The sequence below is a fragment of the Sus scrofa genome, chromosome 5 (assembly GCF_054392235.1).
Source record: "Sus scrofa isolate SSC_HxYL_T2T_F1_AM1 chromosome 5, Sscrofa_HxYL_maternal_Yorkshire_Landrace_v2.0, whole genome shotgun sequence".
Taxonomy (NCBI): Eukaryota; Metazoa; Chordata; class Mammalia; order Artiodactyla; family Suidae; genus Sus; species Sus scrofa.
The window spans coordinates 6,108,332-6,246,175 of NC_139387.1; the positions used below are offsets into that span (position 1 = coordinate 6,108,332).

At 53.1% G+C, this 137,844-nt stretch overlaps 4 protein-coding genes, 2 long non-coding RNA genes and 2 other non-coding genes across 37 annotated transcripts; 3 read left to right on the top strand and 5 right to left on the bottom strand.

Annotated features, from left to right (window-relative positions):
- Positions 1-7,654: 7,654 nt before the first annotated feature.
- On the bottom strand, positions 7,655-20,040 carry LOC146403091 (uncharacterized). 3 transcript variants are annotated; one of them, XR_014802946.1, is made up of 4 exons: positions 19,817-20,040; positions 11,620-14,516; positions 8,346-8,705; positions 7,655-8,259 (listed from the first exon to the last, which is right to left on the bottom strand). It is a non-coding gene; the product is annotated as an uncharacterized LOC146403091 (long non-coding RNA). The 3 variants fall into 3 exon arrangements; XR_014802948.1 differs by lacking the exon at positions 8,346-8,705; XR_014802947.1 differs by lacking the exon at positions 7,655-8,259 and having other exon boundaries at positions 8,451-8,705; positions 11,620-11,696.
- CYB5R3 (cytochrome b5 reductase 3) lies at positions 18,334-77,274 on the top strand. Of its 3 annotated transcripts, none has more exon segments than NM_001444495.1 (9): positions 18,334-18,419; positions 25,393-25,524; positions 28,996-29,068; positions 29,395-29,501; positions 31,844-31,973; positions 32,342-32,425; positions 32,646-32,731; positions 36,790-36,889; positions 41,140-42,259. In NM_001444495.1, coding segments are annotated over 9 exon segments (906 nt in total). In that variant the 5' UTR covers positions 18,334-18,398; the 3' UTR covers positions 41,313-42,259.
- LOC146403092 (uncharacterized) lies at positions 35,916-46,224 on the bottom strand. The gene is made up of 2 exons (XR_014802945.1): positions 45,743-46,224; positions 35,916-39,177 (listed from the first exon to the last, which is right to left on the bottom strand). It is a non-coding gene; the product is annotated as an uncharacterized LOC146403092 (long non-coding RNA).
- On the bottom strand, positions 43,674-43,780 carry LOC146403093 (U6 spliceosomal RNA). The gene has a single exon (XR_014804707.1). It is a non-coding gene; the product is annotated as a U6 spliceosomal RNA (small nuclear RNA).
- On the bottom strand, positions 46,074-46,223 carry LOC146403094 (U12 minor spliceosomal RNA). The gene has a single exon (XR_014804698.1). It is a non-coding gene; the product is annotated as a U12 minor spliceosomal RNA (small nuclear RNA).
- POLDIP3 (DNA polymerase delta interacting protein 3) lies at positions 46,514-74,012 on the top strand. 15 transcript variants are annotated; one of them, XM_084955118.1, is made up of 12 exons: positions 50,651-51,801; positions 52,401-52,498; positions 53,878-53,960; positions 54,053-54,140; positions 57,410-57,800; positions 58,550-58,636; positions 61,424-61,516; positions 63,651-63,830; positions 64,314-64,391; positions 67,140-67,269; positions 70,681-70,747; positions 71,705-74,012. In XM_084955118.1, the coding sequence occupies exons 4-12, from the start codon at positions 54,106-54,108 to the stop codon at positions 71,880-71,882; spliced, it is 1,239 nt and encodes a 412-aa protein (XP_084811244.1). In that variant the 5' UTR covers positions 50,651-51,801; positions 52,401-52,498; positions 53,878-53,960; positions 54,053-54,105; the 3' UTR covers positions 71,883-74,012. The 15 variants fall into 15 exon arrangements, 12 of the variants coding, with proteins under 12 accessions (XP_084811249.1, XP_020947085.1, XP_084811252.1 ...); XM_084955121.1 differs by lacking the exons at positions 52,401-52,498; positions 53,878-53,960 and adding an exon at positions 46,883-47,572 and having other exon boundaries at positions 51,647-51,801; XM_084955119.1 differs by lacking the exon at positions 53,878-53,960 and having other exon boundaries at positions 50,853-51,801.
- A 3,342-nt stretch (positions 77,275-80,616) lies between the features above and the next one.
- Positions 80,617-93,472, top strand: RRP7A (ribosomal RNA processing 7 homolog A). 4 transcript variants are annotated; one of them, XM_084955133.1, is made up of 8 exons: positions 80,617-80,699; positions 83,301-83,443; positions 85,389-85,514; positions 86,169-86,286; positions 86,552-86,649; positions 86,981-87,179; positions 88,013-88,131; positions 90,303-93,472. In XM_084955133.1, the coding sequence occupies exons 1-7, from the start codon at positions 80,627-80,629 to the stop codon at positions 88,096-88,098; spliced, it is 843 nt and encodes a 280-aa protein (XP_084811259.1). In that variant the 5' UTR covers positions 80,617-80,626; the 3' UTR covers positions 88,099-88,131; positions 90,303-93,472. The 4 variants fall into 4 exon arrangements, with proteins under 4 accessions (XP_084811259.1, XP_020947090.1, XP_020947091.1 ...); XM_021091431.2 differs by lacking the exon at positions 90,303-93,472 and adding an exon at positions 88,348-89,477; XM_021091432.2 differs by lacking the exon at positions 90,303-93,472 and having other exon boundaries at positions 83,188-83,443; positions 88,013-90,053.
- On the bottom strand, positions 88,425-111,616 carry SERHL2 (serine hydrolase like 2). Of its 9 annotated transcripts, XM_084955129.1 has the most exons (13): positions 111,408-111,616; positions 102,754-103,853; positions 101,383-101,532; positions 101,159-101,272; positions 100,747-100,788; positions 100,292-100,311; positions 99,793-99,867; positions 98,904-99,013; positions 98,446-98,525; positions 94,949-94,983; positions 91,341-91,423; positions 89,626-89,722; positions 88,425-88,817 (listed from the first exon to the last, which is right to left on the bottom strand). In XM_084955129.1, exons 3-13 carry the CDS (start codon positions 101,525-101,527, stop codon positions 88,701-88,703), a joined length of 918 nt encoding a protein of 305 aa, XP_084811255.1. In that variant the 5' UTR covers positions 101,528-101,532; positions 102,754-103,853; positions 111,408-111,616; the 3' UTR covers positions 88,425-88,700. The 9 variants fall into 9 exon arrangements, 6 of the variants coding, with proteins under 6 accessions (XP_084811255.1, XP_020947092.1, XP_084811254.1 ...); XR_014802942.1 differs by lacking the exons at positions 102,754-103,853; positions 111,408-111,616 and adding an exon at positions 102,464-102,507 and having other exon boundaries at positions 89,626-90,968; XR_014802943.1 differs by lacking the exons at positions 102,754-103,853; positions 111,408-111,616 and adding an exon at positions 102,464-102,507 and having other exon boundaries at positions 91,341-91,918.
- Positions 111,617-137,844: the final 26,228 nt, after the last annotated feature.

Below are 137,844 nucleotides of genomic sequence, written 5' to 3' on the forward strand. Positions count from 1 at the left end.
ACAGCTCGCCTCTCTCCTTTTTCAGCGTTTTTTGCAATTCTCACATCGTCCACCTGGGGGCGCTGGATAACAAGGCATCGGCAGGATTCTAGCAGGGGGATCTGTGTGACATGGCCTCCAGGGCCCTCAGTTCCTTCCTGCTCCTCCTCCACACCCGCCCGGGAGCCCAGCAGGCCCCAGGTGACATCTTTTGCTTCCCTTCCCAGCCCTGAATGTGAGAGGCCAGGCCTGTGCTGCTCAAGGTAACCCATCTGGCCTAGATCAGGACAGAGGCCGTCTGGCCCCAACTCACCCGGGGGCCTCTCACCTGACCAGCAGGCCCCAGGTCCTGCCCCCTCGCCTCTTCCATCACCAGAACTCCTCCTTGTCCTTCTCCGTCTTTGTTCTAAAGCTGAGGGTTCAGACACGTGACCGTGTCTTCCCGGGGCTGCTCACAGGCTCAAGGGAGAAGCTTAGCCTTCCCTCCCCCTGGGCGCTCCCCCATTTCCCTCTGGAAGCACCTGTCTCTGGGCCTGGGCCCTGTTCCTCAGCTCCTCCAGGGCAGGTGCACAGAGGCCTCCTGACCTGCCGTGTGCTGAGTGCATCAACAACGCGAGTTCCCCTTGTGGGTGGACAGGTGGGTCCAGGCATCACACGGGCTCTGCAGGACAGGAGCCCAGAAGCACAGCAGCGGGTCCTCTGCCTCTGGCCTTCCCAGCAGGAGTGGACTTTCTGCTCACCAGATGCCAAGAAACTGACCATGAACCCAGAGTGGCCAGATCCTGGTTTATAGAGGGACATGCCTGTGGGGGAACCTGCCCAGCTGGCCTGAAGGTGAGCACATCCCATGGGGGCCAGGGGGCCCTTGGGTCACTTAGTGCCATGTGGATGTGACATTTCCTAACACAGACTCTCACAGAGAGAAAACTACCTTTATAAGGAGGTGGAGAAAAAACTTCAGTTCTGTGCCGGACGCACGGCTCCCGGAGTAACTCGCCACTCAGGCTGAGCTCGCTTTTTATCCAGAGAAGAGCAGGCCCCACTCTCGGGCCTCTGGCCACAGTGACAGCTAGAATGCTGTTGTTATTTCCACCGTGTGTATCTTTAGGGCTACTTTCTATTTCTGGCAAGTGACACTTTTTCTCTGCTTGAGATGCCATAGTTTCTTCCTTTCTTTTTTTGTTTCTCACTTTCTTCCTTCCTTTCTTTCTCTCTCGCTTTCTTTTTTTTTTAAGGCCACCCTTGGGGCAAATGGAAGTTGCCAGGCTAGGGGTCCACTTGGAGCAGCAGCTGCCAGCCTACACCAGAGCCACAGCAACACGGGATCTATGCCACGTCTGCAACCTGCACCACGGCTCATGGCAACACTGGATCCTTAACCCACTGAACAAGGCCAGGGATCAAATCCACACCCTCATGGATACTGGTTGGGTTCTCAACCTGTGAGCGACGATGGGGACTCCCATAGTTTCTTTCTTAAGGAAAAAAGTGAATCGATTTAAGGACATGGAAGCAGAGGGGCTCAGGCAGAACTAACCTCCCCCAAGGCCCTGGAATGGCTGGAGTTTGGGAAACGGCACGTGTGCCTTTCTGAGCCTCCCACCACCTGCTAGGTGGTGTTGTCCCCTCGCACAGGTGAGGAAACTGAGGTCTCGAGCTGAGAAATGACCATGACAGAGAAAGCCCCTTTGCCTGGGTGGGAATCTGCCGCCCCGCCCCCGTGCCCACACCTGGCATCACGGAGGGCCAGGAGCCCACACCTCAGCCGGCAGCTGGGTCTCGAGGGCTGTGATGGCAAAGCCCTGGGGTGTCAGGGCGCTGAGCACTCACCTTAGCACAGCCCTGCAAGGTGCCCCCCTCACGGAGGAGGGAGCACAAATGCACACAGGAGGGGTCGTGTGGCACCATCTCCATGCTACAAATGGGGAAACAGACTCCAGCCTAGCCATGGGCCCAAGGTCACATAGCCAGTGGATGGAGGGGCTGGGACTTGAACTCAGGTCCATTGGACACCAGACCTGGGCTCTTACCTGTCCTGAACCCCCAGCTGTACTGAGGCTCTGAGCCCCAGAGACGACTCCGCTGGGACCCACCCAAGGGCTCTCTGGGCACTCATTTTTTTTTTTAAACCATGTTTGCTCCCTTGATGCTCCTTGTTGGAGCTGGAACCAGGAGCACGGAGAGAGCCCTGCACTGCACATCCGCCAACCTGGCGCGGGACAGTGCCCACCCTGCCATGGGCCTCAGTCACCGCCCCTGGGAAAGGGGGCTGTTAACGCCGCCCGTATCCTGCGCAGGGCCACAGCGTGGGACCAAGGAGGTGGTGGGCGAGCTGAGCCTGAAACCCGGCCCTCAGCGCGTGCCCCCCTCCCTGACACTGGGGTCTGTCTCATCTCATCTGTGCACGGCACGTGGAGCAGAGGACAGTGACAGAGTCAGCATCCTCCACAGCTGGGAGGCTGCTGCAGAAGAATTCATGGACTCGGAGGCACACCCGTGCCGGAAACCGCTTGCTTTAACTCGTCTAAGTGGACATCCCCTTGGAATCTGTAGATGAGGACCCAGAACTTTCTGGAGATGGAGGCTGCTGCCTGGAGACAGGATCGCACGTGTGGCCTAATCCCCTGCATCAGGCAGCGTCTGGGCCTGCCGGGCTTGGACGGAGCCAGAACTTCCAGAGGTTTCGAAGTCAGCCGAGTGCCAGCGCTTATCTAGGTCTGATGATTCCTTCTCAATGTTTAGCAGTCATTTCACGCACCTAATGTGCAGACAAAATTTTTTTTTTTTTTTTGGTCTTTTTTTGTCTTTTCTAGGGCCACTCCCGAGGCATATGGACGTTCCCAGGCTAGGGGTCCAATCGGAGCTGTAGCCGCCAGCCTACACCACAGCCACAGCAACCCCAGATCTGAGCCACATCTGCGACCTACACCATGGCTCACGGCAATGCCGGATCCTTAACCCACTGAGCAAGGCCAGGGGTTGAACCCGAAACCTCATGGTTCCTAGTCGGATCGGTTAAAACTGCACCACGACGGGAACTCCGGCAGACAAATTTTAAGCAACTTGTCCATGTCAAACTTTTCCATGGGATTCGAGGTGATTTTCCCAGAAACCCCCACAATTTTTCTGCTTTCCCTCAAGTTTCAGCGGCTTACGTAACAATTAGGTTAAGAGGTTACAACAGCAAGGACTCAACAGGCACAAACCGGTTTGGGGACAAACTGGATCTGGCTCAGGGCAGGGCAGCCTAGGGAGGAGCCCCGCTGAGCACCCTGTGGGCATGGAGGGCAGGGGTGCCAGAGAAAGGAGTGGGTTCAGCCTCTGTTTTGTGAAACCCACGCAAAGACAGGTGCCCTGATGGCCCCGACCCTACTGTTCTAAGGAATGAAGTGTGCCCTCCAGCCCCCTCCTCACACCTGGACACCCACCCACCCAGAGTCAGGGCTCCTCATTCTTGTGGCCGCCGCATTCTCATCCCACCCTGGTCACTAGAACCTCCGGGAATCGATGAGGCGCCCCCGTTCCTGAGGCTCAGGGAGCCCCATTCCTTTCAGGTCAAGGTTGGGAAAGGGGAAATTGAGAGAGGTGGTCCTCTCAGGCCCCAAACAGAAGGGGCACCAAAAAGCAGTAATCAACGCAACCCAATTAACAGTGGGCACAGGGTCTGAAAGGACATTTCTCCAAAGAACATACCCAAATGGCCAAGAAGCACGTAAAGATGGTCTTGGCATCATTAGCTATTAGGGAGCTCTGAATCGATACCGCATCACACCCACCGGTGTGGCTCAATCAAAAAGATAGGGGAGTTCCTGCTGTGACACGATGGGAGCGGTGGCATCTCTGCGGCGCCAGGATGCAGGTTTGAGCCCTGCTGGCACAGTGGGTTAAAGGATCTGGCATGCTGCTCCTGCAGCATAGGTCGCATCTGTGGCTGGGATCTGATCTCTGGTCTGGGCATGCCATGTGCTGAAAGGCAGCCAGAAAAACAAACAAGCAAACAAAACAAATTAGTCAATAAGAAGCATAGGTGAGCACGAGGAGAAATTGAAACCCTCATACATGGCTGGTGGTTACATAAAATGGTGCAGCCACTTTGGATAACTGTTCGCTGGTTCCTCAGCAGGACAAATAGAGGAGTTCCCATTGCGGCTTAGTAGGTTAAGAACTTGACATAGTCTCCGTGAGGATTCGGGTTCAATCCCTGGCCTTGCTCAGTGGGTTAAGGATCTGGTGTTGCCATGGCTGAGGTGTAGGCTGACAGCTGCAGCTCCAATTCGACCCCTAGCCTGGGAACTTCCTTATGCTGCAAACAAACAAACAAAAGATAAACATCCATAAATAGATGAATGGATTTTAAAAGTATATATCTAGGAGTTCCCATCGTAGTGCAGCAAAAACGAATCCAACTAGGAACCATGAGGTTGCCGGTTCGATCCCTGGCCTCGCTCAGGGGGTTAAGGATCCGGCATTGTGGTGAGCTGTGGTCTAGGTCACAGACACGTGGCTGGGATCCTGCGTTGCTGTGGCTGTGGCGTCATCTGACAGCTACAGCTCCAATTCGACCCCTGCCCTGGGAACTTCCATAATGCCGGAGGTGCGGCCCTAAAAAAAAAAAATAATAATAATAATAAGCAAATGTTAAAAAGAAAAAAAAGTATACATCCATACAATAGAATATTATTCAGCCAGATATTGGTTTCTTTTTTTTTTTTTTTTTTTTTTTTTTTTTTTTGTCTTTTTGCTATTTCTTCGGGCCGCACCCGCGGCATATGGAGGTTCCTAGGCTAGGGGTATAATCGGAGCTGTAGCCACCGGCCTACGCCAGAGCCACAGCAACGCGGGATCCGAGCCGCGTCTGCAACCTACACCACAGCTCACGGCAACGCCGGATCGTTAACCCACTGAGCATGGGCAGGGATCGAACCTGAAACCTCATGGTTCCTAGTCGGATTCGTTAACCACTGAGCCACGACGGGAACTCCCAGATACTGGTTTCTAACACCCTTCTCCAATAAAAGGAACCAAGTTTTCTGGGGAAAATGCCTGATTCTAGAACTAGGGCAGGATTTACACAAAATGATCCTGGAGCACCTTGTGGTGCCAGAAACTAAGCAGTGTGCTCCCTCTGTGGGGAGGAGTCGGGTTCCCAGGAAAGGGACAGAGACCCCCTCGCGGGGAGGAGCAGCAGCAGCAGCAGCAGCAGCAGCAGTGGCGGCAGAGTGGCGGCGGCGGCTGCATTAGTAGCAGCAGCAGCTGCTGCAGTTTCCCTCTCTCCTTGTCATCCTCCTCTTCCACTTCCCCAACCCCTCGCTCCCCACGCCGCAGCCACTCCAGTAGCGCCCTGGAGAGGCTGGAAACCAAGCTTCCCCTCCTGAGGCAAGAGATGCTCTCTCAAATTCTACGTAGGGGAAAAGATAAAACTACATTAAGCTTTAATCCTCTTTCAAAAATATCCTAAGAGGGATGAGATTAAGACGAATAGAAGGACTGGAGCTCAATGTCGCTCCTGAAAACAACAAAATTTACAACCAAATACTGAGCATTCTTCAACCAAATGGACCGGTTCAACTTTCAAAAAGTTATCCTACACCAGAAGACAAAGAGGAGGCCACATCAAGAGGTAGGAGGGGCGATTATGTGACAGAAGCAACCCCAAACCTCCCGGGCGGGAAGCCCCACAGACTAGAAAGTAACTGGTTCACAGAGACGCACCTACAGGAGTGAGCGTTCTGAGCCCCACATCAAACTGCCAAGTGTGGGTATCTGGCACTGGGAGAAAGAGCCCCTGGCATTGAAGGCCAGTGGGGCTTGTGCACAGAAGCTCCACGGGACTGGGGGAAACGGAGACCCCATTCTTAAAAGGCGCACACAGACTTTCACGTGCACTGGGTTCCAGGGCAAAGCTAAGTCTCCAAGGGAATCTGGGTCAAACCTGACCGCAGTTCTTGGAGGACCTCCTGGGAAAACAGGGGTGAATGTGGCTTGTGGTGGGGGAAGGACACTGGAAGCAAAGCTCTTGGGAATATTCATCAGCCTACCTTTCTCTGGAGGTGGCCAGTTAGGGAAAATCTGGCCCCACCCATCAGCGCTGAGAAGCCCCAGGGCAAAGGACAATCCAGGTGGGATCACAGCCCCGCCCATCAGTAAACGGGCTGCCTAAAGACCCCTCAGGCACACTAGCCCCCCATCTCCTCCAGAGACAAAGCCCCACCCACCAGAGGGGTAGGAATCCGTTCCAGCTACCAGTGGGCAGGCATTCGTCCCTCCCATCAGGAAGCCTAGAGCAGGCTCCCTACCCACTTCAGCCACAAGCGGGGCAGACGCCAGAAGTAAGAGAGGTTACAACTCTATTATCTGTAAAAAGATCACCACACCAAAAACCTATAAAAATCAAAAGACAGAGAACTATAACTCAGATGCGGGAGACGGAAAGAAAAGAAAGGAAAAGACAGTATCAGTCTCCAGGCCTCCACCCACTCTGCCATGCCAGCCAGAGACACAGAGTCCAAATCTTTGGGGTTTCAGGTGAGACTGGATGGGGCTGGTCCTCAGTCACCAGTTCTCACGGGTTTCTGCCAGGTGCCCAGCTTCACAAGTCGGCCAAGCGTGGCTGAAATCAAGCAGCTCCCTACCACCTCCTCATTCCTGTGGGGCCCAGGAGGCACCTCTGGGGATGTGCCTGCGTCCTCGTGGCCCGTATACACCAAGATGGGCCCTGCTCTCTGGTGGTGTAGCCCACTCAGGATGCAGGTGCAGTTAGAACCATCTTGCCCTGTGGTGCAAGAACCCAGCAGAAATGGGAGTGGAAACCCAGCTTGACACCCAGCGTGGCCGCTCACCTGGCCCTGGATCCCAGCATGGGGCAGAGATGGAGGCAACTCCCAGAAGGGCCCCTTTCTCTAACTTGCACAAAGTGAGCAGCAGTGTGGGAGCAGACCCCTCGGCTTCAGGACCTACACCCTCGCCCCAACCTCTCCCCACTCGCCCCAGCCCTGGGCCCATCTCTCTGGTCAGGGCTGGGAGCCTTTCCTCCTCAGGGTGGCCCCAGAAAGCTCTGTCCATGCTGGGAATCCTCTCCCTGCCCCGATAGGCTAGTGGCTTCCCGCTCGGCCTCGCCCGGCCCCAGGGCAGTGAGCACAGGGAAGAGGAAGGAGGAAATACAGGGGAAAACAGAGAGAAGGCAGAGCTCAGGTCAACATCTCCGATCCTATCTCTCCGCATAGGCAAAGCACCTGCCACAGGCACAGTCAGCTGTGTGGGGTGGCTCCCTTCCTCCTTGGTTTGCACGGAATCTCACAGCCTTCGGAGCTTCTTGGAACGCCTTCCAATCCTCCCCCTGCCCAAGTCAGGGATGCAGCCTTTTCCACCTCCAGGACCCAGCGGTGACTCCGATTGGGTGGCAGCCAGTTCACAGCTCCCTTCAACTCCCCGTTGGTCCCAGGCCGGCTGGCCCCTTTTCCTAGGAACCCTCTCAAGCCCGGCTTGCACCAGCCTGTCCAGCCCCATGGGAGTCACCAACCCCCCACCACACTCCATCTCCCTGGCCAGAGGGATTAGCTAAGGGGTAGGCGCGTGACCCAAACTGGGCCAGCTGGAGGGTGCCAGCCCTTTGGCGTCACTAATTGGTTCAAAGATAGGCCACTATCTGAAGCTAGAAGAGAGGCACAGGAAGGACCTCCAGAAAGAAGCAAGTTTTATAGGTGTATAATGACTGTTGTTATAAGCAAGTTATAACATACATAAAGTTGTATAACCAACCTTTATAGTTGTATATATTTCTAGTTGTATGACAATCATCACAACCCAATTTTATAGCATTTCCACCCCAAATCCTCAGTACTCCCCCCCCAACCTGTCTCCTTTGGAAACCATAAGCTTTCCAAAGTCTGTGAGTCAGATCCGTTCTGCAAAGAAGTTCATTGTGTCCTTTTTTTAAATTCCACGTCAGTGATAGCATTTGATATTGGTGTCTCGCTGTCCAACTGACTTCACTTAGCGTGATAATTTCCAGGTCCATCCATGTTGCTGCAAATGCCGTTATTTCTTTCCTTTTCATGGCTGAGTGATATTCTGTTGTGGATATGTACTGCATCTTCTTGATCCACTCCTCTGCCGATGGACATTTAGGTTGTTTCCATGTCTTGGTTATTGTACAGAGTGCTGCAATGAGCATCGGAGCACATGTGTCTTTTTGAGTCGTGGTTTTCTCTGGATAGATGCCCAGGAGTGGGATTGCTGGATCAAATGGTACTTCTATTTTCAGACTTCTGGCCTCCTGAACTGTGGGAGAATAAATTTCTGTTTATTGAAGCCAGCCAGTTTGTTGTCATCTATTATGTGGCCTAAGAAAACTCATACCCACTTACATAACGTAGCCATTGGCAGTGTGGTTGTATCACTAGGGAGTTTTAAAACTTTGATTCCATGTCTAAACATCTATTTTTAGGAAATAATTGGAACAGGAGTTCCTGTCATAGCTCAGTGGTTAACGAATCCAACTAGGATCCGTGAGGTTGTGGGTTCGATCCCTGCCCTTGCTCAGTGGGTTAAGGATCCGGCGTTGCCGTGAGCTGTGGTGTAGGTTGCAGATGCGGCTTGGATCCTGCATTGCTGTGGCTCTGGCATAGGCCAGTGGTGGGAGACCTCAGTTCCTCTCCACCTGGGCCCCTCTATGGGCTGCTTGGGCTTCTTCACAGCGTGGTGGCTGGGTTTCAAGAGCAAGCATCCTAAAAGACAGGAAGCAGAAGCCACCTGTTGGTCAAGAAGTCACAGAACCCAGATCCAAGGAGAGGGGACACAGAATGCCATCTCCCGATAGATGGGATGTCAAAGAAAGTGCGGGTCTATTTTATTTGTTTTGTTTTTTATTTTTTACATTTATAAAAAAATTTATTTTTGGGAGTTCCCATCATGGCGCAGTGGTTAACGAATCCGACTAGGAACCATGAGGTTGCGGGTTCGATCCCTGGCCTTGCTCAGTGGGCTAAGGATCTGGCATTGCTGTGAGCTGTGGTGTAGGTCGCAGATGTGGGTCGGATCCCACGTTGCTGTGGCTCTGGTGTAGGCCGGCGGCAACAGCTCTGATTCGACCCCTAGCCTGGGAACCTCCATATGCCACGGGAGTGGCCCTAGAAAAGGTAAAAAGACAAAAATAAATAAATAAATAATAAAACTGCTATAGGGCTGCTGTGACAATTAAGTCAAATCATGTAATCACACTCTCAAAGGATCATCCATGGTTGACTTATTAAACACAAAGAAGGAAAAGAACTTTACAGGGAGAAGCCTGGCAGACAGGGCTCAGCCAATGATCAAAACTGGCCTCACAGTAATGAACCAAACCAACATAATTGCTGCTTTTTTTTTTTTTCTTTTTTTTGTCTTTTTTTGTCTTTTTGCTATTTCTTGGGCTGCTCCCTCGGCATATGGAGGTTCCCAGGCTAGGGGTCGAATCGGAGCTGTAGCCGCTGGCCTACGCCAGAGCCACAGCAACGCGGGATCCGAGCCACATCTGCGACCTACACCACAGCTCACCCCAACGCTGGACCCTTAACCCACTGAGCAAGGCCAGGGATTGAACCCGCAACCTCATGGTTCCTAGTCGGATTCGTTAACCACTGCGCCACGACAGGAACTCCAATTGCTGCTTCTTAAAGAAGCCAAGCGTCGTTCTGTCTCAGGACCTTTGCACTTGCCCCCTCTCATGGCCTCAGACTGAGCTGCCTCATCTTATTATCCACAGGGCTTGCCTGTTGACTTCCTTCAAGTCTCCTCTTCAATGTCAGCACCTCAAGAAGGTCCCTGGACCCTATATGCAATAGCCACTCCCACTCTTACCCATACCCCTCTGGCCCTGCTCTGCCTTTCCACTTTCCCCTGAAGATGACATGTCTATTTTTGGAGTTCCCTGGTGGCTCAACAGGTTAAGGATCTGGTGTGGTCCCTACAGAGGCTGAGGTCACTGCTGTGGCTCAGGTTTGATCCCTGGCCCGGGAACTGCTGCATGCCATGGGTGTGGCCCCCGAAAATGTCTATTTAAAAAAAAATGTTTCTTGGGGTTCCCCTCCTGACTCAGTGGTTAACAAATCCAACTAGGAACCATGAGATTGCGGGTTTGATCCCTGGCCTCGCTCAGTGGGTTAAGGATCCAGCATTGCCATGAGCTGTGGTGTAGGTCGCAGACGCAGCTCAGATCCTACGTTGTTATGACTCTGGCGTAGGCCGGTGGCTGCAGCTCCAGTTCGACCCCTAGCCTGGGAACCTCCGTATGCCGCCAGTGCGGCCCTAGAAAAGACAAAAATAAATAAATACAATAAAATAAATATTTCGTTTATTCTTTTTCCCCTGCACTAGAATGTCAGCTCTTCAAAGGCATTCTTGTCTGTCTTGCTCACTGCTATAGCCCCAGCAGCTAGAATAGTGCCTGGAACCCAGTAGGGGCTCAACAATGAATGAATGAATCTGGTGGTAGCAGCTCAAATGTCACCTCCTTGATGAGGTTTCCCTGAGTTTCATTCACAAGTGAAGGGCCTGGACCAGGGGGTTCCCCCCCCGCCCCAGGGTCCCCCCCCCCGCCGCTGCCTCCCCTCGCCGCTGTTTTCAGCTGGTGCTTCCATGTGACTCTGGGGGCTGAGCCACACTCATCTGTGACTCCTGAGCTTATGCCCCAGCAGACCACTGCCATTCAGGTAATGGTCCTTCTAGATCTGATTTCCACCTGTTCCCAGGCCCCGCTTTGTGAAGCAGGTTTACATCTGGCATCTCGGTTCGTTGTCACACATCCTTCTGAGATGGGTGTGGTCGCCCCCGTTTACAGACGTGGTCCAGAGAGGAGTGACAGCTGGCCAGAGAGGATCAGACAGTGGTTGCGGGCAGAGCCACACCTAGACCCTCTCACTCCTGCTTCTGAGGGAGCAAAGGGCATGAAAATTATACTCCATGGGGGGCCCCTCTGGAGGATCATAGAATCAGCTCTTCCAGAGGCTGCAAACCCATAGGGCTCACAGCTAGGAGCTAGTTCAGCGAGAGTCTTCGATTTGTCACAAGAAGCGAGAAATTCTAACTTGGCAACAGACTCCAATGAAGCCAAAACCCAGAACAGACCCTTCCGTGGGCTGGATGCTAACTTTTGGCCAGTAGTTTACAACCTTTGTCTATTGGAGTCTATGTAGATTCTAGACGGTCCTCCATTTTTTAGGCAAGGAAACTGAGGCCCAGAAAGGGGAGTATTTTGCCCAGGGTCGCACAGCAAGAGCCAAGATTTTAAAATCTCTGGTCTGAAGGGGGCAGGATTTGGAGGGAGTGACAAAGGATCCCCACACCCCTAAGCCAGTGCCTGAGACCCCCTGTAAGGTGACTCAGGCCAATGTGGAGGAGGCAAACAGAAGCCTAATTTCAGGGGCTGGTGGCCTTGGGGAGAATGGAGTTTCAGAAGCAAACACACCTACGTTCAAATTCCAGCCCCAACCAGAGTTCCCTGGTAGCACAGTGGGTTAAGGACACATCTCACTGTTATGACACACGTTCCATCCCTGGCCCAGGACTTCTGAATGTCACAGGCGCAGCCAAAAAAAAAAAAAAGACAAAAACAAAAAACCCCAAACAAACAAATGAAGAACAAATTCCATCCCCAACTCTCACCAGCTGTGTGACCTTGGGCCAGGCTGTTCCTTCTCTGAACCAAGAGTCTCTCCTCTGTAACATGGATACAGGATGCCCTGGAGAAGGATGACTCACTCTCAGTCTTGGCTGACCCAGGGCTCCTTCACTCAGCCCCAGGGTCCTGGCCAGACCTCATGGGTTCCGTGTGTCTTGGATCTTGCATGCCGCGACCATGCTTTGAGTACCCGGGAGAACTTCAGATGTGGTTACCAGATAGCATCAGCAACAGTACCAGTGCCTATTTCATCAACATCCCGGCTCTGCTCACACAGACTGCACCACATCAGACTGTATGGCTTCTCAGAAGGCCTCTGCAGGACAAGCTTGGTGACACTGGAGCTAATCTCCCGTCCCAACCCCCACCTCCCTGCCGAAGCCCCTTCCCAGCCTCAGCAAGTGTCTGATTCCACCACTTAGGCCCCATCCGTGGCTAAGAAGCAGTCCCAGCCCTGGTTGGCCTGCTGTTTTTCTTCTCCTTTCTCTCTCTCTCTCTCTCTTTTTTTTTTTTTTTTAAAAAGCAAGCTCTGTCTTCAAATTGCAAATGCCCACAGAGGTTGTGCATTAGCTTTCCATAAATAATTTCACCAGCCTCTCCAGACACTTAGCTATGAGTGGGGGTAGGCAGGTGGTCTGGCTGGTTCTGGCTTCTCCCCCTCTAGGAGGGGGGAGCCCCAGCCCTCTCCTTGCAGTGCCCAGAGGTCCAGCCAGTTCCTCTTACAGCAGAAGTATGCTGGGGCAGTAATTTGGGCAGAAATGCCTTCTGGGAGGTGACTGCCCAGCCCATTAACCTGTCCTGCCTCCTTCCCTGCCCCAGGGCCACTGTTTTGTCTGAACTCTGGACCTTGGACTCCATTGCCTCCCAGGCTTTCCCTGCCCCTTCCTCAGTCCCCCTCAAACTTGTTCCTTCCCATACCAGGCCAGCAGCCTCCCGGCCCCCCCGCAGCTGGGGCACCTCTTGACCTCTTCTCACCTCCCAACATTTGACTTGAGACTCATGACATATCTCCCCTGATGGGTTCCTGGCCTTTGGTCTTGCTCCCCTCTGCCTCTGCTTGATAGCCAGAGGGAAGATTCTAGAACTGTTTGGCAAGGGCCTTCCAAGCCAAAGAGCAGCTCATCCCACCCGTGTTACCTCCCTCATTTCCTGCATCTGATAGCAAACATTTTCAAATTCCAGGCATTTTTAAATTCCCCACATCTGCGTGGAAAAAAAGGTATTCATTGTTTCCCTGAAATTAGAATCAAACTGGGTGTCTCCAGAGTTCTCTTCTGGCGCAACAGGTTAAGGATCTGGCGTTGTCACTGCAGTGGCTTGGGTTGCTGCTGTGGTGCAGGTTGGATCCCTGGCCCGGGAACTTCCACATGCCATGAGCTCTGCCAAAAAAGAAAAAAAATGGAACGAGATGTCCTATAGTTTACCTGGCAACCCTAGCGTCAGTCCCAGACAGCGTGAGGTTTTAGTATAATTTTTTAGTATAGCTATGTTTAAGTGCAATATTTGGAACATACTTACACTAAAGCGTGATTCATTGTTTACATGAAATTTGACTTGAATTGGCATCCTGCTTTTTTATTTGCTAAATCTGGCACTCCTGCATAGGTATCGGGGGCCAGGGGGGCTGCCAGGGGTTGAACAGCCGCAACCCGACCTGAACCCTGAAACTCTGCCCTGCAGTCGGGCTGAAAGACTCCTTTCCAAACACCTGCCCGGATCCCTGGAGAGGGCTGGACCCCAGAGGCTCCTGGCAGGAATTATTCCGCTGCTGCCCACTTCTCTCCTTGCCCTGGGCCTGGTTTCTTCCTCCATAAATTGCAACTCAGCGTTTCTCTGCCCCCTTTCCCAGCACCTTCCAAGGATCCAACACCTGAGCCAGGGACTCTTGGCTGGCAGGGCACACCCAGAAAGCAAACAGCCCTGTGGGAGTTTCTGTTGTTTGGCTCACACAAGGACCTAGAAGAAAGATTAGGGCAAAGGGTTTTTTTGTTGTTGTTTATTTGTTTTTTTGTTTTTCTTTCTTTCCCCTCAAAGTACTTTGTAAACCATTAAACCACCTCAATGACAATTAATTCTGGGAGTTCCCATGGTGGTGCAGCGGAAACAAATCTGACTAGTAGCCATGAGGATGTGGGTTCAATCCCTGGCCTCGCAGTGGGTCAGGGATCCAGGGTTGCCATGAGCTGTGGTGTAGGTCACAGACGTGGCTCGGATCCTGCATTGCTGTGGCTGGCAGCTATAGCTTCTATACAACCCCTAGACTTCCATAGTCCTCGGGTGCCTCTAAAGAGACAATTCATTCAGACAAGGATCACCAACAGATGCTAAAACCATCGGCTGAAAGTTTTTTGGGAATTAGGACATTCACAGGGTATCACGATAAAAGTTACCTTTAGAACAGAGACCAGACAGGCGCCAATGAGGGGGTGGGGAGGTGGGGCTATGATCACCTGCCCTGTGATCAAATCTGTCTCTAGATTAGAGACAGACGATACCTGCCAGGTAAATGCTATACCTCACCTGGGCTTAGAGCCAGGGCCAGAAAAAATAATGGCAAGACAGGAACTTTGAAGCAACTGGGACAAGTGGAGTGTGGACTGGGGATTAGATAACTGTGTTGTTTCAATGCGAAATTTCCTGGATTTGATATGTGCACCGTGGTATGTAGGAGAACGGCCTTGTTCTTGGGAGATATGCGACCAAGCGTTTAGAGGTGAAGGGCCACATATTTGCAATGAACTCTCCACAGTTCAACAAAAGCAAACAGAGAGATAGGGAGAAGGGAGAAAAAGGTCAAATGATAACAGTTCGTTGTGCTATTCTTGCAACTTCTCTGTACATTGGCCATTTTTCCAAATAAAGAGTCTGGGAGAACACCCACCTAGAATAAAAAAATATCAGAAGTAGAATGGGGTCTTAAAAGTCTTGTCACCTCCCCGCCTCTTTCCACCCTTACCCAGAGAGGGGAAGGCCTGGGCCTGTGGTCACACAGTGAATGGCAGATAAACCCACCCGACTTGGTCAAAGTCCTAAGAGTAAGAAGGGGCCACCTAACCATTGTCACCCCCCACCCCCAATTCTTCTCCCTGCTCCCCCTCATCCCCCAACACTAAGCCTCCTAAGGCTGCCCTACAATTGTCCTGAGGCTACCCTAGAATTGTGCAGGAGGTGAGCAGCCCCCATGGAGTCTGGGAGAAATCCACCCATCCCTCTCCAAAGAAATTGGACCACAACGGCTCCGCGAGGCCAAGCCTAGCAGGTGGGTCACTTTCTAGGGAAGCTTCCAGATGTAACCAGGAGTGAAATCTCCTTTTCAATGTGAGTTAGAGGAATGAGGTATAAACAGCAGGATTTATATGAGAGCAAACAGCTTTTTTTTTTTTTTTTTTTTGTCTTTTGTCTTTTTAGGACTGCGCCCAAGGCATATGGAAGTTTCCAGGCTAGGGTCGAATCGGAGCTACAGCTGCTGGCCTACACCACAGCCACAGCAACGTGGGATCCGAGCCTTGTCTTCAAACTACACCATGGCTCAAGGCAATGCAGGATCCTTAATCCACTGAGCGAGGCCAGGGATCGAAACTGCAACCTCATGGTTACTAGTCAGGTTCATGAACCACTGAGCCACAACGGGAGCTCTGCAAATGGCTTTAATAATTTATGATGTTGTTATGCCATTAATTTTATGTACCTAAACAATTATGAAAAAGTTCACACGAATAAATTTAAAAAAAGAAATGGACAGTAAATGCGACTTTAAGAGAGGCAACAGGAGTTCCCATTGTGGCTCAGAGGATTAAGAACCTGACTGGTAACCATGAGGACACAGGTTCCATTCCTGGCCTCGCTGAGTGGGTTAAAGGATCTGGGGTTGCCTCGAGCTGCAGTGTAGGGCACAGACATGGCTCGGATCTGGCGTTGCTGTAGCAGATCCAGCAAGCAGCAAGCCGGCAGCTGCAGCTCCAATTCAATCCCTAGTCAGCGAGCTTTCATATGCTGCAGGTGTGGCCCAAAAAAAGAAAAAACAAAAGAGGGGCAACAGGAGTTCCCGCCGTGGCACAGTGGTTAATGAATCCGACTAGGAACCAGGAGGTTGTGGGGTCGATCCCTGGCCTTGCTCAGTGGGTTAAGGATCTGGCATTGCCGTGAGCTGTGGTGTAGGTCGCAGATGCGGCTCGGATCCCGCGTTGCTGTGGCTCTGGTGTAGGCCAGTGGCTACAGCTCTGATTCGACCCCTAGCCTGGGAACCTCCATATGCCGTGGGAGCTGCCCAAGAAATGGCAAAAAGACAAAAAAAAAAAAAAAAAAAAAAGAGGGGCAACAATAGCATGATAACTTTGGGAGGAAAGCTATTTCCGTTTTGAGTCTACAAGTGGGTATGCTGATGTATACGACAGTGTAAGACAGAAAAATAGATTCCATCCTAACTGTGATTTTGTAGGATTGTTTGTTGGACTAATATTTATAGCCTTAAGCTAAACAGTATTTCTGTTTTGTTTATTTACTGCCATTTAGGGGATGAGTCTTTTGAGGAAAAGACCTGCGTGGGAATCTTTCAAGGCTTGTGAGGATGACTCACAGGAGAAAGCCAATTTAGTCAACTCCAAGTTTCACACGGAAAAACAATCTGGCATCGCACATCCACATTCATGAGAGCCATCATCAATGCAGGTGTAACAACACGAAGAGAATCAAAAGTGAAGAGGGAGGAGTTCCCGTCGTGGCTCAGTGGTTAACGAATCCGATTAGGAACCATGAGGTTGCGGGTTCGATCCCTGGCCTCACTCAGTGGGTTAAGGATCCGGCATTGCCGTGAGCTGTGGTGTAGGTCGCAGATGCGGCTCGGATCCCGTGTTGCTGTGGCTGTGGCGTAGGCCAGCGGCTGCAGCTCTGATTAGACCCCTAGCCTGGGAACCTCCATATGCTGCGGGTGCAGCCCCAGAAAAGACCAAAAAAAAAAAAAAAGTGAAGAGGGAAAATGCAGAGGTTTGGGGTGATGTGCTGCTCCCCTGGCCTCCGTGGAAGGTGTCTCTGGAAAAGTCACCTGTGCCATGGGTGCCCTAGCAAGCACCCAGCTATTGAAACTTACTGGCTGCATATGCCGCCAAACTTTCCAATTTGATTACTTCCTTTGTCATATTAAAATTGTGATTATTAAAACTGAAATAAGGCCTAACTGATCTGCTGTGACATTGACCCTCCCGTGCTGTGCTAACAGATCCCTCTCCCTCCTTCCCTCCGTGTGCTCTGCCTAGTTTTCCCTTTTAAAACCAGCTGGTCAGGAGTTCCTGCTGTGGCGCCACAGACCGGAGGCATCTCTGCAACACCAGGATGTGGGTTGGATCCCTAGCGCAGCACAGTGGGTTAAAGGGAAAGGATCTGGCATTGCTGCAGAGCAGCGGGATCTGAGCCCTGGCCCTGGGAACTCCATATGCTGTGGGGCAGCCAAAAAATAAACCCCCAGTTGGTCAGAATTCCCTTGGAGTGCAATGGGTTAAGGATCTGGTGTTGTCACTGCTGTGGTTCAGATCACTTCTGTGGCACGGGTTCAATTCCTGGCCCTGAACTTCCACATGCTAAAAACAAAAACAAAAAACCCCATCTGGTTCCTGCCCCCCCCCAATCCTCCAGGGCTCCTCACACTCCGCCCCCCCATTCCCAGTTCCCTCCACCTGGGTCCCCATACCTTGACCTCACATCACACCACTGTCCCTCCAACTCCCTCTGGCCTTGCTGACCCTGCATCTGTCCACTTCATTCCTACTTCCAGGCTCTGCTCAGTTCGTTGTGCCTGGAAGTCCCAGTTGTTCTCTACCTGGTCAGCAGCACACTGCAGGAACACACTGCCTGCTGCAGGCTGCTGGTCAAAGTACCAGGAGCTCACATTTGGGTCCAAGACCATTCCAGAAAAGCAGAGAGCCCCCTGGGGCCAGCATGGACCTACCCAGAGCAGGTGCTCACTGTGGAATTCACTCATTCAACAAGTATTTATTGAGCACCCACTGTACGCTAGGCTCTAGGCAGGCAGGGGACTTCGACGCAGAGTCCTGCCCTCAGGGAGCCCGCAGTCCACTGGGATGGGCAGACCCTCCCTGAGGAAATAAACAGGATGACCTCAGCTACTGCGAGGTCCTAGGGGCTGCCTGGAGAAGGGGTCAGGCCTTGCTGAGGAGGAATCCTTTGTCCTAAAGCCCCAGCAATAAGCCAGTGCTGAGCCTGAGGCGGCTGGGACAGCGTTCCAGGGGAAAGGCCTGGAGGTGGGACCGAGCTGAGCGCTTTGGGGAACAAGAAGGCCTGTGGGTCTTCTCAACGTGCTCAGAGACCTGAGATCAGAGACCTGAGATCCGAGCGCGACGGAGTTTCCGGATTGTATTTTGGATCCCATCAATGGGGGGGGCGCCATCAATGGGGGGGCGCCATCTATCCCCTTTGGGATGGCAAACGTGGCCCACCCCAGGCCACACTGCGGTCCGGAGCCCCGCCGGGGGCTCCGGGGGCGACTGCAGCGGCCCCTCCTCCACTCAACGCGCGCCCGGGTCCAAATACCGCGGGATTCCCCCACGTCTCTCCACTTTCCCCGCGGACGGAAGCGGGCGGGGCGGGGCCTCGAGCTCGGCCTCCCGCCCCCCGAACCCCGATTGGGCCGCTCTCGGGCCCGCCCCTCCTCCGAGGATGACGCGACCAGGGGGCGGGTCCGGGGCGCGGCAGGCAGGCGGTCTCGGCGGCGGCGGCGGCGGCGGCAGAGCGAGCGCAGAGCGGCACCACCATGGGGGCCCAGCTGAGCACGGTAGGCGGGGAGGAGGCGCCGGCCGTGGCGGGGCGAGGGCCCGGGGCGTCGCTGCGGACCGGCGGGCGCCGAGGCCTCCTCCGCCGGCAGCGCCGACTGCCACCCGGCGCCAGGGGCAGGGGGCGGCTCGGGCGCAGAATCCCACCCCGCCCCAGCCCGCCGCGCCCGGCGGACACCAAGGGGCGGTGACTCACGCCTGGGCCTGTGTCCCCCCAACCCCCCGGGCCCGGCCTGCCGGCAGAGGGGCGTCACCCGGAGGCGGGCGGCCGAACATTCGGGGCGCCCCGCCCTCCGTCTCGCCCTCTGCCCGGCCCGGCCCGGCCCGAGCGTTAAGCGGAGGGGTGCGGATGTGCGCGCGCGAGTGGTGAGCTAGAGCCGAATGAACGCGATTGGCGACCCTGCGTGTGAGCTAGTTTGAGTGTGACTGAACACGTGTGAAGTGTGACTGAACTAGTGCGTATGTGTGTGAGAGCGTGTGACCAGGTGTGTGGGTGTGTCGTGTGCGTGTGCAGGAGTGGGTGTGGGGGTGAGAGACTGAGAGTGAACGTGTGTGAGTGAATAAGTGAGCAGGTGTGCAGGAGTGTGAACGTGTGACTCTCTGTGAGTGTGTGCATGTGGAGTGTGTGTGTGTTTGTGTGTGTGAGTGTGAGACATTGCCGGCGTGCACAGTTTTGATTGGCATCCACCACCACCGAGCCCTCTTGGTGCGCTGCAGCTAGGCTCTGGCTCTCAACACAGCAAACCTGGGGTCTGTGCTGCTGGCCCAGTTCTACAGATGAAGAAATGCCACTCAGAGGTGGCCACCTGCCCGGCTGGCAGGGCCCGAACTTGCAAGGCTGCAAAGTCCACTGTCATGCTGTCACTTTGGTTTGGCCCAGGGCTACCCATCTCTCCCCCAGGGACACCTCCTTGCAGATGTCTCAGAAGCCACAGTGGTGACCAAGGGCTTGTGTTCCACATTGAGGCTATGGCCAGAGGGCAGCCCAACACCCCACCCCCAACTCTGGTCCCCTGGTGCTGGCTGGGCCCGTGGGGAGGGCTGCCCCTGGGAAGGTTAGGCCCAGAGCCTCTGACCTGGTTGCCTCCTCCGCCTCCACCCAGGGCCCTGGGACTTGGCTGGGGCCTGCTTCCTCCCTCTGACTGTGAGGTCCCCCTCTGGGACTAGACAGAAGGCCTCATGGCCTGGGTGTTTGCTCCTGAGCATGTGGCCCTGCCCAGGCCTCGGGGAGGATGTTTAGACCAAGGAGCGGCCTTGCCCAGGGCATTCCGGCAGACGTCACCCCTGCTCCATATAGCGTCCTGACTGTGTTTCCCAGAGACCGCTTCCCCCTTCACTGCTCGGCCTCCTGACTCCATCCAGACCCCCACCCCTGCTGTTTTCCCACACTGCTTCTCACCTTCCAGTTGGGTTGGTTGGATTTGTCTCTGCGTCCTCGGGATGTGGCTGCTTGATGTTTTTGCCGAGTAGCCAAGCACTCCTTGCAGCCCCTCTGCAAGGGCAGAGCCCTCCCTGTCTGGGCATCAGAAGACCTTCACCAGCTCCTGAGCCTCTTCTGTCCAAGGGGTGGGTGCAGTCGCCCTTCCTTGGAGGTCCTGCTGGGATCCCTGCTTGGCCCGAAATGCCCACAGCAGACCCCAGCCCTGCCTCCTGGGGTCTGTGGGAGGCCCTGGGCATCTTATCTGAGACATGCAGGCTGTGAAAGAGGCCTCCTCCCACACGCGGAAGGGAGAGTGCTCAGGGGTTGGCCCCTGAGTCTGCCGGCCACCTGAGGGCACGTTGGAGGCTTAACCTGCCTTCCTCCACTCTGGCTCCCCTGTCCCCAGCACAGCCGCGTTCAGTGGACCCTGACTGGCTGCCACCAAGGTAGAGTCCAAGGCTCGCCCACTCCCCCGGCAGCTCTGTGCCTCGTCCATGGCCCCGGGCCCTCAGCCCCTGGGAAGCAAGGCTGTGTCTCCCCTTGGAGGGCGGCTCTGCTGTCCACCTGCCCCTCCTCCTGCGGTCCCTTCCCCCGGCAGTTCTGAGCCAGGAGCCCCTCGCTGCAGAACTTCCTCTGCTCCCTCCCACTTCCTCCTGCTTCCTGAGAAGGGGTCCATGAGACAGGCAGACACTCAGATCCCAGCTGGACAGCTGGCGGGCGGGCAGCAGGTGGGTAAGCCTCAGCACAGGGGACTGTGCCTGAGGAGCAAGGGGCGTGGGAGGGTCCTGGCCGTTCCTTCTGCCCACCCAGACCTGACCTGGATCCCAGTGGGAATCCCAAGGGGGACCAGCTGGGTAGGGTGCCGTGTGGGGGTAGCAGGCCTCGCCAGCCCCTCTACTGTGGTGGGTGATCTGGGGGCATCCTGAAACTGGCACCCTGTTTCCCTCTCCCCTCCCTGTGTCATCAGAGGTAGGGAAGGGCAAGTGGTGGGTTCCCTCGTGGGGCCAAGCGTGGCCTGCAAGGCATCGGGTCAAGGCCTGGGAGGCAGCTGTGCCCTAGAGCCCCTGGGTGGCTTGGGTTAAGTAGAGTATGCGTGTGTGTGTGCGTGTGTGTGTGCGTGTGTGTGTGCGAGCAGCACAGCTGAGGAGGAGCTGGGATGGGCCTTGGTCTCGGCCGCCTGCCTCCTGTTTACTCTGCCCACTGCTTGCAGGGATGGGAGTGGTGCCTTGGACCGGGAACAGGGCATCCCAAGCCCTTGCTAGTCTGGTAAAGCCTCCAATTTTCCAGCGGCGAAGCCTTGCCTTTCCACTGCACCCTTTTCCCTGCCTGTGTCTGTCTCCCCTGCTGGTTTGAGCTCCTCAGGGACAGGGTCCCCTGACCTGTGTCCCCCACATCCCACGTGGGCCCTGGCATCTGTGTCCATCGGGGTTTGTGGCCTGAAGGACTGGCTGACAGTGAGGGTCTGTCTACAGCTGCCTCCCCAGATAGGAATCTGTACAAAGCCCACCTCTGCTCTCAGCGGGGCCAGACCCTCTGTAGGTGGGAGAGGCGGTGTGGTGCTGGGGCTCAGTGGGGCCGCCTGGATGCCCGGTTCCCACCCTGGCCCTCGGGCCCGTTCTCACCCGAGCCCAGTTTCCTCACCTGAGGGCTGGTGGCTCCCGCTTCCCACTTGAGGACGGGGTGGGACCCAGGGCACCGCAGCCCTACCCTCTGCATGGTCCTGGGGTTGGGGGCAGGGTGGAGGGAAGGCTGCTGACCTTTCTCCACTGCTCACGGGCTCAGCGCCTTCCAGCAGCAGCTCCAGCCCCCCCTACACCTCTGGGAGTAGGTGTGCCCAGCAGGTGAGGGAAGAGCCAGAGGTCAGGATGTTCACCCGCCCTGCCTGTGCTCTGCGGTGGGCTGAGCCCTGCCCTCACCTGGGAGGTATCTGGCCTCTTGTCCTGGTTCCTGAGACTTTCAGACAAAGTCAGAAAGGTCGGGGACTGCGGGGTAGGGCTTGTTCTCGTCCCTTCTTGCATTTGTCCTCAAATATTTACTGTCTCTGCTCTGAGCGCTGGAGATAACACACAGGTCCCCCTGCCCTCCTGGGGCCTCTGCTCCAGTGTCTGCTGTTGAGTATTATATGCCAGGGAAGCTGGCCAGCTGTACCAGCCCAGGGCTGGCATCCAGGGCACACAAAGCTGGCGCTTGGGATCTGCAGGTTCTGAGGGAGGGCTGAAGCCAGTGTTCAGGCCTCGCCTTCAGAGCAGGTGAGTCTTTTTCATGGCTCAGCACTTACCACGGGCTGGCCTTTGGGGGCTCGGGGCAGGCCAGAGATTTGGGGTAAGCGGCAGAAAATTGGGAACCAGAGCCCAGACTCCTCCCCAAGCCTCAGTTTCCTCATTTGTCCAGTGAAAGATGCAGCCGGCTGGTCTCCCGCCGGAGCGCAAGTAAGGAAATGGGAGGGAAGGGGCTTTGCAGACGTAAAGTGAGCTGCAGGCGCGGAGGGCTCGGTTCTTACACTTGGCTCTGCACTTGAACAGCTGTGCTGGGGGAAGATAAAACTCCAGAGAGCACCAAACACAGCTCCGCTTGGCTCTTAATGTCATTTAAGTTTATTTCCAGAGCTCCCAACAATGGTGATTTCCTGCAAATGTAACTTCACTCAACTTTTTTTCCTAAACAATGTTCCCCTTGGATATGGCTTCGGTCCCTGTTGACATGGGAGAGGCCGGAACAGAGGAGTCATCAGAGTAGCTCTCGTCCCCGTGGAGTCTGCGGGGGATGCAGGGGCTCCAGAAATCTGCCGAGGGCTTGATTAGCTAGAGAGGGCCCAGTCAGGTAAAATCTGACATTTGAGCTGGGCTCCGGAGGACGAATAGGAGTATGTTGGTTGGATGAGGGAAGAGAAAGGGCACTCAGGGCAGAAGGAAGAGGGTGCCAAGGCCTAAGGCAAGAAAGGCTTGTGACTGACCGGAGAACAGGCAGTGGGGAGCCATGGGGGGTGTTTGGGAGAGGGGAGCCGTCCTTTGGTTTGGGCAGCTGGGGCCTCACTGCAGGAGGTGGGACGGTGGACTGTGGTGGAGCAGGGGGATTTGGGCTGTGGGCTCCATGACGGGCACAGAGAGGGCATGTGTCCTGGGACGTGGCTTGGGAAGAGCCATTCTTAGGGCTACACTGGCCTTGGTGGCATGGCCATGGCCATGTCACTTAATGTCTCTGAGGAATAGGGACGACGGTATCACTGGGCGGGCGTGTGGTCCTCTGAGGATTGGCTTTCATGCTGTGTAACCTGATGACCGTCGCAGTCCCTACAGCCTGGGCTGGAAGAGGGGATTGTTCCCAAGCATTCACCTCCCACTCTGGGAGCAGTGCCAGCTTGAGACACGGGCCATGTGGGCTCTGTGCGTGGCCTCCTCTAGCCTCCGTTCCTCCCCAGCCCCAGATCAGCCTGTCCTTATGCTCGTGAGGAAGGGGCAGCCTGGAGCGGGGAGGAATCTCTCCTGAAGTCCTGAGCTGGGACTCAAACCCGGGTCTCCTGACCCCAGAGTCCAGGGCTGCCAATGGGCCTCAGATGAGACCCAGGGTGTGTGAAATACTGCTCGGTGGCCAGGACATGGTAGCTGCTGGTTAAATGGGCAGGTGGCCAGAGACCCTTTGTGTGGCCGTGTGCAGGCCGGGGGTGTGTGCTGGGCCTCAGACCTTCCCTTTAGACCCTTTGGTTACAGACCAGGGCCCTGTGGAGGTGAGGCCTTGGCTGCACCAGCCTGGAGGCCCTGGGCCCTGTCTGTGCGGCAGAGAGGCACCATGTTCTGAGCCCAACAAAAGGCCTGTAACCAAAGCTGCCGCTGAGCAGCTTGAAGCTGCTGGGCCAGTTTGGGGGCCAGGGCCAGGCCTCTCCTCTGCTTAGATAGTCCATCTCCCAGGTGGGTGGTAGGGAAAGCTCCTGGGTGTGTACCCACCTCCCCCAGATTAGAGACCCCGTCCGTGACCTCAGCCCCCCAGTGCATCTCATATCCCAGATCCCCCGGGCCACAGACCAGGCAGTGGTCCTTACCTTCCTTCTATAGACAAGAACGCCGTGGCTCAGAGAGGCCTCAGGTACTCAGCCGGAGTGTCCTCCTGGCTGATGGAGCTGGGGATCCTGGCAGGACTTCTGGGAGGGAGTGGACAGTGGGCTGGGCCTTGAGAGGGAAGGATCTCACCTAACCCTGAACTGGACAGGGGCCCCTCCAGGTCTGTGCGCTGCAGAATACGCTACCTCAAGAGGCCTGCAACGGAAGCAGAGAGGCCTCCATGCAAGCGAGGCACTTGGCCCTGAGCTTCCTGGCAGCCAAGGCAAAAAGGGGGCCTTATAGGGTTATGATAAGAAGAATGCACCTGGTCATCTGCTGTGAGAACTAAGGTCAGGGAGGTTTCCTAGGGAGGGCGAGTGAACAAGCTGTGAGACAGCTTTCTTGAGAACCACCGTTTGCTTTCACTTCTTGACCTTGCTCTTTGAACCACCAATGGGCTCCCCTCTCCCCTTTTTGTTTGGAAATAATTTCAGACTTAACAGCAAAATTGGAAGAATGTATAAAGAACTCTCATACACTCTTCACCAAGATATACCAGATGTTACCATGTGCTACATTTATTTTATAGTGTGTGTGTATTTTAAGCTGTTTGAGAGTAAATGACAGATAGGGGTCTTTACCCCCAAATGCCTCAGTGGCTCTCTCCTAAGAACGAGACATTCCCGTTGTGTCACTACAGGACAATGATCAAGTTGGGAACATCGCATTGATAACAGTGCCAGTTTCTAACCCATGGGCCTTAATTCATATGTCACCGTGTCTCACGATTGTCCTTTACAACTGTCTTGTCTTGTTTTTTTTTCTTGGCTCAGGAGCAAATTCAGCACCACCCATTATATTCGGTTCTGTCTCTTTATTAGTTTCCCTGGGCTGCATATAAATTACCACAAACTAGATGGCATAAAACAATAAGAAATTCATTCTTTTGTCATTTGGAGGCCAGAAGTCTGAAATCAAGATATTGGCAGGCCTGTGCTCTCAGGAGGTCTAGGGGAGGGTCCTTCCTGGCTCTTACTGCTTCTGGTGGCCAGAGCTCGTATGTGACATCCCTCAACAAGGCCAGGGAAATTGACTAAAGGAAGGGAGGGAGGGCAGGAGCACAGGTACATATTGCTCAAGATGAAGCAAGGTACTTGTGAACTTTATGCAGAGCTTCCGGGCAGCCAAGGTGAAAAGGGCTACATCCTTGGTTATATATGTAGCTCTCTTGGTCCCCTTTCCTCAGGGGAAATGGAGCTTTTCCAACAACAACCCAGCATTGAGGTGATGGCTTTCACCAGCCTGGGTTTTGTAGCTTCTCCCAGTTGGCACCAAAATGGAGCTGGGGTTTGCTGGATGATGATGGTGGGGAGAGGGCCTTCCTGGGAGAAGGGACCATGTGAACAGAGGCACAGAGGTGTGAACCACCAGGGGGGTGGGGGTGCACAGGGCGGAGAGGGGCAGGGGGCAGGCCCTTTCCTCTGCCCGAGCTGACCTTGTGTGTCTGTCCTGTCATTTCAGTTGGGCCACGTGGTCCTGTCCCCAGTCTGGTTCCTGTATAGCCTGCTCATGAAGCTGTTCCAGCGTTCCACCCCGGCCATCACCCTCGAGAACCCAGACATCAAGTATCCGCTGAGGCTCATTGACAAGGAGGTCTGTGCTGGGGCCAAGGGGGGGTCACAGGGCATGGGCGCCTCTCCTTGTCGGTGTCACGGCATTTCTCAGGCCCCTGCTGTGTGTTCAGGGCATGGCCCCTCCTTGGAAGGCGGTCCTATTTATTATCTGCGCATTTGACCTTGGGGAAGGTGAGGGGATGTGCCTTCCTAAGCCTGCCAGGAAGTGACAGAGGGATTTGAACCCAGGTCTCTGACCCCAGAGCCCGTTCTCTGAACCACACTCGCTATGCCCCAGAAGGGCAGAGTGGGAGGGACCCTGTATGGACTTGTGGGGCCAAGCGCCCATTTCACAGATGGGAAGAGGGCAAGAGAGGTCACCCTTGGAGTGAGGGGTGGGACCAGGACTCAGGCCCGGGGCTCGTGGTCATCCCAGGGCCCCTTCCTTAAAGATAAGGACTCTCCTCCTGATCCCCAGCCCCCGGCTCACCTGCTCAGACTGCCCAGAGTCTTCTGCATCTGGCAGGTTCTCCAGTGACCTTGTCCCTGCCTGTGGCTCCGTCCGCTCCTCCAGCAGGCCTGCCCCTGCCCTCTCTGTTTGGCACTTCTTCTTTTCAAACCTCTGACCACGACTTAAAACCGCCCCCTTCCTCCTCTGCCCGCCGCCCACCCTGTTGGGCTGCTCTTTCTCATCAGAGCCCCTCCTGTGTGCTATTTCTGGCCACTGCAGCTGCCTCCAGAGGGCTATGACTGGCGAAAACTGAGTCATGGGGCAGAGAAAGCCAGTCACCTGCCTGATGCCCGAGTCCTGGGCTCCACAGGAGAGCTGGGCCCCCTGTGAGTGTAACTGTACCAGGAGTTCATAGAAGTTGAAAACCAGAGCGAAGCCAAAAAAAATAAATAAATAAAATAAAAAGGTCACCACTTCCAGGGTAGGACTACATCCGTCCATTCAGTATGTGTTTTTGGTTGGCTTGTTTGTTTATGGGCACACCCATGGCATATGGAAGTTCTCAGGCCAGGGATTTCATCTGAGCTACCGCTGCAGCACAGCCAGATCCTTTAGTCCATTGCTCTAGGCCAGGTATCAGACCCAGGCCTCTGCAGCCACCGAAGCCACAGCAGCCAGGTTCTTAACCCACTGTGCCACAGCAGGAACTCCTCCATATTTTTTTTTAGGGCTGCACCTGCGGCATGTGGAAGTTACCAGGCTAGGGGTCGAATTGGAGCTGCAGATGCTGGCCTATGCCACATATCTGTGGCCTGCTAACCCTGGATCCTTAACCCACTGAGCGAGGCCAGGGATCGAACCCACATCCTCATGGATACTGGTCTGATTCGTTACCAGTGATCCACAATGGGAACTGCCTCCACGTTTTATACGCAATTTTTTTCTTACTAAAACTTAAACAAAATCATAATGTCTTGAAATCTTTAACTTTCTTTTTGGCCATGCCCACAGCATGCAGAAGTTCCCAGACCAGGGACTGAACCTGTGCCTCAGCAGTGATAATGCTGGGTCCTTAACTCCCTAGGCCACCAGGAACTCCCCTTTTCCTTTTTGAAAATTCTTTTTCCTTGTTTTTTAGTTCTAGAAGTAATTATAATTTTTCGGTGCTCGCTCTGTCTGTGAGGTGTGAGTGTCCCCCTTCCCCACTTCCAGTCGCAGGTCAGCCTGAGCCTCTTCTGGTGTCACATTCATATGTACATGGTGTGTGAAGGTATAGGTATGTGTGTATTTAATTTTTCTTTTTTAATAACCTGAGTTTTTACCCAGCTACACAACATGGACACCTTTTCCTGTCTAACCCAAAGCCTAATTTTTTTTTTTTTTTTTTTGGTCACATCTGCAGCATGTAGAAGTTCCTGGACCAGGGACTCAACCTGAGCCACAGCAGTGAGAATGCTAGATCCTTAACCCTCTGCATCATAAGGGAACCCTCCCTCAATTCGTTATTTTTGATGACTGTCTAGTATTTTTTTTTGGTAAGGATGTCACACAATGGACCCTCCCAGCCCCTTTGAGCAGGTGGCAGACATCCCAGCCGTTACCCTCCCGCATGGTAGCCTAGACGTGGCTTTGCAAGGTCGGCAGGTGTGCCTGCTCTTGATACTGTTGCTGTGGCACAGGGAGGGCCCCCGGCTGCCTGTCCTTCCCCTCCGTGAGCTGAACAGACCAGGTGATCCGCAGGGCGGCCCAAAGCTCTGCATCTGCTGCTCACATCCCCTGGGCCAGCAGCCTTCTGCACGGCAGCTCCGTGCTAAGCCCTCTCAGACCCCAGCCTTGTGACTTCCGCTGTGCTGGGCTGGAGGTTGTGCAGCACAATAATTGTCAGTGTCTTTTCCTGATTTCTCTTCTTCCTCCAAAAACGTCTGTTGCGTGGTTTCCTGATCTCGAGCCCCAGGACCAGCTGATCGTCCTGCCATCCACTCGCAGGAGGCCCCGGGGCTCCGTTTGCAGCTTCAGGCCTGGGCTGTGGGACTGAGAGGCCCGCTGGCCACCAGCAGACTGACTGGTGGCTGGGCACCGTCTCTCCCGAGGTCCAGGCCACCTGCCTCTGCCGTGGTGCTCAGAGTGAGGCTCTGTCCCTCTGGAGAGCTCTGTCGCCCCCCTCCAGGGGGTATCACTGTCCATCACTGGACCTTGCCTCGTGTGGGTATGAGCGTAGGCTGGGCGGCTAGCTGCCTGCTGTCCCCATCCTGCTGACCTGGTGCCAGGGAGACCCCACAGGGGCCTTCCGGAGCCCGCTCGGAGTCAGGGCACAGGTTTGGTTCCCGGCTCTGACCACAGCTGCCTGCAGGGCACTCGCTGTCCTTGGCCCATTAACCAGGCTCCTTCCCCAGCTCAGCCTCGCCCTTCAGCAGCCTCTGCCCTGCCTGGAGGGGAAGTGGCCCTCCCCCAGTGACCACACCCGGGTGCACACGCTGTGCGGGGGTGAGGCCTGGCTTTGGGCCCCAGGCCTTGGCCAGCCCCAGCGACCGCCCAGGCAGCAAGGCTGCCACGCCTCCTGTCCTGCGCAGGCCACCCCGTCATGCTGCCCTGCTTCTGTCCCGGAGGGGAGCTTTCAGCATAGTGGCTTTAGAGCCCCTCTGTTGAGTCCCAGTCCTTGTCTCAGCACTGTGCACTTTGCCGGCCCAGCCCCCGAACTCTTCCCACCGCCCCAGGGTACTTCTCAAACTGGGGCAGAGATGGCTCCTTCGCTCCTGCCTTTGGAATTTTCTGGGCTGTCTGGCAGCCTCCCTTTGGGATCTTGAGCTTACTCCCTGCTCTGACTACCACACGATGTGACCCTGGGTGGGTCAATGTCCTTTTCCAGGCCAGCAGAAACTGAGACACACCCATGTGTGCCTGACCTCTGTGCGCACACACATGCGTGTACAGGTTGTGTGTCTACATGGGGTGTCGGTGTCACTTCTCGCAATGACGCTCGGGTGCTGGAGAGGGCTGGGGGTTCTAGGCCTAGTGGCCCCTCTGCCTTGGGTGCTGTCCAGCAACTCGGCCTCTTTGCAGGTCGTCAACCATGACACCCGGCGGTTCCGCTTTGCCCTGCCGTCGCCCCAGCACATCCTGGGCCTCCCTGTGGGTGAGTGCGGCCCCGACCCAGCCCGCACGGCACCCGTGCTGGGACAGAGAGGTGGGGGCTTTCAGTTAGAGCAGGGAAGGCTTCAAGGAGGAGGTGACAGCCACCCTGGGCCTTCGAGGGTGAGTGTCAGAATGAGAGGGCAGTAGCCAACACGAGCAAAGGCAAAGAGCTGGGATGTGATGGCAGTCCCGGGGGTGAAGGGGACACTGGGAGCAAGGCCAGGCCAGGCTCTGAATGCTGGGCAGGGGGCAGGAAGCTGGTTGACAACACGCAGGGGCCCTGCAGGGGATCGTCCCCAGCCCAGATTCTCCCCTGCCGTCCCGCAGGCCAGCACATCTACCTCTCGGCTCGGATTGATGGGAATCTGGTCATTCGGCCCTACACGCCCGTCTCCAGTGATGACGACAAGGGCTTTGTGGACCTGGTCATCAAGGTGAGGTCTCAGGGCCACAGCTGCAGGGGGGTGGGGGTGACCACATCCCCCGCTGGTCTCCAAAGGCCCTATGCTCGCCTGTGTCTGGATTCCAAGTGCACAGCCGATCCTAGTTCATGGAGGTCGCGGCCAAGGGCAGGGCTGGGTTCAGGCCGAGCATCTTCAAACAAGGCCAGGTCCCCTGCAGAAGAGGAACCAGGAAGGCCCACCGGCTCGTGCAGGGCTGACTCTCTTGCTCTGGGAGCTGGGCGCCTGCTCATCCCCTGAGAGGCGTCCCACAGGCCCACTGGGGGTGCTGTGTGCGGGGTCATGGGGCTGGGAGCTGGGGTAGCCACACACCGTGGGGAAGAGGGAGCCAGTAGAAACGATAGACCAGAGAGACACAGAGCAACCAGCAAGGATCTTAAAAAACAAGATGCTGAGGGGAAGGAGAAATGACCACTTCAGCCTAGTACATTTTTATGAGAATTACAAGCTTTCTGGAGTTGCTGCTGTGGTGCAAGAGGAGTGATGGCACCTCTGCCGTGCCAGGACGCAGGTTCGATTCCCAGCCTGGCACCATGGATTGAAAAAAAGGATCCCGTGTTGCTGTAGCTGTGGCATAGGTTGCAACTGCAGCTCGGATCTGACCCCTGGCCTGGGAACTCCATGTGCTGTGGGACAGCCAAGACAAAGAGGACATCTAGCAGTGACCCATGTCCTCTGATTACACGTCCAACAGGTGTGAACCAGCCTTGGCTGGTAGAAGTGGGGTGTGGGAGACCCTCCCTGGTCAAGGCCCAACCTCCCACAGCCATCCTGACTCAGGGCCCCTGGGGACCAGAATTCCTGTCCCGACTCCACTGTGCAGGCCCCAGGGCCCCTCCCTGGGCCCTTTGTGGGTGGAGGGACAGAAGCAGAGACCCGCCCCACCCCCAACCCCACTGGGCCACAGCCTTAGCCTCGGGTCTTGCGGGGTCCTGGATTGGACGTGGGTTTGTGAAGGCAGAAGAGAGCTGGGCCCATCGGTCCTGGCTCTGGCCTGGGTCCCTTAGCTGATCCCAAGCTAAGCTTGGTGTCATTTAGACCCCGTGCTGGGTGCCCAGGCCCATCCAGCCTCAAGAGCCTGTCACTGGCTGGATAGTGGACACTGAACAGGTGGTCACACAGAGTCAGCGTTTGTTCCAGGGTGCAAGCACAGGAGACTGTGTGCCTGGAACGGGCAGCGCTGGGGCAGGGGCGGGTGATGGGAGCTGCCCCCTGAGCAGGCAACAGTGGGGTGAGCTCAGGAGACAGCGACTCGGTGGGGAGGGGGAAGAAGACCTTCCGGGGGCGAAGACTCGAGGGCTGAGAGGTAGGAGAGGTCAGCAGGGCGGGGCGGAGCCTTGGGGGCAGTTTGGGGCTTCGTCCCGAAGGAAAGGGAAGTGGTCAGAGCTGAAGCATCTGTTCTCATCGAAGTCACTTCAGCCAGAAGTGGAGAAGGTGTTGGGGCGGGGATTTACACCGAGGATGAACATCCCACCATGACCAGGCCTTTCCGGGCTTGGAGACCTCGCCGGCCCCCCGGCCCTGGATGAAGGTCGGAGCCACGGCCTGGCACGCAGTGCGCTCTGCCCTCCCCCCGCCACCCCAGACACACAGACGCATCCCCTGCGCTGTGGCCCCCAGAGCTCTTCTCCCCACCCCTCCCTGAGGCCCCAGCCCCTTCAGGCCCCCTGGCCTTTGCACGTGCTGTCCCTCCCCTGCCACCTTCCTCCCTCTCTCCCTATCATCCCTCCTGCTTGCCCTTCAATCAAGGCCCCGTGCAAATGCCCCCAGCGCAGCCGCCCCAGCCCTGAGCAGGGTGAGCTCCTCCTCCTCTGTGGGCCAGTCTCTCGTACGAGGGCTGGAGGGCATTCCTTTTTCCGAAGCTGAAGTCCCCAAGGGCACGGGGACGGAAGTTGTCCCAAGCATGATGCTTTTATGGCAGCGCAAAGTGGAAAGAATTAAACATCCACCAGGAGGGGCGCGGCCGAGCCGGCTTCCCGGAGCCGCTGCCCAGCTGACAGCCGTGGGAGTCTCCTGCCGGCACGGGTCCCAGAGACGGTTTGTGGCGGGACATTGTACATCAAGCCCCCTGGTCGGCTGCCACGGACACCGGGCTGATGCTATGCCTTCTGAGGGGACCCTGGGGGAGGGCAGACCCCCGGGGGGGCCAGGACACAGACGGGTAAGTTCAGATGCCTGGCAGGGGCCCTGTGTGAGGAGGCCCCACACGGCTGCAGAAGACCCCCCACTGGTGACCTTTCTTTCCCGCTGTGGCCCAGAGCTCCCCACGCAACGCTGGGGACAGGGGTCTGAGGACGGTGGGTGTGTCTTGGCAGGTGTACTTCAAAGACACCCACCCCAAGTTTCCCGCCGGAGGGAAGATGTCCCAGTACCTGGAGAGCATGAAGATCGGAGACACCATCGAGTTCCGGGGCCCCAACGGGCTGCTGGTCTACCAGGGCAAAGGTGATCCGGGTTGGAAGCCCCGAGACCCGGTGGGCGTGGCGGCTGCTGGTGCAGGGCCCCATTGCTGCGTCTGACGGGTGACTGGTCAGGAGAGCCTTCTCTCCAGGGCCTCAGTTTCCCCGGCTGTTAGGGATGAGTTGGCCAACACAGGGGTTGCAGACGAACCGCTCATGGGGGCCAGATCCGGCCCACAGACCAGCTTTGGCTGAAAGCAACCCGGGGGGAGGGTCGAGCTGGAACACCCCAGCTCTCCAGCCTCCCGGGGTCCCCTTGGCATTTGCGCCGGTCCTGGTCTCACCCTGGCTGGCTGAGGCGGGGGCAGGTTCTCCTGCCCGGCCTGTGTCAGAGCCTCGGCCCTTCTCCCGCAGGAAAGTTTGCCATCCGCCCGGACAAGAAATCCAGTCCCGTCATCAAGACGGTGAAGTCTGTTGGCATGATCGCGGGAGGAACCGGTATGTGCGCCGGAGCCCCTCGCCGTGTCCCTGGTGGGCAGGTGCCAAGGGGCGGGGGCGGGGTGGGGGTCATGGCACAGATTCTGAGGGACTGGGAGCTGCCCAAGGTCAGGGACCAGGCCCCGTTGTCCTGGCGCCTCTCCCTGGGCGTCTGCCTGGCACTGGGCCTGTGTGTATGCAGCAGGCGTTCACTCCGTGTGTGGGGGCGGCCGTTTTGCAGGCATCACCCCAATGCTGCAGGTGATCCGAGCCATCATGAAGGACCCGGATGACCACACCGTGTGCCACCTGCTCTTTGCCAACCAGGTCAGTGGGTGTTCCTGAGTCTGCGGACCTGACGTCTGCACCCTTGTGGGGTGCCCGGGGTGGCTGGAGCGTGAGGGGTCGGGCCTGGCTGGACCCGCATGGGGCTGCGTGGTGGGTGGGGGGGGGGGTGAGGCACCTGGAGCACCCCCCACCCCGAGATTTGCTGCCTCAGAACCTCAGAGTCCCCTTCAGCACAAGCAGAGTTGGGGTTGGGAACCCACCAGTGAAGTGGGAAGAGCACCAGGCTGGCTGGGGCCGGCCCAGAGCCCAAAGGGCTGTTTTCACAGGTGAGGTCCCTGAGCCGGGGCAGGGGTGGGTGGGTGCAGGTCGGCCCTGGGCTCTCTGACTTCTGCGAGTGTGTCCTCTTTCCCATGCCCACTGCCGGCCTGCCCTGGCCTGCTGTGTGGCCTTCGACAAGTCGCTTTCCCTCTCTGGGCTTTGCTTCTTCACTGTGGAATGAGCTGATGAAGCCAGGTCATCCCAAGGATCTTTCCAGGTTCAATGTTTCATGACTGAATATGAGGATGTCCCTTTGGCGTGAGGCTAAGATAACACAGCCCCCCTGTGCCTCTCAGCTATGGCTCAGGTCCCTTTGTCCCAGCGTCTGTCTGTGAGGACTCCGAGCCTGGAGTGGGAGGGACTGGCCACCTGCACAGCCGCAGAAAACGGCCCCGAGACCCACTGAGCTGTCCTTGAGTGGGCCTGGGGTGGGTGGAAAGAGCCAGAAACTCCCAGCAAGCTGATGGGGTGAGAGGGTGGGCAGTGGTCAGCCTGGTGGTGCTGGGTCAATCTCTGTGAGGCCGTCAGCCCTCTGTCGCTTGGATGGGCATCATGTCACCGATTAGCCTGGCAGCCAGCGAGGTGGAATCCACACGTGTTTGTGCCTTTGGTCGGCGCAACGTCGCAAGCCGTGTGGCCTCTGGAAGGTACACTCCACGCGCGTGAGGGAGTGAGAGTGACAAATGCAAACATGTGAGAATCGCCCTGACCTCAGGGCCCCTCTGAGGGTCTCAGGGACCCCAGGGATGTGCAGGCCACGCTGGGGACCCGCTGCTTTGCTCCACCTGAGTCACTGCCCCTCCCTCCTTCCCCTCAGTGGCCTCAGTGCCCGCTTCCGCCACAGCCCCTCCGTTTGTTCCTCTGTAACGTAGGGACGGGGACCCACCTCCCAGGACAGCTGTGCAGATGAGGTGGCCTTGGAGAGGAGAGCTTAGCGTCTCGGAGATGCATGTTCTTCCTGGAGCAACGGGCAGCGGAGGCTGGCGGGGCGGCAGAGTGAAGACGGGGTCCCGAGTTGGGAAGCTCAGGGCCCTGCACCTGCCTCGGCCTAAGGGAAGCACAGCTTTTCAGGAGGGCGTCAGAGAGGCTTAAACTACAGGGTGTACCTGGTTCTGGGACAAGGAGACTGTTATTCTAAAGCTTATTCGTAAAGTAGTGCTCACTTTCCTAAGCGGAAATATTTATTTATATTTATTTTTATTTGGCTGCACTTGCGGCACCTGAAAGTTCCCAGGCCCAGGCTCAAATCCAAGCCGCAGCTGCAACCTACCCCACAGCTGCAGCAGTGCCAGGTCCCTAACCCACTGCCTCACAGTGGGAACTCCCCAAGTGGGATATTTTTCTCCCTTTAATATGACAAAGTGATGCAACATGGCCTGGAAGATAAAGTATATGTGCACAGCCAAGAAAGTGTTGAAAAAGAAGAGCGCCCAGGAAGAACCTAGAGCCCTAGATGTTAATACAGCCTTACAGTGTCAGTGATGAAAGCCGTGTGGCTCTAGAGCCATGCGTGATACCTGGACTTAGTGAATTTGCTGTGTTTCTGGGTGACACAGTGGGAAATCCAGACTGTGCTGGAACATGCTAGAACATGGGGCCACTGACATCTAAATTAATTAAGATTAAATAAAATAAAAACTCATTTTCCCAGACTCAAGAGCCACATCTCATGGGTTCCACAGCCACAGGTGGCTCGCACTTACTGTATTAGATAACATAGATCTAGAATATTCCCATCATTGTCAAAAGCTCCATTGAACAGCCTTGGCCTGGAAACAGACCCAAGCATAGGTGAGGCTATGCAATGCAGGTGACATCTCAACCCTGAAAAATGGCGGGGGGTTAGTTGCTATGCACTTAAAAAACACTAAGTATAGAAAGTGAAGTTTAAGGAGTTCCCATCTTGGCTCAGCAATGACAAACCCAGCTGGTATCCATGAGGATGTGGGTTCAATCCCTGGCCTCGCTCAGTGAGTTAAGGATCTGGTGTGGCCGTGGACTTCGGTGTAAGTTGCAGATACTGCTCAGATCTGGTGTTGCTGTGGTGTAGGCTGGCAGCCGCAGCTTCTATTTGACCCCTGTCCTGGGAGCCTCCCTATGTCATGGGTGTTACCAAAAAAAAAAAAAAAAAGAAAAAAAGAAAAAAAGTAGACGGCGAGCGTTTTTACAAGAAGTATTGTTGAGTGAATGTACAAGGGTGGCCAGTCTAAGCAGGCCGCCAAAGGAGAGCCTGCTGAGGAGAAGACTGCTGGAGCCGTCTGCTTAAAAATGAAAACTCCTCCGCGGGAAAGACCCTCACACTGTAAAGAAGGTAGAAAGATGAATAAGACGAGATGCATAATGCATCGCCAATAAAAAATTACCATCTTTGGAGTTCCCGTCGTGGCGCAGTGGTTAACGAATGTGACTAGGAACCATGAGGTTGCAGGTTCGATCCCTGCCCTCGCTCAGTGGGTTAAGGATCCGGCGTTGCCGTGAGCTGTGGTGTAGGTTGCAGATGTGGCTAGGATTCTGCGTTGCTGTGGCTCTGGCGTAGGCTGGCAGCTACAGCTCCAATTCGACCCCTAGCCTGAGAACCTCCATGTGCCGCGGGAGCGGCCCAAGAAATGGCAAAAAGACAAAAAAAAAAAAAAAAAAATTACCATCTTTATTTTTTGCTTTTTAGGGCCGCACCCACAGCCTATGGATGCTCCCAGGCTAGGGGTCGATTCGGAGCTACAGCTGCCGGCCTACCCCACAGCCACAGCAACACCGGATCCTTAACCCACTGAGTGAGGCCAGGGATCAAACCCGTGTCCTCATGGATACTAGTCAGGTTCATAACCCGCTGAGCCACACCAGGAACTCCCCAAAATTACTTTCTTCCAACAAGTCTTTACAAACTAATAAGAAAAGACATTCCGAGACCAGTGACAAACTTATTTATTAATATTGAAAAATAAAGCACGCAATCTCCTTTCCAGCAATCCGATTGGCAAAAATTAAATGATCATTATCCAGCGCTGGTAAAGGGGCAGGAGATGCTCGCTTCATGTGCTGCCGACATGGGCGTCAGGGTGGCCTGTCTGCAGAGTCAATCAGCTGCTTGTATCGAGCGCTTAACCATGTGGAATTTCTACCCCAAACTCCACTCCCTCAGCTTCAGCCCAAGGGGCTGAAGGGCAGTGAGGGTGGTAGGAGGCATCGTTACAAAGGAGATATTCCCAACAATTTCAGCACCTCTCCCGTCTGCCGCCTGACCCAGTCTGGGGCTCGGGGGGGGTTTGTGAGCAGGTGACCTTTTCTGGTTGGCAGAGCTCTTTGGCCCTCAGTTTCAAAATAGTCCGAAGAGGGCAGTCACGCCCCCCACTGGCCTGAGCAGCCCCATCGATCTGTGAGTGACCTGCAGACACTCCGGGCAAAGTCTGTGGTTAGGATCGGAAAGGGGCTGTTTCAGGACCAGATCACTGATGCTCCCTGGGGGTCTAGGAAGGCTTCCTGGAGGAGGTGACACAGGCTGAACTCTACAGGGCCACCTGGGGTGGAGAATGGGGAGCTGGAGGCCAAGCAGGGGGTCAGCACGGGCAGGCCTGGGCGAGGCGCAGGTGTGCTCTGAGAGTAGCATCTGTATTTCCTAAGTTACGGCCGTGCGACCTGAGACGCCAGAACGTAAAAAGACTTGGACTTGCCCTGGAAGCTCTGCCACGTGTGTGGCCCACGGGTGGGCAGGATGACACGTGTCTCTGAGGGCAGTGCCCTGTCACTGTCCCTCCTGCCCACTGGGCCCTGTCCCCCTACAGACCGAGAAGGACATCCTGCTGCGGCCCGAGCTGGAGGAACTGAGGAATGAACATTCTGCGCGCTTCAAGCTCTGGTACACGGTGGACAGAGCCCCAGAAGGTGAGAGCGGCCCCCGGCGGGTGGGCTGGGGTGGCCCACGCTCACCTGTGCTGAGTCCTCGCGGGGTGGAGCCTTCTGCTTGCACGGTCTCCTCGGATGCTCACGGTGGGGCTGTGTGAGGGAAGAGGGGTCAGAGGGGAGCAGACACCACTGGGGCTTGAACGCACGTCGTCCTCCTCCAGGGCCCCAGGCCTTCCCCTGCCTGCGCCGCCCCAGCCTGGGCTCGCTGCGGGGCAGGTCTCCAGGGCCGGTGCTGGGGGTCCCGCGTTGTTGCAGTTTGTACCTCGTAAGGCACTTGACACCCGTTTCCTCCCCAGTCATCAGCCCAGTGGGTCGAGGGACAGTTACCTTCGTTCCACCTGTGCAGGTGTTTAAGCTGCTTACTACGGCCACATAGGAGGCAGTGAGCAAGCGCTGCCCTCAAACTCGAAACAAGGTTGCCCTGTGGGAGCTGAATTCTTCTCCAGTCTCCTGCTTTAGGTAGATGTGGGTACCAAAAACACTTTTTTTGGTGGGGGTGCCATGCCCCGTGGCATATGCGGTTCCTGGGCCAGGGATCAGGTCCGGGTCATAGCTGTGACCTAAGCCAAAGCTGTGACAACGCTGGACCCTTAACCCGCTGTGCCAGGCGGGGGATCGAACCTGAGTCCCCGTGCTCCAGAGACGCCACTGTTGTGTTGTGCCACAGCGGGAACTCCCAAGAAATACTTTCTTCTTTGTTTGAGAAAAGCAGCAGCTGAGGCTTCTTGGTAGATACCAGTGACGTTTGACTTCAGGGTCAGGAGACGGTAGGGAGTGGTGAGGACTGTGGCGAATTGGTGAGCATCTGCCAGTGGGCGGTGGGGGGGGGGGGGCAGCCCCTCCCTGCTGCAGGCAGTCCTGCGGTGTAGAGAACCGCCCTGTAGGGCAGCTTCTCCACTTTTCAAAGGAAGCCGGGGCCCTGCTCTTTCGTGGGAAATTTCTATATATTAGAACCTGAGCATTTTCGGAGTTCCTGTCGTGGCTCAATGGTTAACGAATCTGACTAGGAACCATGAGGTTGCGGGTTCGATTCCTGGCCTTGCTCAGTCAGTTAAGGATCCGGCGATGCCGTGAGCTGTGGTGTAGGTTGCAGACGTGGCTTGGATCCTGCGTTGCTGTGGCTGTCGCCGGCAGCTACACTTCTGATTAGACCCCTAGCCTGGGAACCTCCATATGCTGCGAGTGTGGCCCTAGAAAAGGCAAAAAGACAGAAAAGAAAAGAAAAGAAACTGGGCATTTTCAAAGCATCCATGTGGGCACCAGCTTGTGAGCTAGTTCACGTCCTGCCGCCCTGCCTTGCTTTGCCTCCCGCTCATCACACAGCCCCACGGTTCCCCAGGCCTCAGCCACGGTGTGGGGAACACGCCACCCTCGGAAATGAGCAGATGGGCTCTGGCCCTCCTGGGTGGACCAAATTGGGTCCTGGGCCCCCCGGGGCGGGTGGATCCACGGACCTGCCAGTCGTGTTCCGAGGCCTCTGGCAGTTCCAGCCATCCTGGGCCCACCCGCATCTTGGCACCTCTCTTGGTGGGACCACGCACTGTGGGTTTTCCTGAAACCAGCCTGGCCCTGCAAGCTGGTGTGCTCGGCGGGGTGGACGCACAGGAAGCAGGTTTGTTAGTAGTTACAGAGCATAGTAGGTGCTTAGTGAGACTCAGGAAAGGCAAACCAGGGTTATGGGGAATGGAGGTTGGGCAGGAAGCACTGGTTCCGGGAGTCTGAGCATCCAGTGAAAGAAACATCTCATTCCAAAAGGGGGACATGAGGGATGGCTTAGCTCCTGTCTGGTGGCGAGTTCTAGCAGGGTGGTAGGGGGGGCTTGTTGGCCATGATAGGAACGACCTTTCCTGGCAGGGGCCCCTTCCCCTGTGGCCAGCAGAAATCCCACAAGAGGAGGGGCAGATACTGCCCCCTGGTGGTGACACCTGGCTACACCTAAACCAAAGAGCCTCCTAGGGACAGTTCTAAGAGTAACCAATGGGGAACCAGTGGCCAAGGAGAGGCACAGGTGGACAGTCTCCTAGCATTTTACACTTTCATTTATTATTGCCTTGAGCACAATTCAAGGCTAGTTGGGGAGTTCCCGTCATGGCGCAGTGTTAACGAATCCAACTAGGAACCATGAGGTTGCAGATTGGATCCCTGGCCTTGCTCAGTGGTAAGGATCCAGCGTTGCCGTGAGCTGTGGTGTAGGTCGCAGATGCGGCTCGGATCCCACGTTGCCGTGGTTCTGGCATAGGCTGGCGGCTACAGCTCCAATTTGCCCCCTAGAAAAAGCAAAAAGACAAAAATAAAATAAAAAGACTAGTTGGGGTACTGTTATAACATTAGGTATAAGCTGAAAAAGGTATGTGCTAAGAAAGGCAAGGGGAGCAGGCCAGCATGGCTGTTGTGGAGCTAAGCGAAGGAACAGGGGAGGGGGCAGCTCACACAGCAAACACGGCTGACTGTGTTTCTCCCACAAAGTTGCCGTCAGCCTGTGGGTAACGGCAAATACACCATCTATCTTAAAAGAGCCTTGTGAAATTGAGATGTGTCTTACAAACTGGCACCTTTCACACACCAGCAAATATAGTTTAGTCCCACGCAGTTTTTTTTTTTTACAAAGTACTTTGAGATCTGTTACTATAACATGATCCACCTATCCAGGCCCCAGCTCGTTCCAGAGGGATTTTAGGCAGCTTACAAAGACTCACAGAGTGAGTCAGAGTGGAACAAATGGAAAGTGGGAGGGAAAGAAAAACAAGGGCAGGGCCATAACATGGAATTAGGAATGAGGTTTGCACAAAAGCATGAACTTTGATGCCCATTTACCATGGCTGGCTGTGCCTATCACTCTGAGCTTCCCAGCAGCCAAAGTGAAAAGGAAGATGTGGTCAGGTACTTAGCTCTGTCCACGAGATAAAGAAGACCCCGTTGCTCAGCCCAGCAGACTCTTCCTCATCCCAAAACCAGCTGGGACTGTCTTGACCTCCCAAGGGACCCCCCCCCCCCATAGAGAGTACATGATATGGTACGCTGAGCGATGTCTGTTTGGGCAAGGTCCCTCAGTGACCTTCTCACGCCCTTGGACTTCCATAGCTGTATTTCTGTTGGTGCCAAGGGCTTTCATGAGGTTCTTTCAGATTGTGAAAAACAAAGAGAAGCCAGATAACTGGAGCTGGAAGGACTCAGGATACAGGAAACCATCCCCCGGCTTTAGCCAGGCCTGGTGATGCACCTGTCACCTCTGGTAGAAGCAGTGTTCCTCCGTCTCTTTTCCGTCTGGTAGCCATACCACTGCCCCCCCAGAGCCAGGAGGACCTGCCTGGGTCAGAGACTGGCCTGGGGCCGGGCACCCGCAGTGGGATCAGGAGGTGGCCCGTGGTGACTCTTCAGAGAGGGAACGTGCAGCGGGTGGCAGGTCCCTCTGTTTGTCCGGCCCTCCGGGGCTGAGGTCTTGCTGAGCTGCTCAGCCCAGGGGTCATTTGAGACGCCAGCATGTGCCCTGAGCCCCCAGGCAGTGTTTGTCCCAACTGTCTGTTGAGAAGGAAGGTAAGCTTCGGACTAGGTTCCCTCTTTGCTCCTCGCACAGGGGAGTCAAATTGTTGGGCAACGCATTCCAGAGAGGCAGGGGGACCCCCTCTCCCCAGACCTCAGGAGCCCGTGACGGGGCGGGATGGCCCGGGTGCGGATCAGAAGCGAAGCTGTGGACCAGACACGGGTCCTGGCGGGTTGATGCCCGGATAGGGGAAGGGCCGGACAATGGGCTTGGGGCGGGTAGGTAGCGTGGAGGGCAGCAGGGGTAGAAAGTGTTCCCCTGACCAGCCTGGCACTGGGCACTGGCAGGGGGCCCTCTGGGATTGTTGTGTTGGGGTCAACTCAATTCTGGGCCTCAGCTTCCACATCTGTAAAATGGTCAGGAACCCCTGCCCTGTCCGCCCCCTGGGTGGCTCTGAGGACCACACGAGAGGCCAGTGGAAGTGAAAGGCTTCACAAACTGCAAAGTGTGGTGGGGGAGCCTGGGAGGGCCTGCCTGGGTGCTCCAGGGGAGGCAGGCCTGGGGGCAGCGCCCAGCTCTGCCGGGCTCAGCCGCCGCCGCCGCCGCCGCCTCCTCGTTGGGTGTGTGTGTTGAACGAAGGGAGGAATCCCTGGCACCGCAGCGGCGACGTCGGGCAGGAGGAGGGGGTGGTCTCCGCCCCCGCAGGCGGGCGCCCCCGCCCCGGGCTCACTGGCTCTCCCGCCCGCAGCCTGGGACTACAGCCAGGGCTTCGTGAACGAGGAGATGATCCGGGACCACCTTCCGCCCCCGGAGGAGGAGCCGCTGGTGCTGATGTGCGGGCCCCCGCCCATGATCCAGTACGCCTGCCTGCCCAACCTGGAGCGCGTGGGCCACCCCAAGGAGCGCTGCTTCGCCTTCTGATGGCCGGGCCCTGGCCGCTCGCGCGCGCCCCGCACCCCCGGGCCCTGGCCGCACCCACCCCGCGCCGTGATCATTAACCTCACGCTCGCCCGCACCTCCTGCTGCGGCCGGGTTCAGCCTGGCCTGCCCGTGCCTGGGAGGTCGCCCCGCTGGGCTGGCCCCCGGGGGGCCCCGTGGGGAGCAGGGCTCTGGTACCGGTGGGGCACCGCCGGCCACCGTCAGGGCAGATTCCTGCCCGGGCCTCACTGGTTCTTCCCCAGGGGGACGCCCAGGCCCCTGCCCTGTCCCTCTACCCCTCCCCCGCCCCCGACCCCCACCAGCCAGGGGTGAGGCTGCTGCTCCCCACCCTTCCCAGAGCATCCCACGTTCTGGAAATAAACCCAGATGTATCTGCAGCCCAGAGCTGCAGGTGCCAGGCCCCAGCCACTGCCCTGGGACCCTCGCCTCCTGCCCCTGTGGCCTCAGCACCCGACACTACATATGATGAGTAGCACCCCGGAGTCCCCTTGGCGGGGACTGCCTGGGGACAGAGGCTGCCCTACCCCGGGGCCCAGCAGGCCCCTCCAGCCAGGGGTTGGGTGTTCCCCGGGGCTGGCTGAGGGCCCTGCCAGCTGGCACAGGGGCCCTCCCGAAGCCAGGGCGTTTCCCCAACACACACAAACATCCAGTAGCTCGGGGAGTTCCGAGCAGTCGACCCCCCAGGGTCCTGGGCCGCCAGCCCCAATGGCAGAGCTAAGACGATGTGTGTTTATTCCTCGGTCCCAGACCCCTCCTGCTGCCCTTGGCCCGGGGGGGCAGGTGCCCAGCAGAGCCTCTTGGCTGAGGGACAGTCTCAGTGGCCTAGATGTTGCCTTTAGACAACAGCGTGTCAGCCTCTCGCGTATCAGCTTTTTTCAGAGTCATTTATGAGCAGACGAAACATTGAAGTAAAACTTTGCTAATTTGAACCCTTCTGCAGCTCCTGGAGGCTCTGTGACCTGCGGCATTGTCCCCGGGGAGGCAGGGGGGCCGCTGGAAGGGCCTAGCATTTATTTCTGATGTTGGTTTGTGTTTGTTGTAGAAAATTTGGAGAGGGCAGAAAAGTATGCATGGGGTGGGTGGTGGGCATACTTCCAGAAGCCGACACGGGTCACCGATGAAGCCACACCGCTCGCGGCGTGGCTGCCACCTTCCTGCTGTGGTCAGATACTCACTGTAGGCCCAGATGGATCCTAACTTATCATGTGCCCAATCCCCCTGGTTGGACCGTGGGCTGTTTCCGGGCTGTGGAGTCTGAAGTGGCGTCCTCACCCTCCTTGCAGGTGGATTCCTGAAACAGAAGCCTGGGCCAGGGAGGGAGGGCTGGGAGGTCAGCCTTTAAACCTGCCCTCACACCCAGCCTTACTCAGACCACCTCAGTCATGCTGAAACATGTCCCCAGACCTAGCTTTGTTTGTTTGGCAGTGCCCCTGGCATGTGCACGTTCCCGGGCCAGGGATCAAACCTGAGCCAGTGCAGTGACGAGGCCGGATCCCTAACCCGCTGCGCCGCAGCAGAAAACTCCTTTTGGTCTTTGTTGTGTTTTGTCTTTTCCCAGGCCTGACTTTGGACAATCTCAGTGTCCCCAGGGGTTCCCTTCTCACTCCCTCCTCTGAACAGCCCGAGAGAAGCAGGGAGGGGCCAGGAGCCCCCACTTTCCTAGGAGAGGCTGAGGCTCAGGGCAGCGAGTGGCGGCCGAGGTGAGGCGGGGCTCAGTCTCCCCGGGAGGCTCTAGTGGCGAAGGGAGTTCCTTCATCCCTTCAGGCACTGCTCCAGACGCCGGGGACAGCTGGGGAGAAAGACACTAAACAAGTGACATAGGATGGGACGTGCCAAGACGGAAATTAAAGCCAGGCGATGAGACAGGGTGGACATGAAGGCTGGGTTTTTTTTTTTTTTTTTTTTTTAGATTTTTATTTTTTCTGTTATAGCTGATTTACTGTTCTGTCAATTTCTGCTGTACAGCAAAGTGACCCAGTCAGGCATAGATAATATACATTCTTTTTCTCACATTATCCTCCATCATGTTCCATCGCAAATAACTAGATATGGAGTTTCCGCCGTGGTGCAGTGGTTAACGCATCCAACTAGGAACCATGAGGTTGAGGGTTTGATCCCTGGCCTCGCTCAGTGGGTTAAGGATCCAGCGTTGCGGTGAGCTGTGGTGTAGGTTGCACAGCGTGGCTGTGGCTGTGGCGTACGCCAGTGGCTACTGCTCCGATTCGACCCCTAGCCTGGGAATCTCCATGTGCCGCAGGTGCGGCCCTAGAAAAGACAAAAAAAAAAAAAAAAAAAAAAAAATACAGTTCTCTGTGTGGTACAACAGGATCTCATTGCTTATCCAAAAATATGGAACGCTCCACGAATTTGCATGTCATCCTTGCACAGGGGCCATGCTAAGCTTCTCCATATGGTTCCAATTTTAATATATGTGCTGCCGAAGTGAGGGTTGTTTTTAAAGTTGGGCAGCAGGAACGCCTTCTCGGAGGAGACGACATCTGTGCTGGGGTGTGAAGAGAAGGAGCTGGCCCTGCTGGGGTAGGTGTTCAAGGGGGAACAGCAAGGGCAAAGACCTTGTGGTTAGAACAGGCTCGTGGAAGAAACTTCCAGAAACAGATCAAAGAAGGCAGGTGGCTGACAGGACAGAGGGGATGAGGCTGGGGAGGGAGGCAGGATGAGAGGGGTGTTCCAGAGGGAATGACCAGCAGCAAGTGCAAGGGCCCTGGGGCAGGGGCCTGCTGGCTGGAACACCGAAGGCCAGTGTGGCTGGAGTGGAGTGAGGGGGAGGGGACGGTTCACAGAGGAAGCCTGGGGGCCACTTTCTCCTTTCATCTCTCATCTTCCATTCTGTCCCTGGGCCTCACACATCCTGGGACAGGCTTGAGTTCTGGTGGGCAGGGAAAGGACTCAACCTGGGACAACTAGGCCCTGATGGCCCTTCTCCACACCAGGGACTCTGCCGAGCACTTGGCACACATTAGGTCTCCTCCTTCCTGTCCTCGTCGGGAGGATAAGATTGCTGTACACCTGCCTGAGCCCACAAGAGGCTGTGTTCTGGAGCTGGGAAGAAAGGCCTGATAGGACCTGGTCCGTGGTCTGCCTCCTCATCTGTAAAATGGGTAAGCTACAGTGATTCTCCACCCTCTCGGTCCCAAGGCCATTTTAAAATAACATTTATAAGAGCGCTTTACTCTTCTGAAGTGAATTCGGCGCTATCACCTATCCACACAGAATTTTAAAAAAAATCAACACAAAGCTTCTACATTATAAAAGGGGGAAAAAAAAAAGGAAAGGAAAGGAATTTCTAAAATGCTGCACATTTCAGCATGTAAAGGCCCCCGGAAGCCGGATGGGGAGTGGACATGGGTCCCTGGGCTTGCGGCTCCCAAAGCAGCGGCGCCTCCCAGCTCCAGCCACAGGGGTGCGGTTCTCCCTGGCGGGGCACAATTCTTGGTTAGTTTCCAAACAAGGCAGGACCCAAAATTCCTTCAGCTACAGCGCAGCTGCATCGCTGGCAATTCCATGTTTGCTCACATCGGGCAGGAAGTCCTGCACGTTCACACAAGAAATGGAACAGGGAATTCCCTTGTGGCGCAGCAGGTTAAGGATTCCTCGGCTTGGATCATTGTTGTGGCGTGTGTTCGATCCTTGGCCTGGGAACTTAGACGCCAAAAAACAAGAAAGAAAGAGGGAGGAAGGAAGGGAGAAAGAAAGAAATGGAGTGAAGCCCTGGCTCAGAGGACTGTGAGGGGCCCTGCCTTCCTGGCGTATTGGCAGCGTTGGGAGGACCAGAGGGCTGTCCCGCCCCAGTCCCCGCCTTCACGTGGCTGGATATGTTGTCCAGACAACCAAACACACCCCACAAAGCTCCGAAATGCCCCTGGCAAAGGGCCGCCCCACTGACAATCAGAGAATTAAATGATAGCAGCTAACCACCCTACGATTGCAGTAGTTTAAGAAAAAATTTTAACTGACTTCTCTATACTTCATTTATTTCGTGTGAAGGCGTGATAAGGCCTTAACTTCTGCAGCGCCCTGGTCCCTCCTGGTTCCTCCCGCCAGGCACTGGGTCTTGGCCTCTGCACCTCTAGGAGGGAGCACTCAAGGGTCCTACTTTACTGCTGAGACAAGGAGGACCAGCCCGCGCCCGGTCACGGCTGCGCAGGGGGACCTGGATTCCCCTCCTCAGGCGGGGGCCCAATCCCAGACCCTCCGCCCTTACCAGCTCATTTCTCCACGGCCTTTCTGATGCCAGATTTTTCATCATGGTGGGATAGTCTGTCAAGAGCACGTTGGACTTAGTAAATAACAGCAGTAGTAACTCACTGGGCACGAAGTCCATGCTTGGCACCGTTCTAAAGGGGTTGCACGTATTTTTTTATTGACTCCACAAAGACATACTGAACACCTACCTCATGCCGGGGTCAGAAGTGGAGGCTGCGATTGCATCAAGGAAAAGGCAATTCCACGTGGCGAGCACCTCATTTAATCCTCGCAACCGCCTGTTACTTGCCCGACTTTCCAGATCAGGAAAAACGAGGCACAGAAAGGTGACGCGATTTGCTTCTGAAGACCGCAGAGCCTAAAAGTGTCTACAGTTTCCGCCCTACTTGCCATTTTTTTTTTTCAACCCCAACAAAGCAAAAAACGAATCAGTTCCGAGTTCAGGAAATCTAATAACACACAACTACTTAATCCTCCATGTTCGTCAAAGTTGGTCTGCTTTTCAAGTGTAAAGGGGGACGGGCAGATCGCAACTCCCAGGCATCCCGCAAAGTAGGCGGGTCACCTTAGGGGCGACCTTTACCCGCTCAAAAATTCGTCTCACATTAGCAGTGAGGACTCGGGCGTCACCCCGAATCGTTATTTTCCTTACTCATAAGTTTAAGGCATAAAAATGTAAACGTCCATACTTCCTAGGTAAGGAATCCCATTCTCATTAGCCATACGGTGAATATAAAAGTTGACCGTTAAACCGAGAACTTCATCCCGCTGACGTTTGTCTTACTCATTTAGTTTTTCATATCTCCTTGTATTTTATTTGGTCCTCGGAGAGAGTAGGAAACGACAGGGATACGACCCCCCGTATGCAAATCAGAAGCTGGCCTCGCAAAGGCTCACGGGGAGAGGCCCGCCTCTTCCGGCCCCTGCTCGGCCTAATCTGTCGCGAGAGTTCGTCAGCCGAACGCCGGAAGCCGCTAGTTGCTCCACAGCGGCCGAAGGGGCGGGCTCGGGGGCCGAGGGACCCTGAGGTGCTCGCGGCCTGCTCGGCGGTGCAAGATGGCGGACATCTCCCTGGACGAGCTCATCCGGAAGCGCGGGGCTGCTGCGAAGGGGCGGTGAGTAGCCTTTTCTCCTTTCGGGTTTCAGGGCCTGAGTCCTCGCGGGGTTCGCGCTGAAGAGGGAGCGGCCCGGGCGCGACGCGGAGGGCCGTCTGCGCCCGCCCCCTGCCGCAGCCCCGCTCCTCATTGGCCGCGCCGCCGCCGCCGCCGCCGCGGGCCCGGCCGCCAGGCCGCCCACTGGCTGGAGGTGCCGTCGCTCCCGCGGGCCAAGGGAGGCCGGAGGGGCCGCAGTCCGCCGAGGGGCCGCGCTGCGGGGCTGGTGGGAGCGGCGCGGGGGGCGGAGGGACGGGCCGTCCCCCGCGGCCCGGGATTCCCGGGGTCGCCCCGGCGCAGCCCCTCCTCTGAGGAGACCGGCGCTGCTCCGCGATCCCAGCGCGGCCTTGAAGTTAGGACGACCGAAGTTTGGCGGGGCAGTGGCTTGCTCGGGCTCTGCCGGTCTCTACTGCCGAAGCCGAGCCCCAGCCCCAGAGCTGGTCCAGGTTTCCAAGTCCTGCGCCGGCTTCGCGTCTGTTTACACCGCCCCCCCCCTCCCGGGAGCGGTATTTCCGAGTCTGAGCGCTCTCGGGCCCACACGGTCTCATTAGCTCCTCTGGCCGTCCTGTCGGCCAGCCTTTCGTGCTTTCCCCGTTCTGCAGACAGGGCGCTGGAGGCTGGGAGAGGTGGAGTGACTGCCCCGAAGTCCCGGAGGGCTGAGACCGGGACTGAAGGCGCGTTCTGAGCTGGCCGAGGTGGCCTCAGGCTTGGGCAGAAAATCAAGGGAGATGGGGCTGGAGGGTAGCTGTTTGCTGATGGTGCTCAGAAAAGGCGGTTCTGTATCTGGGTGGCGAGCCCCGGAGACGACGTGCAGCTCTGAGACCGCCCTCCTCTAGACCCTCGAGTACGGTTCGTCGTTTCCAGCCTGTAAGAACTCCAGTTCACCCGTATGGAAAAGTGGGAGCTTTGGCCCAGAGTTTTCCAGCACACGGAAAATTAGCTCGGATGTCCTTGTAAACGGCCAGGCTGTTCCATACTGTTTTCTCAGACAGTCATTCACTCAGTAGATGTTTATGAAAAGTGCCTGTGACCAGAAAATAGAGTCTCTGCCTTACTATCCCCCGACCCTCAACACATACATCCATCCACTACGTTTGCCCCCCAGCCCCACACAGTTCACCAGCCAGCATTTCATCTGGCTTCTGGTTCATAATAGGCACACAGCATTAATTTCCTCTCCCATTATCGGTGAGTAGTTCTTCCCTAGGTCTGCCAAGAACTGGTGTGGACTTGGGGCTGGTCCTCTGGCCATTTCCAGACCCATCCAGGTTTCACAGGTTTGCTGGACAGATGCTGAAGGAGCCAGCTTCAGGACAGGTGCTTCCTGCAGTCACTGCAGGCGGTCTGTACTTTGGTGTCGATGCGTGCAGAGTCTGTGTTGGCCGTAGGGTAGGAATGCAGGAAAGGGAAGACAAATGGATGCATGGGAAGAGCGAAGAGCGGGGAGTGTGCAGCCAGACAGACCTGGTCTCATGGTAGGCCCTGCTGTTGGGTTCCATGCTTCCCCGGTCAGATGACTTCTGAGCTGGTCGATCTCCTCATTTGCAATAATGGTTGCTGGTAGGTGCTTGAGAAGATTGCATATGAGAATGTAGGAATGTATATTTAAAAGTTTGTACCAGGTTGTAAGTGTTCAGCAGATGACCTTTCTTTAAAGAAGCCCAAATCCCTCCTCCCAGGGGACATAACAGGTAAGCATTGGGGTCCTCGAGTCAGACTGCCAACTTTCAATCCCTGCTTCTCCCATTTTTCATATGATCTTACAGAAGTTGCTTAACCATTCCATGGCCTCTCTTTCTTTTATCTATAAAACATGGACTTTTGCTTCATTAAGTGTTTTCAGGACTAAGTGAAGTAATGTATCTAAAGTACTTTAAAAAATAAAGTACTTTAAAAAGCGTCTGATGGATACTAAGTGCTCAAGAGATGTTCGCCACCGTCGTCATCATTATTGAAGGTTTTTAAGTAAAGAAGTAACACGCAATCTCTTGAGTGTGAAAATATTGCTTTGCTAGCACATGAAGACTGGATTGGGGAAGTGTAGGCAAAGAGACTAGTGTAGAAGAAATTGGACTGCCTCCTGTGTTTGGGTTAAACCTGCTGGAGACTCCATTTTTATTTTACTTGCACAGCCAACAAAACTAGATTGGGGCGGGAGGGTTCCCTGTCAAGGACTGTGAAAGATCTGAACAAATATCAGTGAACAAGTGTCCTTTCCTACAGTATAAAATGCTATTCTACATGCTTCCTAGAAGAAATCGCCTTACTGGAAACTTTGGTTTAAAGTTGCATAGGTGTCCCAGGGAGAACTTTGTGCTTCATAATTTTAGGAAGAACCTGTGAGCATCTCAGAAAACTTCTTTTCTCTTCTTAGTGCAAATAGCAAAAGACTGAGCCGAAGGGAGTGTAAATACCCTCTTCCCACTGGTGGCGGAATGTGCTTGTTCTTCAGAGCAGCCATTCTGTTTTGTGTTCATCCCACTGTGTAAGTCAGGAAAGGTGTCTTTATTGTCCTTATTGCCTGGCCCCCGGTTAGTCATCAAAAGGTTGATGGTTAATATGAAATGGGGGGGCAATTTTTGCGGTACTTCAGCCAGGCCATGATGAGGTGCTGTCCTTTCCCACATACAGCACATTTCTAGTGGCTTTAGCTCTTTAAGACCCATAGATGACTCCCCAGGACAGCACTGGGCACCAGCAGCAGTGTGGGCCTGCCTCTCTTGTTGACTTCTTCCTTTAGTCAGGGCACCCCCTCTTTGGTTTGCTGAGTTTAACCTTCAGAGGACAGCTGTCTGTCCACTGTCTCCATGTAGTTAAATGAAGGTGACAAGCTGCCTTAGTGGGAAGGTTGGGCCTTGTGTGCTGGACGTGAGTGGTTTGGCCAGATGGCTGTCTGGAGAGTCCTTGGAGCCATGGGGAGAAGAGGTTAGGGAACTTTTCGGCTCAGGCCAGGGCTCTGGGCCTCACTGTTGGTTTCCTTACTGAAATAAGGTAAAGGAAATTTAGACCTAAAACATAGAAGAGGGAAATGAGTTGTTACATTAGCTTGAAAGGGAAGAATTACAGTTTGTTTGTTTGTTTGTTTGTTTGTTTTTAAAATTTTGGTCTTTTTGCCTTTTCTAAGGCCGCTCCTGCGGCATATGGAGGTTCCCAGGCTGGGGGTCTAATCGGAGCTATAGCCACTGGCCTACACCACAGCCACAGCAACGCCGAATCCTTAACCCACTGAGCAAGGCCAGGGATCGAACCTGCAACCTCATGGTTTCTAGTCAGATTTGTTAACCACTGAGCCACGATGGGAACTCCCAAAGAATTACAATTTAAAATGGAGGAGTTCCCGTCGTGGCGCAGTGGTTAACGAATCCGACTAGGAACCATGAGGTTGCGGGTTCGGTCCCTGCCCTTGCTCAGTGGGTTAACGATCCGGCGGTGCCGTGAGCTGTGGTGTAGGTTGCAGACTCGGCTCGGATCCCACGTTGCTGTGGCTCTGGTGTAGGCCGGTGGCTACAGCTCCGATTGGACCCCTAGCCTGGGAATCTCCACATGCCGTGGGAGCGGCCCAAAGAAATAGCAAAAAAAATTAATAAATAAAGTCTTTTAAAAAAATTAATAAATAAAATGGAACATCTGGGAGTTCTTTTCCTGGTGCAGTGGAACCAAATCCAACCAGGAGCCATGAGGTTGTGGGTTAAATCCCTGACCTCACTCAGTGGGTCGAGGATCTGGCATTGCTGTGAGCTGTGGTGTAGGTTGCAGATGTGGCTTGGGTCCTGCGTTGCTGTGGCTGTGGTGTAGGCCAGTGTGATATAGCTCCGATTCGACCCCTAGCTTGGGAACCTCCATATGGTGTGGGTGTGGCCCTAAAAAGCAAAAAAAAAAAAAAGAAAGAAATAAAATGAAACATCTGCACAAGACTTTCTTGGAGGGTGAGGGGATAGTGTCTTGTTTTTCTTTTTCTTTTCTTTTTTTTTTTTTGCCATTTCTTGGGCCACTCCTGCGGCACATGGAGGTTCCCAGGCTAGGTAGGGGTGGAATCGGAGCTGTAGCCACGGCACAGCCACAGCAACGTGGGATCCGAGCCTCGTCTGCAACCTACACCATAGCTCATGGCAACACCGGATCCTTAACCTACTGAGTAAGGCAACCTCATGGTTCCTAGTCGGATTCGCTAACCACTGAGCCACGCCGGGAACTCCTGTCTTGTTTTTCTTTGTATCTCTAAAGCACCTAATTCAGAATGGACCTTCAGTAATTGTTAGAACTAAACTGTGTTTTCTTCCTAAATTGATCTCAGCACATAGATTCTAACCCAGAGACCCCATGGATTAAAATCCACTTTAGAATAATCCAAGGCTTCCCTTGTGAGCCTGAATCCTTTGGCGTGGACATCTGTCCAGAGTTAGCTGCCACTCTGTCCTCCACAGGCACATCCAAGAGGATGAGGCATTCCTAGCCCCAGACAGACCCTCCCTGGTCATTATATGTATATTAGGTTCCAGCAGAGGGGTGAGGGGAGAATGAGGGAGACAGCCCAGCCTCCAGGGGGCTGTTTGCCCTCTCACCCACACCACTCTTTTGGGACCTGGTGGAGTTTCTGGTGAGAGTTTGGAAACAGTGCACAGTTGCCCTGTTTCAGGTGATGGGGTGGGGCAGTTAAGGGACTTGCTCAAAACCTCCCCCTCTCCCCCTCCCAAACAGTTACTGAGGCCAGAAGGGCAGAATGTGTTTTGAAAACATCAGATAGTCTGCAGTGGGAAGAGAGGCTGCAGGCAGTAGGGGCCACACTAGGGGTTCCACTGAGGGGTTGGGCTTTATTAGGGAGCCTTTAGCAGTTCTTGGAGCAGGAGGATAACATAATTGGGTCTATGTTTTAGAGACCTACCCCTAGCAGGAATGTTTATTTGAAAAATTCCTGATGACTAATGCCTGCCTTATAACCAGTACTGCTGCCTGCTGGGATGAATAGCTGTCTTTTCATGCATCGAGAGGAACAGTCATTATAAAAAGCCTGAACACTGAAACCCCCTAAAGCTGCTCATGAAAGGAGTGGAAAGAACTGGTGTAACCAGGGACCTGAATGTATGGAGTTGAGGGAAGTAAGTAGCTTTCTTAGGCTCCTACATCCATAACTGTATCACCTCCCTCCCCCAAATGTACCTTTTTTTTGCTGTTCAAATAGATAAAAATACCAGCACGAGGCAAATTGGTGGGCTTTCTTGCCAGACTAGCCGTATGGCGTGTGGGGCCCTGGTGGGTACAGTGTTCCTGTCCTGCATGTGTGTACTCACCCTCTGGTCACCAGAGGGGGCGCGATGTTCCTGATGTGACGAGTGCTGATTTTTTCCTGAGCCTGGGGACTGTCCTCACCCTTCCTTAACTCTTCAGGTTCTCTGCTCTGCTTTTGACCCATGCTTGATTTATGATTTATTGGTATTTTAACTAGTAGTGGTATAGTGAAGTTCAGATCCAGCCTTCACCATTACAGCTCTGTGATTTGAGACAGTTACTCTCTTTGAATCTGTAGTTCCTTATCTATGAATTGTGGGCAGTAACCTAATTCTCAGAGTTGTGAGGGTTAAAGAGATGTGTTAAAGTTTCTGGATATGTAATAAGTGCTTAAAACTGTCCATTGAGAATGCTTTCTTTGTAAACATTTTTCATAAATTCTGATAGTCTGTTGTCCCTTATGTGGCAGACCTTACTTATCAACTATCAACTTCTATGAATTCTCAATACAACACTTCAAACAGCCATTACAGATGATCAGAGAAGAGAAATTGTTGAGGAATATGAGTAAGTTAATGTCACAGAGGCCTCTGCTCCTCATTCTCCAGAAGTTTGCTATTCTGACCCAACTGGAATGAACCAGAAAACTTTTGAATCTGCCTCTTTGTCCATTCTCTGTTCAGGAATATGAAATTTGTTTTCAGGAACCTCATTGTTCCTTTAATTATTCAAAATAATTGCTTTCAGTAGCTTTTTCTTTCTTTTTACTTAGCAGTCATATTTAATGGCATGAATGACTGGTGAAATTGCATAGTTTGACTTCTTGAAAGTGTAATTAATGCCACAGAGGTCTAGATTTGCCCTTATAGTATTGTAAAATCATGGCATATCACATAGTAAGATCATCCCACCTCTTGTAGTTATACATATCAGGAACCTTTGGTAACGAGGTGTACTCTGGAATTTGGAGAAGACAGACAAAGATAGGAAATCTTCGTTTGGAACAGGCTCAGGTTGGATTAGGATGTGTCACCTCTGCTGTGTGGTGGACGAGATCATCAGTGAAGTCTTCCACTGTCCGTGTTTATGCAACCTGGTTCCCTTTGTAATGTCCACTTGGAGACCAGCTGCTCTCTCTTCCAGGAGACCTTTCCTGAAATTCCTAAAGATCTTTCCTTGTGGATCCCACTCTTAGAGTAGGGCCAGAGTAGCCTTTGTGCCGTGGCTGCATGGGTGCCCTTCTCAGCTGGGAGAGCATTTGGTGGCCAGGATCCTAACAGGGTACTGGGCTGGTTGGTGAGGGCTTGGTGGCAGGCTGCCCTTGCAGAGGCTGTCTTCTCTCGGAGAGGCCCTTCCAGGGCAGCTGGCCCTTCTGTCTTACCTCCCCTGGGGCTAGGAGTAGAAAGGAGGGAAGCTTGGAACCTCTTATAATGGAAAGATTCTGGAGTCCAGGGTCCAGTCCCAGCCATGCCACTAGCTCTTTGATTTGGTTTCTCCTCTGTAAGGTGGAAGTGATGGCAGCGAATCTCAGAGATTGTGAGCCTTAAAGCAGAATGTAAAACAGGAGCCCTGTAGGATCCCTGACATAGCTCATTCCTGCTCACCCCCCACCCCCGGCCGCCACCCGCCCGCCTGCCCCCAGTAGTGTTGCCTTGGGTGAGGAGATGTAGGGCGTGCCCCTAGGAAGTCTTAGTCCTGAGGGAGATGCAGGCTTGTAAACAAAGCACCGTGAGTGTTTTAATAGAAGTTTTGTCCGGTGCTTTGAGGGCTCCAAGGAGGGAGCCTTCAGCTGTGGAAGCGACATGAGAGGAGTGAAGGAATGCTCTTGAGGGTGGGGAACGCTGAAGTGCTTCTTGGGCATCTCCACCCCCTACCCCCGGCACATGAGCCAAGGGGCCCTTTCCACAGGTCATCTGACTAGGATGCCCTTGGCACTATCTTCCCAGAACCCTGGGCCACCTCTGAGCCTTCCCACAGCTCCACAGACTGCGGATCTCCCTCTCCTGGAGCAGGAGATGCTGATTATACGGTGGGCAGTATGGCCCGTGTTCCCCCCACCTCACCACCATTCCGCATTAGTTTGGAGACCTGTTCCTCACCATGCTCTTTTCGGTACCCAAGGCCTCTGCCTTCGAAAGGTTCCAGAGCTTGATGAATGATGGATTTCATCTGGAATGCTCTCCACTATGGTTTCATCTGGATGTGGATGGTAAATGTTGATCAAAATCTTTTCCCCCGTTTTATGAGCAGGCCTTCGGTAGTAGCTCCTGGTCTAAACTGACAGCCTGTTGGCTCTTCTTTGATGGGCATCATCAACAGATGTAGGGAGTTGACAGCATTTTTTAAAAAGAGAGAAGAAAGAAAGAAAAAAGAGCAGTGGGGGTACCTCACCTGCCACTTGGTCCTGGGGTTTGTTATAACTTTGTGGTGAACGTCATGTCCTTTCCTCCTCAAGTACCTAGGGCTCCTCAGTGTGGCTGTAGGTTTCTGTGGTCACCATGAAGGATAACCTCACTATTGCCCATGGCTTTGCAGGGTGCAAAGCCTATGTAGCTCAGTTCAGGAAAGAACAGGTGCTCTCTGCAGCACGCAGCTGTCTCCCTCCCTGATTGTGCTTAGTGGCCTCCTTGAACGCTTTGTTCCCTTGGCCTTGCTTTTTCCATCACGCAATCTCCCAGGGTCTCTACATGAGAATATAGAGCAGGGACGGACAAGCAGCCCTAGAATGTCACCTGCGCTAGAACAGAACCCAGCCTGTCATCTCACTGCCGTAGCCCTGGTCCCCAGTGAACATTTGTGGAATGAAAAGCTAGATGGATGGACTCCATGCAGGGACAGCAAGTACTGAACACCTGGTCTGCGCCAGGTTCTGTGCCGGGTGCTGAGGTGACACCTGTGAACAAGACCCCCCGTCCCACCCACAGCCACGGCAGGGGATCGCAAAGTGGGTGGAGCGAGGTGGTGTCTGGGCGTGAGCTCAGAGAAGGAAGTGGTCCAGCAGGTCGGAGGGAGCGTCCTGAAGGAGGGGCGTACGCAGGGCAGCCTGGACGAGGAACAGGAATCGGGCAGCGTGTGCTGGGGAGGCAGGTGGGCAGTTTGCTCCAAGGGCTGAGGACAGGCCTGGTGGGCAGGTGACTTTTTTTTTTTTTTTTTTCCTGCTCCTATGGCATGAGGAAATTCCCAGGCCAGGGATCTAACCTGCACCATGGCAGCAACCAGAGCCACAGCAGTGAAAAGATCTTCAACTCACTGAGCTATCAGGGAACTCCTAGAGAGCTGCATTTCTTTTTTTTTTTTTTTTGACCATTTCTTGGGCCGTTCCCAGGCTAGAAGTCGAATAGGAGCTGTAGCCACCAGCCTACTCCAGAGCCACAGCAATGCGGGATCTGAGTCACATCTGCAACCTACTCCATAGAGAGCTGTATGTCTAAGAAGTTCCTTAGGCATTTCTGATATGGAATCAGGCCTCAGCTGTACCTACAAAGCATTGAGCTCTGAAACCCCCATCCGCCCCTTTCCTCCTAGTTCAGGGTGGGGAGATGTAATAATAGGCTCAAAGGAGGGCTGTCCTGAAAGAATCAGAGAGGGTTTCCCAAAGAGGAGACATTACCATGGGGTCGGTGTCCCCAGGCAGGGCTCCTGCCAGTGGAGTAGTATTTGTGTGCCTGGAGTGGAGAGGCCTCATGGTAGGTAGACAGGTGGGGTGAAGTGGAAGCCCACAGACCCAGATAGGACTTCCAGGATTGGACTCAAAAGGGTCTTCTGTTTACTCTCAAGCCATTGAAGAGCCAACAGAGGGCCTTCCCACTGTGGCGCAGTAGGTTAAGGATCTGGTATTGCTGCAGCTGTGGCATAGGTCACGACTGAAGCTCAGGTTTGATCCCTGGTCCAGGAACTTTCATATGCTGTGGATGTGCCCCCCCCCCCCAAAAAAAAAGAGCCAACAGAGGACCCCAGAAGAGAATGGGGCTTGTTCAATGGAGTTTTCATTCCTTTCCAACTTTAAGTTTCTGAATTTGACGTTTTTGTTGCTGTAGAGTATGTAAATATATGTTTGGTCCTTGTTCCTGGCACAGTTTCTAAAACCCTTGGAGTTTCCTGAGTGACAAGGGTGATAGGAACATCTTTTGTTCTGATAAAGCGGCTCTTGGTGGGCCTCTAGGTAGCTTCAGGATGGGAGCTGGTTGACAAAAAGACTTAGGCCCGGTTAGCCTGTTGGAACTTGCAGCTCCACCCCACTCCCCACCCTGGACCTCCAGGGAGAACAGAGGGGCTAGAGATTGAGCTTATTACCAGTGGTCAGTGATTTAATCAGTCATGCTTATGAAATGGAACCTCCATAGAAACCTCTGTGCAGTTGAGTTGAGAGAGATTCTGAGTTGGTGAACATGTGCATGTGTCAGGAAGGTCGTGTTCCCAGAGAGGGCATGGAGGCTCCACACACTCCACCATACTTTGCCTCGTACATCTCTTCTCTTTGGCTGTTCTTGAGTTGTATCCCTTATAATACACCGGTAATAATAAGTAAACTGTTTTCTCAACAAGTCCTGTGAGCTGTTCTGGCAAATTATTAAACTTGAGGAGGGTGTCATGAACCCTCCCATCTATAGCCTGTCGATCAGATGAGCAGGAAGCCCAGGACTTGGAATTGGCATCCTAAGTGAAGGCAGTCTTGTAAGACTGAGCCTTTAACCTGTGGGGTCTATGCCAGCTTTAGGTAGTATCAGCATTGAGCTGTAGGGCCTCCAGTCAGTGTCTGTAGAGTTGGAGAATTGGTGGGTATGAGGAAAAAAGCTATACTTTTGGAGTCAAAAGTGTTGTGATTAGAAACAGTTCAATGATTTTATTTTTCTTTTGTACCAAATCTTTATTTCTTAGTTTGTTAGTCCTCTGGCTCCAGGGCAGACCCATGTGTTGGCTTTCTTGGTCCCAGCCCAGTAAGCGTGTCTGCCTGCACTGGAAGCATGAGGCTGCCAGAGGCTAGGTGGGCACCCTTTTTTAATCATTTAACTCCTACACGCCTGTTTCTTCCACTGTAAAATGGGCCTAATAATGCCCACTTCACAGGCTGCTGAGAGAGCTGATTTAAAGCATGGATGTAGAAGAACTTTGGAAACTGAAGTTGCTCTTCACATGTATGGGATTGTGATATCTGGGGAATATGCTTATTTTATTCGGTATTGTTTGGAAGTTACTGTCCAGAATGGTGTCAAAACACCTGGTCTAGGGAACATAAGAGTATTACTTAGTGATAGAAACTGCCAGGGTCTCCTTCCTGATTTTGTTTACAATGCAAAGTTAAAAGTCATAAAACTATAGGAGAGAAGCCTATGTAGACTTAATCGTTACCTCAGACAGGCGCAGCTTTCTGGTCCCTCCTTTATGGAGGAACCTTTGTTTCCAGTATTACCACAGCTCTACTTCCACAGGCTACTGTTGATATCCACATCCTCTTAATATTGCAGTTTTTATTTGCAGCCTCAACGCCAGACCAGGAGTTGGAGGTATCCGATCTCGTGTCGGGATCCAACAGAGCCTTCTCAGCCAGCCAGCACGCACCGCCACCTTCCAGCAGAGATTTGATGCCCGGCAGAAGATTGGCCTCTCAGATGCCCGGCTCAAGCTGGGAGTCAAAGATGCCCGGGAAAAGCTTTTACAGAAAGATGCCCGGTTCCGGATCAAAGGGAAAGTGCAAGATGCCAGAGAGATGCTGAACTCCCGCAAACAGCAGAGCACAGTGCCCCAGAAGCCCCGCCAGGTGGCTGATGCCCGGGAGAAGATCAGCCTGAAGCGGAATTCTCCTGCTGCCTTCATGAGCCCACCCATCGGGACAGTGACCCCTGCTCTAAAGCTCACTAAAACCATCCAGGTAGCTTGTGGCTCTTGTCATAAAATCCTCGCAGGGACCAGGGACTAGGAGTAATTAGGCAAAATGACACTTCCCCTAAGTATGTGTATAGTAACCATATGAGGAATGCAAAATGTCATCTCAATTCTACGTGAAAGGGGTGGGGGTGTGGTCCAGAGAAATTTTGTGACTTTCCAAGTGAGATAGTGACAGAGGGAAGAGAGGAAAAGACAAGACGTTTGTTGCACATGTGCTGTGCGGCAGGCACTTAGTGTTTATTCCTCACTGCAGCACTGGATGATTACTAGTTTTACTAAAGAAGCATCCGAGGCTCAGAGATGTGAGTAATTGTGCCCAAAGTTAACACGGTCAGTGAGAGAACCAGGATAAGAGCTCAGTCAGACCTGCCTCTTAATGCAGTGTCCTGGCCATCTGCACAGCCACCATCCCAAAGGAAACACAAACAGTATCATGTAATTGTCACAGCCTCTTTGGTAATAGCAGCAGCAGCAGCAGTGAATGTTTCCTAGGCCCTGCACATGCATTGCCTTGCATTAGCGTTCACTGGGCCCTGCACATGCGTTGTCGCATGATCTCTGGGATGATGGGTCTTCCCCTTGCTCTCTTGCTTTGGGCACGAGGCATTCTGTAGGGCCTCTTCCACAGATCAAAACTGAGTGCCCACTGTATTTTAACTCCAGTGACCCCCTGCTCATGAGAGAAGGCACATGGGCCCTGTGGGATGAATTGTGACCAATGACTGTTTCTAGGTTCCACAGCAGAAGGCCATGGCACCAGTTCATGCCCATCCTGCTGGAATGAGGATCAATGTCGTCAATAACCACCAGGCCAAACAGGTGGGAGAGTGTGTGTGTGTTTGCATTTTTTTTTTTTTAATTAAAGTATAGTTGATTTACAGTCTTGTGCCAGTTTCTGCTCGACAGCAGAATGATCTAATCATACATACGTGTACCTTCCTTTTCTTAAATTATCTTCCGTCGTGGTCTATCCCAAGAGATTAGATATAGTTCTCTGTGCTATACAGCAGGACCTCATTGCTTACCCACTGAAAATGTAATAGTTTGCATCTACTAACCCCAACCTCCCTATCTGTTCTACTCCCTCCTCCCTCTCCCTTGGCAGCCACAAAATTGTTCTCTCTGCCTGTGAGTCTTTCTGTTTTGTAGATAGGTTCATTTCTGCCATATTTTAGATTCCACATAGAAGTGATACCATATGGTATTTGTCTTTCTCCTGACTCACTTCACTTAGTATGATAATCTCTAGTTCCATCCATGTTGCTGCAGATGACGCTATTTCATTCTTTTTTATGGCCGAGTAGTATTGCATTGTATATATGAACTACATCTTTATCCATTCATTTTTCAATGGGCATTCAGGTTGTTTTCCTGTCTTCACTATTGTAAGTGCTGCAGTGAACATAGTGATGCAGGTATCTTTTTGAATTATGGTTTTGTCTGGATATATGCCCAGGAGTGGGATTGCTGGACCATATGGTAATAGTTTTCTGAGAACCTTCCATACTGTTTTCCGTAGGGGTTGTACCTGCATGTGTGTGTTTCGATGTGGCCTACCAAATGAATTAACTGAGGCCTGGCCTAAAGGTTCTAGTTTAAAGAGTTGGAGGAGAGATTACAGTTGACTTTTTGCAGTTTATGAGTTTTAAGAAGAAACTACTTCTCTTTTAATTAATTAATTTTTAATTGAAGAATAGGTTGGTTTACAATTTTGTGTTGGTTTACAATGTTGTATTAGTTTCTGGTGTACAGCAAAGTCAGTTAGACATATATATATATATATATATATATATATGTAATTCTTATTTACATTCTTTTGTTATGGTTTATTACAGGATATTAAATATAGTTCCCTGTGTTATACAGTAGGACCTTATTGTTTATTTTATATAGTAGTTTGTGTCTCTTAATCCCACACACCTAAATTATACCTCTCCCAACCCCTTTCCCCTTTGGTAACCACAAGTTTGTTCTCCATGTCTATGAGTCTGTTTCTGTTTTGTAGATAGGTTCATTTATGCCTTTTTTTTTTTTGGTGGGGAGAGGGCTTTTTAGGGCCATACCTGCAGCATGCGGAGGTTCCCAGGCTAGGAGCCTAATCAGAGCTGTAGCTGCTGGCCTGCGTCACAGCCACAGCAACACCAGATCCGAGCCACATCTGTGACCTACACCACTGCTCACGGCAATGCTGGATCCTTAAACCACTGAGTGAGGCCAGGGATCGAACCTGTGTCCTCATGGACACTGGTCAGATTTATTTCTGTTAAGCCATGACGGGAACTCCTGTGCCATATTTTAGATTCCACATAGAAGTGATATCGTATTGTATGTGTCTTTCTCTGTCTGACTTGCTTCACTTAGTATGATAATCTCTGGGTCCATCCATGTTGCTGCAAATAGCATTATTTCATTCTTTTTTTATGGCTGAGTAGTACCATTGTATATAAGAACCACATCTTTATCCATTCATCTGTCGACTGGATATTTAGGTCGTTGCTCTGTTTTGTAAATAGTGCTGCTGTGAACATTGGGGTGCATGTATCTTTTTGAATTAGAGTTTTCTCAGGAAAAAGAAACTTCTTAAATGCACCAGGACGGAGAGGCAAATTGAAAGTTGTGTTGTTGTATTTTTCAGTAAAAGGAGTATGTGCGTAACACAGAAAATTTGCAAAATAGAGAAAGATTAAGAAGTGGGGAGAGGAGTTCCCGTCATGGTGCAGTGGTTAACGAATCCAACTAGGAACCATGGGGTTGCGGGTTCGATCCCTGCCCTTTGCTCGGTGGGTTGACGATCCGGCGTTGCTGTGAGCTGTGGTGTAGGTCGCAGACGCGGCTCAGATCCTGCGTTGCTGGGGCTCTGGCGTAGGCTGGCAGCCACAGCTCTGATTGGACCCCTAGCCTGGGAACCTCCATATGCCACGGGAGCGGCCCAGAAAGGGCAAAAAGACCAAAAAAAAAAAAAAAAAAAAAAGAAGTGGGGAGAAAGGTTCCCATGCTCTGGCTCTCTACAGCCACCCCTGTTGAAATTCTGCCCTAGTTCCTTCCTTTATTTTTTGTGGGGTTTTGTGTGTGTGTGTGTGTCATTATTATTTATTTAATACATAGTTGTAGTTGTGATGATGTTATTCAGTTTTGTGTTGTTCTGTTTTCACTTTGTAACTTAAGCATTTTTCTGTGATTCACATTTATTGGAAACTGAGTTTACATTCTAGTTTATTTCAGCCATTTTCCTGTAACGTTTACTCTTAGAGATCCTTCTATGAAGTCTTTGTGGATGAATCTCTTTCTAGGGTTTGGGTTCATTTTCATATGTCAGATTGCCTGAGACAGACTTTCCAAGCCGAAGGATATAAACGCATTGTAGGGACCCTTGATAGGTACTGCCCACTTGTGGAGAGGCGCCTCTGACATTCCTGGACTTGCAGCACTTTCACTGCACCCTTGTGGCCAGGGAACCAGCCTGCCGGGACTTGAGTCCCAGTCCAGGCCAGTCTCCCCAGGTACTCTCCCTTCACCTCACTCCAGCCCTCATCTCCCTGCTGTCCTTGCTCCAGATGTTTGTTGAAAGCCTGTGTGCCACATTAAGTTACATTTCTTTATTTTCAGAATTTATATGACCTGGATGAAGACGATGATGTAGCTCCCATTCCTAGTAAACAGATGAAATTTGTAGCCCCGGGCAACTTTCTCCACCATGTGGTATGGCCTTTTGTGTTTTTCCCTCACTCTCCGTGCGTGTCTGATCAGGTGCATGGGAGAGGGGATGGAGAGATGGGCCTTTCAAAGCAGCAGTACTTCTTCATTCAGGTCGTAAGATTATCAGAAGTGGAACTGGTTTATAAATGCTGAGACCATTGTGTCCACTGACTTGTTCAGGTTCCCACAAAGCGTGACGTGCAGGGCTGCAGCTCCCAATTGCCGTGTTTAAGGCACTTCCCGGGAAATGTGAGAGATCCTGCAGAACGGAGTCCCGTTTTATTTCCTTTGCAGCCGGACGTTCTGCCTGTTACCCTTCCTTCCATAGTCAGCAACTCTCCTCCCATTCTTGAATCTGGATTCCCTTGGTTGGTGTGTTAGCAAGAATAAACTGAACCTTGCCTGAGGGTTCCACCAGGTGCAGCCTGCATATGGGGAAAACTTGGTGAATGAGGATGCTTAGGTACCACACAGAGGGGGAAAGAAAGCGATGTCTGGAAATATCCAGAGGTCTGTGCCGCTCAGCCCAGTAGATACGGCCCAGGCACCCATAGGGAGCCAAGTGGGGTCCCAGGCCAAGTGCCTTTGTTTGGCCTTCAGAGACTCTGTTTTGGTCACTGCACTGAATACGTGGACCGATTTCCTGGTTACCATTGGAGCCTTTTTTTTTGCTTTTTAGGGCCGCAACTGAGGCATATATGGAAGTTCCCAGGATAGGGGTCAAATCAGAAGTATAGCTGCTGGCCTACACAACAGCCACAGCAACACTGGATCCGAGCTGTGTCTGCAACCTATGCTACAGCTCATGGCAACACCGGAGGCCAGGGATTGATCCTGCATCTTCATGGATACTAGTCAGGTTCATTACCACTGAGCCACAACGGGAACTCCATGGTTACCACTGAAGCTCTTAAAGTGATGTGTGAAGTTGCAAGAGGCCAGTTTGTTACAAAGGGGCTTGGGCCTACTACCAAACTGGAAAAAACCCTGTTTTATGTTAACTCATTAAAGACTTCCCTTCCCACCTTGTGAGGTGAGTACTATGATTACCCTTATTTTACAGATGAGGATTTAGGCAGAGAGGTTAAATAAACCTCCTGAGTTTGTAGCTAGTGGGTCTAGATTTAAGGCTAAGCAGTCTGGCTCCCAGGCTGTGTGTTTAACCACTACACTATACTGGCTCTTGAGACTCAAAAACACCTTGAGAAATGTGAGATCCAGGATGAATCTGGATTCAGAGAAGCTGGTGAATTGACCCTGTCCCGTAATGTGCCTGTCTGGCTGCTGCATTCCTCCTTTCTCCCTGAGTCAGTGCCTGGTGGACACTGTCCTGAATGGAGAAGACCACCTGCCGCTTCTGCCTCTTGCATCTTTTTCCTCAGACACATTAAGTCCGGGGAGTTGGCTGGTTTATTTTTCCAAGGGACCCACATCCCCAGTTGGGGCCAGCAGGGGAGGGAGGGAACTGTTCCTGCTGGTCTGCGTGTGCTGACTCTGCCAACATGTCCCTGACAGTCTGGGAGCTGTGGAGGCAAGGTTATACACAATATCTGTATGGCCGGAGCAGGGAGGGACCCAAAAGCTGGGAGCCTGGGCCTTCTTAAGAGTGAGTTCCTATTCCCAGCCAGCATGTTGTTTTTTGTTTTGGGGCGGGGGCGGGGTGGGGGGGTGTTGGCTATACCTGTGGCATGCAGAAGTTCCAGGACCAGGATTCAAACCTGAGCCACAGCAGTGAAAACACCAAATCTTTAAGCACTAGACCACCAGGGAATGTCCTAGCCAGCCCATTGTAGTAGAAGCATATCTGGAAATGAACTTGAGCCCGTTTTTGGCCTCTGACTAATCCCAGACTATAGAGTTTTTATGAAGTCTTAACGGTGTGGTTGAGCTTATGGCTTCTGTTCAGGACTGTGTGGAAGCATCTTTCCTAAGGGCTTCCAACACTGGAAAGTAGCTCCTGTGAGCACCTATGCAGGCTGTTTTCTCTCTTCCTGCTCCTCCCTTGGCAACTGGCACCTCTCTGGTTTTAGACCACTAATAGAATTGGGGAGGTGGGAGGCCTTGGGCTTGGGGTTTTGCCGCCCCCACTGGGTGTCCAGTCCTAGCCTCTCAGATTCCTGTCTGCCTCTTTGTTTAGGCTGGGCTGAGCAGTTCCAAGCTTTCCATGTCCAAGGCCCTTCCTCTCACCAAAGTGGTTCAAAATGATGCATACACAGCTCCTGCTCTCCCTTCCTCTGTTCGAACAAAAGCCTTGACCAACATGTCCCGGACTCTAGTGAACAAGGAGGAGCCCCCCAAAGAACTGCCGCCTGCTGAGGTGAGGTGATGGTGAAGGAGAGGAAGTGACCGCACTAGTTGAGGGTTAGCCTCTGCGGGGTGGGCGACGTGCTGTGTGTACCCTGCCAGGTCCTCAAAGTGCCTCTGTGAGATAGGCATTGCCACCCCCATTTTACAAAACCCAGTAGCCCCTGTGCCTAGTGATAGAACAGGGGGCTGCTCGGAAGAGGGCTGCCCAGAGCACCGAGGAAAGAGCATCTCACTCCACTGGAGAGATCCGAGGAGGCTTTAAGGAGAAAGGGTGGTCTGGGCTTTGTGGCTCTTGAAACTTGAGTGACATTCTAGGCATATTTAGGAAGTGATGAGAGATTCCATCCCTTAGTGTAAGGTGACGGGGGCATGATTAGAGGCCTGGTGGTGACGGGGTTTCCTCTGGGCCTGCCTGGCTGGTTACCTGCAGTGAGTTCTGCTGTTTGAGCACTGCTCTCCTCTGACTCCAGTAATGCTCTTTTGTCTGTGGCAGCCTGTCCTCAGCCCTTTGGAAGGTACCAAGATGACGGTGAATAATCTGCACCCTCGAGTCACCGAGGAAGACATTGTTGTGAGTATTGTGGCCTACCAGAATTTTAAATCTCAAGCCACTTCTGTTTCAGGGGCCCCCAGGACCACCCCCAGGTTCACTGATTCTCTAAGAGGACATGCTGGCCTTAGCTTCGAGTTATGTGGGGGCTAAGATTCATTACAGGATACAGAGCAAAATCAGTGAGGGAAAAGGCCCATCGGGCAAAGGTTAGAGGAAGCCAGCTGCAAACTTCTGGAGTCTCTCCCAGTGGAGTCACACAGGATGTGCTTTATTCCCCCAGCACTTGGTTGTGACGATGCATGTGAAACCAGGGGAGCCCTTTGGAGAGTTGGTGCCCAGGGTTTTTATCAGGGACTGGTTGTGTAGGCACCCTCTGCTGTATATAGCACATACCGAAACTCCAGACTCCAGAGGAAGGCAAGTGCTTAGCATAAACCACGTTGTTTGTCTAGGCACAGTGCACCACTCTTACCAGTTAGGGTGGTGGGAGCCCTCCCAGAATCCGGGGTCCCAGAGGATAGCAGTCAGGCTGGCTATGTTAACCCTCCTCCTCTTAGCTTCTAAACCAGGGCCAGGGGATCGTGCCGGCTTAAGTCGTGAATGGGATCCTTTAGTCCTGCTGTGGAAAATCCAGTGGTTCATATTTTCCCAAGAGTCTTTGGAATTTCTGCCTCCTTTAGGGGTTTTCATAATGACTCCAAAGTAAATAGTAATGACTCCTGAGAGAGATGGATTGGTGTCGTCTGGCAGTTGGCCCTTCTGGATTGTCCTTCTGGTCCATCCTGTCCCACCCTTAGCAGTCCTGGGCAAAACCTAATTCAGGTACTTGTGAAGAGTGACCCAGATGCAACCAGGACTTCTTTCAACCTTATTTTCATTCAGGCATCAAGAAAACCTTTTAGGAGTTCCTTTCTTGGCTCAGCAGTTAATGAACCTGACTAGCATCCATGAGGACGTGCGTTTGATCCCTGGCCTCGCTCAGTGGGTTAAGGATCTGGTATTGCCGTGAGCTGTGGTGTAGGTCACAGGCGCAGCTCAGATCTCAAGTTGCCGTGGCTGTGGCATAGGCCGGCGGCTACAGTTCTGATTGGACCCCTCACCTGGGAACCTCCATATGCCACTGGTGCGGGCCTAAAAAGACCAAAAAAAAAAAAAAAGGAAAGAAAACCTGTTAAAGAATTCAGGCATGATTTTGACTCACCTGTTAGATCACAGAATGAATGCATCCAGATGCTAGCTTCTCCCTGCAACTGAGTCCCAGGTTGTGTAACAGCCCACACTGGCCACCACATTTGTTAATGGTTTTATGTATGAGTGTTGTGTGATTGCTTTGTGAACGATGCACACGAGAGGAAATTGTAGCCTACTTTCTGTAATACTAGACAAATTATAAAGATTAAAACAATTTGGAGTTCCTGTCGTGGCTCAGTGGTTAACGAATCCAACTAGGAACCGTGAGGTTGCGGGTTCGATCCCTGGCCTTACTCAGTGGGTCAAGGATCCAGTGTTGCCGTGAGCTGTGGTGAGGTCCCAGATGCGGTTCGGATCCTGCGTGGCTGTGGCTGTGGTGGAGGCTGGCAGCTACAGCTCCAGTTTGACCCCCAGCCTGGGAACTTCCATATGCCGCAGGTACGGCCCTAGAAAAGGCAAAAATAAAATAAAAGAACAACATTAATAAAATTCGGGTCACACTTAGTATTCAGTTTTGTGTCTTTTTTTTTTTTATGTATAGTATTTTCCCTTCTATCATTAGAAACAAGTCATTTCAACAACGTTTTCATAAATCTTCTTTGTCCTCATAACAACCTTGTGAAAAACAGTTACAGGTGGAATGGTGGCCTGAGTGCTAGTAAGTCTTTGCAGTCCACTTCCACATTGTGTTGTTCCCTTTCTTTTTTTGTTTTTGTTTTGTTTTGCTTTTTTAAATCTTTTTAGGGCTGTACCTGCAGCATATGAAAGTTCCCAGGCTAGGGGACAAAGCGGAGCTGTGGCCTCCGACCTACACCATAGCCACAGCAACGCCAGATCTGAGCTGCATCTGCAACCTGCACCACAGCTCATAGCAACGCTGGATCATTAACCCACTGATTGAGGCCAGGAATTGAACCTGCATCCTGATGGATATTAGTCGGATCTGTATCCGCTGGGCCACAATGGGAACTCCATGTTCCCTTTCTGGCCTCAGTCTCCTGGTCTGTAAAAGGAGGAGGGATTGGAGTAAATGGTGATCATAACGCATGTTGGCAAAGCACTGCCTTAAAAATGATTTCAGTTGAAACCCCTCCGTCCAGTCAAACCAGGATGGTTGGTCACCCTGTATAGAATTCTAGAATTTGTACTTGTAATGGATTCCCAGGTGATACGTTAGGCACTGTTCTGGATGAGCCTGCATGTCCATTCTCATGACAAGCACTCTGAGAGAAATTCTGTGTTGCATGACTGTTGCCCTTGTTGAGGAAGTAGTAGGCACTGAGGCAGGAGGACTTCGGAGGTGACTTGGAGTCACGGGAACCTCCAGGGTTTGCAGGCCCAGATCCGTTTCTCACTGCCAGCACATCCGTCCTCTCATCTGGTGCCGTATTCAGGCCTGTGGATGTCCCAGGAACACCACCTAAAATGAAGCCTCCCTGGACTCTGGGGTGCTGGGCAGAGTCAGAGTGCAGCCACCAGTCAACCCAGAGCCATATTTAGAGTGCGTGAATGGCAGGCAGGCACGACGACTGCCCCAGATTCTCCCCCAACCCTAACTGCTCCTGTTCTTCGCAGGAGCTTTTCTGTGTGTGTGGAGCCCTGAAGAGGGCTCGGCTGGTCCATCCTGGAGTAGCAGAGGTGGTCTTTGTGAAGAAGGACGATGCCATCACCGCGTATAAGAAGTATAACAACCGGTGTCTAGACGGTGAGTCCGGGAGAAAGCAGCCACCTCCTGCTCCTTACTGCTTACAGCAGGCCTTCTGAGAAAGCCCTCCTGAGATGGACGTCCTGGTGCCTTATACCCTCTGGGGCCTCCTGCATACCAAGATCAGGCAGCAGCAGTGTGCAGTCGTCTGTTCCCCGGGGCCCTGCGTTTCTACCTGGCCTGAGCAGTTAAGTCTGGCTAGCAGAGAAACACCATTTTCCCATGGATGGTTCTCTAGGAGGTCTTGCCAGAGAAGCCAAGAGCCATAGCCTCCACTTTCCAGATGTCGGATATTGGTCTGCTTACCAGTAGGACCCAGGTTCCTCAAAGGCCTGGAGTTTTGTCTAAATATTGGCACCTGAGTGAGCTCTGCTCCTAGTGGTAAACTAGTTTTACTGAATTCAGATTTATATTCATCTCAGGATAGCCCGTAGAGAGAAACTCTGCCGTGCCCCTTCTATTCACTTCTTTCCATGTTTATCGAGTACACTGTGGACCAAAGCCCTGTGCTAGAAGTAGAGATGCAGAGGCTAATAAAAGACAGTCGGTGGAGTTCCCATCGTGGTGCAGTGGAAACAAATCCAACTAGGAACCGTGAGGTTGTGGGTTCGATCCCTGGCCTCGCTCAGTGGGTTAAGGATCTGGTGTTGCCGTGAGCTGGGGTGTAGGTCGTAGACACGGCTCGGATCCTGTGTTGCTGTGGTTGTGGTGTGGGCCAGCAGCTACAGCTACGATTAGACCCCTAGCCTGGGAACCTCCGTATGCAGCCCATGTGGCCCTAAAAAGACAAAAGACAAAAAAAAGACAGTTGGTGATACTTTCCTGTGCATTTCCGTGATGGTTGATGATGTTGTATGTCTTCTTGTGCTTATTGGCTGTTTGCGTATCTTGGAGAAATGTCTGTTCAGACTATTTGGCCACTTTTTTTTTTTTTTTTTTGTCTTTTGTCTTTTTGGTTGTTGTTGTTGTTATTGTTGCTATTTCTTGGGCCGCTCCCGCGGCATATGGAGGTTCCCAGGCTAGGGGTTGAATCGGAGCTGTAGCCACCGGCCTACGCCAGAGCCACAGCAACTCGGGATCCGAGCCACGTCTGCAACCTACACCACAGCTCACGGCAACGCCGGATGGTTAACCCACTGAGCAAGGGCAGGGACCAAACCCGCAACCTCATGGTTCCTAGTCGGATTCGTTAACCACTGCGCCACGACGGGAACTCCAAAACAGGGGTGAGTAGTCTTTTTTTTTTTTGTCTTTTGTCTTTTTAGGGCCACACCACTGTATATGGAGGTTCCCAGGCTAGGGGTCTAATCAGGGCTGTTGCTACAGGCCTATGCCACAGCCACAACAATGCCAGATCTGAGCCACATCTGCAACCTACACCACAGCTCACGGCAATGCCGGATCCTTAACCCACTGAGCAAAGCCAGGGATTGAACCCGCAACCATGTGGTTCCTAGTCGGATTTGTTTCCGCTGCGCCACGACGGGAACTCCTATTTGGCCACTTTTTGAGTTTAATTCTTTACATAATTTTTAAATGTCTTTTAGATAACTGATTTGCCAGTATTTCCTCTGATTCCATATGTTGTCTTTTCACTCTAGTTTTTTGGGGGTGTTTTTAGTCTCGTGGTTTATTCTTTTTTTTGGTCTGGTGGCTGTGGCATATGGAGGTTCCCAGGCTAGGGGTTAAATTGGAGCTGTAGCCGCTGGCCCACGCCACTGCCACAGCAACACCAGGTCTGAGCAGTGCCTGTGACGTACATCACCGCTCACGGCAGTGCCAGATCCTTACCACCTGAGCGAGGCCAGGGATCAAACCTGCGTCCTCATGGATGCTAGTCAGGTTCCTTTCTGCCGAGCCACGATGGGAACTCCTTCACACCAGTTTTTAATTTATGCATTTATAGCCATGTATTTCTCTGTGAGCACTACTTTAGTTGTATCCTGTAAGTTTTGTGTGTTGTGTCTTGTTCTATTTATTTATTTATTTATTTGTCTTTTTAGGGCCACACCCGCGGCATATGGAGGTACCCGGGCTAGGGGTCTAATCAGAGCTATAGCCTCCAGCCTACACCACAGCAACGCCAGATCCGAGCCGCTGGATCCTTAACCCACTGAGGGTGACCAGGGGTCAAACCTGAAACCTCATGGTTCTTAGTCAGATTTGCTTCCACTGCGCCACAACGGGAACTCCTGTGCTGTGTCTTTATTCATTTGTCTCCTAAGTATTTTTTAATTTCTCATGTGATTTCTTCTTTGATGTATTGGTTATTTAAGACTTTTTTGTTTAATTTCCATATAATTGTGAATTTACCAAATTTTTCTGTTTCACGAGCATTTAAGGAGAATATGTATTTTGCTGTTGGGAAGATACTTTTTAGGCCTACTTGGTTTGGTTTGGTTTTGTTTTTGGCTGCACCTGTGGCATGCAGAAGTTCCCAGGCCAGGGATCAAACCTGTGACACATCAGTGACCTGAGCCACAACAATGACGTTGTCGGATCTGTAACCTGCTGAGCCACCAGGGAACTCCCTTGAGTCACTTTCTTAGTGGTTGCTCAGAAGTTTACAGTATACATTGTAGGTTATCAGAATCTATATCAGATTAATATTAACTTAATTACAGTGAGATACAGAAATGTTACTTCTATAGGACTCAATTTTCTCTTCCCCTTTTCCTGGGCTGTTATTGTTATACTTATCGCATGTTATATTAAGTGGTAATCCAGAGCTTGTAAACTTAATCCTTCATGGACTTAGAAAGAAATCTGAGGCATTCCTGTCGTGGCACCTTGGAAATGAATCCCACTAGGAACCATGAGGTTACAGGTTCATTTGATCCCCAGCCTCAGATCCAGTGTTGCTGTGAGCTGTGGTGTGGGTCGCAGTCGCAGCTCGGATCCTGCATTCCTGTGGCTGTGGCGTAGGCTGGTGGCTACAGCTCCAATTTGACCCCTAGCCTGGGAGCCTCCATATGCCACGAGTGCGGCCCTAAAAAGCAAAAAAAAAAAAGAAAAAAGAAAAAAGAAGAAATCTGAATGTAAAGTTTTGAATCTTCTTTTTACTTAATTTCACATCATAAACATTTCACCCTACAACTTACTTCTCAAACAAGTTTGGATTGATTCATCCTGAGTCCCCCTGCTCCCTTCCTTCAGCTCTGACTCTTGCACAAAGCAGGGTCTGTTTTGCTTCTTGGTGCTGTCCTTGGCCAAGCTTTCTTGGACCTCACACCCTAGGGTTTTCTTAGTCTCTGGGCTTTGCTGAAACCTGACAGCCCCGCCCTAGCTGTGAAGCCAGAGCCGCCAGTGGTGGGTGCCTTGCCCCCTAGTTGTGGTAGTGTCAGTCCCTGTCCTTTTGTGTGAGGAGCTGAGGTCTCATAGCAGAGCCTTTTCTTTTTTTCGGTTTTTCAGGGCAACCAATGAAGTGCAACCTGCACATGAATGGGAACGTTATCACCTCAGACCAGCCCATCCTGCTGTAAGTTCCAGAGGCAGGGGTGCTGGGGCTGGGTGGAGCTTTTTTGCTTGCTTATTACTCTGTATGGTCATCTCTTTATTGTGAGGGTAAATTGTCTGCATGGCAGTTCCACTTCATTTTCCTCTGCTCTAATAGCAGGCAGTCAATCAGGAAGCTTAAATTTGTGCAAAGTGGCTTGTCACATCATTTCTGCAGGGGCTAATGTAGAAACACCTGAGAAGGAAGTGGAGAGCAGGCCAATTGTGTCCCTCTTTACATAACTATGTGTGTCTTGTCCAGTGAGCGAGCAGAAAATCCTCACCTCCTCATGATTGATTCTCATGGGGACGGTGCTGGGTGCCACCCTTCGTTTTGTTACACATGGGACTGAGGACTCTTTGGAGCCTGAGATGCAGAAAATGTCTAGACTGACATGCAAAAGAGACTCCTTTTGTAGACAAGGAGACAGAGACCTAGGGAGAGTATCCGACTTGCCAAGGTGGGCGTGGTAGTGTGGGGCACGCCTGAAATAGACTTTGAAATTGACAAAGACCAGAATTTGAACCCTGGATATGGAGATGTATGATGTAGTTGTTTCTTAAACTATTTTCCAGGAATAAGTTGTATTCTGAAAAATGTGGGTTTTATGACCTAGTAAGTTTGGGAACCACTGGGCTAAACCCAGTTGAATCTGTAAGGACTTCTCAGAATGTATAATATACTGATGTGTTTGGCCGTCCTGGAGGGACCTGCAGCACTTCCTAAAACTTCAGACCCCCAGATTATGGCAGGCTGCATCTCAGTTTTCTCATCAGCATATGTTAAAAATGATAGATTCGCTATACCGAATGAGTTAAAGGGACGCAGAAAGCATTATGTTTGGTGCTCAGCTTATAACGGATCCTCGGTAAACGGTGGGCCCACTCTCCACCTGAGGGAAAACCCACAAGGGTTCTGACTCTTCTCTGCCCTCTCCAGACGGCTGAGTGACAGCCCCTCAGTGAAAAAGGAGAGTGAGCTGCCTCGCAGGGTGAATTCTGCCGGCTCATCCAACCCTCCTGCCGAAGTGGACCCTGACACCATCCTGAAGGCGCTCTTCAAGTCCTCAGGGGCCTCTGTGACCACACAGCCCACAGAATTCAAAATCAAACTTTGAGCAGGGGAGCGCGACAGCCAGAGCGGGGGCAGAGGAGGGTGGCTCTGTTTCCCAAAGCAAAGCGTGTGACCAATGGGCCGTCGGACTGGAGGCCCCTGAGTGTGGGAAGGGTCGCCAGGGGTAAAGAGCTTCCTCACTGGACGGTACCCGCCTTTCTGTGTTGTGTTCTACCCTGTGCTCTTCTCTGTGTTAACATTTCCTTGTAGTACGTTTTTTCTCTCTCCGCCTCATCACCAAGGTAGGCTTGTGTCGCTCAGAGTGTTCCCCTAACTTCCACCCCAACTTGATTTTTTAATCTGGAAATAGTGCCCTAAATTCCCTGGGTGGCTTTCTTGTGACCCCATGGAATGCAGGGCAGGGGCTGGTGGAAGGATGCTGCTTTCTGTTTGCAAGGGTGAGGGGGTGACCCCCTTTCTCATTTGAACTTTTCAAACAAAGCAGGGAGTGCAAGCCCCTGCCACTGTAATGGGAACCAGGTCAGCTCAGGAGCTGCGCCGCTCGCTCTCCTGGTCGCTGGAGGTGGCCTAGGTGGGGGGTCAGGCCACAAGGCCCCCTGTCCTCTTACCACAGTTGGCTCCAGACCAGACTGGTCTAGAGAGGGCCCTATGGCAAAGTAAAGGGAAGAGTGCACCCCTAGCTCTTGGTTTGGGGGGCCCATGTTATCTGAGGCAACCCAGAGGAAGTTCTTCGCGTTCACATTTCCCCCCCCTCGCGTTATGCCAGGTTCTCCACCCCAGCTCTCTTGGCCTTCTGGGTATCACTGCTAGAAGGGGCTTGGTTGTTCGCCCTCCCATTTCTCACCCAGCACACACACTCTGGTTTGGGTGCAAATGCCAGCTCTCCACTAGTTGGATTTTTCAGTGCATCTCCCTCCCGTTCTGTGACACTGTGGATCAGGGAGGTTATTTGAAGGGGAGACATTGACTTGCTTCTAGATTTTTTCTGGCCTCAGGTGCATACAAGACAATAGTCAGGGATCCTGAAAGGCAGCATATATCCAGCAGCCACCAGGCAGCACTGTCTCCACTGTTGGGAGTGACCCATCCATCTGTGACCTGAGGGTTCTTTTCCTACCTTGGCAGTTGCGGGAGGGGAGCGGTGGATGGTGTGGAGGGAGTTGAGAGAGCAGAGCAGCTTTTCCAGGTGAGCTGCTGGGTTGTTCCCTCAGCAGGGTTCCAGGCATTCAGGGCAAAAGGGTAGAACCCCGGGGCAGCCCCTGAGTAGCAAGACAGCATTGCTCCCCATCCTCCTCCGCTTCCTGCTGGTTTATTAGGACTGTAAGGGGAATCCAGCCTGGCAAAGCTGAGTGGTGGGGAGCAGGATCCTGGGGAGGGGGGTGGGGGCTACAGATCAGTAGCAGGTGGTATGAAAGGCACAAGCCAAGAAAGTGTGGAGAGGACCTGAGACACTAAGAGCCTCTGGTGACCTGCTTGGGGCCAGCCCAGTGAAGCACAACCTAGCAGCTCATGTTGCCGCAGGGTTAAATCTGTCGAGCAGGAGGGACCCAGGGTCAGAGCCCATTTCAGTCCTCCAGCTCTGAGGTTGTCCAGACCTGGGAAGTCCAAGGAATGGGCCTGATGATGCTCCACTTCTGGTTCTTTAAAGAATGCTGCTGTTGTTTCCGTCTTCCCCTTTGAACTTGAGCAGCTGGAAAACATTCCTCCTATGCTTTCCCCTTCTTGGCCCCAGAGAGCACCCACAAGACAGTAGGATGTGGTTTCTCAGGTCAGGGGACAGTCCAGTCACTGCTTGGGCTCTGCTTCCAGTAGGGACAGTAAGAATCCTGCCTGCATGGCTTTTCTCTCCCGTCCCCCCTCCAGTCCCATGCCAGGCTGCTCTGGTTCTGACAGGGCCTCACTGAGCCCTGCCACAGCCACCTGGCCATCTGGACCCTGTCCTCTGGGTAGCCACATGGTACCTTGCAGGGTAGGGCCTGTTTGTCTCCCCTGTTGTACAGGGTGTCATCGTGGGGAACAGAAGAGAAGGTGGCGGGCCAGTCCTTGTGTCCCTCTCCACCTCCCACTCCCGTCCATTCCCCATCCGCGTCTTGTATTCAGAAGGAGAGGAAGAGGCATCAAGGGATGGAGGAAACTGTGTTACCCATTTCTGAATAAACGTTTGTTATTCCTACTTTGGAGCTGTCATTTATTTCTTAAAAGGTTATGCTAAGAGGCCTCATGGAACTTGGCACTAAAAAACAGAGATTTGCCTCTGCGTTACTGCTCACCAGCTATGACCTTGGGCAGCTGCTCACAGACTCGCTGAACTTCAGCCTCCGCAGATGGGAGAAGGTGAGCAGTAATGTCTTGGAAGCACCTGGCACAGTAACTCAGCACCTCCTGGGCCTGAAGTGCCTCACTGAGTGGTCAGCACGGTCAGCTCCAGCACAGAGCTGGGCCTGTTCCTGGGGAACTAGGGAGACTGACTGGCAGCCCTTGCCTTGAAGAAGTCACTTACAGGTGAAAACTTACCTCCTGGATCAACTCTGCATTAGGGAAAAAAAATTTGTTAGGTTTTGTGTTTTTGTGGTAAAGGACACAAAATGTATTAACCGTTTTCAAATGTGTAGTTCAGAGGCATTAAATACATTCACATGGATGTGCAGCCATCACCCCCATCCATCTCTCACCCCCATCCTCCTCCCCCAGCCCCTGGCAACTACCATTCTGTTTTTATGTTTGTTTGTTTTTGTTTCGTTTTTTGCTTTTTAGGGCTGCACCTTCAGCATACGGAAGTTCCCAGCCTAGGGGTCTAATCAGAGCTACAGCTGCCGGCCTACACCACAGCCACAGCAACACGGATCTAAGCTGCATCCTCAGCCTACACCACAGCTCATAGCAATGCCAGATCCCCGACCCACTGAGCAAGGCCAGGGATCGAACCTGTCCTCATGGATACTAGTCGGATTTGTTTCTGCTGAGCTTCGATGGGAACTCCCTCTGTTTTTATGATTTTGACTAATCATGTAAGTAGAATCATGTAGTAATTGTCTTCACTTAGCATAATGTCTTCAAGGTTCACCCATGTGGTATCGTGTGTTCGAATTTCCTTCTTAAGGCTGAATAATAGTCCATTGTGGTCCTCATGATACCCCCACTCACCACTCTGTTTCCACAGTGGCCGTGTCATTCAACAGTCCCATGTGGCTCGTTTATTGGGACATTAAAAGTGGAACGCTTCCACTCTGGGAAGATAGAATGGAAGTACTTATCCCTCCCTGTCCTTTCCACTGAATACAGTCCTGAATATTTTACAGAAAACAAACATAAGACTGAAAGGTGGAGAGGACTGGCTGGGGACCTTGGGACCTACTGAATGGCTGACATTGAGTTCCCAGGTTTTCTTTTGGCTTCATGTATGCCAAGCTGGTGGAGAAGCCGACCCACAAGCCAGAAAACCCAAATGAGGACTGGAAAGGGGAGAGCTTAACAAGACTGAAGGAAAACTGCAGCCCCACCTTTGCAGTGAAGGCAGTTTGGGCTCTAGACTTTCATCCTCCCTATGCTGCATTGGGGGCACCCCAAAACTCTGGGGTGGTGTCAGTGGAGGCCACAAAAGGAGAAGTGGGGCACCCCAGCGTGTCTGAATCTGGGTATTAGCGGAAGTGTAGTGGGATGATGGAGCTCACTGCCCCCAGCAAGAACAGGAGGCACTTGCACCCACACAGGAAGAGGCAGTAATGAAGTAGTGCCTTCTCATGCCTATCAGAGGAGGTCTGTTAAAACTAAAGATTTAAATGAGATCCAGAGTCCTCATAATACCCAAAATGTCCATGTTTCCGTCAAAAATCACTCCTGCCAAAGATCAGGAAAATCTCAACCTAAAGGAGAAAACGTCAACACTGAGATGACAGATGTTAGAGTAATTGACAAAGATTTAAAAGCAGCCGTTGGAAGTTCCTGCTGTGGTGCAGCGGAAACAAATCCGACTAGGAACCATGAGGTTGCAGGTTCAATCCCTGGCCTCGCTCAGTGGGTTAAGGATCTGGTATTGCCATGAGCTGTGGTGTAGGTTGCCAATGCGGCTTGGATCTGGCGTTGCTGTGGCTGTGGCATAGGCTGGCCGCTATAGCTCCAGTTGGACCCCTAATCTGGGAACTTGCATATACCCTGAGTGCAGCCCTAAAAAGCAAAAAAAAAAAAAAAAAAAAAATAGCAGCCGTTAGAGGGAGTTCCCTTGCGCCTCACTGCGTGAAGGGTCTGGCATTGTCATTGGAGCAGCTTGGGTTGTTGCCGTGGTGAAGCCTCAATCCTTGGCCTGGGAACTTCCACATGCTGCAATTGCAGGAAAAAAAAATCTATTATAAAAATATGTCTCAGCAATTATGAAAACACTTGAAACAATTGAAAAAATATAAAGGCTTAGCAAAGACAGAAAATATAAAGAAAAAACAGGAAGGCTTCTACACTTAGAAATGTCAGTAACATTGATAAAAATGTCAATAACAATATACTGTAGTAACTTATGTGTATATATAACATAATTACTAGAACGATTGCTAAAAAAGATAACACACCCCACAGAGTTCCCATTGTGGCTAAGCCGTAACAAACTGACTAGTATCCTTGGGGACCCAGGTTCAAACCCTGGCCTCACTCAGCGGGTTAGGGCTCCTGCATTGCCGTGAACTGTGGTGTAAGCCACAGACTTGGCTCCCATCAGGCATTGCTGTGGCTGTGGCGTAGGCCAGCAGCTACAGCTCCAATTCAACCCCTAGCCTGGGGATTTCCATGTGCTTCGGGTGTGGCCCTAAAAGAAAAGAAAAAAAAAAAAAAAAAAAAAAAGATAACACACCCCAAAACACTATAGATAAAGCAAAATGGAATTCTTTAAAAAATGTCCAAATAACCCACAGGAAAGCTGAAAAAACGAAAAACAGGAGACTTGGGCCCTAACATCAATAAGTGTGTTAAATGCAGATGGGAAGTTCCCAGGTGGCTTAGCAGTTAAGCATTCAGTGTTGTCACTGCTGTGGCTCAAGTTCAACCCTGGCCCAGGAACTTCCGCGTGCCCCAGGCATGGCCATAAATAAGTAAATAAGTAGGTAAGTAAGAGATTGGCAAAGCGGATGAAAAAGCATAACCTAAGTGCATGCAAACTACAAGAAACTCACTTCAAATGTAAGTAGGTTGAGGGGAGTTCCCGTCATGGCACAGTGGAAACGAATCCCACTAGGAACCATGAGGTTGCAGGTTCGATCCCTGGCCTCATTCAGTGGGTTAAAGGATCTGGTGTTGCCGTGAGCTGTGGTGTAGGTCACAGATTCGGCTCAGATCCCGAGTTGCTATGGCTGTGGTGTAAGCCATGGGCTATGGCTCCGATTCGACCCCTAGCCTGGGAACCTCCATATGCTGTGAGTGCGGCCCTAGAAAAGACAAAAACAAACAAAAAACCCCACTAAAAACAGAGCTGCAAAACTGATAGAATTGAAAGAAGAGCAGGGAGTTCCCTTTGTGGCTCAGCGGTTAACAATCCCGAAAAGGAAAAAAACAAGAATAGCAAATCCATACTTACACTGGAAACTTCAACACCCCCCCCCTCTTTTTTTTTTTTTTTCCTGGCCACGCCATGGCAAGTGGAAGTTACTGGGCCAGGGATCAACACTGCAGTTGTCACCTGCACAACAGCTGCCCTGTACAACAGCTGCGGCAGTGTCAGATTCTTAACCCACTGCTCCACAAGGGAGCTTCAACACCCTGCTCTTTTTGTTTGTTTGCTTTTGGTTTTTTGTTTGTTTGTTTTTTGTTTTTTTGGGGTTTTTTTGCTTTTTAGAGCCACACCCAAACATATGGAAGTTCCCAGGCCAGGGGTTGAATGGGAGCTTTATGTAGCTGCAGACCTACATACACCACAGCTCACAGCAACACTGGATCCTTAAACCATTGAGCGAGGCCAGGGATCAAACCCGCATCCTCATGGATACTAGTCAGATTCATTTCCATTGCACCACAGCGAGAACTCCCCTCCTCTCTTAATAATAGGTGGAACTAGACAGAAAACCAGCAAGGATGTAGAAGAACCAAACAATACTATCTCAACCAACAGGATCCTATCAACATAGAATATTTCACCCAACAAAAGACACATTATTTTTAAACATTTATGGAATGTATACCAAGATGGATCCTATCCTGACCTATAAAACAAAAATCAACAAATAAAAAGAATTGAGGAGTTCCCTTATGGCTCAATGGGTTAAAGATCTGGCAGTTGTCACAGCTGTGGCTCTGGTTTCAGCTGTGGCGCAAGTTCGATCCCTGGCCCAGGAACTTACACATGCTGTAGGCTTGGCAAAAAAAAAAAAGGACATTCTCCTCTGTTTCTCTCTTTAACTGTAGAAGGCGCTTTTAGAAATTAATAATTTCTATACCACAGCCACAGCCACGAGGGATCCTTAACCCACTGAGTGAGGCCAGGGATCAAACCTGTGTCCTCATAGGTACTAGTTGGGTTTGTTTCCACTGAGCCACAGCAGGAACTCCGAATTGCTGGATTTTAGATAATTTTTTTTCTTTTCTTTCTTCTTTTTGGTCTTTTGTCTTTTTAGGGCTGTACCCGAGGCATATGGAAGTTCCCAGGCTAGGGGTCTAATTGGAGGTGCAGCTGCCACCCTACACCACAACCACAGCAACTCGGGATCTGAGCCACAGCAACCTACACCATAGCTCATGGCAACACCAGATCCTTAACCCACTGAGCGAGGCCAGGGATTGAACCTGAATCCTCTTGGATACTAGTCGGATACTAGTCAGGTTCCTAACCTGCTGAGCCACAAGAGGAATGCCCAATTTTTCTTTTTTTAAAGACAACCATTATGTGTCACACATCGCAAATTAGTTAACAGGACTTTCATAATATTCAAGAAAAAAAGTATTTGGGACCAAGTGTCTCTCAGTATGGAATTATGCTAGACAGAAACAGTTATGCATCGACTGCTGCTTTAAGCAATAGGACACTTCAGCTGTATGTAATGGTACCTAATCAGGGGAAAAACAGGGGGAAGTTCCTGGGCTAGGGATTGAACCCATGACACAGCAGTGACAACACCAGATTCTTACCTGCTGCGCCAAAAGGGAATTCCTCTCTTAGCTTTTAATAGCATCTCTACATCAGCAGTTCCCACGTGTATTTCCCCAGGTCAGACCTCCCCGTCTCAACATGGTCCACAGTGAAGTCTGGATCTACCCACCCTTTCCTGCTCCAAGCCCATCTTTCCTACATTCTTCCCATCTCAACAAATGACACCATTCTTCTGGCTGTTCAGATATCGAAACCTGGCAGGAGTCCTGTATTTCTCTTTTTTCTCACACTGCATCTCTCACTAAATCCTATTGGAATGATTCAAAGCATACCCAGAATCCGACCACTTCTCATCACCTCCACTGCCACTTCCCTGGTGACCAAGCCATCTTCTTTCCTCTAGATTATTGCGATGGTGTCCTAAGAAATCCTGCTGCTACCCTGGCCATTCCACGGTCTAATTGCAACTCAGCAGCTAAAGCGACTGTTTACACATCACTCCTCTCTCAAGATCCCGCAGCGGTCCCCCATCACACTCACTAGCAATTAAAGTGCTTCTGGGAGTTCCCGTCGTGGCTCAGCGGTTAACGAACCTGACTAGTATTCGTGAGGAGGCGGCTTCCATCCCTGGCCTCGCTCAGTGGATTAAGGATCCAGCGTTCCGTGAGCTGTGGTGTAGGTCACAGATGTGGCTCAGATTCTGCATTGCTGTAGCTGTGGTGTAGGCCGGCAGCTGTAGCTCCAATTCGACCCCTAGCCTGAGAACCTCCATATGCCTCGGTGCAGCCCTAAAAAGACAAAAAATAAAAATAAAGTGCTTCTGGGGGTCTACCCGATCCTCTCTGAGCTTGGCCCACTGTGCTTCCTTCCTGATTCTACCGTGACAGGTAGGCTCCAGTGGTTCTTGCCAGTTCCTTCTGCCCAGGACTCTCTCCAATGAACACCTTGCTCCCTCACCTTCCTCAGTAGCCGCTCAAATGTCGCTTCAGTGAGGTCATCACCTTGTTTTTTGTTCGTTTGTTTTTTGGGCATATGGAAGTTCGCTGGCCAGGGATAGAATCCCAGCGGCACCACTGGGTCCATAACCCACAGCTCCACAGCAGGAACTCCCCTCCTCTAATTTAAAATTACAGCGCTTCTCTTTACCGCACTCCCCATTCCACCTTCGGTTTTCTCTTCAGCACTTTGCATGACACCAGGTACTTTATAGTTTACTTCTTCATGTGTTTATAGTTTCTTTAGAATGTAAACTCTGAGAAGGCTGTTTTTTGGTTTTGGTTTTGGTTTTGAAAGATTTGGGGGTTTTTTGGTTGTGCCTGCTCCCCAGCCAGGAATTGAACCTGAGTCACAGCAGGGATGATGCCGTAACCTTAACTCGCTGAGCCACCAGGGAACTCCCCCGAGTGCATTCACTGTTATTTGTGGAATGGATGAAAGAGTAAATGAAAGTTGAGATCGCACCTTTGAACGGCCCTGGTCTACGCCATTTACTCCCACATTCACGCGCTCACTTTTTCCCAAGCAAATGAAGGTTGGGTCCTGCGAGCACAACCGGCACAACCAGAGGGAGCTGGGACATTGGGGCGGCGTGGGATAGAGGTTTGCACGAGAGGAGGGCCTGAATGGAGAGGGCGGGGCCCCACGCGGCGCCGTCGTCTTGGAAACGGTCCCTCCCACCGCCGAACTACAACTCCCAGGGGCCTCCGCGGCTTCCGGTCGACAAGATGGTGGCCCGCAGGAGGAAGCGTGCAGCGCGGGACCCTGAGAAGGGGCTTCTGAGCCCGCCCGGCTACTCAGGTGAGGGGCTGCGGGACGCGGGGCCAGGGGATGGCTAGGCTTCGCCGGGAAGAGGCCTGGGGTCGGCAGTGGCTCGCGGCCCCCAGGAGCAGCCGCACGTAAAGGCCCGAAAGGTCGTGAGGCCGCGGCCCCACAAGACCCACGCGGCGCTCTGTTCTCGGCTGGCTCCACTCGCCCGAGATCAGTCTGGTGTGGTTAACGCTTCCCTTAAGTGAATCTACCTCTGTCCACACTCTCACAGGGCGAACCTGTGTCTGTCTACACTCTGCTCCTGAGGTGCGCGACTTCCACTTACCTGCACCTCTTTGCAGTTCCTAGTCCCCTTCGGCTCTCACCTGGGCCAGTATGTGTTTCTGTCCTTGTGCCTGCCTTCTCTTTTTCACCCGGGAACCAGAATGTTCTTTTTTTTTTTTTTTTTGTCTCTTTGGCATTTCTTGGGCTGCTCCCGAGGCATATGGAGGTTCCCAGGCTAGGGGTCGAATCGGAGCTGTAGCTGCCAGCCTACGCCAGAGCCACAGCAACGCAGGATCCGAGCTGCGTCTGCAACCTACACCACAGCTCACGGCAACGGGTTAAACCCACTGAGCAAGGGCAGGGACTGAACCCGCAACCTCATGGTTCCTAGTCGGATTCGTTAACCACTGTGCCACGACGGGAACTCCCAGAATGTTCTTTTTAAAGTCAGATTTTTTTTTCCCTTCTGGGCCGAGCATGCAGCATGTGGAAGTTCCTAGGCCAGGGATCGAACCCGCGCCCCCGCGCCGCGGCAGTGACACACGGATCCTTAACCCGCTGTGCCACAAGGGAATTCCCTTAAAGTAAGATTTAAATCAGATCTACATCAGAGCTTGCCTCGCAAACTATGCCCCCCATGCTCACTGAACTCCCTCCAGTGGCTAAAGTTAGTACCTAAAACAAAATCCACACCTCACATCATTGACCTGTGTGGCTGGCCCCCTCATATTCTGGCACCTGCTAACCTACAGCTCTTTCTGCCCTTCTTTTTTTTTTTTTTTTTTTTTTTTTTTTTTTGTCTTTTGTCTTTTTGTTGTTGTTGCTATTTCTTGGGCCACTCCCACGGCATATGGAGGTTCCCAGGCTAGGGGTCCAATCGGAGCTGTAGCCACCGGCCTACACCAGAGCCACAGCAACGCGGGATCCGAGCCGCATCTGCAACCTACACCACAGCTCACGGCAACGCCGGATCGTTAACCCACTCAGCAAGGGCAGGGACCGAACCCGCCACCTCATGGCTCCTAGTCGGATTCGTTAACCACTGCGCCACGATGGGAACTCCTCTTTCTGCCCTTCTGAGGCAACAAGCTCTTTACATCCTCAGGGTTTTTGTACTTACTGTGCCTTCTTCAGAGCTCCTCACCTCTGCCCTGTTACAGGGCTTTGTGTCATTCTGGTCTAAGCTTTAATATTTGCTTGCTGGAAGAGGCGATCCTGATGGCAGGTCCAAGGGCCTCTGCTGTCCATCACCGCCCCCCACCCCAACTACTTCACTCTATGTGTTTGTTTCTCTCTTGATAAAATCTTGTTACACACTTACTTGCTCTCTTCTCACTTTAGCATGTGAGCTTTCTGAGTGCAGGGGTTGTAACTATCCTCATTGTGCTTTGAAGAAGGTGGGGAGACGAACAGAACAGCCTTTAACTTATGAGGATTAAAATTTGTGGGAAAGCCGGTGATTATCCAAATAACCACAGAACAATGGAGTATTATACAGCAGGCAAGATGAGCACACAGCTGAATCATCCATTAGGATGACTTTTGTTTGTTTGCCTTCTTTTGGCTCTTTAGGGCTGCACCTGTGGCATATGGAGGTTCCTAGGCTAGGGGTCAAATCTGAGCTGTAGTCGCCGGTCTACACCACTGCCATGGCAACACAGGATCCTTAACCCACTGAGCGAGGCCAGGGATCCAACCCTCGTCCTTATAGATGCTAGTCGGATTTGTTAACCACTGAGCCACGACTGGAACTCCAAGGATGACTGTTGGCAAATCAAATGTGGAATAAAGATGCTGAGAGATTATATATCACTGAAAAATGCTTTATTAAAATTAAAAGACTTTAAAGAAAAGCCACAGACACACAAATAGAGACTTAGAGACCATGAGAGAAGAAGGCACAGAGCAGGTGTATCTAACCTGGCGTGTAAGGCTGTCACTGAGGAAGAGACCTGAAAACCTGAAGAATGGGCAGAGGGACGAGGCTTGATGTTTCAGGTAAAGAGAGCAGCACGTGTGAGGCCCTGGCTTCCGGGGGAACAGAGGAGGCCTGAGGGCCCAGCATGTGGTGTGGTGGGAGGAGGATGGTGTGAGAAGAGGCTGCAGAGGTGGCCAGGGTCACACAGGGCCTGTGGCCCCGGTTAAGGATTTTGGTGTTTACCCCAAGAGCAGCAGAATTTGAACTTGTCTCATTTCTCTCTCCCACCAGCTTGGGAGCCCCTCCTGGGCTGATTTTCTGTTCGTTCACTCTCAGTCTGCAGAGCCCTTGCCCAGGGGAAGGGTTCAGTGAAGGACGGATGGACGGACAGACACACGGGCCTAGGAAGGGACAGCCTGAACCTGACAGCACCCCCATTTTCCTTCCAGCCATTCCGATCAAGTTCTCTGAAAAGCAGCAGGCCTCTCATCACCTCTATGTGAGAGAGCACAGAGTTCGGGGAGGCACCAAGTCTTCCTGGCCTCAGAAGCGGACCCTTTTTGTCCTCAATGTGCCCCCATACTGCACAGAGGTAAGCCCGTCTCTGAGAGGGAACCTGAGGCGTGGGTGGGGGCTCCAGGCAGGGCGGGGCTCCCACGGGCCCCCTACCAAGTCCTCAGTGGTGAGACGGAAGCAGCTAACTGGAGCTTCGGAGATGGTGTCTAGAAGGCTCTCTTGTGACCAGAAGCTGGCTTTTTAAAAACATGTTTTTAGGAGTTCCCTTGAGGTTTAGCAGGTTAAGGATCTGGTGGTGTCACTGTAGCGGCTTGGGTTCCATCCCTGGCCCAGGAACTTCTGCATGCCAACAGGCACAGCCCCCAAAGAGATACTTTTTTAAAAATACATGAGTTCCCGTCTCTCATGGAAATGAATCTGACTTAGTAACCATGAGGACGCAGTTTCGATCTGTGGCCTTGCTCAGCGGGTTAAGGATCCAGCGTTGTCTTGAGCTGTGGTGTAGGCCGGCAGCTACAGCTCTGATTTGATCTCTAGCCTGGGACCCTCCGTGGGTGTAGCCCTAAAAAAAGGAGAAAAAAAAAATATATATATATATACACACACACACACATAATTTTAAGGAGCCCAGAGCTTTTTATATGTTACCCAGAATTGTTTGAATTAACATGTTTTTTCCCCTGATTAGATACCATCTATTGCTTAAAACGGTTGACAGACACATAACTGTTTCTGTCTTGCATGATTCCATACTAAGAGACACTTGGTCCCAAACATTTTTTCTTGAGTATTGTGAAAGTCCTGTTTACCTGCTTGTGTGCCACATAATAGTTGTCTTTAAAAAAAGAAAAATTGGGCATTCCTGTGTGGCTCAGAGGGTTACAAGCCCTACTAGTATCCATGAGGATGCAGGTTTGATCCTTGGCCCCATTCAGTGGGTTGAGTATCTGGTGTTGCCGTGAGCTGTGGTGCAGGTGGCAGACGCAGATGCAGCTCAGATCTGGCATGGCTGTGGTGTAGGCCGGCAGCTGCAGCTCTAATTCAGCCCCTAGCCTGGGAACTTCAAGATGCTATGGGTGTTGGAGTTCCCATCGTGGTGCAGTGGTTAACGAATCCGACTAGGAACCATGAGGTTGCGGGTTCGGTCCCTGCCCTTGCTCAGTGGGTTAACGATCTGGCGTTGCCGCGATCTGTGGTGTAGGTTGCAGACGCGGCTCGGATCCCACGTTGCTGCGGCTCTGGCGTAGGCCGGTGGCTACAGCTCCGATTCAACCCCTAGCCTGGGAACCTCCATATGCCGCAGGAGCGGCCAAAGAAATAGCAAAAAGACAAAAAAACAAACAAACAAAAAAAAAAACAAAAAAAAAAACAAGATGCTACGGGTGTGACCCTAAAAAGCAAAAAGAATACATGTCCATGGTTTAAAAAAAGGAAAGAAGAAAATAAAATTACCTATGAGTCTACTATCCATACATTTCTATTAGTTTTTTTCACAAAAGTTGTTTAGTGTTTCACTAATTTACATAAACGAAACCAATGGAATTGCTGGATTTTAGATGAAATCTTTTTTTTCAAAAAAGAAGTATTAATTTCTAAAAGATCCTTCTACAGTTAAAGAGAGGAAAAAAAAAAGAGGAGAGTGTGTCTTTTTTGTATTGTTGTTTTTTTGCCACGCCTGCAGCATGTGGACGCTTCTCCAGCCAGGGATCAAACTTGTGCCCCAGGAGCGATCCAGTGACAGTGTGGGATCCTTAACCTGCTGTGCCACAGGGAACTCCAAGAGGGTGTCTTTTTCGCTTTTGGCTGCCTTGTGGCATCTGGAGTTCTTCGGCTGTAGGCGGCCAGGATTGTGACTTCTGTGCTGAGGGGGTGTGGCTTGCCCAGGCCTTCTGTGCACGCCCCCACCTTGGACTCTGAGACTTCAGGGGCCCCAGTCCCCTGGCAGTGCTGTCCTGGGTGGAGGGAGGCTCCAGAAATGCCCTGTAGCCCCCCTCACCCTGTGCGCCTCCCCGGCCCGGCAGGAGTGCCTGTCCCGCCTCCTGTCCCCCTGCGGCGCCATCCAGTCTGTGCAGTTACAGGAGAAGCCGGACCTCGCCGAGAGCCCACAGGAGCCAAAGTCAAAGTTTTTTGACCCCAAGCCGGTGCCCGTAAGTCTTCAGCACTGGGGTCTGTTTGAATGAGGGCACGGGGTGGGGGCTTGGGCAGGGTCCCTGGTGTGTGAGGGGAGGGCCGTGGCGGGGTGGCCGTGGGCCCTGCAAGCTCCCCTGCGCCCAGGCCGCCCCCGGCCTGTGTGGTCGAGGAGGGCTGGCAGGGAAGCGGCCTCCTCTCCTTCCCCTGCGGCATCCCGTCCTTCCACGGTCCTGGGTGGAGGCTCAGCCTCGGCCGCCTGCTGCCCGAGGGGCTTCGCCAAGCTCCCCGCTGCTTCCCCCACCCCCACTGGAGTCGATTCTCAGGCCCAGTGGCACCGGTCTCCTCTCCCTTGTTCCCTGAGCCCCCGCCTCCCGTCTAGCGGAGTGAACCAGCGTGCGCCCCACCTGCCGGCCTCTCCTGGCCCCGGCAGAGGCGGCCCTTCGCCCAGTCCCTCCCGCGCCCGGAAGAGAGGCTCCCGGTGAAACGTGGGATCGGGTCCCTTTAAGCAGCAGTTGGGTAACTGGGAGTGTGGCCGCCCAGCCCCGGATCAGGACTGCCCGCGCAGCCCCCCCGGCCCAGCGCATGGGATGGGCTTCTGAGCCCTTGGGCCGGGCCTGGGAGGCTGGGAGGGCGGGCAGCCTCCTGGCACTGACGCCCCTCCCTCCCCACAGGGGTTCCGGGTGGCCTACGTGGCCTTCCAGAAGCCAGGTGGGCTGGCAGCTGCCTTGGCCCTGAAGGGCCCTTTGCTGGTCTCAACAGAGAGTCACCCCGTGAAGAGTGGCGTTCACAGTCAGTACTGCGGCGGCGCCTCCTTCCTGGGCGCGGGCTGGGGAGGGAGCGTGTGGGGCGGCAGCTGCCAGGGGACCGCTGGCCCTGAGAGCAGTGAGTGGGAGGCCCGAGCTCGCGCCGCCCGCGGTGCGCGGAGGCGAGGGCCCAGCTTGCCACCCCCAGAATCTTCCTCACCACCAGAATGCTGGTCTCCATCCTTCGGCCTGTGTGCCAAGATGCTGCCCGGCCGGCCGGGTCCCCCTGCCCTCACGCCCTTCTCCCTCAGAGTGGATCCGAGACTACACGGACTCGGTGCCGGACCCCGAGGCCCTGCGGGTGGACGTGGACACGTTCATGGAGACGTACGACAAGAAGATGGCTGAGGTGGGGCTTCTGCACGGCCGACTGAGCGTCGCCTGTGGGGCCGTGGGGACCGAGAGGCCCTAGATATGCTGGGGTGGCTCCAGGGGGCGGGGTGTTGGCAGCCTGTCCTGTCACCGTGTGGAACCCAGGCTCCTTCTCTGCGTCCTGGGCCTCCTGGCTGGGCAGCGTCTAGTCTCCGGATGGTCTGGGGTGAGCGGGGTCGAGGGTGCAGGAGGAGGCAGGGTTGGCATGTCTGCCCCCCAAACTCGCAGGTGGTTCCGGGTGTGGAGGCGGGAGGGGGTGCCGAGAGGTGCCCCTGGGGCTGCCCGTCACTGGGCCACGTTCCTTGCAGGAGGAGGCTAAGGCCAAGGAGGAGGAAGGGGTCCCCGACGAGGAGGGCTGGGTGAAGGTGACGCGCCGTGGCCGGCGGCCGGTGCTCCCGCGGACAGAGGCGGCCAGCCTGCGGGTGCTGGAGAGGGAGAAGCAGAAGCGCGCCCGCAAGGAGCTGCTCAACTTCTACGCCTGGCAGCACCGCGAGACCAAGATGGAGCGTAAGGCTGCGCCCCGAGCCCTGTCCTTCGGGCCCTGCCCTGGTGCCCAGGCCACGGAGGCCTTGTGGATGCTGCTGCGGGCGGGTGGGGTATCCCTGGGCACAGACTTCCCAGTAGGCTCTGGGCTCAGCGATGATACCGAGCTCGCTGCCCAGGCCGCCTGGTCTCCTGCTTGTGGGAGAGGGTCCTGGCCTTGGCACTGGGGACAGGCCCTGAGCCCCAGCCCGGCTGCGCTGTTCTCCGCCTCCCTGCTCCTCCCCGCCCCCTGCCCGTCCTGCTTCCACCCCTTCACTCTGCTCTCGTCCTCTCTGGATTCACCGGACAGCGGGCCTCTGTCGGCCTTCCCTCTCGTGGGCTCAAGGCCCCACATACCCCTCTGACCCGGTCAGGGGACAGAGCTGTCCCCCGAATTCTGTGGCGCTCTGTGGATGTGTTTACTTCTTACCAACATCCTTCCTGGACCAGGAGCTGCAGTGGGAAAGGCTAGAGAGGCAGCTGGGGGGCGTCTCAGCACCCCCAGAACCGTCTTCACCTGGGGGTGCGTGTTGCGGGTGGGGATAAGGAGCAAGTGCCCTTGTGCTTTCCGGGTGCCTTCTTGACCTGGAGAATTTTCTCCCTGGAGCCTCAGGCCCGCTGTCCTCTCCGCCTCAGCCTCCTGTCTCTGACTGGGCTGCAGTCAGCTCCATTTCCCTTCAGCGTCCACACCGTTCCACACAGCGGAGGCGGGGGGAGGCTGTGCTGAGTGCCCCATGGGGAGTGGGGGCAGTGGGGTGCAGCTCCTGCAGGGCCTGCTGTCTCAGCCCTGGCCCGTGTCTTTTCCTCTCCTGCCCCAGATCTAGCGCAGCTGCGCAAGAAGTTTGAGGAGGACAAGCAGAGGATCGAGCTGATGCGGGCCCAGCGCAAATTCCGGCCCTACTGAGCCGCACCCGCCCGCGGCCCACGGCCGGCGGAGGTGAATGGGTGGTGCCCACAGGACCTGAGGGCCTGGAATGCGCCAAGGGGCCGTGGTGTCCAACAGCCCTAGCCATCCAAGGCCACAGTGGGTGGGGCCGAGGACAAGTCCCCCCAACCCCGCCCTGGGCTCCTGTGCTTTGGCAGTCCTGGGGCCCGGAGGTGGCGCCTTCCCTCCCCTGGGCTCGTCCCCAGCCTGCCTCTGGGCTCTCCTCAGGGCTGTGTCTGCTCTGTCGCCCCCTCCCCCCGTCGAGAAGCCCCTGCTGGCAGTGGAACAGCCTTGGAAGCAGCGAGGATAAGGGAACATTGTATTTTTCATCCAGTTGGGCACCAAGAAAAGGCTACAAAAGTTGGTGGGTCTGACCCCCCCCACCCACTCACTGAACAGATAATGCCCCCGATCCAGACACTGTCTTGAGGTCAGATGTTAAGGTCAGAATCTTGTCCTGTTCCCTTTACCCCACCCCCGCCCCCTCAACTGCTGCAGGATCCTCCGCTGACCACGCCTGGCCTGGGCTTGCCAGCTGGGAGTCCGGTGCCAAGCGGCAGGTCTTCAGCCGCAGGCCATGGCTACAGCTGGGCGGGGATCGCCTTGCTCTGTAAAAAGGAGCTGATGACACCGGCCACGTGCTGGGGCTGGTTCAGATGCACGTAGTGATTGCCTGGGACTTCCACGTACTGGAACCGCTGGGGGAGAGAGGGATGTGCCGTGAGGCGACCTGGAGGCAGGCTCCTCGGGCCCGGGGAGCCCTGGCAGCGACAGACCCACAGCTCTGCCAGCCCTGGTCATCACGGCACCCCCCCCCCCCCCCCGCAGGCTCTGGAAGGGGAGAGCCCAAAAAACCCTGTGGTTCTGGGACATTCTGAGCTGAGGCTGGAGAGCTAGGCAGGGGAGGGGCCAGCAGCCAGGGCTGCTGCTGGTCTGACTGTCATCTAAGGTCCACTTGGAAAGAGAATGGGCAGCCTCTCAGACCTGCCCAGGAGAGAGACCAATGTGACAAAACAGGAGGTGCTTGCCCAGGAGAGAGACCAATGTGACAAAACAGGAGGTGCTGCTACTGGCTGGCTGGCTACATGCAGGCTGCCCTTCTGTGAAGACACCAGGTGGTCTGAGCAGGCCCCAGGGGCAGGTGTTTGGGGTCAGCGAGGGTCATGAAGATCCAGGCGCTCCCAGGAAGCAGGCACGGGTCAAAGCCACAGCACACCCCCGCCCTCCACCTTGGTGGCCAGCACCCACGGATGGGACTGGTCACCTGTTCCCACTTGGGACCCTAGGAAACTGGAACTGCTGAGTTGGCCTTGGCCCCGGGGATATGTGAGGACAATAAAAGCGGGAGACCCAGCCAATGGAATGTCTGTTCTCAGTGCTGATGTACATGTGACTCCAGGGACCACCTGTTAGACCCGGGGCCAGGCCAGGGGTCCCAGTGCAAGAAAAGAGAAGGGGGAGGGAGGGCTCTGGACGGCCTGGCCGCCCCAACCCCCGCACACCCACCTCTTGGAGAATAGATCTCAGTGTGCTGGTCACGAACTGCATGGGCTCCTTGTCAGCGTCGTTCTCCCTCCTCACGTTATAAAATCCTTGCGCTGCTCTGGAAAACAAGACAGCTCCTCTGGAACCACCTCTGCTTGCCCGCCCCAGCCCTGAGCTCCAGGCACTAACAGACCAGCCTGGGTCTCCCTGCGACTGTCCCGCAGCTCAGTCCCACTGAGCCCAGATTTACTTGAGGGTTGAATCCTTTGGCCCCCGCTGGCTCAATGGGCTCAGCTCACCAAGGCCTGCGCGGGTGAAGCATTTCAGGTTTATCTTGGGGGACCTGCCCACAGTCACTGATGCTGAATGGTGACCTGCTCTTGGGTATGTGCTTGCTTTTTCTTTTTAACAGCTTTACTGAGATAATCTTACCCATTTAAAAGGTCCAATTCTTTGTGTTTTGTTTTTTCTTTTTTTTGGTCATGGTATGCAGTGGCTTGATGAGGAATCTCAGTTTGCAGCTCAGGGATTGAAACCAGGCCACAGCAGTGAAAACAATCCTAACCACTAGACCACCAGGGAACTCCCAGTTCATGGGTTTTAGTGTATTCAGAGTTGTGCAACCATCGCCAGTCAATTTTAGAACATGTTTTATCACCTAAAAAAAAACAAACCCAAACCGGTATCTTCCCGCACAGCTCCCGTTTTCGCAGAAGCACTGCTGAGTTCTCTCAGTCCCCATCTGGATTTGCGTGTGAACGTGATCACACACGGTGGGCTTTCGTGCTTTGTCTCCAGTCCTGCCCACGCTGTGGAAGTTCTGCGCCACGGCTGTTGTCTAAGCCGCTCCAGTGACAACGCCGCTGTACCACAAGGGCACTGGCTTCTTTCGATCAGCGTGATGTTTTCAGAGTTCACCCCCGTTGCAGTGTGTACCTGTGCCTCACTCCAGCTTATTGCTGGAAACCAGCCCGTCGTGTGGCTGGAGCATGTTCAGCTCTCGTCTGCCTGTGATGGACCTTTGGGCCGCCTCCAGCACTCCTCACTCGCTTACGAAGGATGCTGCTGTGAGCCACTGCTGTGGTGTGGACAGATGCTGGAATCACACCTAGGCGTGGACCTGCTGGATCCACTAATGGCTTGAGAAACTGCCAGACTCTTCCGAAGTGGCCGTGCCACTTCATGATCCCACGGCGGCGTGTGAAGCCTCTGGTTCCTCCACATCCTTGCCAACACCTGTTGTCTCACTCTGGGAGTCTAGCTGTGCTAGAGGGCATGCAGTGTGTCTCACGGTGGTTTAGTCTGCCCCTCAACCCTTGTGCTTGGCACCGGAGACACAGCTGGGTCCCTGGACATCACAGTTCCTGCCACATCAGAGAATGTTGTGCTGTGGGACCCAAAGGCTTTTCTGCCCGGGACTGGAGGAGGGGAGACTGGCAGATGGAGGAGCGGTGTAGGCCTAGGAGGGTGAGGGGTCCAGGGTGGCTGGGGAGGTGGCAAGGAAGGGCCAGGCCACGGTGACTGCCAGTCTGCCTTACTGGGCATGGCCTGCATGGACCCCTGTGGAGGGTGCGGTTAGACCTTGTCTGCCCCCTGCTGCCCTGTCCTTCCATCGCTTTGCCTGCCTGCCTGCCTTATACCAGCTGCCGGGGGGCCTCCCAAGAAAGCTGGCAGCGTGGCCTCCCGCGGGAGGTTCCTGGCTTTCACCTTCACGCCGGCACTTGGTTCAGACTTACTTGATGAGCAGGACGCGGGCCTGCAGCTGCTTGATGGCGTGTACAAACAGCTCCCTGCTGATGAACTCGAAGCTCTGCTCCGGCTGCAGAGACAAAACCACAGCGAACTCTCACCACAGGGCAGCGGGCACGGCTGTGGGTGCGACGCCCACCTCTCCTGGGGGCAGTGGCGGCCCCTTCGGCCATCTAAGCCAGGACCAAGCCCAGGGCCCAACCACACCATCACCTCAGCAGAGGGCTCTTTGTCCCCCCCTAAAATTAGTTCTCCCTCTTCCTGGTCACAGGGATGCCCAGCCAGAGGACATCCCAGAATCCGCTCAGCCAGGTGTGGTCATGCAAAAAAAACGCAGAGGCTGGAGTTCCCGTCGTGGCGCAGTGGTTAACGAATCCGACTAGGAAACATGAGGTTGCGGGTTTGGTCCCTGGCCTCGCTCAGTGGGTTAAGGATCCGGCATTGCCATGAGCTGTGGTGTAGGTTGCAGACGTGGCTCGGGTCCTGTGTTGCTGCGGCTCTGGTGTAGGCCGGTGGCTACAGCTCTGATTTGACCCCTAGCCTGGGAGCCTCCGGGGGAGCGGCTCTAGAAAAGGCAAAAAGACAAAAAAAAAAAAAAAAAAAAAAGATTTCAGGGCTGAGGTCTGGCCCCTTCCCACCTCCCTTCCCGGTCCGTTGGCTGCCCTGCAAGCGCTGCCCAGCCAGCCTGGGCTCTGGCCTCTGCAAATGGAGCCCACCTGTCTCCACCAACCATTTACATGAGCAAGGAATTTGCTTAAGCCACAGGGCAGGGTACACTGCTGTCTCCATGGCCCCTGCTGGCCTGACCCTGTCTTATGACCATTTAAGAGGGCTCCATCTGTGCTCTCCACATGGTAGCCATCACCACATGTGGCTATTAAGTGCCTGAAACAGGGCTAGTCCAGCCTCAGATGGGCTCTAGGTATAAACTGCACACTGGATTTTGAAGACTTAGTAAGAAAAAATATCAAATAGCCCAGTGATTTTTTATGTTGATGACATACTGAAATGGTAACATCTTGGATATGCTGAATTAGTGTGTGTGTGTATATATTTACACACTAATAATATATACCCACCCCCCACGGCCTATGGAATTCCCGGCCACAGATCAGATCCAAGCCACAGATGAGACCTAAGCAGGAGCTGCGGCAACACCGGATCCTTCACCCGCTGTGCTGGGCCAGGAACCTACGTCCTAGCACTCCTGAGACACCGCTGACCCCAGTGTCACAGCGGGAACTCCAGAATGTTACTAAAGTTGTTTCCTCTCACTCTTCTCATGGCCACGAGAAGATGTGACCTTAACACGCGCTCGCATCACACTTCTACTGGACGGGCGGCTCCAGTCTGAGAACCTTCTGAGGGCAGGGGCTCTCAGCACACGGCGCAACAGCAGAGGGGCTGTGTGTCCCGAGCGGCTAACTCAAGAAGCTCCACAGGGACTGACTGGGTCACCTGATGCCCAGTCCCTACCCCATGGCGGTGAACCCACAGATCCTGTGCAGACACACGCACACAGCTGTCTGGTCACAGCCACGACAAAACCCAGTGTCCTTGCTCTGCCCTGACCGTCCCGGCCATTCCCCGCTCCTCAGGCTACAATGACCTCGGGACCACGTCCAGGAACAGAGGTCCCCTGTCATCCAAGGCCCCACAAATGAAAATTTCCTGAGGACCCAGACAGGCCACACGTTCGTCTTCCCCCAGAGGATTCAAGCAGCTAAGTAACAGTGTCACCATCAGCAGCCAACAGGAGGTGGCGCCAGGACCCAGCTCAGGCACAGACTGTCCCCTCCCCGCCAAGCCTCTCAGTGTGGCTTTGATACGCTTCTGTGCCAGGACGGGGGCCTCTCTGGCTGGACGGCTCGGTCAGGCCCACGGCTTAATTATGTGCCGGTCCCTGAGGCCCAGACGGGGATGCTACCTCCGCTCCTGTCGCCGGATGTGAAAATCCAACACAGGGTTTGTGCCGCATTGTCCTCAAAGGCGACAACAGGAGGGTGTTTCCCCGAGAGGGCCTTTGAGCACAGCCTGCCTTTTCGCTCTCTCACTACTGTCTTTTGATGAACAGAAATTCTCCGTGTTAGTAAGCCCTACTTATCAATACTTCCATTGATTCGTGGGGTGTGTGCTGTTCTACTTACAACCTCTTTGTGTAGCAGAAGGTCATGAAGCCATTCCCTGGCTGTTCCTCTGGGGAAGAGAGGAAAGTGGCTCCCTACCTCCCCAAACGTGAGAACAAATCCCAGCTGGACCCAAACCAAACTCAAACATCCCCATCTGCTTGGCTGATGCCCTGGTTCAAGCCTCACGTCCGAGCCAGGGCCCGGGCGACAGCTCAGAGCGCCCCCTGGCTGCCACCTCAAATGGCAGCATTCTACCCTTTTAAGTAATCAAAATAAGAGCACTTGAAGTGACAGGTCCCTTGACACATGTGACCCTGGCTAGTCCTAACAGCAACCCTACCAAGGCAGGCACAGGAGCTGGCACCTCCTAGCTGCTCATCAACTGGCTGAGGGAGTGAATAGACGAATAAGTGAACACACTTCCTGCATGCAAGACAACCGAAGTTCAGAGAGGCTAAGTGCCTTGCCCAAGGTCACACAGCCTGTATGTGGCAGAGGCAACTGGGTTGCCACAATGCTCCTGTCATAGACCTCCAGACCGGCTACTGGTTTTTAAGGCCTTTTATTGTTTTTTGTTTTTGTTTTGCTTTTTATGGCCACACCCGAGTCACATAGAAGCTCCCAGACTAGGGGTCGAATTAGAGCCACACCAGATCCGAGCCAAGTCTGCGACCTACACCGCAGCTCACGCCAACGCCGGATCCTTAAGCCACATCCTCATGGACATTATGTTGGGTTCATAACCTTCTGAGCCACAATGGGATCTCCTAACATGTGTGTATCTAAGAGAACTGAAAGCAGAAGTTTGAACCGACAATCTGTACACTGGCGTTCCCAGCAGCGCCATTCACAGTAACCCACCCAGTGTCTGCCAACGGACGGGGACATCCGTTATTATTCAGCCATTAAAGGAAGGAAGTTCTGATACAGGGCGACACGGATGAACCTGGGAAGGCAGCCAGACACCAAATGCCACACCCTGTATGACTCCACCCATGTGAGGTCCCTGGGAGTCAACTGGTCATCAGGGGCTGGGGGAGGGGAATGCGGAGCCGGTGTTCAGTGGGTAAGGAGGTGTAACTGGGGGTGATGAAAAATGCGGGGGCGGTGATGGTTGCACAACATCACGGCTGTATTGATTTCTATTATACATATAATTATATCATTATTATTTTATGGCATAGGAAGTTCCCAGGCCAGGGACTGAATCTGAGCCACAGCTGCAGCAACTCCGGATCCTTTAAACCACTGTGCTGGGCCGGGGATCAAACCCACACCTCTGCAGCAACCCAAGCTGCTGCAGTCCAGTCCTTAACCCACTGCTCCACAGCGGGAACTCCTCGTGAATGTATTCAATGCCACTGAGTGGTCCCCTCATGAATGGTTTAGATATGACGCATATCATGCCATGTACATTTTACCACAATAAAAGAAGAGGCTGGCCGTCGGGAGGACACAGTACTCACCCAAGAGATCCTCCGGTCTCTGTTCATCACCAGGCCTGGAAGGAAGCACACAGATGCGGCCTCAGCACCGCCTGTCAGGGTCGGGGACTCAGCTGCCCGGGGGACCCAGGGGACTCGCTTCCTCAGCCAAGACTGGTGGGGTTCACCCCCAACGTTCTCTTGCGTTCAGCTGGAGCAGAGCTTGCCCAGGGCTACCTGGCCATGGACCAGGGCTGCTCACGCGGGAACCTCCCCCGGCCACCCCAGCAGCAGCACAGACCACGCGAACTGACCTCGACTTGGCATCAGTCTCACTGCTGAGAACCTTACTAAGATGTTCGTGTGGGTGTTTAAGCACCAGGAGGTGCCCGGTAGTTTTATTTATTTGTCTTTTTAGGACCGCACCCGCGGCATATGGAGGTTCCCAGGCGAGGGGTCAAATCAGAGCTGTAGCTGCCAGCCTCCACCACAGCCACAGCCACACAGGATCCGAGCCGCGTCTGCAACCTACACCACAGCTCACGGCAACACCAGATCCTTAACCTAGTGAGCAAGGCCAGGGATCGAACCCGCAACCTCATGGTTCCTAGTCAGATTCGTTTCTGCTGCACCATGACAGAACTCCAGAAAATAGTTTCAAATGCAGGAGATATTATCAAAACCCTAGGCTCCTCCGTGTCCTGCCACACTCAATGGAGACCATGAAATTACAATAAAACATATTTTTAGTCCTGGTCCTTGGCTCCTGGCCAGAGCTCCTAAAACCTGTGTCCTCAATGGTAAAAGTGCTAGAAGCATCTTTTTCCTAGCATTTGGTCTCTGACCCTGGTTCCCGGCACAGAGCTCCTAAATCCCTTGGAATTTCCTGGGTGAGACTGGTGGGCTCTCGGATGGCTTCAGGATGGGGGCTGGTCACCAGAAAGGGCAGGCCATGATTAGAAGCTTGGAACTTTCAGCCCCAGCCCTGGTCCTTCGAGAGGAGGGGCAGGGTGGGGCTAGAGGCTAAGTTAATAAGCAATCATGCCTATGTGATAAGGCCCCAGCAAAAAGCTCTGAGTGTGGAGTTTCTGGGAGGGTGAACACCACCCCCCTTCCACGGCTGGGACCTGCCAAGGTCAGACTCCAACACCCGCAGAGGCTGGGCAGAGGGTGTGCAATGCCTGCTCTCGCGGCAGCGGGGTCCCTGTCCAGTATTGTCCACAGGGAGGGAATACAGGATGTGCTGCCAGGTCTTTCCATTTTTCAAAAGAAACTGGAAATCTCCATTTTTACATAAAATCTATTCTCAATATGAGCAACCTGTTCAAAATCCCCTTCATGCCAAAGCTTGTGTTTAAACCGCACACGTCAAACAAATCATGCTTGGAGCCCCAGGCTGCCCAGCTTGTGATGGGGTCTGCGCAGCCCCAGGGGGGCGGCTGTGGGCGCAGACACTGACACAGGACGGTCCTTGGTCATTAAGCCCGCCCACAGCTGGACCCTCGCTCGTTCGCACGGACACCTCAAGCCCGTTTCCAGAGGCCCGGGCTGGGCTGGCAACACAGCCTAGAGGCAGAAAAGACAGCCGGGGCCTCTGCCTTGGCCCTGGCTCGCTGCCTCCTGTTTCTCCCACAAGCCCGATCAAGGTCACGCCTCAAGGCCTTTCCCGGGAGCTCATCTGCAGTGCTTGGGTCAGAAGCCACCTTTCCCATGAGGCCAAGGCAGATGCTTCAGTTTTTTCCTTTTTGGCACTGACGACGCTGAATCTTTACATGGCCAGGCCACTAGGGAACTCCCGGACCCATCGTGTAAAAGCTCAGCCCCACATCCCGACTCCCTTGCCCGCTGGATTTTCCCAGAGCGCCCTCAGCTAACCCTCTGTGAGGACGTGGGGAGGGGGCCACACGAGGAATGCCCAAGGCCACCAGAAACCAGGAGAGAGGCACAGCCCTGCCAACGCTCCCTCCCTGGGTCTCTGGCCTCTAAAACCGTAAGAGTGAACGGCTGCGTGTGAGCCACCCCGTCTGTGGGGTGCCGGGAAGGCAGCCCCGGGAAAGGCATGGATCTGGCGGGAGGGGGGTCGGGTTGGATGGAGTGGGTCCTGCTCCAGAATGCAGTGGGGGCTCTCAGGGGCTCTGGGCAGCCTGGAACACGCTCCCCTCCAAAAGCACGCTGCCTGGGAGCCACCTCGTCTTCTTTGAGGTTAATCCCGGGCCTCAAAGGGCCACGCTGCTGGGGGTGGGGCCTGGGGGGGCTGGTCCCGACACAGTGACCCAGCTGCCGGCCCACTGCCCCAGGACACCCTCCTCTTCTCCCCGACCCCGTGACAACTAGCTCAGTGTCTGTGCCATTGCTGTGACCCCAGCCTGGCCTAATCAGCTTCCCCAGCCTGGCCAGGCATGTGTCTTACTCCAGATTAGCCTACTTCTGCACCAAGGGCCCCCTGGGCCTGCCATCTGTGCCAGCACATGGGGAAGCTGGGCCCACTGCCTCTGCCCTCAGCCTCCCTTCTCCGAGATGGATTTGGGGAGGAGCAGGTAAAGAGACACTAACTGAGACAGTCCCCACTCAGGCCCCAAGCCCCCTGAGCTCATTCCACTTGACTTCATCGTGTGCTGGCAACCGCGGGGAAAGACACAGCAGATCTCTGGCTTCTTCTGAGCAACTGGAAATTCTGCACATGTAAGACCTGAGTTCCCGTTAAGCGCCAGGGGCCGCCCTGCAGGGCACGCCGTCTCGGTGCCACGGTCCCCACCACAGACCCCACCACTTCCTCGCGCCTCATTCCCAGCAGCTGAACTAATTCCACAGCCTGTTCCGCTCCCACAGTCACTGGGTTTCTCACGTCCGCCTCGTCTGGGGCTTTGTACACCCGAGAAGACCAGGTTTGACTTGCGCCCGATCTGAGCCAGCAGAGCCTCCTCTTTGCTCAGCTCCCAGGCCAGGCCAGGCTCTGCCAGCGAGGGCCCCTGCAGGCGGCACCCCCTGGAGCTGTGCCAGCCAAGCCCGGGGCCACCAGCAGAGGCAGGCTCACCACGGCCCCTGCAGCCTCCACGTGGCTGGGCACAGAGCAGACACACCGGCAAAGCAAGCATAGAGACACAGGCCTGATGCTGCCCAGAAGCCCCGGTGCCACCAACTCTACTTCATTCCGAGAAGCCTCTTCAACGGCACCTGCCCTGTGGGAGTCCTCAAAGCCTAGTCTCCGACGCTGGGCGCCCACACACGGGGCTGGCAGGGCAGGGCTGCTGTGCTCAGCATTTAGTCCCAGACCCCTGACGGAGCTCCCCGCAGGATGTGGCTTTCTGAGACGTGAAACAGACATGAGACCTGGCACAAGTCACCAGACCCTTTCGAGCCTGTTTCTCCTGCTCAAAACAAGCAGGGTGTAGGGCAGTGGGAGCGTGAAACAAGGGACTTTCTGCAAAGCCCTCAGGATCAGGCCTGATCCAGAGCAAGTGGCGATAAAGCTTCGCCACAACCACGCCTCGGCGAGGACAGTGCCCAAAAGCAACAGCCGGGGACAGCGCGGGGCTTACCTGCGGCCACCGGCGTGGTTCCTCTCTGCAGGAGGAGCGCCCCACACTCCTCTCCCACGTGACTGTTGTTCTTCAGCAGCCTGGGGGAGACAGAGGACGCAGGGTGCCCTGGGGCCGGGGAGGCCCAACGAGAGGAGAGAGGAGGGCGGGGAAAGGGAGGCCACCCCGCAAAGGACAACAGGCCAGTATCAACAGGGAGTTGGCATCAGTGGTGTGTGTGCGGCGGGGTGCGGTGAAGGGCACGGCCCCAGCGAGGGCAGCATGAAGGCAAATAAAGTCCCTGCTGTGCTGTCTGAGGGGCACCAGGCGGCCTGATGCCCATGTGAGCACGGACAGAAAACAGACTTGCTGTGGATTTGCGAGTAGGAGTCAGAAGCTTCCAAGGTGCCCCAGAGACGTCCTCCCTCAGTGTCCACGACGCCCCCGGGACCCCACGGGGCTCGGTCGCCAGCACCCACCCCTGCAGCATCTCCTGCGGGCTGACCACTTTCGACGGCTTGTTGGAGGCCTCCAGCTGCAGCGTGTGTTCTATGGCTCTCCGCTTGTAGCTCAGCATGCTCTCTACTTCCTGAGGATTCATGGGTTCTGCTGGGGGGGCCCGGGCTCCAGGCTGCACCCAGAGGGGCTCGGCCCCTCCCCAGCCCCACCCTCCACCCTCAGCAGCCCCTCAGCTGGGCCCCTCTTAGCCCAAGATGCATTCTGACCCCAGGAGGGGTGGCTCGGGGTCAGCCCCTGCTAGTTGCTAGTGATCCCGAGCAAATGCTCACAGCCAGCCCAGCCCTGCCCGTGGCCGGGGACAGCTGGAGGGACCCGGCTCAGTGATGGAGCAGAAAGGAAGGACAGCCCTGTCAACCGCCAGGTGCTTGGCAAAGAGGCACTAATACGGACCATAAGTCACAGACCATCCAGGCTGGCGAGTTCATCTGTTAACTAACACTCACTCCACGTGTTGGAGAAGAGAAGGCAGAGGGGGCTTCCAGTGTACCCAGGGCCAGCCCAGCTCATTCAGAGAAGAGCCTGGCCCTGTCTGCAACCCACTGCTTTGAGCACCAGTGCAGGTGGCCCCCCCCAAACTGTGTGCCCCTGGAGCTTCCTCTACCGGCTGCTCCTACCCACTCCCACCCCTGCCACTTCGTGATGGCCCTGGCATTCTGCAGACCCCAGGCCACACACGGGGTTTCTAAGAATGACACAGGTTCGCCCTGTCCTCTGCCCACTCCTATGGCATAAACAGCATAACCCTGTCTACCCTTTGCCACCTCCCTCCGCCTCGCTGGTCTCCACCAAGGGCACCCCCTGGGACCTGGTCTCTTCCAGTGACAGCATCCACGAAAGCCCTGTTCTTACATTAGTGTCCAGGACAAATGGTGAGGAGTCCAGCAAGATAAGTTTATCCACCATCTCGGGGAAGATACAGGAAAACTGTGATGTGACACAAGAAGGGAAGAATGAATAGAAGAGGAAAAAGGAGACGGGGCTCCATCTTCCCAAGACGGAGCAAGAGGCCAGCAAGAACCTCCCAGCCCGTCAGGGCGCCTTCCTCCCCGCTTCCTCCGGCAGTCTGCACCCAGCACTAAGCTCCAGACCCTGGGGGTGGCTGGACCCCAGGGTTCTCTGGGACACAGGGGTGGGCAACGCTGAAACAGTCAACTCCGTCAGGAATCCCCCACAACAGGGGTCATCACGGGGTCTACAAGGGAGACGGGCCTGAGCCACGAAAACACCACTCGAAACTCCCGATCGGTGGAGGCACTGCCCCATCCAGGTGCCTCCGCCTCCTCCTCCTGCTCTCCCCACCCGCCTGGAGGGATGGTCAGGGGTGGTCACTGCAAAGCCATCTACTTACCATTCCACCCACAGTGCCACCTGAGGGACAAAACAGTAGTCAGCTGATATTCCCCAGCTGTCAAAATCCTACTAAACTTCTCCCCAGGGGCTGACCCACCGCCGAGCTAGGGGCCTGGCTCCTGTCCCCCACGAGCGGGCAGGGCTCTGTAACCGCCATCAAATTTGAGGCTCCCTCTCTGAGACCCCGTGGCCCCTGCATCCGATCTGACCATTCAGAAGGCCAGGTCGCCCTCGCAGATGGGCAGACGGCCGTCTCTGAAGCCAGATGTACCTTTAGGGAGCTGCCTGAGACCAGAGGGCACAGTGGCCAAGTGCCAGTGCTCAGGGAACCCTCTCTTCTCTCCCTGCAGGACCCAGAAGGGCAGCGGGAAGGGCACCTGTGCTCCGAGTCCTCTCCCTTCCTCGCGGCCCCACAGCCCAAGACCAGCCAGGTCCGGGCCAAAGCGTACTCACCAAAACTGTGGCCCAGGAGGGAAAAACGGTTCCATTTCAGGGCTGAAAACACACGGAGCCAGGTCAGGATGGGCCCAGCCCTCCGCCCCTCGTCCTACAGTCCCTGTGCTCTGGAAATCCCTCCCCAGCATCTGGGATGCCCCACTCAGGACACCAGTTTAGGGGGACCCAGCTCCCCCGCAGGGGTGGAACCCACAGGAGGAAGCACACTCTTCTCGGCAGCTCTCTCCAGCCTTCCCAAAGGCGCCTGTGAATTCCTGGCAGAACTGAGGCCAGACCCCAAGCCATTCATTCTCAGGCAGGCATCGCTTCCTGGCCACCCCACCCCAAGGATGAGGGATCCATCCCAGAGCCCCTGCCCTCAACACACACACACACACACACACACACACACACACACGCTGCCTCTTACCTGCCACGACCCTTCGGACCTCAGTCACAAAGTTTTGGTGGTAATACGGGAAACCTGGGCTATAATGGGACGAGAGCCCATGACCCCCAAAATCCATGGCCACGTAGTGAAAGTCTGAGACAGAGGTAAGGGGCGGGGAAGGCGTCTAGGTCAGCCGTCTCCCCTCCTCATCCTCCCGAAATCCTGCCGCCTGGTCCTTGGCTCCCCTTCAGCCCCAGGCCCACCTTTCGGGAGAAGAGGGATGAGCCTGTCGAAGGAGTTAGCATTGTCCAGCCAGCCGTGAAGGCAGAGAACTGGGGAGCCCTGCTGGGGGCCCCAGATTTTGGCGGCAATGTGGCCCCAGGGCACAGCGAGCTTCAGCTCTGACATGAGACCTGAAATAAAAAATGACCATGAAGCCGGCACTTGCTGAGTCCCTCCTCTCTGCCCTGATGTGTCAGGGTAACGGCACTGCCCAGGGGGCTCAGACTCCTGCGCTGCCCCCAGGGATGATGGGGGGGGCAAATGTGGGTGTGGGGGATACCCAGAAGAGGGAACGATAAGCTGAGTTCACCGGGTGAGGAAAACCTCGGCAGGGCTTCATGGCAGAACTTTCTAGAATATAGTGGAGGATTGGCTGGCCTGGGCTCTGCCGCTTGCTGGCTGTGTGACCTTGAGCAAGTTACTAAAACCTCCGTTTTCTATAAAACTAGAGTAAACAGAGTAGTAACAATGGCCAACATTTCTAAGCCTTCACTGAGGGCCGCGTGGGCTGGCCCCATCTCCCCGCATCCTCACAGCAGGCTGGATCACTACCACCCTCCCTTCCCAGCCCAGCGGCCGGGGCATAGGGAGGTGCAGCCCATGCCCAAGGTCACACAGGGAGAACGAACGGGTCAAGTTAGGTCAAGTTAGGATGAGCGGGGGCAGCACGACCCCAGGCCGCAGCCCCGACCGCCTGGCGCTGCGCTGTCTCCCGCCCGCGCTGCTCAGGGCCGCCTCCTCCAGCGCCCAGGACTGACCTTCTCAGCCCGCGGGCCCTCCCGACCGCGCCAGAGACCCCCGTCAGCTTGTTTCTCTAACTTGGGAGCTCTTGGAACCCTGAGAGGCCACGTGCGGCCGCTTCCCAGGACCCCCGCCCTCCCGCCGGTGGGGCCCTGTCCCCAGGCTGTCGACCCAGGACGGGGCTACAGCCAGGGGGGCGGCGTGACCCCCCCCTTCCCTTCCCCTCTGCAGGCCCAGGTAGGTGCGTGGGCGGGTGGACGCGCACGCCTGGCCTCCCCCAGCCCACTCAGTCTAAGGGGGCCCGGGACCGGGCATCTTCACCCATTGCTCGCGTTCCCGGGTCTCATGGCTGCCGCGCTCCGACTGGCTAAGACGCGCCCGGCGGAGGGAGGCCGGAGCTCCGGGCCCCGCCCCGCCTCTCCGCGCACGCGCCGCCCCCGCCGCGGGCGGCGGGATCCCAGCTGGTGTGGAACCTGGTCTTTGCCCTCCCCCCGCCTCCCTCCCAACCCCCGGCCCAGGGACTGGCGCCCAGCAGAGCAGCTGGAGAGCCCGGGGGTTATGGGCAAACGACCTCCAAATCTTGGACCCCAGAGCACCCCATGGGTCCTCACCGTTGGCGAAAGGTGCGGTGGCTCTTTTTTTTCCCTGTTTTCTTTTTGGGCTGCTCCATGGCACATGAACTTCTCTAGCCAGGGAGCTATTCGAGCTGCGGTTGCCACAGCTGCAGCAACAGCTGAATCCTTAACCCACTGTGCTGGGCGGAGGAGCAGATCCCGTTGGGCCACAGCAGTGACTCTGGGACGGCTCTTTGTTCAGTGGTTTAACGCCCCTCTGGAAGGCTGGGCTGCGCCCACTGTGTCCTGGGGTCCTCAGCAGTGCCTGGCAGCAGCCAGACTTAGCATCTGTTGCACAGGTGAATGAATGAATGTATTCTGTGAACTGTTTAACACTTGCCATCCGGCTCTACGTGGATTAAACCACCAGCCACTGCAGCTGTCAACCCGCAGCACGCACCCTGAGCAGAGTGCAGGGTGAAAATCAAGAGGGAAGCATTCTGTGCTTTGGGAAAACTGGAAGAACAGTTCTTCAGACAGTCAGATGGTTTTCTTTTTTTTTTTTCTTTTACCATTTCTTGGGCCGCTCCCGCAGCATATGGAGGTTCCCAGGCTAGGGGTCTAATCGGAGCTGTAGCCACCAGCCTACGCCAGAGCCACAGCAACGCGGGATCCAAGCAGCGGCTGCAACCTACACGGCAGCTCATCGCAACGCTGGATCCTTAACCCACAAGCAAGGCCTGGGATCGAACCTGCAACCTCATGGTTCCTAGTCGGATTCGTTTACCACTATGCCACGACGGGAACTCCACAGTCAGATGCTTTTAAGAGAAGGTTTTATGTGTCCAATTCTTGCATCTCTTCACATCTTAGAAAAAAACGCTAAAATCCTTCATGGTGTTGTCTGCTCCTTGCGACCTTCAGGAGACCAGCCACAAACTTTGGTACAATGTGTTGCTGGCTCACACCGTGCACCTCAGCTCGCCTTTATCCACATCCTGATACCCCCACTTTCCTCTTGGGGGCGGTATTTCAGAGCTAGCCCAGTCTGTAGTTAAGGATACTACAAAGGATGTCCCCGTCATCTGTGAATTGCAGTCTCTCCAAGGGCGCAAGCTGGTGAGTCCTGCAGGCTGTGACACATCAGGACACTGGCCCTGAGAGTGGAGGTGCATATAAAAGGAATGATCTCAGTGAACCCAGGCCTCTCTTGCTCCTGCTACCTGTGCTTTGTTGCAGAAACTCCTGTACATCCTAGCTCCCCCCTCACTGCCTCAGAGCGGTTTCTCTGAGATGATGTCTCCCAGCCTTACGTCCTAATTTTGCCCCAGTTAAAACTTAACTCTCAAGTTTTGCTGCTGGAATTTGGCCTCTGTCTGCCGGTGTCGAATTGAAACACAGAGTTCGGGGTAAAGGAGAAAAAAAATAGCTTTATCGCTTTGCCAGGCAAAGGAGGGTCACAGCAGGCTATGCCTTAAAGACTGCGCTCCCTCCCCGTGCAGAAGGATTGCGACAAGTTTTATAGTTAAAAGGAGAAAGGTTTCTGAATAAGAATCGGGGCTGGAGGTGAATACACAGTCTTTTTTTTTTTTTTTTTTTTTTTGTCTTTTGAGGGCCAAACCCGAGGTTCCCAGGCTAGGGGTCGAATCGGAGCTACAGCTGCCAGCCTAGTCACAGCCACAGCATCCCACATTGCTGTGGCTGTGGCATAGGCCGGTGGCTATAGCTCCCATTCGACCCCTAGCCTGGGTACCTCCACATGCTATGGGTATGGCCCTGGAAAAGACAAAAACAAAACAAAAAAGCTTCTAAAGATGCTTTTAGCTGTGTTCCATGTAATCTGACATGAGATTTTTTCCTTCTTATTGAATTGTGCATATTGATTTTTTTTTTTTTTTTTTTTTTTTTTTTGGCCATGCCTGTGTCATGTAGAAGTTTCCAGGCTAGGAATCAAATCCACACTACAGCAGTGACCCCAACCACTGCAGTGACAGTCTGGATACTTAACCTGCTATGCTACAAGGGAACTCCCATATTTAATTTTTTTTTTTTTTTTGTCTTTTTAGGGACACACCCTTGGCATATGGAGGTTCCAGGCTAAGGGTGTAGTGGCTGGCCTATGCCACAACTACAGCAACAAAGGATCCAAGCCGTGTCTGCAGCCTACACCACAGCTCAGGGCAATGCCAGATCCTTAACCCACTGGGTGAGGCCAGGGATCAAACCTTTGTCCTCATGGATTCATTTCCGCTCAGCCATGATGGGACCTCCCCATATTTAATTTTTTTTGATGAGACAACACACTCACATGGTTCAAAGAAACACACATAACGAGGCATATGCAGGGAGGGATCTTGTTTTCACCCCACCCCTGGCCAACCCACTCCCACCCCTCACTTCAGGAAACTTCTATTAACTTCTGAGTGTTCTTCAGGTTATTATTATCATTATTTTTTAATGTACATGCAGGCAAATCTTCCTGCTTTTCTGGCACCAGAAGTAGCTTGTCGCGCTCACCGTTCTGTGCCTTCAAGGTATATCCTCGTGCTTCATCCCAGTTCATTTAAACTCATTTTCTTATGCCTTATCCTTACACAGTCTTCTACTGTGGGAATAAGCCACGCTTGTATTTATCTGTCCCTTACAGAGGGAAAATCGTGCTCTTTCCCATTTTTTGTGTTACAATGCTACGTACCTAACCAGGGGCCACTGTAAGAAAAACTCCCAGAGGAGGGAGAGCTGGAGCAAAGGCTGGACACAATTATAAGGTTGCTAGATGTTTCCACATGGCCATTCTGTGCTCTGCCTGTGCCAGACCAGTCTGCCTCCTGGGCACTTGACAGAGGAGGCCAGTATCCAGCTTTTGAATCTGTCAGTCTGATAGATGAGAAATTGTATCTCAGGGCTTTTTTTTTTTTTTTTTTTTTTTTTTTCTTTTTAGGGCCACACCTGCAGCATATGGAGGTTCCCGGGCTAGGGGTCTAATCAGAGCTGCAGCCGCCGGCCTACGCCACAGCCACAGCAACGCAGTATCCGGGCTGCATCTGCGACCTACACCACACCTCACGGCAACGCCGGATCCTTAACCCACTGAGCAAGGCCAGGGATCATACATCCTCATGGATACCAGTCACTACTGAACCACGACGGGGACTCCCATTTGTATTTTTGTGGCTTTTGTTTCTGGCTTTGCCTGCAGCATGTGCAAATTCCCAGGCTGGGGATCCACCCTCTGCCACAGCAGTGACAATGCTGGATGCTTAAACCTCTGGGCCACCAGGGAACTCCCCCATTTGTGTTTTTTAAATGTCCCTTCTCTGTTTTTGCTATTTTTTCCCTGTCTTCTTAGAACTCTTATTATTAGATTAGTTCTTACTCTATGACATGAGTTGCATATTTTTTTCCAAATGCTTGTCTTTTGACTTTTGAATCTATGTATCGCCAGACAGAAGTTTTCTTTTTTTAATTTTTATATTGTCAAATCAGTCTGTCTTTTCTTCTTTCACTTCCAGATTTGAGTCATCCCCAGAGAGGCTTTTGTCATTAAGTCTTGGGGCAGATGGTTATACAGCAATAGGTTACACATGAACAGCTAAGGCACTATGACAGGAGCTTAGGAATTTTTTTTTTTTTTTATGAATTAAGAATTCAAAGAATAAGGAACATAGGAGTTCCTGCTGTGGCGCAGGGGGACGAATCTGACTAGGACTGATGAGGTTGCAGGTTTGATCCCTGGCCTCGCTCAGTGGGTTAAGGATCTGGCGTTACTAAGAGCTGTGGTGTAGGTTGCAGACGCGGCTCTGATCTTGCACTGCTGTGGCTGTGGTGTAGGCTCTTGGCTATAGCTCTGATTCGACCCCAGCCTGAGAACTTACATATGCTGCGGGTGTGGTCCTACAAAGAAAAAAAAAATTGTAATTTTCTTTTTAGTTCCTTAGCATTGCCCATGAGAGTGCTCTGGGATGTTTCAGGGCCTCTGGTCTCCAGTTTTGAGGGTCGGTCTCTGTGGGGGGCATTGCTGATATCTCATTCTCCATCCCCCGTAGATCAGTTAGTTTCACAGTTAGGGAAAACCATTAGAAAGAGTCCTACTCTACACAAATAGACACCCTGAGAGTGGGGAGCTGCTTGGCTCAGCCTCAGGACTGGGTTCTGTGTGGAGGGCGGGACTCCCTGGCACGCTCCTGGGGTCTCAGGGCTCAGCAGTAGAGGATTCAGCTTTGTCACTGCTGTGGCTCTGGCTGCTGCTGTGGCGTGGGTTCTATTCCCGGCCCAGGAACTTCTCCATGTTGTGGGTGTGGCCAAAAAAAAAAAAAAAAGACAACCAACCCTGCTTGGTTTGGGCATGGATTCAGGAGGGCTGGTGGGGAGTTAGGGGACAGGGGGTGTAGCCAGGGCCAAGTGAAAGAGCCTCGTCAGACTGCGGGTCTCAGCGAGGTGGATTTGAATGCCTGAAGGTGGAAATGGAAGGAAATGCTGGGTCCCTGGGGTGTGCCTGGCTCTGGGCAAGTAGCTTCAGAGCAAGTGACAAGGTCCAGGGCAGCTTGGCAAGTTCTCTGGAGCTATTGAAACCCTTTGCTGACATCTGGTCCGAGGCTGGTAACGCTCCCTGGCAACTCACCGCGAGTGGGAACCGTGTGTGCTCTGCAGCCCTCAGGCTGGGCTGGCTGCCAGGCTGCCCTGTCCTACTGGCCCAAAGTGCAGTGGCCAAGGCACCCTCTGACAGGCCGTCTGCTCCCCTCACCTCCTGTCCCCCTTCCTGCATGGGGCAGGGCCTGACCTGTTTCCTTAAGACCTAAGGTGACCGATGACAGAAATGCCTTTGCTCGGTTTCTTCTCCATAAACAAAACCCCTTCTTTTTTTTTTTCCTTTTTAGGGCCATGCCCATGGCATATGGAGGTACCCAGGCTAGGGGTCCAATTGGATCTACAGCCACCAGCCTACACTACAGCTACAGCAAAACCAGATCCTTAACCCACTGAGCGAGGCCAGGGATCAAACACACAACCTCGTGGTTCCCAGTGGGATTTGTTTCCACTGCGCCACGATGGGAACTCCCAAAACCCCTTCTTCAAGGGGCTAAACAGTGAGCCCTTTCTGAGAACACCCGCAGCTCCTCTTTTAGTCCCGTTGCCCGGGGATTTTGGGTTTTTACTTCATTAACTGAGACCTTAAAAGTCACAAAATAGAGCTCACCCCGACCAACAGATCTTAACTCACTGAAACTAATTCTCCTCCTAAACTCACCCTGGGAGTATTTGAAAGAAAAGCCTCATAAAGCTCAAATCAAAAAGCACAGGAGGTCCCCCTTCTGGCTCAGCGGAAATGAACCTAACATTCATGAAGACACGGGTTTGATCCCTGGCCTCGCTCAGTGGGTTAAGGATCTGGCGTTGTCATGAGCTGTGGTGTAGGTCGCAGATGAAAGATGACGTGAAGACACAGACAACACCACGTGAAGATGGAGGCAGAGATGGGAGCAATGCATCTCCAAGCCAAGGACACCAAAGACGGCCAGCAGATGCCCAGAAGGATCTGATGTCACTGTGGCTGTGGCGCAGGCCGGCAGCTGTAGCTCCAATTCAACCCCTAGCCTGAGAATTTCCATACGCCTTGAGCGTGGACCTAAAAAGCAAAAAAATAAAAATAGAAAGCAGAAGAGGCCGAGTTCCTTTGTGGCACAGTGGATTAAGGATCAGGCATTGTCACCACAGCCACCTGGGTTGCTGCTGTAGCAAAGTTTCAATCCCTGGCCCAGGAACCGCCCCGTGCCACAGGTGTGGTTAAAAAAAAAAAAAAAGTAGAAGAGGAAAGACAACGCGCAGAGAAAAAGGTGACATGAGGTCACGTCCCTGCCAGTTGGAACCTGTTGGTTTTATTCCAGCGTAAACTGATTAGTTTTCCTGGAGAGGGTAATGGAGAAGGAGGAGGAGGCGTCTTTATTTAGCCCTCATGTTGCAATCACGCGTTCCTAGATCCCGGCCTCCTGCCTAGAATACGTGCAGAGGTTCAGGGAGGAGTTAATAAGGCTCGGCTTGGGCTCCGCAGTGGAGAGGGGCCACCCTTCACAAGGACAGGCCTGGCAAGCCTGTCTCCTCATCGCTATGTCAACTGAATGCTTCCAGGTCTGGGGCACGTGCCTCCCAATTGGCTCCTGGGACTCCTGTGTCCCCACCCCCACCCCCTGAGCACCCCCCCCAACACCACAGCCCCATCAACGCCAGATCCTTAACCCACTGAGTGAGGCCAGGGATCAAACCTGCATCCTCATGGATGCCAGTCAGGTTCATAACCTGCTGAGCCACAATGGGAACTCCCCAGTTTCCTGGTCCTAAAGTTAGCACCCCCACTCCCCACCGGAGTCAGGGTCGGGGCAGGTCCTTGGCTTGAATCCTGCATCCTGCCTGCCAGTCTCCAAGGTAAAGGCAGGCAGGCTCTTCATGGTTTATTAAGCAACCAGAGCAACACAGACTAGAATTCTTCAGCTCCCACCATGTGATGGAAGATGTGGGTTTTGCATTCTTTTCTTTTTTTCTTTTTTGCTCAGAGCCTGTGATAAGGGTCAACTCGACCTATGCTACTTTATTTACTCAACATCTCACCAAAACATTTTCTCTGGGAATTATTATGGTAGTTCTACATTCAGCACTGCTGGGAAGTGCTAGGAGCGGGCTGCTTAATGTCTCTGTTGTCAGTTTCCCAGTTTCTTCGCAGTTGTATTTCTAGCCTGAAGTTGCATCTGGTACATAGCAGGTGCTCAGTAAATGTTTGTTCAATGAATAAATGCATGAATTATCTGAAATGTCATATTTTTCACTCTCCCATGCCTTGGCATATGTTAATTGCTTCAGTCTAAAAGCTCCTACTCCTTGCAGCAGTTACCTTTGGATGTGTGCCTAACTTGCAATAACTCTCTTTTGGGGAGCTGTCTCCCTCCCATCCACAAAGTCACCAAGGTGGGTCCGAGGGAGCCCTATTCCTGTCTTGGATGCTGCCCCTAGACCACAACCAATTTCTGGGGTGGGGCAACCTGACCCAAGTTGGGCCAAGGCCTCTGCCCCAGCAATTTGGAATCGGGGTTTGATATTCCAGCCTTACTCTGGGCTTGTCTTCAGAATGGGACACATTTGGGGAAAAAAAAAAGGGGGGGAGCCACAGTATGACTGTCAACTACCCCTGCAACTTAAGTAGCAGGGGGAAAAATTCAGATGTGCAGAGAGCAGAAGAGAAAGAAACAGGCTATGGTCAAGGAGTGGAGGGCGTGCTATGATGCGCCACCCTGGATCCTGCAAGGGCCGAGCCGTCATTCCTCCAGCCCGTGGCAAATGTCAGCTGTGACAGTTGAGGTCTTCCCTGAGACCCGCCCCTCACGGAAGGGACCTGCCACGTCCGAGGACATGGCCTCCCCAGGGCATTCCATCACCACGGACCGGTCCTTATACCCCAGTCAATGCCCTCGCCAATGTACAAAGGGCTGGTGACAACCATCCCAGCTCCTGAGCTTCCCATGGAATCGTGTAAGGTTCCCAGCTGAATCCAGGTTCAACTTCTGCCCTGCGCAGCTGCTCTGATTTGCTAAAAGGCTGCTTCCTGAGAGGCTGAGCGATGAGTGTTCTGTATGCATGAATAAGAGAGTGCAGCTCTGCTTCCCAGGGCACCTAACCCAAGACACCAGGCTTACAGTGCAAAGGCACTGGTGGTAAAACAACTGATGATTGCTGTGATGAGGCAGAGGTTCTTCCCAAGAAGCACCTCGGCTTCCTTGGCGGGGCCTCCTTAAATCAACCTTTCCTAAATGAAACACAGTTTGCAGGTCAGGGTGGTAAGCATTTTGGTCTCCAGCACAGCAGCTGAGACCCCCAGGGCCACCTGGAGAGGGAGGTAAAGTTTGGCCTTGGTACCTGGTCCTTTTTACAAATCTCTCCCGCCTCCCGCCCCCGCCCCCCAGCCCTAGGGTGGGCATGTGAGGTGCTGCACCCAGCCCAGCCCCCTTCTCTCATTCAACGTGGATTGAGGGGCCACAAGGTGCGGGGCTCCTTCTCTGACCCATCTCACTGTCAAAGTGCCCTGGACCGGCTCCCATCTCTGATCCCTGCGGCAGGCGACGCACAGGTGCATTATCTTCCACCAGTGGCATTTTCACCATGGGGCTTCGTCTTGGTTCCTGTTTCTGGTTTCAGGGAATTTCCTCCTCTGGGGATTCAGCAGCTCAGTCCCTATGTAGACTTTGGGGAAGACTCCAGGCTGAAGGCGTCGTACACACTCAGAGGCCCTCAGATGGTCCAGAACACCTGAGAGGTTCCGAACCCCTCTTGTTGCAACTGAGGAAACAGAGTATTTGAACCAATCCTGCAACCCAGGACAGGCAGATGGGGAAATGCTTTCCACTGACTGAGGTTCAATTCGATTCTCTCGACACCCAGCATCTGCCGCCTCCCGCCCTTGGGAGGGTTTCCAGGAGCGAATCTGATTCTTGGCGCGCGCGGGTACCGTGGGGAGCGGAGCGAGGGCGCGCGGGGGCCGCGCCACGCCCGGGGGGCTGCGGGTGGGTCCAGAGCCGCTCTGCGGCCAGGGCGGCCAAGAAGAGGGAGAAACTCGTCTCCACCGCGCCCCCCCCCCCGCCCCCAAGTCCCGTTCTCCCTCTTTCTAGAAGCCCTCCTCTATCCTGGCTGCGACTGTGCGACTCTTTTTTTGGCGAAAGAAACCTTACCGAATCGAGGGCACTAGGGCGGCGGCACCAAGGGAAGGCAGGGTGGTGTCTGTTGGAGGCTTTTATCCTTGGAGCGTAGAATTAGAGGAAGAGCCCTTCCGCAGACCCCGAATTCCCGCTGCGCGCGACGGCCCGGGCCGTGGCAGGATCCCAAACACTCAGTGCCGCGTGGACCTTGGGCGGCGGGAACCTCGGACGCCGGTCGGCTCCCAGGAAGCCCTGCGGCCCCTCTCGAGCGGGGTTGGAGCGCCCCCTGCCGGCCCCCCGCCTTACCGCAGCCCCGCGCGCGGTCCTCCCCGGGGCGGATGCAGGGACCCCGGCAGGCGGCGCTAGGATGTAGGGGCTTCCTCCCAAGCCTGCCATCCCTTCGCACTTAGGCTGCAACTGATTCTTTTTTAAAAAGAAAAAGGAAAAAGGGCCTCTCCCCAGACCTCTGTGTGAGGCAATGGAGAGGAATACACCTACACTCCGGTGGGGTTCTCTGAACCTTTTTCGGTTCCAGGACCACTTTGGGGTCAAAGATTTTAAGGCAGGGATCCTCTTACAAGGAGCTGCCTACAAGGTATTAAAGAGCTTTGGGTTGGACAATCACTGACAAGTTAGATTTGACACTTTGGATGGGGCTTTAGACATGTGTGACAAACAGAAGAGTGGTTTTATTTTTACAAATTGGTGTTTGTTATTTTGATTTTTAGTTTTCTTTTGCTTTTTAGGGCCACATTTGCGGCATATGGAAGTTCCCAGGCTAAGGGTCAAATCAGAGCTGCAAGCTGCTGGCCTAGCCCACAGCCACAGCAACATCGGGATCCAAGCTGCATTTGCGACCTACACCACAGCTCGCAGCCACGCCAGATCCTTAACCAACTGAGCAAGGCCAGGGATTGAGCCTGCATCCACATGGATACTTATTGGGTTCGTTACTGCTGAGCCACAATGGGAACTCCACAAATTGTTTCTTTTTTAATTTTTTAACATTATAGTTGATTTATAATGTTCTGTCAATTTCTGCTGTTCAGCAAAGTGACCCAGTTATATGTGTATATGTATACATTCTTTTCCCCATATTATCTTCTATCACGCTCCACCACAGCTGATTGGATATTCATTCAATTCATTGCTTATCCATTCAAATTCCTGGTTTGCATCTACTACTCCCAGTACCCCAAACTCCCGGTCCATCCCACTCCCTCCCCCTTGGCAACCACAAGGCTGTTCTCTATGTCCATGAGTTTGTTTCTGTTCTGTAGATAGGTTCATTTGGCCACACCTACAGCATATGGAAATTCCTGGGCTGGGGTCCAACCCAGAGCTGTAGCTGCTGGCCTATGTCACAGACACAGCAAGGCCAGAACTGAGCCACGTCTGTGACCTACACCACAGCTCACAGCAACACTGAGTTTTTTTTTTTTTTTTTTTTGTCTTTTTGCCATTTCTTGAGCTGCTCCCACAGCATATGGAGGTTCCCAGGCTAGGGGTCGAATGCGAGCTGTAGCTGCCAGCCTACACCAGAGCCATAGCAACGAGGGATCCGAGCCACATCTGCAACCCACACCACAGCTCACGGCAACGCCGGATCCTTAACCCACTGAGCAAGGCCAGGGATCAAACCCGCAACCTCATGGTTCCTAGTCGGATTCGTTAACCACTGAACCACGATGGGAACTCCAACACTGGGTCTTTAACCCACTGAGCAAGGCCAAGGATCGAACCTGTATCCTCATGGATACTAGTTGGCTTCATAACCCACTGCACGACAACGGGAACTCCAAAGCTGAAATTCCTGTAGGCCAAGGTTGAGGTCCAGTGAAGAAGAGGACTCCGATGAGACTGCCTGGTTTGGTCAAGGACAGTCTTTGTCACTTTCTGAAGTAGCAGTACAGAGCTGCTCTGTCCTTTTCACAGTGGATGGTCCCTCTTGATGGGCATTTGAGAGCAGTGAGGAGAAGGTTTTATTAATCCAAGATATTTTCAAGAAAACAAATATGAAATGGGAATTACTTTTTCAAAAATAATTAATGTAGCATATAAAGAAATAATATAATAATCTGAAGTTCGTTTTATTTAAAGAATTCTGGGAAATTGGCACAACTTTGGAAATCAACTATACTTTAATAAGAAATAAAAATGAATTAAAGGCGTTCCCGTCGTGGCTCAGTGGTTAACGAATCTGTCTGGCATCCATGAGGACGTAGGTTGGATCCCTGGCCTTGCTCAGTGGGTTAAGGATCTGGCATTGCCGTGAGCTGTGGTGCGGGTTGCAGACATGGCTCAGATCCTGAATTGTGGCTGTGGTGTAGGCTGGCAGCTACAGCTCCGATTGGACCCCTAGGCTGAGAACCTCCATATGCCACAGGTGCAGCCCTAAAAAGACCAAAAAAAAAAAAAAAAAAAAAAAAAGGCCCCACAAAAAACAAACTCTCCAACATTCACTGATGATTTCATGAGTAACTACTCCCCAAACCTCTTGCTGATCCCACTGACTTTCCATTAGCATCCTAAGTAGATTTTCCACTGTAGAATTTATTTTAATTCTCCATGTATTATCATTTGGGGGTTCTTGTCTAATCTTGGCTACTCATCTTTTTGACACCCCCGCCCCCAACTCAATAACCTCTAAGCATTTGCTGAGGGTCTCGACCCATAGAGGATACTCAAACGGAGTGAGGGGAAGTTTTCTTTCACAGAAAAGCTATGGCTACTAGCTTTCCAAACTCTGCCAAAAGGTATGACATGGGTAAAATTGCTTTGTTTTTCATCCATGGCCTGGAAATCTGGAGGAGTCAGAATCTTCAAGGAAGGAGGAGTGGTTTTGAGGTAGGTCTTCAAGGATGCTTAGCGTTCGATAGGTGGTCTTAGCAGGAAGCACGTGCCTAGGGAGGCTGTAAAGCCACACTTGCCTGTGGAGAGAGAATTCCTATTTGGAGTGGGAGGGGCAAGGTGGGACCAAATTATGGGGGACTTTGGAAAATAATCAGCTCTTTGGATGTGACAAGAGGCATTCCTGTTGTGGCTCAGTGGATAAAGAACCCAACTAGTATCCATGAGGATGAGGGTTCGATACCCGGCCTCGCCCAGTGGGTCCACGATCTGGCATTGCCTGGAACTGCAGCGTGGGTCACAGATGCGGCTCGGATCTGGTGTTGCTGTGGCTGTGGTGTAGGCTCTAGCTGCAGCTCCGATTCAACCCCTAGCCTGGGAGCTTCCATTTGCCACAGGTGGGGCTCTAAAAAGAAAAAAAAAAAAAAAAAAAAGATGTGACAAGAGAGGAAATGGAGAGACCCTGTGTGTCTTATGCAAAGTCTTAGATAATTACAGCCCTGCTAAAAGAGCCGGTGTTAGGATAATAAAATCAGTGCAGTAGAGCCTGGGACTTTTTTGTGAAAAGCCGCTTTTAGGTATTTATTTATATCTTAGTTTTTGTCTTTAATTAGTAGGAATTGTGAGGGGAATTGAGGTTGTGACACATTTTATTCTCTCTCCACTTCATGAAAAAAATGCTAACTTCTGATCCCAGCAACACCTGGCATTGACCTTTCCTTTAGGCGGCGTTTCTTCCTTGAATCAGGAACCAGCGCATGCTCCCTGCCAGCGAGGCGTTTGCTCATTAAATACTGACATTCTGCTGCATTCTGGGTGTAGTATTAGTGGCCATAGATAAACAGGGAAATACCATATATTTTTGTTTTTGTGGGCTTAGTGTCTTTTTTGTGGGGGGGGCTTAGTGTCTGGTTGGAAATTGACATATGGAGTTCCCACGTTCCCACTGTGGCGCAGCAGAAACGAATCTGGCCAGCATCCATGAGGATGTAGGTTCAATCCCTGGTCTCGCTCAGTGGGTTAAGGATCTGGCATTGCTGTGGCTGTGGCGTAGGCCCGCAGCTACAGCTCCAATGTGACCCCTAGCCTGGGAACCTCCATATGTCACGGGTGCGCCCCTAAAAAGAGGGAAAAAAATAATACAAAGCAAGCAAGCAAGAAAAAACTGATGTATAAATACACAAATAGAATAGCCCAGCGGTTGGCACATTTTTTTCTGTAAAAAGCCAGATAGTAAATATTTGAGGCTTTGTGGTCACACAGCCTGTTCAGCTCTGTCACTGTAGCGTGAAATGCAGCCATGGACCCTAGCTAGCTAAGTACAGGAGTGTGGCTGTGTTCCCATCCAATTTAATTATGGACTGAAATTTAAATTTCGTATGATTTTCATGTGTCATGAAGTATTCTCATTTTGATTTTGTTCTCCATTTAAAAAAATAAAATACACGTTTAGCTCGCAGGCCATACAAAAACTGGTGGCGGGCCAGAATGGGCCCATGGGCCAGAGGTTGTCACCTCCTGGACTGGGCTGAGATAGACCTCGCATGTATGAAATGCTGGGGAGTACAGAGCGGGCAGAAATTCATTATTTCTGTAGGGATGAGGCAGGTTCTGAGGATGCTTCTCGGGGAGGGGAATTTTAGACATGCTTTGATAGTTAAGTATTTGTTTGCCTGCGGTCAGTTGAAGAAGGTGGAGGATAAGGACCAGGGCAGGGCAGATTCTAGGCTCCATGAGCAAAGGCATAAGGACAATAAGACCTGCAGGGTGTGGCATGTTCGGAACCGTGAAAGGTTTAGTGTGGCTTGAGCTGGGTTAATGGGAAGCAGAAGGGCCCGAGGCGGGCGTAGAAACTGGGCCAAGTTTTGCAAAGGGCCTTTATTGCCATGCCAGAGAGTTTGGATTTTATTTCATAGGCCATGGAAACCCTGGAAGTTTCCCAGCCAAGAAGTGATTCAAAGTGTATCAGGGTTTTAGACCTCAGGGGCAGGGGCACCGGGGCCGGGTTCGAAGAGGGGGCTGGGCAGCAGTCAGTGGTCAGGTGAGGCTGGAGGGGCAGGATCTGGGCGCGACGCCTGTCCCCAGATGGCCGCTTGTGAGCACTGCAGCCAGAAAGATGCTTCCGTGGAGTCCAGGGAGGGAAGCCAAAAGCTGAGAGCCAGAAACAGCCTGGCAGGGCACTGCCTGGCAGGACTAGGGGCAGGGTGTTGGCAGAGATGAGAGCAAGGGATGGACAGTGTGGGAACGGGCAGAGATGGCCCCAAGAGCTGGACAGGACCTTGAGGGAAAAGATTTCATTTTTCATTATAAAAACAACACTTAATAATTGTAAAAAAGTGGAGTTCCCACTGTAGAGCTGTGGGTTAAGAATCCAACTGCAGTGGCTTGGGTTGCTGCCGCTGCCCAGGCACAGGTTTGAGCCCCAACATAGTGAGCTGTAGGTCATAGCTGTGGTTTGGGTTCAGTCCCTGGCCTGGGAACTTCCATATGTCTCGGGGGCAGCCATTAAAACAAACAAACAAACAACAACAACAACAAAAAAAACCAAAAAGAGTTCCTGTTGTGGCTCAGTGGTTAATAAACCCGACTAGTATCCATGAGGATACAGTTTCAATCCCTGGCCTCGCTCAGAGGTTTAAGGATCCAGTGTTGCCATGAGCTGTGGTGAAAGTCACAGATGCAGCTCTGATCCTGTGTTGCTGTGGCTATATAGGCCAGCAGTTGTAGCTCTGATTTGACCCCTAAAAAGACAAAAAAAAAAAAAAAAAGACAAAAAAAATTGTAAAAAAGTAAAACAGCACAGAGGTATACATGGTCCCCCCCTCACCCTTCGCCCTCCCCCACCTAGCGGGTGTTCTTGGTCACAATTTGCTGGGTGTGCTCCCAACTCCCTCTGCTCTGTGCTGTGCAAACATACAGAGCATGTCTTTTTAAATAAAAATGGATTGCATATATTTTTTTATCTTTTTAGGGCCACACCCATGGCATTTGGAGGTTCCCAGGCTAGGGGTCCATTCGGAGCCACAGCTGCCGGCCTACACCACGGCCACAGCAACACCAGATCTGAGCTGCCTCTGTAACCTACGCCACAGCTCATGGCAACGCTGGATCCTTAACCCACTGAGCGAGGTCAGGAGTTGAACCTGCATCCTCATGGATACTAGTCAGATTTGTTTCTGCTGAGCCACGATGGGAACTCCAAGATTGTATAATATTTTTATGCAAATAAAAAATATCTAGGGAATGGGGAGTTCCCATCGTGGCGCAGTGGTTAACGAATCTGACTAGGAGCCATGAGGTTGCAGGTTCGATCCCTGCCCTTGCTCAGTGGGTCAAGGTTCCGGTGTTGCCGTGAGCTGTGGTGTAGGTCACAGACGCGGCTCGGATCCTGAGTTGCTGTGGCTCTGGCGTAGGCTGGCAGCTACAGCTCCGATTAGACCCCTAGCCTGGGAACCTCCATATGCCGTGGGAGCGGCCCAAGAAATGGCAAAAAGACAAAAAAAAAAAAAAAAATATCTAGGGGAATTCCTGTTGTGGCTCAGTGGTAACAAACCCAACTAATGTCCATGAGGATGTGGGTATCCCTGGCCTCGCTCAGTGGGTTAAGGATCCAGCGTTACTGTGAGCTGTGGTGTAGGTCACAGATGGGGCCGCGATCCCGTGTGGCTGTGGCGTAGGCCCCTATCCTGGGAACTCCCATATGCTGAGGGCATGGCTGTAAGGACAAAAAAAACCAAAAAAACAAAAAAAACTAGGGCGCTCTCTGTGGCGCAGCAGGTCAAGGATCTGGCATTGTCACTGCAGGGGCTTGGGTCTCTGATGGGGCGCGGGTTCCATCCCTGTTGGCCACACCCCCACCCCCACCCCCACCCCCCGATGTTGCAGACTTCTTTCCCATCGGCATGTATACACCCACCTTGTTCCTTTTTAATGGTTTGTCACTTTTCAGAGTACGGCTTATCTGTAGAAGAGCGTCCGCCTCATCGCCTTCTATCCGGTCTTTTAGACACGGCTGCAGCTCACGCACAACGAATGCACAGGAACCCCGGCAGTGGAATCGCAGGCCCGGGTTCGCTGGTACAGCTTCCTGGGTGCTGCCCAACTAGAGCAGGAGGTCAGTGCAGCGCAGGGTGAGAGGCCACAAGGGGCTGCCCCGACCACGTACATTTGGGCAGAAAAATGGGGCTTTTTTTCTTTTTAGGGCCGCACCCAAGGCATACGGAGGTTCCCAGGCTAGGGGTCGAATCAGAGCTACAGCTGCCTGGACTACACCACAGTCACAGCAATGCCAGATCTGAGCTGCATCTGTGACCTACACTACAGCTCATGGCAACGATGCATCCTTAGCCCACTGAGCGAGGCCAGGGATCGAACACACAACCTCATGGTTGCTAATTGGATTGGTTAACCACTGAGCCACGACGGGAACTCCATAAAAATGGGGCTTTTTTGATGTGAGTGACACATATGAAGTGGAAACTGCAGGACCTGGCACGGCAGATAAGGTAGCAGCAGGGGAAAAAAAATGGGTAAAAAATGTTCCGGTTCATCAGTAAATCCCAGTGGCTTTATCTTCAGGATAAATCCAGAGCCGGTCATTTCTCCCTCCCCCTCCTACCACCCGTTCTCGTCCAAGCCACAGTCACGCCCCTGCGCTAGGAAACAGTCCCCAGAGCAAGTGGAATGATCCTTTTAAAATGGAAGGGAAACCAGTCTAGCTTCACCTCCTAAGGCTTCTCTGACTTGCCAGCCACACGGAATCAGGTGCAGCTCCTCACCAAGGCCCCCAGGGCCCTGAGGGCACGCGCCCTGTGGGCTCCTGGCCCATCTGACCTCGCCGACCCCACGCATCTCCCCTCCTGGACTTAACCCATGCAAGGACTCTCCCTACGTGTCCCTAGACTGGAAGCTTCCCCAGCACAGGGACTTTTTCCGCTTCCTTCGCTGATACATCCTCTGTGCCCAGCACCGGGCCTGCACAAATGGGTGGCTCAGTAAATATTTGTTTTCTGGACTCACGCTGAAGGGGTTGCACTGATTCCCACTGAGAGCTGGGTGTGATGTCCAGCAAATGGAGAGTATATCATGGCCCCACGCTAATCAGGAACACTGGTATACTGTCAGTTTTGCTGACACTATGGGCTTATGAAAAGATGATTTGATGTGTTTATTAATGCGTTCATTCCCATAACAAATAATTTTTTGGGGTTTGGTTTTTTTTTTTTTTGTCTTTTTTAGGGTTGAACATGCAGCATATGGAATTTTCCAGGCTAGGGGGTTGAATTGGAGCTGCAGCTGCCGGCCACAGCCACAGCCACAGCCAAGCCAGATTCAAGCCACGTCTGCGACCTACACCACGGCTCACAGCAACCCTGGATCCTTAACCCACTGAGTGAGGCCAGGGATTGAACCTTCGTCCTCATGGATACTAGTGAAGTTCGTTACTGCTGAGCCATCAGGGGAACTCCTAACAAATATTTATTTAAAAATGTTTCGTGGTTTTTTTTTCATATTTGAGCATTTCTTGAGCTTTTTTTTTTTTTTTTCCCTTCCCCTGCTCATGACAGATGGAAGTTCCCAGACCTGGATGGAACTGGAGCCACAGCAGTGACGATGCCAGGTCCTTAAGTGTTAGGCCACCAGGGAACTCCAGGAATAGTTCCAGAGAGGCAGACCCAAGCCAGACATAGATATCATAGTTTAATCATCAGCATTTTTTCTTTCTTGGTGGTACATAAAATATTGATTCATTTTATAATCGAAAACATCTTAGATGATGAAACAGTGTCAGTTCCCATCCAAAGTGCTGGGGATACAGCAGGAATCAAAACAGACAGAAATCGGCTCAGAGGATTAAGAGCCAACATAGTGTCCATGAGAATGTGGGTCCAATCCCTGGCCTCGCTCAGCAGGTTAAGGATCCAGTGTTGCTATAAGCTGAGCTTGCAGATGCAGCTCAGATATGAGGCTGCTGTGGCTGTTGGCCCCTAGCAGGGGAACTTCCATATGTTGCTGGTTTGGCCTTAAAAAAAAAAAAAAAAAAAAAAAAAGGTGAATTTGTTTCTAAGTGCTTTCATGGGTGTAACTTTTTCTTATTTTTAAATACCATGCTGAACTTTAAAACTGAATATGCAGCTCATTATTGCGTTGGATTAGTTGGTTTTCTGTCTCCCCCAGTAGAATATAAATTCCACCAGAGCAGCCCCTTTGTCTCCCTTGTTCACATCTGTATTCTCAACACCTGGAATGGTACATATCGCATAGTAAGCAGCCATAAACTTTTGTTCAATTATATACATCCGTTGAGCAGGGTCTTTGTGAGCAAGTTTGAGCCCCAGTGAGGGGAAAAAAAAAAACCCCAAAACGGAAAGGATCATGGGTAAAGTATAGCAAATATTCACAAAATACTTGTTCTTTCCTTTATTTATTTATGTATTTATTTTTGCTTTTTAGGGCCACACCCGAGGCATGTGGAAGTTCCCAAGCTAGGGACTGAATCGGAGCTGCCACTGTCAGCCTATACCACAGCTCACGGCAATGCTGGTTCCCCGACCCACTGAGCGAGGCCAGGGATCGAACCTGCATCCTCATGGATCCTAGTTGATTTCGTTACCTCTGAGCCACAATGGGGACTCCCTCCTTCCTTCTTTTAAAAACAGGCGAGTATGCACCTAAAGTCCTCAGGAGGATTTTGTACATAACTATTCCCTCCTCCAACGACAACGCAGAGGGCGCTGTGGGCATCTCACTTGGATACCAATAGAATGGAATGGTCATTGCCTTCCACTGAAAAGTAACAGTATCTTTCATTGGAAGGCTTTTGACAATTTATACCACACTGATACCGTGTGCATGATTTACCAAAGAGGTACTGAGTGAATTTTCTCCTTGGATCACAGAGTCCCTTCAAGACAGGCCAGCAAAATTACATCACCATCTAATGGGGATGAAGGACCTCTTCAAGGTCACCCTGAAGGGCAGACCCAGGACGATAACCCAGGTCTTCTGACTTTGGGAAGATGCACTCCCAGTCCAGCGCCTCTAAATTGTCACCTGTGTCTGACCAATAAATTTGCAAGAAATCACCCCCCTTCGGGTCTATTCTAAGGTACCATCCAGGTTTGGGGTGACTAGAAGAATAGTTCAAAGGTGGAAGCTACTCTCTCTGGAGTTTAAAAATAGGCTTCTAAGCTATTTATTTATTCATAAAGTAAGCAGTACTCCTTAGAGTTAAAAATGGAGGCTAATTTTTAAGGAGAGGGGAATGGGGTTAAGGACCCTGTACACAGGCATCCTGGGGAGTATCCTTGTGATGCAGCAGGTTAAGGATCCAGTGTTGTCAGTGCAGCAGCTGGGGTTGCTGCTGTGGCGTGGGTTTGATCCCACATGCCGTAGGTGCAGCCAAAAAAACAAAATGAGGGGGCGTCCTGGAAGCTGGAGACAATGCCAGGTTCTACTTGGTTCCTAGTGTTTGAAGAAACTTGCCAGGGTTTATGAGCCTCTCTTCCTTTGGGTGAAATTCACAATTTCTAAATGAACCAGAAATTAATTTTTTTTTTTTTGATGGCTGCACCTGTGGCACATGGAAGCTGCCAGGCTAGGGGTCAAATTGGAACTGCAGCTGCAGACCTACACCACAGCCACAGCAACACGGGATCCGAGTTGCATCTGTGAACTATGTCGCCGCTTGTGGCAACACCAGATCCTTAACCCACTGAGCGAGGCCAGGGATCGAACGGGTATCCTCATGGATACTATGTCGGGTTCTTAAGCCACGGAGCCACAACAGGAACGCCCTAGCAATTAAATTTTATTTTTTTTTCTCCTTGGGCAGCCGTTCCTCAGGACTTTGGTGATGGCTGCCAGTGCCCATGTTTATATCTCCGGCCAGAACCCCTCCCTTTGTGTGCCCAGCGCCTTCTCAGCATCCCTGCTTCCACACCCATCTCGGGCTGTTCCAGTCCACGCATCCTGCCAGAAACCCTGCCTGGCCCTCCCCCCCAGGTGACTGCACCTCCACGTCCTGCCACTCAGGCCCAAACCTTTGCAGCATCCTCTCTTCCTTCCACTCCAGAGCCCATCTGTCATGAGATGGCACTGGCTCTGTGTTCAAATAAATGCAGAATCCGTCCATGCCTCGCCACCTCTATTGCTGCCAGCCAGTCAGAGCCTCCCTCATTGCTCCTCCGAAATACTGCCAGAGTGCCTCACCCTGTCACTGTGCTTCGCCGCCCCCCCCCCCCCCGCTTTGCCTTTTCTAGGGCTACTCCCTCAGCATATGGAGGTTCCCAGGCTAGGGGTCTAATCGGAGCTATAGACGCCGGCCTACGCCAGAGCCACAGCAACTCGGGATCCGAGCCGCATCTGCGACCTACACCATGGCTCACGGCAATGCCAGATCCTTAACCCACTGAGCAAGGCCAGGGATCGAACCCTCAACCTCATGGTTCCTAGTCGGATTCGTTAACCACTGCGCCACGACGGGAACTCCCGTGCTTCCCCTTTGTTTCCTAAAACCTATTCTCAGCACAGCAGCCAGAGCGATGCCCTGTCCAAAACCACACAAAGGCTCCTCCTGTCCCTCTGTAAATGCCAGCACCTTACAGTGGCCTTTATTTTGTTGGCTCCACCTACTGTTATTTTTAAATTTTGTTTTGTTTTTTTGCTTTGGTTTTTGATTACTTGAAAAAGCTGCTTCTGGGAGTTCCCGTTGAGGCACCCTGGAAACGAATCCGATTAGTATCCACGAGGAGGTGGGTTTGATCCCTGGCCTCCATCAGTGGGTTAAGGATCCGGCGTGGCTGTGAGCTGTGGTGTAGGTTGCAGTCTCAGCTTGGATCCCGTGTTGCTATGGTTGTGGTGTAGACCAGCAGCTGCAGCTCCGATTTGACTCCTTGCCTGGGAACTTCTATATGCTTCAGGTGCGGCCCTAAAAACCAAAAGAAAAAAGAAGAAAGAAAAAGCTGCTGCTGCTGCTGCTGCTTTTTTTTTTTTGGCTGCACCAGCGGCATATAGAAGTTCCCAGGCAAGGGAGCGAACCTGTACCACAGCAGCGACCTTAGCCACAACAGTGGCAATGTTAAATCTTTAACCTGCTGAGTCACCAGGGAACGCCTACAAGTGATGCCCCAGACTCTTTCTGAGCTCATCTGTTGACCTTGACCTTGCTCATTGCCCTCCAGCCATGTCAGCCTCTGAAGGCCCCAGCATACCCCGTCTGGAGCCTTCCCCTGGAACGTCCCCTGGAAGGGGCGCTCGTCCTTCCCAGGTATCCCCAGGACCCCTTCATCACCTCCCCTGAGTCTTTACCTAAATATCCCCTCCTCAACCAAGTCTACCCTCATCGCCTGACTTAAGAATCTCTCTGCACCCCAGTGTCTAGGTCCCCCTTCTCTCCCTCCCCCTTTTCTTTTTCCTTAGTATTATCACTTTTTTTTTTTTTTGGTCTTTTTTTTTTTTTTTTTTTTAGAGCTGCACCCTCAGCAAATGGAAGTTCCCAAGCTAGGGGTCAAGTGGGAGCTACAGCTGCCAGCCTATGCCACAGCCACAGCACCTCAGGATCTGAGCCGCATTTGCAACCTACACCACAGCTCATGGCAATGCTGGATCCTTAACCCACTGAGCGAGGCCAGGGATCGAACCTGCACCCTCGTGGATGCTAGCCACGTTCACTTCCTCCGAGCCACCATGGGAACTCCACTTTCTTTCATCTATGGTTCAGTTTCCATGGCTATCATTTGTTTGTCTCCCCCTAGTGGAAGGGAAGCTCTGCAAGGGTGGGGCTTTGTCTGCTCCCTATTGTTTAATCCCAAGCACCCGGCACCTAGTAGGCCCTTGATGAACTGAGTGAGCAAATGAACGAATGCTCACGGCCCATCAGCTCAAGCTCAGCTGGCTTCCTTCTGGGATCAAATCTTGGGTTTCAGACAGACCTACGAGGAGCGGGGGCTAAAGGGGGCATATAGAAGGAGGCAAGGATGGATGGCACATTTGGTCTTGAAGTAAAAAGGGATTTATTATGCCCAGCATTTCAGTTATTGGAATTAGTGCATCGAACATTCTCAGGCTCTGGGTAAAAGCTCTCAGGTGGGGGAGGGGAGCACGGTGTGTTCCTAATTGGGGTCCCCTGCGCGGGAGAGGATCCTGTGGACGGTGTGAAGGTTCGTGTGCATGTTTATGGGGAGGATTCCAGAACCCTCGCTGGAGGCTTGGAGGACCCCTGACCCACAAAACGTGGGGAGTTCCTGACTCTGGACAGCATCAGAAGCGTCTGCCGAGGAGTTGCCGCTGGCCCAACAGGATCAGCAGCATCATGGGAGCACTCGGAGGCGGATTCCATCCCCCACCCCACCCAGTGGGTCGGGGAGCCACGTTGCCGCCGCTGCGGTGTAGGTTGCACCTGCAGCTTGGATCTGATCCCTGGCCTGGGGGAACTCCATATGCCTCAGGGCGGCCAAAAAAGGACCAAAAAAAAAAAAAAAATGTGTCTGCTGATTACTGCTGACTGTCTGCCCCTTTGGTGCCTGTGAGAGTTGCTGTTGGTCTTTTCTGTTTCAGGTTCCCCACTTTTTTTGTTCTTTTTGGCTGCCCGGCAGCATATGGATTTCCTGGGTCAGGGATCAGATCCGAGCTGCAGTTGTGGCCCAAGCGGTGCAGCTGCTGCCAACACCGGATCCTTAACCTTCTGTGCTGGGCTGGGGATCAAACCCGCGTCCTGGGACTCCCAAGACCCCACTGATCCTGTTGCGCCCCAGAAGGACCTCCTGGTTCCCTACTTTATTTTATTTTTATTTCATTTTTCTTTTTAGGAACACCCGCAGCATATGGAGGTTCCCAGGCTAGGGGTTGAATCAGAACTGCAGCTGCCGGCCTACACCACAGCCACAGCAATGCTGGATCTTTTAACCCACTGAGCAAGGTCAAGGATAGAACCCGCGTCCTCATGGATACTAGTTGGGTTCTTAACCCCCTGAGCCACGATGGGAACTCCCCGGATTCCCTACTTTAGCACAGGGCAGTAACTTTCTCAAGAGCTACCTCTGTTCAAAAGGGCGTGCACGCAGGCTCAGGAAAGGGATGGCCTGGGTTTGAATAACGGTCCCACAAGTGCCTGCTGTGTGACTCTGCATGGTTATTTCACGTCTCTGAGCCTCGTTTCCTGCATCACAGAGGGAAGATAAGTTGTGCTGAACAAGTTTATTCACATAAAAGTGCATGCTGTCCCGTGCCTCCTGGTGAGCGTGACCAGATAACACGACCGTCATCACTAAGAATGTGACACCGGGGCCAAATGTCCTGTAGAAGGGATTGGTATTTCAACCTGAAAGTTACCTGAATATCGTGTTATAGCACGAGGTACAGCCTGCTGGGCATGGGCGGGCCTCCGTTCTGAAACTTTGCTGTTAATCCCGTTATAGTCACAGCCGACTGTTTGTGCCGGTGTTGGCTTCAGTGAAGATCTGACTCAGAAGATTGGGTTCCTGGAAGGCTTTTTTCTTTCTTTCGTTTTTCTTTTTTCTGTTGTTGTCTTTTTAAGGCCACACCTGCAGCATATGGAAGTTCCCAGGCGCGGGGTCCAATCAGAGCTGCAGCTGCCAGCCCACAGCAACATCCGAGCCGCGTCTGCGACCTACACCACAGCTCATGGCAACACTGGGCCCTTAACCCACTGAGCAAGGCCAGAGATTGAACTTGAATCCTCATGGATCCTAGTCGGGTTCGTCACCACTGAGCCACAACGGGAACTCCCTTTTTTTCTTTCTTTTTTCTGCCAAACCCGTGGCATATGGAAGGTCCCTTGCTAGGAGATGAATCTACTGGTCAGGGTAGCGTGGCAGGAGGCCACAAGGTGGGACAGGCCGTGGTCTTTCAGCTGTGTGGGGGAAGGGCCCAGTGGACCACTGACACCTGTTCCCAGCCAGAGAGCGCCCCGCTTGAGACAGCTTTCTCTGGAGTAGCAGAAGATTTGCGGTGGCTTCATCCTGCTTACGTGCCCCTTCTGGGAGGTCTGGGTCAGCCTGGGTTTTTGGCTTTGTTTTTTAAGTGGTGGTTATCATTTTAGAAAGAAAGGTTGGGGCCCTGTCCTTGATCCTAAACAGATCGGGCTGGTCCCCTACTGCTGTCTCCATGGAGGGTTTGTGGCTCTACTTTCAGCAAAATCAATTCCTTTTCTCCTTTTACAGCTTTTGAAAAGGCAAGATGGGGATTTTTGTGGCTCCTGGTATGTTCCTCTGACACATACCTGCAAAATCAGATACAGACCAGAAACAGTGCCGAATCAACTTTTATTTAAGATTTGGTCAGTGGTTGGTATACCTCATTTTCCTATTACAGTCAGGTCCTCGGGTGCCTTTCGCAGACAACCAGAGTGGAGATATATTTGACAGTCTTTGTGGCAAGTGGGATTGGGCTCCGAGTGTCAGTTTCACCGTAAACCTTTGGTGTCACTAGAAGCACACAGGTAGCAGTATAAGTTTTTCACCTCCCACTCCCTCTCTCCTCTGCTCCTGGTACACTCTGCAAGTCAGCCCCAAATAGGATATTACAAAATATATTGATGCATAGATAAAAGATAGGACAGCCAAGTTAATTTAAAAGCCCGCTAAACATCCTCTTTATGGACAGTGTTTCCAGGGAGATGACTGTTCTTTTTCCCCGCCACACTGCCATATCGTGGTCATTTGTAGGTGTTTTCCAGGGTTAGTGATTCATTTAGCAAAAAAAAATCTCTTGGGCCCACGTGGAGCAGCCTCGTAGCTGTGGAGGAGGCCCCTAGCAAGAGGCCGATGCTAAACAGAAAGCCCAAGAAATGTGACAGGTCGGGAGTTCCCATCGTGGCTCAGTGGAAAGGAATCCAACTCAGCATCCATGAGGACACAGGTTCGATCCCCGGCCTCGGTCAGTGGGTTAAGGATCCGGCGTTACCGTGAGCTGTGGTGCAGGTGGCAGATGCGGCTCGGATCCCACGTTGCTGTGGCTGTGATGTAGGCCAGCAGCTACAGCTCTGATTGGACCCCTAGCCTGGGAACCTCTATATGCTATGGGTGCAGCCCTAAAAAAGTCAGGAAGGAAGGAAAGAAAGAAAGAAGGAAATGTGATGGTTTTTCTCAAGTGAGGCTCTGGGGCTGGAGGTATAAATCCAGATCATTGATCCTGGTGTGAGCTCAGCCCTGGACTTTGGGGGGCAAGAGATTAAGGCCTAGAGAAAGGAAATGGTTTGCCCAGAGCCTCCTGACTCCAGCCTGTAGGTGTTTCTTCTACACTATGCCCACTCTGTTCTTGATTTGACTTTGAAACTTTGGAGGAAGAGGGAAAAAAATGTTCATACTCTTAAAACTCGTTGGATCTATATGAAAACACCATTTCCCAAGCGGTATTTCAGGGCATAGCAGTTCTATGAGATATTATTATGTATTCCCAACTGAAAAAAATCGTGTTAGCAGTATTTTTCTAAAATTATAGGTCTATAAAAAATGTTAAATCTGTGTATGTCATTATTATTTTATGATAATCTTCCTTTAATGAATTCTAGTCCAAATGCCAAATAACACAAGGAATAGAAATAGCATGAAAGATAAGTGAATTGCATGCTGGAGCTTGTGCTGTGGACCATACACATGTGCAGCATGTGTCAACTCAACATTTTGTATGTCATTCACTCACCTGCAAACCTGTGTTCTGGATTCTGGATTAGAGTTTTCGGTAAAACCTCAATATGTGGTTGATATTCAATATTTATTTTATTTTATTTTTTTATGCATTTATTTGTCCTTTTAGGACCATACCTGCAGCATACGGAGGTTCCCAGGCTAGGGGTCAAATTGGAGCTGTAGCTGCTGGCCTACGCCACAGCCACAGCCACAGCAACGTGGGATCCAAGCTTCGTCTGCAACCTGCACCACAGCTCACGGTAACGCCGGATCCTTAACCCACTGAACGAGGCCAGGGATCAAACCTGTGTCCTCATGGATGCTAGTCAGATTCGTTTCTGCTGAGCCACAATGGGAACTCCAATATTTATTTAAATTTATTTATTTATTTATTTTTGTTTTTTAGGGCCGCACCTGCAGCATATGGAGGTTCCCAGACTAGGGGTCTAATTGGAGCTACAGCTGTCAGCCAATGCCATAGCCACAGCAACACCAGACACGATCTGACCTATACCACAGCTCACAGCAATACTGGATCCTTAACCCACTGAGCAAGGCCAGGGACCAAACCCGCAACCTCATGTTTCCTAGTTGGATTTGTTTCCACTGCACCACGACGGGAACTCCCAATATTTATTTTATATTAAACATCAAATCAGATTTTAAAAACTTATCAGAACCTTAGGTAGCCTTTTTTTCTTTTTGGCTCTTCATGCAGAAGTTCCCTGGCCAGGGATCAAGTCTGCGCCACAGCTGTGCTGTGCCCCAAGCCCCAGCAATGACAATACCAGATCCTTTTTTTTTTCTTTTCTTTTCTTTTTGACTGTGCCAGGGCACATGGAGTTGCTGGGCCAGGGATCAGATCTGAGCCACAGTTGTGACTTAAGCTGCAGCTACATCAAAGCCAGATCCTTAACCCACTACGCTGGTCTGGGGATCGAACCTGTGTCCCCGTGCTCCCAAGACACTGCCAATCCCATTGTGCCATAGCAGGAACTCCGTACACACATTTTTTTTTTTTAATTTTCTTTTTACAGCTGAACCTGCAGTTCATGGAAATTCTGAGGCTAGGGGTCAAATCAGAGCTGTAGCTGGACTATACCACAGCCACAGCAACACTGGATCCAAGCTGCTTCTGTGACCTATGCCACAGCTTACAGCAATGCCAGACCCTTAACCCATATCCTCACGGATACTATGTTGGGTTCTTCACCCGATGAGCCACAACAGGAACTCAACAATGCCAGATCCTTAGCCCGCTGTGCCACAGCAGGAACTCCTACGGTAGCTTTATAAAACAAATTTGCATTTAAGCACTGAATTGTTCAATGCTGTGTTTATCTACAATACCCACTCGTTCCTACAGACAGATGAATGGGTAGCTGTGGTGCCCTCAAGAGCTGCGGCTTCTTGGCAGAAGAGGACAGCTCGTTATTCCTGTCGTGGTGCAGCCGAAACAAATCTGACTAGGACCCATGAGGTTGTGGGTTTGTTCCCTGGCCTCACTCAGTGGGTTAAGGATCTGGCATTGCCATGAGGTGTGGTGTAGGTTACAGATGCGGCTCGGATCTGGCATTGCTGTGGCTCTAATCGGCAGCTACAGCTCCGATTAGACCCCCAGCCTGGGAACCTCCATATGCCGCGGGTGCAGCCCTAAAAAGACAAAAAAAAAAAAAAAAAAAAAAAAAAAAAAAAAGAAAAGAAAAGAAAGGAAAAACCTTTACTTGTCTTGTTTGATGATAAATACTGCATCTTCATTACTCACGGGTAGTGACAGAAGTTGAAATCATTTCACTTTGGTCCTCGGCTGTATTTATAGCAAGAATGAAACAGTATTTCACTCAAGTGAAATGGAAAGGAACTGCCCCACATTTGCTTTAATGAACCTTTTTTTAACCATATGCATGAATGGTTTACAAATAAGATAGTAGATAGATAATTTAAAACACTTATATTTTATTACATTTCGTCTAATTTAGACCCTTTGGGGACTCAAACCAGCCTTTCCCTCAAGCGGGCCAAATGGGCCAAACTATCATACACCAATGTCACCCGCACATGGACGAGCTTTGATTCCTGACCCAGCAGGCTTGCAGGTCAATGATTCGAAGTGCCTCTGCCGGTTTAACCTTATGTTCAGAGCAAGTCATTTCAAGCTCTCCATCTCAAGTTCCTGCTGGCTGGACCTTTTGGTGACTTTTAAGTTTTTTCCAAGAGGAAAGAATTATTATTATTATTATTATTATTTTACCAAACCCGAGGCATATGGAAGGTCCTGGGCCAGGGATTGAACCTGTGCTGCTTAACTCGCTGACACAAGAGAACTTCCACAAGAGGAATTTTTAAAGCCTAAGAAATGGGTGTTCCCCTGGGAACCTCACGCTGGAGACAGAGCAGGGATCAGGCCTTAGCGGGAGTCACCACTGGGCCGTGTCCTCTGCTGTGCGCCAAACGTTCGCGGAGCCTTAAGGGTCTGTCCAGTGGAGACAGAAGAGCGAACAGAGCTCCGGGACTTTGCAATCCGGGGCCTCCTCTGCGGCGGGCGGGCCCGTGGGACGAGAGGCTCCTTCAAAACAAAGAGACTTGAGCCACCGCGGAGAACAACTGCGTTTTGGGAGCGCGTCCTGTCCACCCAAACGCTGCGAGCCTGCAGGGGCGGCCCCGGCTCTGCGACCTCGGGCGGCGGCGGCGACGGACCGTGGGTGGGGCCTGAACCGAGGGGGCGCACGTGGCTCCCACCGCGGGGCCAGAGACGCGGAGTCTCACTTTCTTTCTTTGTAAAGTGATTTCTCCAAGGGCTCCCGAGCCTTGGCTTGACAGAGCACCGGGGCGGGATGGGGGTTGGGAGAGACATTTAAAATGCGTTGCATTGTCTTTCCCGGTGACCGAGCGGCCTCCCGCGGCAGGTGTCCAAGTGTCTCTTTGTAACCGTGCCAGAGGGTTCCTCCCTTCTCCTCTTGAAGCGGCAATAATGAGTAGGAAGAAAAAGTGCTTGTTGCAAAGCGCCGACTATTATAGGTCTCCGAGCGTTCCGCGTCCACCTGCTGCGCAAATCCGGGCTTTGCCCGTGGGGGCATTTATCGCGCAGGGCATTTGCAAGTTTAGGAGGCCAAAAAGATGGGACGCGCCTGAGGCTGGGCGCCAGAGGCAGAGCCAGCATCGTATTTGAAGGGGTGCAACAGGGCTTAAGCATCTGGTAAGGTCTCCCCACCCCACGGGCAATGACAGCTCACATCCCTTAGCTGTGGCCCTGTGTGGCCCGGTGTAGCTGGCACATTTTCTAGAACATGACCTGGCTGGAGGTGGGAACCTTGGCTGTGCCAAGCTCCACGTGTAGCTGCTGTCATCTTACAGACCAGCTGGTGGGAGATTGGGAAGAAAGTGAAGGTGTGATTCCAGAGGGTTCCTTGTATCACGTATTTGCTGCTGTGGCTTTGAGGAAGTCCGGTAAACCTCCAGGGCCCCAATTTCCTCCTTTTCCAAATGGAGTATGGCCAGTGGCCTCCTTGGGTTCTAAGGCCATCGGATTCACAGGACGCTGCAGTGAGGGTTCAGCAGGGGAAGGTGGAGAACAGTATTCTGCCTCCAGTGTCCCTCAGCTCTGCCGGCCCGGAGCCTCCTTTGCACTGAGGCCCGAAGGCAGCTGGCAGCTCAGGGTAGCTGTGGCTAGGGGGTCCAATTGGAGATGTAGCCGCTGGCCTGTGCAGAGCCACAGCAATGCAGGATCCGAGCCTCGTCTGCAACCTACACCACAGTTCATGGCAACGCCGGATCCTTAACCCACTGAGCAAGGCCAGGGATCGAACCCACAACCTCATGGTTCCTAGTCAGATTCATTAACCACTGAGCCACGATGGCAACTCCTGTTTTTCATCTTATAAGGGCACTAATCCTTTGATGGGGGCTCCAGCCTCATGACCTCATCTAAACTTGATTACTTCCCAAAGGACTCATATGCTAATACCATCACATTGGGGGTTAGGGCTTCAGCATTTGAATTTGGGGGGACACAGGCTTTCTCAGTCCGTCATATCTGGGAATCACCAGAAGCTGGAAGAGATGAGGTAGGATTCTCCCCTGGAGGCTTCAGAGGGAGCCTGGTCTAACTGACACCTTGATTTCAGAACTGTGAGAGAATAAATGTCTTCTCTTTGAAGGGTGAATCAGTCCATTCAGCAAGCTGAAAAGGTGGCATTATCAACAAAGAGCAATGATCTGCTTTATGCTGTCAGATCTCAGAAGCAGCTTCGTAGAGCAAACCCACAAGAATCACATATAATTAAAATCCACCTGCCTCACACACACAACCAATGGCACAGGACATGTACGTGGCCTAGACTGAAGAGAACGCCACAGCATCTGCACGATCTGATTCCTGACTCCTTCCTCAGCCCCACCTGGAACCACTCTCCCCCAGCTCTATATACTGCAGCCTCTCTGGGCGATCTTCTGCTTCTTGATACGCAAGCACCTCCCTGCCACAGGGCCTTTGCACATGCTACTCCCTCTGCCTGAAAAGCTCTTCTGACTCTTCCCATGGTTGGCTCCTTCTTGCTCTTCAGAGCTTGCCTTCAACCCCAACTCTTTGGAAAGGTCTTTCCTGACCGCCCTGTCAAAGTACCACCCCACTGTGGGAGGCAGACTAATGCCCCCCTCCCCAACATATCCACGTGCCAATCCTGGGAACCTGTGAATATATTATATTCCATGCAAGGGGGGTTAAGGTTGCAGATGGAATTATGTTTGCTAATCAGCTCATTTAATGAGATTACCCTTGGTTATCTGGGTCCTTAAATGGGGACGAGAAAGGCAGAGAATTCGGAACAGAGAGATGTGACATCGTGAAAAGGGAGGCAGGTGCCACGAGCCACGGGATGTGGGTGACCCCCAGAAGCTGGAAAAGCCAAAGATGTTTCTCCCCTGAAGCCTCCAGAGAGGAATGCAGCTCTGCCAGCACTTTGGTTTTAGCTCAGTGAGATGCATATTGGACTCCTAACCCCCAGAACTGTCAGATAATAAATCTGTGTTATTTTAAGCCGCTATGTTTATAGTGCTTTATTACAGCAGCAGTAGGCAGCAATATAGACCTTAAGTTCAGGGACAGCCCCTCAGAGAAGCCTCCTCTGAGACCACCTTATCCAAAGTGGCACCTCTGCCGTCACCTGGTTGCTCTTTGGGCACCTCCACATGCTGAGCACTGTTTGGGGTATGAGGTATGAGGAACAGAGTAGGGAACAAGACGTTAAAAGTCCCTGCCCTGGAGTTCCCATTGTCACTCTGCAGAAACAAATGCGACTATTACCCATGAGGATGTGGGTTCCATCCCTGGCCCAGATCATTGGGTTAGGGATTGGGAGTTGCCGAGAGCTGTGGTGTAGGTCGCAGGTGTGGCTTGGATACCGTGTGGCTGCTGTAGCTCTGATTAGACCCCTAGGCTGGGAATGTCCATATGCCACAGGTGTGGCCCCAAAACACAAAACCCCAAAAAAGTCCCTGCCCTCACAGAGCCTGCCTTGGGTGGGAAGACACAATAAACAAGTGGGGAAAGTCACAGTATGTTGAGGGAGTTCCCGCTGTGGCTCAGCAAGTGAAGAACCCGACTGACACCACATGAGGATGTGGGTTCACTCCCTGGCCTCACTCAGGGGGTTAAGGATATGGTGTTGCCACAAGCTGCGGTGTAGGTCGCAGATGTGGCTCAGATCTGGCATCGCTGTGGCACAAGCAGGCAGCTGCAACTCTGATTCGACTCCTAGCCTGGGAACTTCCATATGCTGCAGGTGCGGCCCTAAAAAGCCCCAGTACGGTGAGAGCGTCTCGGGAGGAAAAGCAGATCCAGGAGGATGGAAGCAGGCATTGGGGGAGTGTGCCATGTCAATTGCAAGGTCACAGAATATGACAGGTGGGCAAAGACCCTAAGCGGGTGAGGGAAGGCAGCCGTGCCATCGGGCAGCGGCAGGTCGGGCCAAGGAGGGGAAACACAACGGCAGGTGAGCGGCCCGCGCAGCCGTCTAACTCATCATCCGACCCAAGGCCTCTGAGAGTGAAAGGGGCGCTGTTAGTAACCACGCCTGACCAACAGGCATAAACCCCGTCACCTTTCAGCAAAGGGTCCCTGGGCGGCGAGGACAGGGATTACTGTGGATGAAGGAGGAAGCAGAGAGGAGTCTGAGAGGAAAGGGTGGGCTTTGTGCCGCCTTGCTGGTCACCGTGAGAACGATGGCTTTTACTCTGGGGGAGGCAGAAAATCGTGGGAGGATTTTGAGCAGAAAACTACGATTGGGTGTATGTTTTAAAAGGATTGTCCTGGAGTTCCCTGGTGGCTCAGTGGGTTAAGGATCTGGCATTGTCACTGCTGTGACTCTGATTACTGCCATGGCCTGGGTTCAATTCCTGGGAATTTCTGCATGCCATGGGCATGGCGCATAAATAAATAAAGACTTGCCCGAGCTGGCGTGGTGAGAGCTAAACCTCAGGGCAAGAGGGCAGAGGCAGGAGGCCAGTAAAGCTCCTGGGATCCCAGGGACCATGGTAATCCTAGATCCTTAACCCACTGAGCGAAGCCGGGGATCGAACCCACATCCTCATGGATACTAGTCAGTTTCGTTATCGCTGAGCCATCACAGGAACTCCAAAACTAAGTTTTAAAAGAATATTTAGGAGTTCCTGTTGTGGCACAACAGGAGCAAATCTGACTAGGAACCATGAGGTTGTTGGTTTGATCCTTGGGCTCCCTCAGTGGGTTAAGGATCTGGGGTTGCCATGAGCTGTGGTGTAGGTCACAGACGTGGCTCAGATCCTGCATTGGTGGCTAGGGGTCAAATCGGAGCTACAGCTGCTGGCCTACACCAAGCCACAGCAAGCTTCGTCTGCGACCTACACCGCAGCTCACGGCAACCTCAGATCCTTAACCCACTGAGAGAGGCCAGGGATCGAACCCTCGTCCTCATGGATACTAGTTGGGTTCGTTACCCCTGAGCCACAATGGGAAGTCCCCACAGAGAGTTTCTTAAAAGTGTGACCTCTACTCTGGTGGAGAATGGGTGGCCAAGGCCTTGGGAAGGGCCCCACCGGCCTCCTCCAGGCCCGCTTTTGCCCGGAGGTGGTGAAACTAGGACGGCTCCCCACCCCCCAGGCCCAGCACGCTTCAGGCTGGGGAGGCTGCAGATTCCGGGTAGGGCAGATCTTTATCTGTTCCTAGAAAAGGCTGTAACAGTCAAAAACCACAGGTGGATAGAAACACGGAAGGCTCCAGGTGCCACCGGAGGAGAAATGCAGGGAGGGGCCGTGGGGTCAGAAGAAGAAGGAGGGGGCTGTGTGCGGTGGCTGTCGCAGCGAGGGAGGGAGGACGTAATCAACCTTGAAAATTGAATTGGGCCCCCATGGACTGAAAGAAATTAAGGTAACCTTCAAATAAATCAGCTACAGCCAAGTGCATAACGTTTTTGTTAAACATTTAAATCTAGGAGTTCTCTCGTGGATCAGTGGGTTAAGGACCTGGCATTATAACTTCTATAAGGCAGGTTCAATTCCTGGCCTGGGAACTTCCAAACGCCTTGGGCATGGTCCCCGCAAAAATTTAAAATCCAACCCTGGCTTTTAACCAACCAGGTTTAGCACGATGTCTTTCTGTGACTGGTCTTAGAGCTGGGGTCTGGGGGTGTCGTGTGGTGGAGACACGGGCCGCTCCCGTGGGTTCTGTTGCATTGGAATCCTAAGGTCCTGATTCAGGCTTTCAGATGTATCTTCGCCACCAAATGTCTGACATCTCCCAGTCCCACCCTATTGTCCTCTGTCACAAGTGCCCTCTCCGCCCTTCTCCAACACAAGGGGCCCCCCGACCTCACGGAAGCTCTCCAAACTGGGTGCACGGTCACCATCACACTGAGTCAGTGTCTCCTCTTTGTGTGTAAAATCCTTTCCAGCAGGTTAAATGTGTGTGTGGCCACTGCATTCAAGTTTCCAGCATGTGCCATCTCAGGTATTCGGGGAGACACCTTTTTTTTTTTTAATTTTTGTTTTTGTTTTTGTTTTTGGCCATACCAATGGCGTGTGGAAGTTCCTGGGCCAGGAATTGAACTCGTGCCACAGTGTGGACCTGCACCACGTCTGTGGCAAGAACATATCCTTAACCCGCGGGGCCGGAGGGGCTCTTCCAAGCCCTTTGTTTTCTCATTCTACTACTGTTTTTTTCTGTCTGAGTTCAGATCCTAACCCCACCCCCTACTCCATCTGCATCCTCTGTGCCTCCACAGATAAAGGCAGTGTTGGTACATCCTGGGTTAAGGATCTGGCGTTGCTGCAGCTGTGCTGTGCTGTAGGTCGCAGCTATAGCTCGAATTCAATCCCTGGCCTGGGAACTTCCATATGCTCTGGCTGTGGCCACAAAAGAAATAAAAGATGCTAAGGTACACATGTTTTTCCTTTTTCTGAGGCCTGTCATGTTTGTCATTTGCTACTTAATGTCGTGGGCATGAGGACATTCAAAGGGAAGGTGCAGATCTGTGGAGCCCTCCAGGGCCCTGTTCCCACTGGCTACTGGACCACAGTGGCCTGGCAGGGGGCAGGAAGCCAGTTCTCCCTTCCCACAGGCCTGCCACCCCACCTCATGGTGCTGGGGAACCCCAAGGGAATGCAGCTTTGGTGCCTGGAGAAGGCCCCCTAAAAGTCACCTGCTCAACACGCCGTGGTCCAGCCAGCCTGGGGCCAGGACAGCAGCCATGCATCTGCTCTACGGTCCCTGCCAGGAGCAGAGGGTGCCAGCAACACACTCCTCTCTGCCAACCGCCCCCCCCACCCCGCTAACGCCCAGTCGCTGGCCTGGGCTGAGGGCTGCAGCGGGCTTGTGGGGTGTGGGGGGCGAGCCTGGGAAGAGGTGGGTTGAGAACTGCCTTGTCCCTAGTCCTGGGAGGTGGTGTGAGGCAGGGCCCCCCAAGTTCCCCGCCTTCCACTGTCCCATCAGACTTCACTTTCAAAGCACAAATTCAAAGGCAAAATTATTAAGCATGTCAGAACCCTAAGTACGGGGCCCTTCAGAGTGTGGCATGCTGTAACTGCCCTAGATGCCAGCCCGTGGCCCCCCTCCACACCCCCTTTTCCGCCCTCTGGCTCCTCAGCAGCCCACACACGCCTCCCTCAAGGGATAAAATCTGCCTGCTGTAAGCAAAGGCGCTTCAAAATGCAGCTGAAAATGATCTATAATTGATGCTGTCTTGCTCACAAGCCCCCACTCCTGCTAAGGGCAGATAAAAGAAAAAGCCCTTAAACACCACGAACTTGCTAATTAAAGCTAACTCAGTCGCTTCAGGCTTCAAAAACCCCTTCTGAGTTAACTCAGACACATCAAGAAGAGTTCAGGTACATCCAGGTTTGGGTTCCCAGTGGGGGCTCCTTCTCCCTCCTCCGTCCCAGACAGGCGCCAGGCTCCTGCCTCTAAGGCATGCGGCTGAGCTGGTTCCTGGCTGCCTGTCCTGTGTCCCCTGAACAGCCGTCCCACCTGGTTTGCAGGCTCTAGCCCAGGGCTCAGGCCACACTGGCCTTCGAAACCAGCGCCCAGCAGCCTGTGGTCTGCAGCCACATTCACCTTGGCCTTCCCGCTGCTGTTTTGACCTGGAGGAGGGACCCTCTTCCTACCTCATGGGAACCTCCCCTCTGACCCTGTACCCTGCTTGTGAGTCCAAGGCCACCAGATTCAGGCATTGTTTTCTTTTTTTTTTTTTTTTTTTGTCTTTTTGCTATTTCTTTGGGCCGCTCCCGCGGCATATGGACGTTCCCAGGCCAGGGGTCTAATCGGAGCTGTAGCCACTGGCCTACTCCAGAGCCACAGCAACGCGGGATCCGAGCCGCGTCTGCAACCTACACCACAGCTCACGGCAACGCCGGATCGTTAACCCACTGAGCAAGGGCAGGGACCGAACCCGCAACCTCATGGTTCCTAGTCGGATTCGTTAACCACTGCGCCACGACGGGAA

Bases quoted from the DNA above. Each gene is read 5' to 3' on its own strand.
- POLDIP3 (XM_021091426.2), top strand. From the start codon at position 46,611: ATGGCGGACATCTCCCTGGACGAGCTCATCCGGAAGCGCGGGGCTGCT. The intron at 46,670-57,409 runs GTGAGTAGCCTT...TTTTATTTGCAG, and splicing joins GGGGCTGCTGCGAAGGGGCG to CCTCAACGCCAGACCAGGAG. The intron at 63,831-64,313 runs GTGAGGTGATGG...TGTCTGTGGCAG, and splicing joins AAGAACTGCCGCCTGCTGAG to CCTGTCCTCAGCCCTTTGGA.
- CYB5R3 (XM_085024713.1), top strand. From the start codon at position 20,332: ATGGCCCCGGGCCCTCAGCCCCTGGGAAGCAAGGCTGTGTCTCCCCTT. The intron at 32,426-32,645 runs GTATGTGCGCCG...GCCGTTTTGCAG, and splicing joins CATGATCGCGGGAGGAACCG to GCATCACCCCAATGCTGCAG. The intron at 32,732-36,789 runs GTCAGTGGGTGT...GTCCCCCTACAG, and splicing joins ACCTGCTCTTTGCCAACCAG to ACCGAGAAGGACATCCTGCT.
- RRP7A (XM_084955133.1), top strand. From the start codon at position 80,627: ATGGTGGCCCGCAGGAGGAAGCGTGCAGCGCGGGACCCTGAGAAGGGG. The intron at 83,444-85,388 runs GTAAGCCCGTCT...CCGGCCCGGCAG, and splicing joins TGCCCCCATACTGCACAGAG to GAGTGCCTGTCCCGCCTCCT. The intron at 86,650-86,980 runs GTGGGGCTTCTG...CGTTCCTTGCAG, and splicing joins ACGACAAGAAGATGGCTGAG to GAGGAGGCTAAGGCCAAGGA.
- SERHL2 (XM_084955127.1), bottom strand. The intron at 101,273-101,382 runs GTGGGCCTGGGG...CCTCTGTCTCAG, and splicing joins CATCCCTCTTCTCCCGAAAG to ACTTTCACTACGTGGCCATG. The intron at 94,984-98,445 runs GTAAGCCCCGCG...GCTTCCTTCCAG, and splicing joins AACCACGCCGGTGGCCGCAG to GCCTGGTGATGAACAGAGAC.